The 144179-nt window shown below is 35.0% G+C and overlaps 10 protein-coding genes across 15 annotated transcripts; 7 read left to right on the top strand and 3 right to left on the bottom strand.

Annotated features, from left to right (window-relative positions):
• Positions 1-27462: 27462 nt before the first annotated feature.
• Positions 27463-32284, top strand: LOC128671777 (sialomucin core protein 24-like). The gene is made up of 3 exons (XM_053748532.1): positions 27463-27677; positions 28284-28635; positions 30531-32284. Exons 1-3 carry the CDS (start codon positions 27599-27601, stop codon positions 30646-30648), a joined length of 549 nt encoding a protein of 182 aa, XP_053604507.1. The 5' UTR covers positions 27463-27598; the 3' UTR covers positions 30649-32284.
• Positions 32277-35530, bottom strand: mus81. Its single transcript, XM_053748531.2, has 3 exons — positions 34374-35530; positions 33725-34148; positions 32277-33413 (listed from the first exon to the last, which is right to left on the bottom strand). Exons 1-3 carry the CDS (start codon positions 35330-35332, stop codon positions 33081-33083), a joined length of 1716 nt encoding a protein of 571 aa, XP_053604506.1. The 5' UTR covers positions 35333-35530; the 3' UTR covers positions 32277-33080.
• A 1816-nt stretch (positions 35531-37346) lies between these two features.
• On the top strand, positions 37347-44195 carry LOC128671775 (solute carrier family 35 member F1-like). The gene is made up of 6 exons (XM_053748529.2): positions 37347-37548; positions 37627-37818; positions 38235-38482; positions 38893-39260; positions 39715-39848; positions 40249-44195. The coding sequence occupies exons 3-6, from the start codon at positions 38431-38433 to the stop codon at positions 40406-40408; spliced, it is 714 nt and encodes a 237-aa protein (XP_053604504.1). The 5' UTR covers positions 37347-37548; positions 37627-37818; positions 38235-38430; the 3' UTR covers positions 40409-44195.
• Positions 44196-44444: 249 nt separating this feature from the next.
• Ctr9 lies at positions 44445-59435 on the bottom strand. The gene is made up of 20 exons (XM_053748528.1): positions 59264-59435; positions 59090-59188; positions 58540-58779; positions 57886-58154; positions 57047-57242; positions 56569-56796; positions 55682-55888; positions 55073-55227; positions 54660-54830; positions 53926-54140; positions 53213-53370; positions 52736-52864; positions 52090-52352; positions 49858-50029; positions 49291-49389; positions 48589-48806; positions 48083-48215; positions 47410-47660; positions 46791-47054; positions 44445-46236 (listed from the first exon to the last, which is right to left on the bottom strand). Exons 1-20 carry the CDS (start codon positions 59297-59299, stop codon positions 46029-46031), a joined length of 3711 nt encoding a protein of 1236 aa, XP_053604503.1. The 5' UTR covers positions 59300-59435; the 3' UTR covers positions 44445-46028.
• Positions 59436-60169: 734 nt separating this feature from the next.
• On the top strand, positions 60170-61387 carry thoc7. The gene is made up of 3 exons (XM_053748597.1): positions 60170-60327; positions 60411-60534; positions 60795-61387. The coding sequence occupies exons 1-3, from the start codon at positions 60318-60320 to the stop codon at positions 61267-61269; spliced, it is 609 nt and encodes a 202-aa protein (XP_053604572.1). The 5' UTR covers positions 60170-60317; the 3' UTR covers positions 61270-61387.
• Positions 61388-62927: 1540 nt separating this feature from the next.
• Positions 62928-95842, top strand: LOC128671698 (5'-3' exonuclease PLD3-like). Of its 6 annotated transcripts, none has more exons than XM_053748398.2 (11): positions 62928-63259; positions 77408-77520; positions 77872-78033; positions 78370-78547; positions 78978-79112; positions 79290-79412; positions 79673-79741; positions 85562-85693; positions 92531-92670; positions 93091-93256; positions 93890-94299. In XM_053748398.2, exons 1-11 carry the CDS (start codon positions 62993-62995, stop codon positions 94157-94159), a joined length of 1755 nt encoding a protein of 584 aa, XP_053604373.1. In that variant the 5' UTR covers positions 62928-62992; the 3' UTR covers positions 94160-94299. The 6 variants fall into 6 exon arrangements, with proteins under 6 accessions (XP_053604373.1, XP_053604377.1, XP_053604375.1 ...); XM_053748402.2 differs by lacking the exon at positions 62928-63259 and adding an exon at positions 63994-64106; XM_053748400.2 differs by lacking the exon at positions 62928-63259 and adding an exon at positions 75747-75788.
• Positions 95843-96023: 181 nt separating this feature from the next.
• Positions 96024-117537, bottom strand: SMC3 (Structural maintenance of chromosomes 3). The gene is made up of 23 exons (XM_053748396.2): positions 117432-117537; positions 117199-117313; positions 116710-116849; positions 116315-116473; positions 115801-115926; positions 115275-115442; positions 114897-114988; positions 114237-114390; positions 113513-113742; positions 112416-112625; positions 111884-111983; positions 111095-111241; positions 110349-110507; positions 109555-109713; positions 108640-108851; positions 107650-107812; positions 106923-107086; positions 105933-106140; positions 105355-105531; positions 104591-104727; positions 101015-101195; positions 98197-98379; positions 96024-97859 (listed from the first exon to the last, which is right to left on the bottom strand). The coding sequence occupies exons 1-23, from the start codon at positions 117444-117446 to the stop codon at positions 97647-97649; spliced, it is 3612 nt and encodes a 1203-aa protein (XP_053604371.1). The 5' UTR covers positions 117447-117537; the 3' UTR covers positions 96024-97646.
• On the top strand, positions 102693-104240 carry LOC128671699 (gastric triacylglycerol lipase-like). Its single transcript, XM_053748404.2, has one exon. The coding sequence runs from the start codon at positions 102835-102837 to the stop codon at positions 104161-104163; it is 1329 nt and encodes a 442-aa protein (XP_053604379.1). The 5' UTR covers positions 102693-102834; the 3' UTR covers positions 104164-104240.
• A 936-nt stretch (positions 117538-118473) lies between the features above and the next one.
• Positions 118474-131306, top strand: LOC128671916 (organic cation transporter protein-like). The gene is made up of 7 exons (XM_053748757.2): positions 118474-118822; positions 119982-120189; positions 121852-121952; positions 122077-122228; positions 122526-123152; positions 123302-123483; positions 131004-131306. Exons 1-7 carry the CDS (start codon positions 118653-118655, stop codon positions 131160-131162), a joined length of 1599 nt encoding a protein of 532 aa, XP_053604732.1. The 5' UTR covers positions 118474-118652; the 3' UTR covers positions 131163-131306.
• A 481-nt stretch (positions 131307-131787) lies between these two features.
• On the top strand, positions 131788-136971 carry Smyd5 (SET and MYND domain containing, class 5). The gene is made up of 8 exons (XM_053748870.1): positions 131788-131958; positions 132052-132179; positions 132575-132811; positions 133094-133331; positions 134157-134334; positions 134521-134735; positions 135408-135584; positions 136124-136971. The coding sequence occupies exons 1-7, from the start codon at positions 131920-131922 to the stop codon at positions 135525-135527; spliced, it is 1155 nt and encodes a 384-aa protein (XP_053604845.1). The 5' UTR covers positions 131788-131919; the 3' UTR covers positions 135528-135584; positions 136124-136971.
• Positions 136972-144179: the final 7208 nt, after the last annotated feature.

Genomic DNA, 144179 nt, shown 5'->3' with positions numbered 1-144179 from the left:
AATTCTGTAAAAGAGCTTTTATTTTTTGCAGTATAAGTTAGTTTTTTAATGTTTTGCCAGAGTTGTTTGTTATTTTTAAGTGAATTATTTATCAAATTTCTCTCATAATTTCTTTTCGTTTTTTTAATTAAATTATTCAAAAAATTTCTGTACCTAGTGAATGTTATTTTCTTTGTTATATTTTCAGGATCGATATTTGATTGTTTTTGCAATTTATTTCTATTATGAATACATCTTAAGATTCCTTTCGTCATCCATGGTTTTATTGTGCGTTGATTTTTTGCGATCCTGGTAGTTTTAGAGTTCTCCTTTATCGATTCTATTATATTTTGTGTGAGGTTAAAGGCAATGATATTGGGGTCTGAGCAAAATAATAGGTTAGATAAATTTTTGTTTTGTAAATATTTTAGTGCGTTTTCAAAGTCGATTTTATTTAATGTTTTTTGGGGAATTATTTTATTTTTTACCTTACTTATACACAAAAAAGTTGTTTTGTGGTCTGTAATTGTTGTATTAAGTATTGCTGTAAAGGCTGAATGTTTTTTATTATTAATTTTTAACATAAAGTGATCAAGACAGCTGTTTTTCCTGGTAGGTAGCGTGTGACCTGGTAGAATACCGTGGGAGGAGAGTGTATTCAGGTAGGACATTCTATTGTTTAAGTACTCAAGTCGTTCGTTTAGTTTGGGTGCGAGATTAATGTTAATATCACCTGCTACAATAATATTCTGGGAACTACTAATCTTAGTTAAGTAATTGGACAGTGAATTTATGAACTTCTCTGGATTGGAGAACGATGGAGAACGATATATACCCAATATTGTATGATTATGTACATCGATTTGTAGGCATGAGGCGTGAGTGAGTTTAACTTCAGATATTTTTGGTTTTAATGTTTTTTTTACGTATACTACTACACCATCGTTTTGGTTTATATATGCCGTTGAGCTAGAAGCCATGTAATCATTTAACTGTGGGATAGGTTTATGTGGTTCGAGGCGACATTCAGTAAGGATAATAATGTCCGTGTCAAAAGAGAGTGATGATAAATTTGTCATTAAGTCATCAAAATTACAATTATAGACGCTACAGATGTTTTGAGCAATCACAGTAAGGTCAGTTTTATTACAATGATAATGATTTTTTAATTCAGTCAGGTCACACGCCACAGATTTTATTATGTTGGTTTCATCCATATCGGATATAGTTTGTGATATGTCAGCCATATAGGAGCAGAATAGGAAACGAATTCTTTAGTGCCAAGGGGTTTTGTAGAATATAGTATAATGGGTTTAACAAATACGTGAAGAGAATGTAGGTATAGTTATTTCTAAAGGCTATGTGTAGGTTGAATAATTTAAATGTTGCTGATTGTAGGCGGTATGCTTGTTGGCTTATATATTTAAAGTTTACTGGTGTGAGTTTTATATAGTAATGATTATTAGTTTTAGTTCGATAATTGTTGATGTATAGTTTTGTCAATGTTATGCTTATACGGTTTAGGTATATATAGTTAATAATTGAGTAATATAATAATATAATAATTACATAAATGATATTTTTAACGTGTATGTGTTGGCTTGGGAGTCTAAAAATAACGACTGTTTGTAAATACAGTGATGGATCTATAATTTGGAGATGAGTGTATATAGTTATGAATGAAAATGTGTTATGTAAAATACAGTTTAGTAAGTAATTACATAAATCGAAGATAAATGTTATGTTACTCTTATATAAGAAAAAAGTAAAAAATACAAAAGAAAAACAAAATAAAACTAGTCATTTTTCTGTGACGAGCTGTTGAACCTGGGCTTCACTCTTTATTAAGATGATTGGTGAATTATCTTCTCTTCTGAGGTATACCCTCCCATATGCTGTCCAACAATATTTATAAACCTTTGACTTGACCAGGTCACGGGCAAGGAAGAATAGACGAGCTGCCTTAGGGGTCAGGTGTTCCGAAATATAAATAGGGGTATCCTCGTATGTTCGGAAACCCAGGTGTTTGGCGCATAGTTTCGCCTTTTGTTTAATATTAAAGGCTTTACAAGAACGAAGGATATCGTTTTTCACAAATGTAGAATTCGTCTCCACTATTATTGGTGGATTGGAGTTAGAATCTCTCTTCCCTCTTACTCTGTAGATATCCCGGATGGCTGCTTTATCCAATGAGCAACCAATGGACTTAGACAAACTTAGGGTCATTTCAACAAGATCTTCTTTAGATTCATTTGGCTTCTTAGGCACATTCTTTATCTCTATATTGGATTTCCTCATATCTTGCTGGGTAATTTCCAGCTTTTCTTCTAAGATCGAAATGTATTTCTGGTCCTCATTAGACTTTTTCTCCAGGGCTTCTATTTTTCTTTTCAATTCTTCATTTTGTGACGTTAAAAATGCCACTGAGCTCTCAATATTCGAATTAGTTTGTTGAATGCCTTTTAATATAGTATTATTTTTTTCGAATTCTCGGGATTGGGACTCCATAATGTTTAAAAACATACTTTTCATTTCCTTCCGTAATGCGGACAGTTCGCTACTGTGGTCATCTTCTCTGCGCCTTTTAAATCTTGAGGAAATAAAACTGTTGGGTATCTCAGAGTCCGAGAGAGATACGTCCAAATTTGAGTCAGTTACTTCAGTGGTGTTGGTAGAAGGAACATCCATTTTGTAAGTCCGGTTTAAGAAAAGTTAAAGACAAAAAATGTATAGGGCAAGTGCTCAATCAGTAGTTGCGTAAGCGCACACTGTGTACACTAACAGTACTAGGGTAACATAAGCTGCGCAGAACTTGATTTTATGCGAGAGCGAGATATACTGCCTCGTAGCGTAGCGCTCGGTTGCTAGGCCCGCTTGTGGGAGCAAGATGCTGCGTGCGCGCAATACGCCGATATCAAAGCGTGGGAGTGAGCGAGACGGCGTTAGTGCAGTTGCTACAGCTAGGATACGAGGAGGGATAAGAAGGCGGCGCTTATCAAATGTGTGAGGTGGACAGCAAGCCCGTCAGTGCGCGCGCAAAAGAGTATGCACAAGAGGGATAGAGAAAAGTGTGTCGTACCCGCGTGGCTTCTTTGTAGGCGCGCGCTTCTTCAGTTACTTGTGTGTGCGGCTCGGTCAGGATCGAGTAATCTCTTGATAATTTATGCACTCCTATTTTTCGTACGGCAATTTTTGTGATTTAAATTTTATTTTAGATTATAAATACAAAATTAAATAAATTCTCTATGCGTGTGCACCTGGCGGCGGTCCGGGAGGGAGAGGGCGATGTTTTCCTTCACCGGAAGCAAGTGGTGGTCGATGAAAACTATACACGAGTCAGATTGGTATACAAACTCACGTGGCGAGTAGGATTCGAACCTGGGACCTTTCGATCCACAGGCGGGCGTCTTAACCGTTATACCACCACCGCTTTTGTTACCGCTTATTTTTCATACTCTAACGAATACTAGACAATTTATCTTTTTTTATTTTCAACGATTTTACTTCACCTTACTCTATTTATCCAATCTTTATTTAATGATATCAAGAAATACCACAGAAATAATTATATAAAATTTATAACTGGGGTCGGTCACGGTATAAACCTAGATATCCCTTCTTTTATGTTTGGCATAACTTAAGTGAAAATGACAATCTGCATTAGAAACATATCTTAACAATAGCTGTATTATGTAATCCTATAATAATATGTATTCGCATCCCTATCAGCTATGATCTCTAAAATAAACGTCGACATTCAAACAGACTATCCTGAGTAAATAGATACTAAGAGGTACTCATGAGCCAGCAATATTAACTTAATGAAGAACGTTAATTTTGTTACTTATAGTCTGAGTAGGCGAAAAGATGTAAGTAATACAATAGAAAATATAACACAGAACTTTAATATTGTGTCAATGTGTATAATGCAAAAACCGATAGCGTTCAGAATTGAGACATTTATTGACCTTTTCAATTCAATCGCCCCTTTTTGCAGAGACAGGTCACGTCACTGATTAGTATTCATTACTCATCGCCACATCGCCGAAATTCTAAGGGCGCACTTATTTTCCCGACGAGACGTTGGCAGCCCTCAGGCGCGGTCCACGGGCGAGGTACGAGGTACGCGGTCCTCAGAGAGGCTGACAGCTGGCCCTTTTTAAAAGAGTCGTCGTTAATAAAATAAAAATAAAAACAACTATGTATATATATACTTGTTTTTATTCTTATACCTTATAATATATTACCATGAAGAATATTTTTGTGGATAGTTTTAGTCTTTCTAGTTCTTTTTTCGAGCTAGTAATGTATGATTAACCTTGGTGGCGCAGTGTTAAATTTCTTGCCACTGAACCGAGAGGTCCCGGATTCGTTTCCCGGTTGGGTCATGATGGAAAATGATCTTTTTCTGATTGGCCCGGGTCTTGGATGTTTATCATATAGTATCGTTGAGTTAGTATCCCATAACACAAGTCTCGAACTTACTTTGCGGCTAGCTCAGTCTGTGTGATTTGTCCTAATATATTTTTATATTTATTTAAAGACTCTCTTCATAGAGCATATTACGCAAAGCGGTGCATATGGCGCTACTGGTACAACTAGGGTTAACAAACATTGCCAGTGAAGACAAAAAGCGTCAATTTTCAATATTTTTGAAGATTTACGACTAAAATTCCTTCTTCGCAATCATGATGCGAGTTTAAAAGAAAAGAAAAGGATTTAGTGGATTATTGAATATTGAGAACACAAAGTGTAAAAATACAAGACGAATTTGCTAAATGATTCAAGTCCATTGTAAAACACAATACCTTTATTATAATTATTGAACACTATTAAGATCACATTGCACTATTTGTGGGATTGGTATATGTATATTATTTTCGACTACCACTTCTTCAACATAATCAATTAACCACTTCCAACCAAAAACTATTCAAATCAAAAATATAAACACAAAAAACCGTCTATAGGGTTAACTTCACATACGACGACACATATTTGATTTTTAGCTTCATGTTTAGTAGCTCTTTGTCACCTTTGAGTAAACTTTTAAGACTTCAGTTTTAGACCATGAGACAACTGAAGGGTGGTAAACTGGTCCTGAAAATAATTAAACTATTTTAGGTTATGTTCTGCATTATTTGGTCAACTGTGGTGATAAACTGATATAAACTTGATTGTGACTGAAGATTTTACCTGTATTTAAGCTTTTTTGGCCGTTTACTGGAACGAAAATTTTAGAGCATGAGGCGGTTTCCCATAGTTTTCGAAGTTTTTTATCTTCCCAATTTTTTATTTCCCAATATTTCGGCACCCGAATATACAACATTGTTGTATATTCTTACAAACGAATGCTTACTTATATAATGAAAGTATTAATAAAGTACTCTAAAATAAACGTTTTAATCGACTTAGCAAAAGGCGTTTTAATCGACTATGCAAAGCTTTTGTTTACCTAACACAGTGCTGCACTCTGGCGGGATAAATGCGCAGTAATACTCCCAATTGGCCCTATTTTGCTGTCGATCGAAAATTGCATTGCATAGATTTACCTTGTGTCAACGCATATGAAATCGATGATGTACCTACGATAATTGACAGTATTTACTTGTTAACTCAATGTGCATATTCAACGTCAGCCATGTTCATTTTACACATTTGGTAATGATAAATAAAATCAATCAGAGTGCACATTTTCTAAAGAGGTTTTCCATAACCAAAAGCAAGTTGTGGTGTGTAAATATCATTACCTATAAATTACTTGTGTAAGCGTACACACTAACTTGATCTGTGTAGAATTTAGGATCGTAAAGGGACGTTTTTCTTTCATCTATAAACATTTGCATAATAGGTAAGCGAGTTATATGGATGACGTACCGGCCAAGTACCTACGTCGCCTTTTCCAAATTACCTACAGAATCGACGCCTGCAGAAGTATAACCCTGAAATACTTTGGTATGCTTCAGTTTCTTCTTACTGCTTATTTGCTTTTGAACAACATCGAACTACACAGAGTATAAACAAACAAGTTTAATTTGAGAAGGAACAATTCAAACATTTGCGTATTCTGAATCGTACTTAGGAAGCTCAGCATCAAGTCTTGTTCGAAAACAGATGTTACCTTCCCAAGGCTGCAAACGACTTTGTCAGTATTTACAACCACTGCAAAATTCTCAACAAATTCTTGACAATGTCGCATTGTTATTCAGTCTTGATGGAAGTTAGTTTCTAAATTTATGTTCGCGGGAGTGTGAATTTAATTTTGTTGATGTAATTTCATCCGAAAATCGGACTTTTCACTCCACGACCTAAGTATGGTACATAATAAGATTATATTAAATGTAGTATTTAATTGTTTAGAGGACCCATCTTTAATATATTTTTACCAAATAAATAGTTCCTTTCTTTCTTTACAATAAAATAAATAACATGGTCCATTGGTTGCTCTTGACAATCCTTAAAAATCCTTAGCAGATGATTAGGTATCTGCTGTTTCATTCCACTTTTTTCTTTGAAGTTATTTTTTTTAAGAATGTTTAAACAATTTTAGGCATGAACGTAACTATGAAAACGAATAAAATTGTTAACAATTCCAGAAAAAATATTTTGAAAAAAGTTAAAGCATACTTAAGCTAAAGTATGTTTGATCCAGATCGCACTTTATAATTATAGACATTGACAGAAATAGACAAGTTTTTTATGAACAAAATAGCAAACCATTACACTTTACCATAGATAAACTTATATATTTCTTATATGTTACCTACTTATTTCACATCAATTTAATACTTACACATTTGTCTAGCATTTCAGAACGACCACCGCTAAGAACAAAAACCGAAAGAAATTGATTTAAACATAATTAAATTCTTTTCATAATCTATATTAACGATCTTCCAAACATTACCAAACATTATATGACTTTATTTTCGGACGATAGCACGGTAACAATAAAATGTAATGATGTAAATCTTTATCAATTAGATATTAATGCAACTTTAACATCCATAATTAATTACTTAAAGATCTTGACAAAACCATTATAATGCATTTTAGTCAAAGACCGCTTGATACGGAAAATTATAAAATACAATATCAAGACCATGTGTTGAAAGTAGTTGATTCAACAAAATTTCTAGAGCTAACTATAGATTCTAAATTAAACTGGAAAACCCATATAGATGGTCTTAAAAGACTTAGTAGTTCGGTGTTTGTACTATTTAAACTCTCAAATGAATTAAACATTAAAGCGCTTCTTACAGCTTATCATGGTTTAGTGGAATCAATACTTCGATATGGAATAATGTTTAAACTCCAAACCACTGATAGTTGTCAGCCGTTTTTTAAAGAACACAAAATTCTTACACTTCCGTCACTTTACATACTTGAGGTAGCAACATTTGTGAAAACCAATACTCATTTATTCCCTTGTCTAGCAGATGTTGTAATGAGGAATCATCGAGATATCTATCGATTATGCATACACCCATCAAAAACTGGTTTACTCTGTACTAGTATAGTATGTATGGCATCGAAAATTTACAACAAAATTCCAAATCAATATAAAAGCTTAAATTTAAATCTATTTAAAAAGCACCTCAAGTCTTTATTAACTGATAAATGTTATTATACTTTAAATGATTTCTTTAATGATAGACTCGGATAGAATTTAGCGCTAGCATACATTATAATTCTTTTTTTTTTGTTATTTGTAGTGGATAGCATGCTCCTCTTTATTTATTTATATTTGCTTACCTATATTCGGTAAAACATGTAGGTTTAATTCATTTTGACATCAATTTGTATATATGTACTCATGTTTTTGGCAAATAAATATTTTCTTTCTTACAGTATTGCAATATACTAGGTAGGTAAAGCAACTGATTGTATGAGGGAAACTCTGCTTCCATTTTCGAACAAACTATATGCATTGTCCCAAGTTCGGGACATCGCTAGGGGGTATTGCTCGGTTATCACAACAAAAACGGAAAACGATTGGGCCTTCAAAACTTCACAAGGTACAAAAAAAGATACGCTCGTTCACTTTCTAATGCAATTTTATTTATAGCTACGTAGTATTTTAAGCATTTTTTTGAGTCCACCACGTTTTACCTGAAATCTTTGACGAATAAGTACATTTTACACATTTTAACAAAAACCTGGTAAAAATTCGAGAAGTCTTGGTATATAAAAGGTCATTCAAAAAAACTCCAAAGAGCCTAGAAAATGCCCTTCGCTCACGCATAAAGTTTCGGCCTCGTGCTACAAAAACACTTAGCACGTTAATATAATATATCGTGTACGCATCGTGTAAAATAATGATAATACGTAGACGCAGTGTCGTTTTATGTGTTTTATGTTTCGTGGCAGTAAAACACTTGGTTAGGCGACCAGAAATTTCTTGGCCCTTTACTCGCCCTTCCGCTCCATATTTAGTTCCAAAATGAAAATACTTGAGTACTTATTAAATATACCGAAAATATCTCACGAATGTGGCATGAAATTACCCAATATTAAAAATTCTATAGGAATTTATTAGTTTCGGGAACAAAAACCCTTTGTTCCGAGTGCTTTCCTCGTGATTTATTTATACAATAATACAGAATTACGTTACCGAGCGAAAAAATGTGCGCCAAATGCTTTCAAATTGTGCGAGAGAGATTTATACAGTTAAAAGATTATCTTCCACGTCCTCATTTCATAAAGCAATAAATTTTCGCTTTGTTATACCTAAAGTTTTTTACAAAGACGATCAAATCGTTTTGCTTTGATAAAATGAATGTATTTACTATTATTAAATCCGCATAAAAATCGCGACAAGCGACTTTTTTATATAAGTAATATGTATTGATGTACGTCAATATATGGTATATCAAAATTAATGAGACCTAAAAAACCTTCTGGATATAAAACTAACAGTACTCATTTTAATCTGTCATGTGAGATACGACTGAAGCCGATTTCTGTGAATGTCAAAATCTAAAAGCGAAAATTACCAATACAAGTATTTTCTATCGATAAATGATTACCAAACATAAATCACCACGCATCATGAGCAATATATACATAATATATTCAGTTTGTAGCGAAACCCAGAAATAATAAATCAATCGAAAATATGAAAGTAATATGTAGATAGCCATTGATCAGAAACCGGCAGACGGACGAATTTAATGAAAAGAGAAGCGATGGCCAAAACTCGACCGATTGAAATGGAAATCAATCGTTTGATTGCTCGCGTGTTTCGCCCGCCGATCCTATTTTTCAGGGTTATTACGTATGCGAACGCTTAACGATCAGGCAATATTGAATTCATGCATCGCAAAAAAAATTGTATGTTAAATATATTTTAATTACTTAACCTCTAGTGGCAACATTACTGCTAAATGGAATTTGTTAAGCTTAGAAAAATGCTGTGGGTTGCATAATTATTATTATTATTAACTATGTATATTATACTTAAGCTCTATTAGTAACTGTTTGTTTTTCCGAAATAAAATAAAAATCATCATTTTATTTATTGCTGCGTATAATATAGCCAAATTCGCTCGGCAAAGACCAAAGTCTGCGACGCCATTCGAGCGTCTCAGCATAAATCCGAATAGTAGAACACTGTGCATAGGAAGGTGTAACAAGAAACACGACCCTGAGTATCAGGATACGATTCAAGAAGGAAGATCATACAGCCGAAACGAAACCAAAGACAGAGCGATCGGCGTGGCCACATTCTGTTTGAATTCCGTCTAAATAGTCATTCCGACTCGACCAGAAGTCCAGGACCAGGATGTAAACAACACTACAAATAGGGACATTTATTTATTTGTCCGATCTAACGCGAACTTCCATTCCATTTTAAAATATTTATGTCGGAAGCTGTTAGCGTCAGAATGAAATAGGTATAGAGTTGTAGTCATTCCTGATTGTTATTACTACTGCAGCCTGCAACATAATTTGAAATAATTATTTTTTATTTAATCTTCGAACTAAATAATAGACATTGTTTAGACAAGAGTAAAAAAAACAATAAAAGTTTACCATACACGCATCAAATGGTACAGTTTTACCAATTACAAAATATATCCCTACTTACATAATAATCTACCAAGTCATTGTTAAAGAAAACGCGATATACCTATTTGCTGAGCAAGAAAGGAAATAATCTTTGGTCTGAGAATTAAGGATTTATTATTATATTGAATAATGTAAGGTACAAGCAAATTATTCCTCAAACACTAGACTTGCTTACATCGTGGATCAATGAAGGTTTTCAATATAGGTACATTCTTCTTTCAAAGGTCGCAAATTGTGCTTTCAAGTTATAAAATTAATATTTGAAATACTGGTTGGTTGGAATTTAAATATGGTACGAATAAAACTTAAAAAATATACCTATACAATATATTTCAAAAATACACTCCCACAAAATAATGATACAAGCCACATGACATGACTATAAAATATAAAGTGCCAAATTCATGGTAATGTGATGTTGACTGTACTACTATCACTTACACTTTCTAAAACAGTTGCTATATACATCGTCAGAAAAGACAAGTTATAATAATATAAATATACTTAAAAATGTATTTTAGTAAATATTATTTCCAACAAGACACTTATCAATGCCCGAACTTTTCAAACAACAAAGCCATAAAAAACTTTTCAAATATTTCAAACAACATTAGCACAAACATAAAAAAAAACTTCCAACTTTTGATGTTCCCGTCAAAAATTCTGAAATAATCTGCTTTATAAATTATAACCCCAATGGTTGTACCCATAGCACAAATTCATTGCAAATTCGTCCTTGTATCGCGGCAAAAGAGGTCCGGGGGTTCATTTGATATTTGTTACAACAGCCAGTTACCGAATTGATTGAAGATCCTTATATAAATATTATTTCCTAATAAAAATCCTCGTAGGGACTTTATTTCGTCTTAAGAGACTTAGGTGAGTTGCACCGGTCGCTTTGACATTGACTTTAGCTTGCCCACCAAAATGGTGTATTTGCGTTTTTCTGCGCAGGTTAAGGTAACGTCAAACTTGACTGGTGCAACCATAGAATTAGTAGTACTCGGTTGGTAACATAGCTCCGGTGGAAAATTTTGAGACAAAATATAAAGGGCTTATAGCAATCTTTGATAATGTACCTTTCTTATGGTGAAAGAATTTTTGTCTAAAGCCTTTCGAAGATTGCCCGCCTCAAACATACAAACTCAACTCTTTATAATAATAGTATAGAAGTATAGATGGATAACAAGATTATGTTGGAAAGAAACTTCGAACTGTCGAAGCTCGGGGTGAATAACTTCATTCAGAAGATTATGGAGAAAAATTACATTTTAGGCCTTCGTTTTAGGTTCTAATAATATTTAAATTATTAGTAATTCTTGATTAAATTTATAATCATTAGGTTATACTTGATTAAATTGCTAACTCTGATTCTTTGCAGATGAATCGAACTACTTATTTTACTAAGTATTAGTCTCAATCTAGGGACTAATTCGGAGTTCTTAAAACTAGAATCACTGAAGTCTATCCCGCAAAGATTAAAACTTCCGTCTAGACAGATAATACTGTCAGGAAAGAAAACTAAAGGACAGATCCAGGGATTCCCAAAGAAAGGATATAATATAATATAATTCAAAAATTATATTATATTATATAGATAATTTAAAAGAATGTATTATATTGATATATAATAAAGACTTCTAGAATTTTCTCACGTGATTTTTTCACTTTTTTTATTATTTATATACTACATTAAACATATCACTTGGGATGGTACCTGCAGGAGGGCTACCATGAATCATAAAACACGTAGCAAGTCATTGCGTCCACACATTCTCTCTTTTTTTACACGATGCGTACACGATATAAGATAAAGAAAAAACTAAGCTAACTAATGCCTATGCATTAGTAACGTGCTACGTGTGCGTACATACATAACCATTCAAAGCAGAAACGCAGCGAGTAGGTACCTACTATAATTGTTCCCAGTTCAAAGGTTCTTTATACCTTTCAACAAAAAATTTTGATTTGTAATACCTAGTTATCATAATAATCGTTATGTATTTATAGTTTTAAGAGCCATGGGCCTATAGTGACTCAGTTAAGATTTCAATTTTATACCATTTTATCTAAATGTGAGATGGCTGCATCTGTGGAGGGCCCATTTATTGTTTTTACTCACTAATTAATTATTTTATGTTATTCTTACACATGCATTACATTAGCCGAACGTAAATGATTGTTCTCTGTATCTTTACGTAAGTAGGTAATAGTGTCAACAAAACTGTCAATTTGTCACAAAAGGGTTAATTGAAGGAATTGGCGGTCAAAATCAAAAATAGTTTGGAAAGCACTGTGCTAGAACAACTAATCCCCAAAGTTAAAAGCGGGGATTAACCCATGCTCATGTAATCTGCTTTAATCAGTAAGAATTTAAGTAGTCTTGGACATTTTAACTGATATTTTGAGTGTAAAAGCGAATGTTTTCGTTACATTATAGTGTATGTATATATTTAACCTAAAATAAAAATAGCATATATTTATTCTAACAATTTTCCTTCATTTATTCTAACAATTTTCATTGTTTTCCCTAATCTTTTACGTGGCCTCCTCCAGCTCTCTCCACTCGTCTCTGTCTTCTGTAAGTCTTCCCCAACTTTCTGAAAAATCATCTTCCCATCTTATTGTTTGCCATCTTCTTTTCCTAACTTAATTTCTCGGATACCGTCAGTCACTAACTTTTACCCGCGGGTTCGCCCGCGTCCGGGATTTTCCACGGGAACAGTTATTTTTGATGAAAGGTACCCTATGTCCTTCCCCATACTTTTAACTACATTTATGCAAAATTTCAAGAAGATGAGTGATACAGCGTAATATTAGTTACGATTGGTCTATCCTAATTATTTACCCTAAGTATCATATATTACTTATTAGCATTAAAACCTATGATAACACGTATATCCCGAAGTTAAATTATATAAAAAGTGTATATGTACCACAAGATAATGGTAATATGTGCTGTAATTATTTTTTTCTAAGTTAAAAATATCAGTGAAACAGTCGTACAACAGCCCATGTTTTTAGGAAAAACTGTGTAGTACCTAAACCATGCGTGAAAATGATCCTATAATTGCCCTGTGATTCAACAGTCCGTAAACCTAAAACAGATCTCTATAATAATAATACTCAGTACAGAGATGAATGACGATACAAATAGAAGTGCGTGTTAGGAGGACATCAACCAACCTTGTGGCATTTCCAAGACATTTCTGAACAAACGACTGTAATAAGGTAGCACGTGGGAATAGATAATTTGGTTATGTCATTACTCCCGCCGCGCGCAGTTTCTTTTCGTGGCCAAAAATAAAATGACAGCTTTACTTTTTAACGAGACAAATTTGATGTACCAGGGGAGCTGCCATGAAACATAAAACACGTAGCACGTCATTGCGTACACACATTCTTTCCTTTTTTTACACAATGCGAACACGATATGGGAAAAAGAGATAGCATGGATTGGACGATAGTAACGAACGTGTTTATATTATTCGTGCTAGGCCTTCGTTTTATTGTTTTAGGTACATTCTAGGTACATTCTGCCCTCGACTTCCGTCGCCTTTCTTAATGCTTATGTAAATAATGTTATGAAGATCATCAGCAAAATTTTGCATTTCTACATACAGCAGTTTCCTGTCTGCGTTGACATCCCAATCAATGTTAGATTATTGTTTTCTACAGCGTTATTCCAGGTTATATAATATTCTACACATATACAAAATTCCGTGACGTCCATCTAGTAGATTTATTAATTGAGTAAATGCCTAATTGAGTAAATAAAAACGCAAACACGTAAAAGTGAAGGAAAAATATCGCGAGGAAACCTGCAATCTAGTTGATACTTTATCATCAAGTGTGTATAGAAAGCAACAAACCACACTACTAACATTGCAAAGAAAATTAATGTGTGTGTTTCATTGCGTTTAATGAGCACGACCCTCAGACATGGAGAATACGACTGTAAGAAAGGTGGAACCTAATTTTCAGGTACTGAAAATGCTTTTTGATCTGTGTTTGTATTAATTAAATATTCACGTAAATTGAATAAACGTAGAAGATACCTCCTACTATTCAATTCAAGTATGCGATATTTACAGCTTGTAAACAGGTATGTGTGATACTATACCTACTTAGGTATCCTAAAAACATTGGCTTTGTTTTTGAGCTGTCGTAATTTTATGGCCCTCATGTCCATAGATAAAAGAAATATATATTAATTTTTTCTATGCTCATAATGCCTCGGCCCTCGAAGTTTCTCGTCGAGAACACAAACATTAGACTTTTAAAATATTTATGTGATTCACTCTCCAATGCCTCCATTGAAACGCAATAAATCAGGAATTCACTTCAAATAAAGTGAATCGAGCTCGATCCGATAACTTCATTTCAATTTGGCAACTCGATGGTAACAGGATGGTGCTGGATCGACGTTTACCTGAACTTTGCAAACTTTGGCGCTATCATGAATGAACGATTTTATTAACTTGTTATATGGCCAGTTATTTTTTAGGACAAAGAAGTTTTTTTCACTGTATTCTGCAGAATTATTTACATTCCAATATCTAGGGTAAAAAAATAAAATGTTGCTTTATCATATATAGCTGCTAGTGTGTTACAAAATAAAATAAATAAATCATCTTTCTACTATAGTCTATATTAGGCATGTATGATTTATCATAAAACTAGCTGTGCCCCGGGACTTCGCTTGCGTGGGAATTTCGGAATAAAAAGTACCCTATGTGTTATTCCAAGTTATATTCTTCTCGTGTAATAAATTTCATAACAATCGGTCCAGTAGATTTTGCGTGAAAGAGTAACAAACATATATTCTCAAAAACTTTCGCATTTACAATATTAGTAGGATCGTATAGTCATATAATATATTACTTTATATCTACCCCCTAATATTTTTAGGCATTTTTGGACAAACATGGTATTTTTTAAGTAGACAATTTATATTTTTATCAAAGTCGATTCAACTCAATCTATTCAAGTTTATAGTAGGGATTCTACAATTAAATATAAACAGAATCTCTAATATTCAGAACACAACAGAACTTCTCAAACTTCACTAATATGACAAAAAGCGGATTAAGATAAGTGATATTCTGTCTGGGTTTACTGATGCGAGAATATGCAGAATAGGTACATACCTACTCTATGCATTCTGTAAATCACTTTATAGAAAATTAATTAGAGTAGAGAAAAAAATCCTCAAATATAAATAGCGTTATCTCTTTTTATCTAGTTCTAAATTCATAAAATTTTAGAGAAATAGGTGAAGTGATAACTTATTCATTTATAACCATTTAATATTATTAGCTGCCCGGGGCTTCCCACGCGTGAGATTTTTGGAATAAAAAGTACCCCATGTATTATTTCATAACAATCCGTCTATTATTTATTCTTTAAAAAAATATGACACAGTTGACGTAATAGTATTGTTTACCTTATAATATAAATCTATTTTGTTTGTTGTTAGAGAAACCCAAAAATTAATAATATTATTTATAATATTTTTTTTATTCGTTCGTAGTTACAAATTGTTTTGTTAAATGTTTAATCTTCTTGTCTGTGTTTAATTTGTGACGTAATCGTTGTTGTTTTCAATCAATTACTTAAGGATTAGGATTTTGATCGCTATGCATATTAAATATGACAGAGAAACAAACTAATGTGCTTACTGTTGTTCTTAGTTATTTCAATTTCACATGACGACATAAATATTGTGTTTCAATTTCATATAATAACATTTTATTAGTACCTAGATAGGGCTAAAATGCAATATATTGAAATGCAAAAAAATATGTAGTACATTAATAAAATTCAATTCAATTTTAATACTACTAGAACGTAAATCCATGAAATCTTTGTTCATACCCATAGTAAATTCTCGATCAATAGCCAGAGAAATAAAATCATTAAAAAAAAAAACAGCCGCGAGAAATAAGAATAAAAACACTACAAAACGACCTAACTTTCTAGATTATGATCTAAAAAGTTTAAACTTTTGGGTTTGGTCGATTGTTAATCCGGTTTAGCCTTAGAATTTTTGCAAATTTTCTTTTGGGATGCGAACAGAGCGAATTGCCGAAATATCGTAATATTTTGAATATTTGGACTATTTTTCTCTCTTTGTATCCCAAAAGGAAGTTCGCAAAAAATCACCAGAAACTGACGGCCTACCAGCAGTTGGCAACCCGCGGCTCGAGGACTTCATTCGTCAAACTGAATTTTATTTTTGCAAAGCCTTTTTCATGCTAGACTTGTTGGGGATTCTTATCGGGATTATATACCACAGCCTGAAGCCCTCAAGTCATTAATGGTTAACTTTGAAGACTTTTTAGACACACATTTTAAAAACTCGTGTAATTAGATGGATTCCATGGGACATGACATAAAATTTACCTAAAATTACAAATGTGATCCGGTTTTATTTTATTACCATGTATTTAGTAAGTACTTCGAGTACCTACTACTAATTCCATGTTTATTGCATTGTGGCACTAGCAACTGGCTTACACAATGATAAGCGTCGACGCTCTACGTGCCTCGTAGGCTCATAGACGCTCTACGTAGAACTAGAACTGTAGACCCTCTACGATTTTTAACTAGTGGCTGCACCATACTTTCAGCCACCAAAATTACAGATTGTAAATGCTATATAATATAATAGGCTTTACCGTTAGTACTCTTTATACGGTGAGACAGATCAATATCCGCCCCGTAGAACTAGACTTATACTTAGAACGTATACTTAGTGTGATTACACTAAATATAACTATTCACTACAAGTAAATTTTATATTGACGCATAGAGCCGCGTCGGGTTGCCTGGATGCTTTTTTTATTGACCTAGGACGCCGAGTAAAATGGATGTAATATGCTGCGCTCCCTTGAGACCAGCTCAGCAAACTTCCATCCACTAAGCCGTCTTAGTTCCAGGTCTGAAGCTAGCGTTCTTTCATGGGCTATATGGTTCAATACAGATTTAGTTGGAAAATATCTCTTTAGGTTACAATCAAGTTCATGATACGAAATTATTTCCTAAAGGGTTGGTGTCCTAGCTGAACGACAAATACGGTTAATATGTTAGATTTTTTTTTTTTTTCAAAAATTCAAAATTCTTTATTACTTAAAGCACATGATACAATAAGGATGTGATTGGAGTCTCCTTTTAAGCGTGCAAGCCTGTGCAAGCCTGTTCTTGAAACCCTGTTGTCATGTTGACAGTATTCAAAACATTGCATTACAGCGTTCTTGCAGCGTTCTGCCGCTCAACTAAGATGCCTATTATTTTAGCTAAATGTTTACGTTAAACTAAAGCAAATTTAAACTGAAAACAAATTTAATCAGATTATATAACTTTTCCCAGGCCTTTTCAGAAAGAGAATTAATTTGTTCCAAGAGATATTCCGTTTCAAAAACTATAGTAGGTATCTTAGTAATAATTTGCAACAAAAATATAAGTAGGCGTTGTAATAATTACAAACTATTGTATCATAACAGTTTTGTTTGTATTCTTAGAGTCAAAAAATTGCATTCAAAATAACGTTGATCGGTTTGAGCACGAAGTAGTTACTCATCTGCATCTCTGATGCAGGTTACCAACTTAATTCTGCCTTAAGCCTGCGAAATTAAACTAACTAAAGCGACGAATTGCTAGATAAAAACCAAAGTAATATCAACAATATAATATTTTCAATACTTTTGAGTATTCCTATATACTTAGATAGGAATACTAGTAATCACACAGGGTGACTTTTTATACATTGGCATTATTGTGTGTACATATGCTCAGTCCATAATACTGAACAACTTTTCGTATGGCAGTAAACCCGAAATCGCGAAAGAAAATCTGAAATGATCCATACATTTTCCTCGAGTTAGGCATTTGATTTTGTATGGAACAGCTGATATTGCTCCCATACAAAAAGTTGTTCAGCATCATGGACTGAGCATGTAGACGAAATAATGCCAATGTATACAATATCACCCTATGTACCAGTACGTGAATAAAGCAAAATTGCTTGTAATTTAGTAAGTATAAGGAAGGCTAATGGTACGGAACGCCTCTCGGAACTCAAGTCAAAATTAACCAGTTTTTCTGTACTTCTAACTTGTAGACAAGGGTCTGCAAAAACTCCACTGTGTAATAAATTAAACGCGCCAACATTTTATCAAACGGCAACATGCTTTGTTGCCGTTTGATAAAATGTTGGCGGCACGGATCTAGCTTTGTGGACACAAAGGGGCGGTACGGCGCGGTAAAAATATTTCAACACAGAAAGTAATTTACATCAACTTTTAAAAGTTTTTGACAATTTTATAATAGTAAAATATCAATATTGTTATCCATAAGAACAATCAAACAAAAAAGTGACATTATTTTTGCGAACAAGAAACGTAAGCACAGCCTCGCATAGATGGAATTTTGCTACTCATTTTTGAAGCAGATATCTTGAACCGATTGAGCTGAAATTTTGTACACTTATAAATATGGGTACAACATTTCATGTTTGGAGTATTGTGTTAAGCATGACCTGATGTTGCACCCAGGAACGGATCCAGACGTAGAAACTCCTAAACGGTTTACTGTAAGAACATATTTTTTTAACACACATTGAATGCAAAAAATATCTCTGAGAACAAAGAAACCTTATGTCAAAAATGTTATTTTTGAAAAAAATACATTTACTTATTGAAGGCTGTATCCGCACCTGTAGCGACTTTAATTAAGGGTTCGTCATCACTAATCTTGTCCCTATATCTCTTTAACTAAAGTATTATCAAGTTGATTACGGCTTTCAACCCTTTTAAACCGTTCGTGATTGATTTATATGGCTTGATTTAAATCTCGCTAGTTTGCAGTGTGAATAGGTGAGTAAGGTTTAATTACAACGTCGTGAAATAGCGCTAAAGGTATAGAAGAATAAAATTAGGGTACAACCTGTCTATATATGACAATGTGTTTGTTGTACCTATTTGATGTATGATGTGAGGAACTAAATGGCGCAGAGGTGAGTGGCAAGACACTCTCACAATAATCGGTAATTAGATGAATGACCAAAAATTTATCTTGAGCTCCTCTGTGCTTCGGAAGGCACGTTAAGCCGTTGATCACGGTTGTATTTGCGGTCGTTAAACCCCGCCAATCCTCAGTTTGCCCTCGTTGTGGATTGTGACCCTTACTCCTTATACATCCATAAGGAAGGCCTGTGTCCACAGCAGTGAGGACATTTAAATGGCTGTGGATGATGATGAGGACAAATCCATAACTTCCTTAAAATGGAAACAAATAAGTAATCTCATAAAATTTATTTTTTAAAGTTTGCGTAATAAATAATGTAGGTATCTGGGGGCACGGCAGTGCCCCCGCAAGTCGAGCAAAAAAAGAGGCACGGCTGTACCATCCTTTTCTCGAAGCAAATCAGGCCAATTAACCTATTTTACAGCAAGACAATCATAAGAAAATTGGAAAAACAAACATTACTATGCTTATATGCTTATAACCTTTGAAATCTTGATATCTAAGTCAGTGAGAACCTAATATATGGAAGTGGAGTACCTAAATTAATTCCGTGGGAGCTGCGAAGTAAGAGAAACGTTAATTTGCAATTCCTCTATAGAGGTGACGGCGGCGTGTTGTTGTCGCGCTGGTCGCTAGGGCTGGCGACAACAACTGTTTTCATAAATATCTCTTCTTTTTGTTTTAATATCAACATGACGACAACTAAAATGCTATATCTATAACATCTTTATTATCCTGGCTATGTTATTAACTATCTTTAAATACTTATGTATTATTTCAATGACGGCAACGTAACTACGAGATTTGATGATGCCGCATACAGACTGTGCCTACGAAGGCCAAAAAATCCAACGAAGGCAAAATAAAAGGGACGAGATCTGTGTATTAAATTTCATCAAAATCCGTCATGTAAATTTAGCGTCATGTTACTAACATGCAATCTAGAAGTATATACCATGGGATTAGTAGGTACTCCGTAGTAGGTACTTATTAAATCCATGGCATATACAGCTGAAAGACATTTTTACGGGACAGAGATAAGTCCCCTGACGTTACTAGAAATATTAATAATTTTCAACGTACCAAATTAAATCCTGATCGGACTAGTTATTAAAAAACACACTGTAAATATAAATGCTATGAAGAAAGAAGTTTCTTCCCGTTCCCGTGAGAATTTGGGAAATCCTCTCTTCTCCTACACTCGAGGGCCTATTTACCAAACTTTCTACTTTTACCTGTGCATTGTTTGTCTGTCAGCTAAGGAATAGGTAGTTTTTTATAATATAGATAGATGAATAATATATGTATATGTAATATATATATGTTAACTTTAAGAACAACTGTACGTAACTCGTTGCTGACAAATAAATAATGTCTTGGAATTCCTACAGAAGTGAACCCACAATACACAGAGCTATTTTCATTAATAATACTTATATAAATTTTTGTACCCAGTCAATGAGTGTCAACTAAGGTGTCAACCCTAAAAGTCGCGTCATGTCATACACGACACGAGCTAAGCTCGAGCGGGTATTATCGCGCCTCTATTTGCAAGGTAAGCCCAAAAGAGCTAGATTTTGATTAATTAAACCACACTATTACCACGGCTCGCAGCTTACCTTGTTTGATAGAATTTGCCTGGTTTCAAAGTTGCCATGTTGGTTTATTTTATTTTGATACTAGAACATTTCTTATCTCAATATCAAGTAGGTAGGTACTTAATTATACACACAAAATAAATAAAATTATAGCGTCGGCATGTACCTACCTACTGTGTTATTACCCGTTTCCATTATGTACACCTAAATATTTTTATAATAATAATAGGTAAACATAACTATAAACATTACCAGTATCGGGTTGTTCCCATAGAGTTACACCGCTACACAATTAAAATAACATTTTTGCTTCCGATGATCGGGAATAAAATTCCTAGGTACCATACTTAGGTATATCCTAAAAATAAAAATTTATATTTCCTAAAAAATAAATACTTAACCCTTTGTATACCTACTCATTCGATAATACTTACACTTGTTTTATTTTAATCTTCAAGTTTTGTTCATCAGTTGTTCTTAAATAGAATGTATTACCTACATACAGCGGTGTGATTCAATGAGAACAAACCCCAGCGGTGCCAGCATCGCACGACACTGGTTTAGGTAAATAATGACTGTAATTTGGTGTAAAGTGTAAATGTGTGTTTTTTTTTCATGTACCTACCTAAGGGAAATTTTCACATAAGGCCGCTTGCAATAATTACTTTTTTATTAATATGATAAACTTTGTCTAAATCGCTTTTAACTTAATATAACTTCTTTTTTATTTCTGTGATTCTACGCTCACAGAAAACTTTTGTACGTCTACTGTGCTTTTGTAGAACAAGAAAACTTTATAAGTACTCCTCACTTAGACAGAGAAAGCAGACAAGACGTGATGTATTAGAAATACTTTAGAAGAACAAGCGACACGTAGGTATTTCGTCGAACGCCGCCAACGTGAATGCATGAACATTGCGTACCTAGTTTGTATGAGTGTTTTTATTTACCGCAATGAAAAATCAACAATGGTTGCAGAGACCGTCAAAGTTTCGCGAACATTTCCGCGATAGTGTGGAGCCAGCATAAAATTGGGTGGGGAAGTTGTATGGAAATCATCTCATTTCGTACACTCATCCGTCGTCTATTTAGTTTTCTTAGATTTTATTTTATTTCCCTCGACACACACGTGTAAGCTGATATTAAAATAAAATAAATAAAAAAATGGTATATGGCAGTACTGAATTCATAATTGATGAATTGAATACGGCAATGGTTGACTTGAGATTGGCGGGAAAACAGGGCGGATTTAAATTTTGATATCCTTTTCAAAAATTCATATCTTTATATTTCTGTGTAGATATTATAAATAATATATTGTAGTATAGTGTATATATCATTGCCGATAATTTGTAAGTAAGTTTTAAGCCTTTTTTATTACTTATGGATTTGGAGCCGGACCCGGATCCTCCGGATCCGAAAGATGATTCAGGAGATTTTGCTGATACTACCAATAGCATCTTCAGCAAACCTATGTTTTTTGTTGATGAATATGATCATTCAAATATTGCAGAGTTTGTTAACATCAAAAACAAAAAGAAAGAAAAGAAAAATAAATTATCTAATTCTTTCAAAACCAAACATACAGATAAGCAATTGTCAATGCGGCCACTGCAGCAGGCTCTGGTGTCAGAAAATTTGATTTTAAATAAGAAAACGCCAAATATCGCGGGTCCCCCCTTGCAGGTCGAATCTTCTCTCGAGCCTGCTTCAGTGACTCAAAGGGCACCTAAAGTAGCTGAATCTCCATATAGAACATTTTATATGCAAACTGACCCTGGTCCATATATGGTACAAGCAACTCTGATATCAGAACCCATGTCAGGTACCACACTGCATCCCCTGAAGTTTGGCAGCTTTTTGATGAAGAACGGATTAGGAAATATACTTCAGGACGGTATTAAACGAATAGGGAGGAACCGCATTTCAATTACTTTTAAAACATGTAGTGATGCCAACAATTTCTTAAATGTAATGTCCAAAAATTTAGATTATAAGGTTGCGATCCCAACATTCAATATTTGTAAGATGGGCTTGGTTAAGGGAATCCCAGTAGAATGGACCCATGAGGATATTAAAATGAATTTACAAATACCGGACGGGTATGGACCAATAGTTAAGTCCCGCAGATTGAGTAGGAGGACTGTAAACTCAGACTCAGTTTCATGGACTCCTACTCAGTCAGTGGTCCTAACCTTTGATGGACAGGCCTTGCCCTCAAGAGTTTATTCCTTCTTTTCGAGCATCCCCGTGGAACAATATATTTTTCCAACTATTCAGTGCTTCAATTGCCGTTTTGGTCACACTAGAAATAACTGTAGGAGTAAACCGAGATGCAGCAAATGTAGTGGGGAACACAGTGGGCTCTCATGCCTGGTGACTGAATATGTCTGTGTCAATTGTTCTGAACCTCACATGGCAACAAATAAGCTGTGCCCTGAGTTCAATAGGCAAACAAATATCAAAAAACATATGTCTGAAAACTCAACTTCTTATCAGGAAGCAGCAAAGCTATTTCCCTTTAAGAATACCTATTCTCATGTAGCGACTTCCTTGCAATCCTCACATCCTCCCTCTTCAAATTCTGTTCTTGACAATAACAATATCCATTCTTATAAGAAAACTATTGTTAAGAAACCTAAACAAGCACCAAGTCATTCTCCAGGTTATGATAAGCAGGAACATAATTCCTTGATACGCTCCATCTCCTTTGAAGAAACTAGAACTACAGGTACAGCTCTCCCAGCAAATAAAGCACCTTTACCCTCATCAGAGGAACTTAATAAGTTGTTATCAACACTTGTTAACATTATTGCTAATTCTAACCTTCCAGAATCCGTTGCTGTTACAATAATATCAATTTTTAATATATTTAAACATGGATCAAGTCCTCCAGTGGAACTGTAAAAGTATTACACCTAAAAAACATGATATAATCAATTTGATTAACTCATATAATTTATTTCTTTTAGCTATTTCTGAGACTTGGTTAAAACCCAAGTCCAATTTTCATATCCAAGGATTTAATATTCTTCGACATGATAGAACTGATGGATATGGTGGCACAGCTCTTTTAATTCGCAATAATCATACTTTCTTTTCACTGTCCATTCCTTCTTTTAATTCTAAAACTCTTCAAGCAGTTGCTGCTCGAGTGGGTGAAGTAACTTATCTTTCCATATATATTTCTGAAAAGGATTTATCTGCTCTTCCTATATTAGATAAAATCATTGATTCTCTGCCTAAGCCAATAGTAGTTTTAGGAGATTTTAATGCTCATCACTCCTTATGGGGTGCTCCTAATGATGATAACATGGGAAATGGCTTGATGGAAATTATACATGACAACAATTTATGTGTGTTAAATGATGGTTCTCCAACTCGTCGTCCAGTACTAGGACAAGCACCAAGCCATGTTGATATAACCCTTAGCTCTCCCGAGTTGTCCTCTTTACTAAGCTGGGAATGTTTATCACTTTCCGGTAGCAGTGATCACTACCCAATACTTATTTCTCTTCCTTCTGGTAAAACAGGTTCCTTTTCTCCATTACCTTCTCTTTTTAAGTATAGATTAAATAATTGTGATTGGGAGTAATTTAGCCGTACAGTAGACGATTATATCGAGCCACTTCCCGCATTATGTGCTACAAATTTGGAAAACATAAATAAAGCATATGACAACCTTATCACAGCATACTTGACAGCTGCAGACAAACACATCCCAAAAAAGAAAGTTGCCAGTAATAAAATACCCTCTCCCCCGTGGTGGGATAAAGAAGGTACAGAGGCTATTAATAAAAGAAATGAAACAGAACAGTCAATTAAAAATAATTTAAACTTGAATAGCTATCTGTTATTTAAAAATACTGAAGCAGCCACCAAAAGACTTCTGCGTAAAAAGAAAAGAGATGGATGGAAACGCTTTTGTTTAAATCTTTCTCCCGATGTACCGTCGTCTGTAATTTGGAAGAAAATAAGAATGTTTAGAGCATCTACAGTAGCTCAGGCTAAGAATTCAAATTCTGTAGATTGGGTTGAACCGTTTTTAAATAATCTTGCTCCCAGCACTGTTCCAAATTTTAATCAATTACCCTATATGTACTATTTATCTGAAAATGTTAGTAATATTTTATCTTCTCCCTTTTCTTTAGTTGAGTTTCAGTTGGTTTTAAACAGACTATCAGATTCAACTCCAGGTTGTGACGGCATTCCTTACTCTTTTGTAATTCATTCCAGACCTCTTACTCTTACATATTTACTAAACTTAATCAATGCGTTTGTAGACTCAGGCTCGATCCCTCCTTCGTGGAAACATCAAATTATTATACCTATATTAAAACCCCACAAAGATTCTAATGATCCTACATCGTTTAGGCCTGTTGCTCTTTCATCCGTCTTGGCGAAATTGGCAGAATATTTAATTAAACAGAGATTAGAATGGTACATAGAACATAATAATCTATTTCCCCCTTCACAGTTTGGGTTTAGAAAAGGTAAAAGTGTTGCTGATAGTCATGCTTTATTTACCACAGATATACTAACGTCCTTTACAAAATCAGAATCAGTTGTTGCTGCATTTTTAGATATTCATGCTGCGTATGATAATGTTGACTTAATTAAATTAAGCGAGAAGATGCAAAAGTTGGGAGTGCCGTTGAAGTATGTCAATTTTATCTTTAATTTATATTCAGAAAGAACTATATCGGTGTACGTTCCTGGATTTGAAAATGAAAAACGAACTATTTGGAAAGGCGTTCCACAGGGGTCTGTACTTAGTCCCCTGTTATATAATATTTATACTTATGACTTACATTCGAATATAGATCTGGCATCATATTGTGTGTTACAGTATGCAGACGATGTTTTAATTTATTCATCTCACTCTGATATTCAAAAGGCAGCAGGAAACCTAAGTAGTACATTACATAAATTGTCAATATGGCTCTCGGAGCATAATCTTTCGTTATCCAAATCCAAAAGCACAGTAGTTGTATTTACTCGTAAAAGAAAAATTCCATTGATAAATGTTTCAGTTGATAATGAAATGATTCCGGTGTCTGATAAAGCTAAATTTCTTGGACGCTTATTTGACACTGCTATGAACGGTAACGCTCATATTAACAATGTGATCACAAAATGTGAAAAGAATATAAATATAATTAGAGCTGTTAGTGGAGTTTGGTGGGGATCACATCCTAGTATACTTAAATTAATGTATAATGCTTTAATAAGAAGCCTATTAGATTTTGGCTCTATAACATTTTGTCTTGAAAATAAAACTGCAGTTCATAAATTAGATTTATTACAATATAAATGTCTTAGGATAATAACTGGTGCAATGAAGAGTACACCAACAAATGCACTACAAGTCGAATGTTCCGAGCCTCCCTTGGCGTTACGTAGACAATATCTTTCCGATAGGTTTATTTTTAAAAATCAACAATATACCAATCATCCGTTAAATTCAAAATTACGTACTCTCAGTGACACCATTAATGATCGGAATGTATTTTGGCGTAAAAATAGCATACCACATTTGATATCTAGCTACAGGAGATTTGAAGGCCTTCAGTGCTCAACTCACAAATACTATTGTCATCCTGTGTTTTCATACGATTACGATACTTTAATTTTTGAACCAAAAGTAAATTTGTCCCTAGGCATTGTTAAAGGAACAAGATTAGCAAACTCTAAATTTATCTCGTATCTTAAAGATTTGGATTCTAAACCTGAAGTATTCTATACAGATGCTTCTAAATGCTTAGACCCTAGTAAAAATAGTGTAGGAGCTGCCTTTTTAAGACATTCATCAGGCTATTTTCAACTTTTTAAATATCCAAATTTATTCTCTAACTTCATAGGAGAAGGCATGGCTATTCTTGAGTGTATTAGATATATTATTTTGAACAAAATTAAAAACTCTTATGTTTGTTCAGACTCGCTTAGTTTTCTTCAAGCAATTTTATCAAATCCCTTCAAAAAACAATCTTCTTGTCCTCTAGCCCTTGAGGTCAAATGCCATTTAAAACATTGTCATAATTTAAATTTACATGTCACTCTAGCTTGGATACCTGGTCATTCGGGTATTCAAGGTAATGAATTAGTCGATGGCCTGGCAACCTTAGCAGCATCACAGGGAAATGCTGAAAATGACTTTGTCTACTGTCAAGACCTCCTGGCAGTTCCACGAGAGTATCTTTTGAAAGAATGGAACTCTACATGGGAGAGGTCTAGTCAGTCAAAGGGAGGACATTATCGACGCCTTAATGCAGAACTTTGTCTAAAACCTTGGTTTTCAAAACTGATTTTTGATAGAAGAGTTTCTTCTACCATATGTAGACTTAGATTTGGTCATTGTTGTATTGCTACTCATTTACAAAGAATCGGTGTTCTTAGTGAAGATATATGTGACTGCGCTTTAGTTGAAGAAGGTGATATTGATCATCTTCTGTTCAGATGTTCAAAATATGACTCAAAGCCTCTTTACCAGTTCCTTATAGAACTCCGTGCTCCTCTTCCTTGTGATTCCTTTACTATCCTTTCCTTTACAGATTTTAAATATATTAAAGCTCTTGCTTCTTTCCTTTCTTACCATAATATTTATGTTTAAAACTATTTATTTACCCTTACATTACATATGATAATATATGTATTTATTGCCCTCATTCTTCAACACCGCCTAAGTCCTATCCTATCGTCCAATAACAATGTAACTCGACATTGGCAAAAATAAGCTCTATTGAAGAAGTTTGATTGCCACAAAGAAGAAAAGAAAAAAAAAAAAAAAGAATACGGCAATACCTACCGGGCAACACTGTTTGCCTGCTTCGTTGTGTCAAAAAGTGCATTTTTATTGCGTGTCGTTTGAGGAAGTGTTAGATTTTATAATAATTATTGTGTAAAATATTTAGCTACAATTCAAGATGAAGCAAGTAATTTTTATATGCCTGCTGTCTGTCTCAATGTGTCTCAGCGACACCACAGCTCAGGCTGGAAGTCCTAGTGAGTACATACATACCTGCAAAATAATTTTAAATCAATCTAATCTTACCCGTGGTTATTGCGTCTGATTGCAGAACACGATTAAAACCTAAATCGGGTTCTTTGCTTTTATTTGTCCCCTTAATTAAAATAACTTAATTTTCGTAATTCAAATTATAAATTTCGTAACAGGACATTTTTTGTTCATTCCTATCTATGCCTAGGTACGTCTAGAACCCCTTTGTTCATCGTTAATCAATTGGCAGATATGTGAAGAGTGGGGTCAAGAGTATTACTTATCTCATTTCGCAGTCCAGTTCAGGTTATACTGGTTTTATTTTTATAGTATCTACCATGGCTTTCAATATTATAATTTACTGGTTATTCCCCACAGTAATTTCCGCCCGCGGAAAAATGTATTGAGTATGTTTGTCTTAAATACAAATTCGCATATGAATTCCTTTCAGCTGTTTTGTTATCTTATTGTCCAAATAATTAGTAATACATACCATTTTGTTATTAAGTTGTATTCAAAATAACAACATGGCAATAGCACAACCAGATTGGTCCTCCCATTCTGGGACCATTTCACCCAGTTCCCTGATTCACAAAATGTTCCATTTACAGGTATTGCCCAACCACCTGAGAAACATGACGTAGCTACGAATACAGATAAGCCAATGCCTGTACCAGCCAACAGTCCGACACCAGACAAAGTGACCCCTGCTCCCGCAGCCAGTAACAACACAGTTCCTAAAAACAACACACCCACACCAACAAAAGACGTAACTCCTGCATCATCAACAGAAAAATCAACATTGCCGCCAAGCTCCGTGGTCCCACCAAACACTTCTACTGTGAAGCCCTCCACTATTGTTACCCCTACAACGAATGCCACTACAACATTGACACCCGATCACAAGTCTTCATCTACTGTGACACCTAAGACTGTTGTGCCCACACCAGTTCAAGCAAGAGGGTAAGTGAAAGTTTTGTTTTTATGATTTTCAAGATTACATAACATACCTATATAGGAGCTTCATTGATAATTTTCTGTTGGATTAAACCCTGTTTCATAGAATGTATAAGAACCTATTTGATTATTTTTTTTTTTTTTAATTTACTTATATCAAAAACCTAATTTTCATTTATGTGTTCTTATTTCTATGACAAACCAGACAGGCCAATCAATAAACATTACTTAATGAAAATCATTATTTCTACATTGAAAAAGTATTTTAAAAGATATTACCTAATTAATGAGTAACTATTGGTTTTATGTTTTATTATTGTAATATTTTACATGTGGTTATGGTTATACAAATCCATATCACTTAAATTTATCAGCTATGCAGAATTCACATGGAATTATGTTTTTTGTAGCTATAAAACATGTTTTTGCATAGCAAAGTCAGGAAATGCTGAGGTTGATAAAAACTAATAGAATAAAAATGTTATGTGTACTTTGTTACTTACAGAATTTGGAGTCATTGTTGACTTTTATTATTGTTATATGAAATATCAAACTGAATTTCATCCCAATCTTACTTGATTAAATTGTCAAATGCATTGTTCTTTGAAATTGCCATGCTTCATAATTTTGATTCAAATAGGTATTGGTGTAAAAAGAAGCATTCAACTCTCCAAGCATTAGTGGATATCCATGCCTGGAGGCATTGAGTGGGAATAGAGGATTCGTTCATTTGGTGTAAATGTATACACATTTGGTGTAAATGTATACAAAAACAGGCCATCGCATTTATAAATAAAACAATGGTGATAAGCCACTTGCAAATACACATTTACACAAACCAAGCAAAACAGATAATAATATGCAGACATATAAGTTCTATTAAACAAGTACCAGCGTATGCCATAAATACCAACCAAATAAAATGTATTGCTATTGACCAGATTTCGCATATTAATGTTTAAAAATTGTTGTATTCCTGGAACATGAATGATGCATTCATTGTAAGGAAGTCAGTCGCCAGTTTTCCTTATTGTCGCAATAATCTGAAATAAACATGTCTTTCTATGGACAACTGATATTAGTTGACCTTTACACATTTGAGATAAAAGATGCAGTTTGTCTTTGCCGCTTTCTGCGATAATCCGTATCACAAACCAAACATGCCAAAATGTATTTTTACCATTCTGATAGAAACATATTTTCAAATTTTGCTTAAAAGATTCTTATTTTCTAGGCATTAGAATTAGCTGTAGCCCGCGGCTTCGCCTGCCTATATTTCCGTGACGAAAAGTACTCTAAAAATTTTAAAAAGATTGGGTTAAGTCTATAGATTGTGAAGAGGTAACAAACTTACTTTCGCATTTATAATATTAGGATAAAAATGCGGATGACCCTTAATCCAACACTTAAATTTTCCTCTGAAGATATTATTTTTTATTTAATTCTGTCATTAGGACTGGTTTAGATTTTTCTTTGGTATTTTATTTTTATATGTAATGCACTTTTACCCAACACTTGGTATACCTCATACACGTCAGCCTGTGCTCCAATGCTATTTTTAACAGCCACATGTAATGTAGTGTAGGTTTGTTTGTTCAATGTCCACGGCCTTCGTCTGACTGAAGAAGCGGGGGTCTATGGCCGTTTGTCAAGGCATCCGAGAACCGATACCCGAATTTTTGACGAATTGGATGGATTTGTTCATTAGTAAATTTTCAAATTCGGTTCGATTTATTCTCGGATAACGGATCCGAAGCCCTACTTTAATATTCGGTAACGACCCTCTACAATTTTCGAAACGAGACGCAGCGAACTAATCACAAAATATTGTGACGAGACAACAACAACCACAACGTAACGAATAGCACACCGTAACTCTATTCTTCATTTTCTGTTTCCAGGTTCGATGGCGCCAGCTTCGTCGGAGGAATCATCCTAACCCTCGGTCTACTTGCAATCGGCTTCATGGGATTCAAGTACTACAAGAACCAAACTGAAAGAAACTACCACACCCTTTAAATTTTAAGTAAAAATATCTCTCTTATAATATTAAGTGCACTGTTTTATATATAAGTTTTGTTTTTTTTTTTTACAATTTAGTGCACTATACAGTCCATTCAGAATTATTTTAATTTAAATAGGTAAATGTTGGAATAACGAAAAATCGCGTTTTGCAATAAGATAGTCAGTTGATTTTTTAAAAGTATCTTGGTCAGTCATTCATTTAGTGACTTGATTATACTTAAATCTGTGATTGAAATGACAATTAATTGGTGGATTGCATACTAGATTGGTTATGGCATATAATGGTAGATCAGGGGATTAGGTTCAACGCTCCAATATATCATGCAAAGAGGACAAGATAACCATTGCATTATTTAATTTCAAAACCGAGAAAACTGTAATTTACAACGACTTTAAAAAGAAATATCCAATCTAAATAGATTGCTTTAATTTCTTTTATAATAAGTCTGAAAGGATTGTAATTAAACTCAAACAGGGTTTGGAAATTCTACATAGCTAAATTGATTTGGTGGCAGATATAGCATTAAGTTACTACCTACTCGAATTTTAAGATATTTTTTATTATATTTCAGTCTACGTAGTAGTCTAGTAATTTTCTATTATTTTAGCATTTATCTCACATGTGTGTAATAGAGTAGTCTCGTCTAATCAATATTATAAAACGCAAAAGATACTGTTATTGATATACTGTAATAAATTGTGTATAATTTTCTTGCTCTTATCATAGTTTTTGATTGTTTATGTATTATATCTTTAAACAAATTGAGAATTATGTCTAATTATATAATTTTGAGTGCAATTTAGTTTTAGTATTCTGCACATTTTAACTGTGCCATTATCTGAATTTCAATTTGGTAAAATCTGGATTTTAAATTCTAATTGGATAGCTTATCCGCACTGAGATCTTTAAAACGTAGGTTATAAGTATATTATTATTGTTAATAAGTGTTACTCTAAGGCAACACAATGTGATGATGAAAATAAGGGTCTAAAGTAGTACCTATATTGTTTTGGCATAACAAAGTATATTGAATCTCATGTTTGGGAAATGAATTATTCTCATTACTATATTATCTACATTCTTTACTAATTACTTCATTCTGTTGCCATGTACTAAAAGTGGCAGTTGGCACAGGCGTAATTTTTGTGTCGTTATAGAAATCTGCATTGAAGTGTTTTTTGCGGCTATATTCTTTCGCTTCACAATTTTGAGCTTTATGTGTACGAGTTCAAAGCTTAAATTAGTCAACGCGATATTATAAATCGAAGTAAAATTTACGCCAGTGCGAACGAGACCACTAAAACTTCGTTCATAGAACACCCACTCACGATATTCTATCGAGAAATGAACGTTGTACTGACCCGGGCTGATATTAACTAGAAATCTCATTAAAATACTGCATGATATCACTTTTTTGTGCCACGACGATTTTGTATATTTTGTTTTCTTTTTTCGTATTTTAGCACGCTACTTGTATACTGGAAGATGATTCCATCCAAAAGTGCTCTTAAATCTGAAATATATATGGATAGATTCAATCAAAATATATCATTAAGATTGTCCCGTCTAATACTAGTGCTACTCTCATGTCACAGTCGATGGTTATGTTAATAAAGGTGTATACCAAAAGTAATGTTTTATTTGTATATAATGACACATATTCATACTCTTACACCGGTCAGGGCCCATTGCTGCGGCTCCGTTGTGCTTCGTCGAATATCCATACAATTTTTGAATTTTGCGTTCACGGATGGGGCCGCATTCTACATGAACACGTTCACTTCGGCAAAACGCGCGATACAACATTAAATCAATCAGTGCAGTTCTTGCGTTGCCGTTGTTTAAGTAGCAGCATGTATATGAAATTAAAGAATAATGATAGGAGATACAGTTTGATTTCTACACTAAGTTACGACCTAGAATTCTTCATTACAGTAGTGCCATTATGATGAGATCAAAGTAACTATATAAATAAAATTCTGATAGATTCTGATCAATATGTTCTAACAAGTTGATGTGCCTGTGAGCTGATCTGTTAATATATAAATATTTACAGTCTGTTAAGAAAGTGAAGAAAATTTATTCTTAAACTATTTTTTTTACTACATATTGCATTTCAATACCACATAGAATGTATGTTATTACTAGCCAACAAGAGAGTGCTCTCACTTTCATGATAGATTAACATTAGTAACCTAAATATTGATATAAACTAAAGACTAAAATTATCTTATAATATTCATAATATCACAAATCAAAATAAATTCGTATAGAGAACAAACCTCTAGTTTTCAACTTGAAAGGTTTTGTTCATTAAATAAGAATCACCTATTCTTATATTTTTTTAAGTATGGCAATATCTTTACTAAATAGTTTCCAGTCACAAATTCAGTACAATACTACTATTACTAGAGGCATTAAAAAATTAGAATGTTTTAGAAAAAAACTGGTAAAGTGTTTTGCTCACAACCGGTCCAACACTTCTGTTAGATTCTCCATATTTCAAGTTTGCAAGTAGGAACTCTCCTTCTTTTTGATCACACGTTTTGTATCTTTCAATGAGGGTGCTGGGTGAGCTGTACACTGCAGTTATAGCTAGAGCTTTATCCACTGATACCCCTTTCAACTGCAGGAGTAGTTTTATAAATGTTTCGGTAACAGTGAGAGGCTTGGATTTCTTAGAAGAGGTGCTGAAGTACTTGAATGTCATAAGTTTCTCGCCGTTTGGTTCTTCATTACAGCCTTTTAATTTCTTGTCCTAGAAAGAGTAAAAAGCTTTACATGGCGTGTAAGCCCTTTACTCCATATATCCTTCAGTAAATGTCATGCAAGGTGATTGGGACACAGCTTTGGCAACTGCAAGCAGTATTCCAATCTCACAAGTATTGACATCAGGTACATGGTAAAATTACAGCCAAATCTTCAACATTTCAATTTTTTACGCTGACGCCACGCCGAGACTTCGCATCCCCAAATTCAAGTTTTCCAATATATATGCTTCATAAAGTCAAATTTCAATCTAAGATTATCAAATTAAATATGAAACAATCAGTAACAAAAGTGAATTACCTTGTATTCAATAGTCAGTCTTTTACTCATCATAGCCAAAAACCTAACACTATTACTCAAGGAATTAGTGACATGAACTTTAAAGCCATCATGTATCCTTGTATTGGCCATGGCCTGCATCAGTGACTGAATTGGAAGACCCACATGCTGATTTTTGCCGAAATTCTCCACTAAATAAATAACATTTTTCAATCCACATTTTCTTAGTCTAAATTTTTGTTCATGGAATCTTCCATCTTTAATACTGTGTCCCAGATCATCCATTCTTTTTCTTTCAACAACATATGGTAAAACTAATTCTACACTCTTATTCTGTCTGTCTTGTGCAATCCATGTAAAGTCCCCAACTTTTAAACTGCGGTACTCATGTTTCAACTCCGGGTATTTATTAAATTGGGCCACAGTAGGGTCAGTCTTATTTACCCTGGAAGAAATGTAAGGTGTGTTTAAAGTTTAATTTTTATTACATATGTTAAGTGTTAATACCTCTGATGTGATATGTATATGAGTTTACATTAGTTGCCTCTGTAAAATTATTTACATAGGTTCCCATGTAAATAATTTTAAAGAGGCAACAATAACTTACACATCTATAATATTAGTTATAATTACAATGTTGCAAAAATTTTAAAAAATATAAAATACTCACCCTGAAGTTTCATTTTTATCAATCAGCAATATAATATCAAATGTGCCAGCTTTAAGTTCTATTTGTTTTCTGTCTGTATGTATATCTTCATGTATGTTATTGTTTCCATTGGTAATAGGAGCTATCTGTGGCAGTGATATTTCTGTTTCAGTACTTACTATACCATTATTGAAAATGGCATCATTTGCAGTTGGGATCCCGGTTGATTCCTCTTTTAGTTCAACGGCCAACAATGTGCCTAACTCTGTCAAACCATACTTTACTTTTTTGTTATTCCTAATTTTCTGAACTAAACCTTTAGTAATGAGCCTGCTCATGTTTGACCAAGCTGTGTAAAATGTATCAGGTTTTGGCCGAATAAATGATTCCTCGCTGTGGGGTTGGGCTTTCTCAATCAACTGCTCTTTTGATAGAAATTTATTTGGATCATTTCTAAATTGCTCTAATAAAGCTATGAGAATGGCATACCCACCAGATCTAAAAGACGGCTTATATATTTTGTTTGATTTATTACTAGATTTACTTGACCCAGAAGCTGTTTTTTTGGGCACTATTATTTGCTCAGGATTATATTTTTCCACTACAACTAATGGTTCCAGAGACCTTACGTTTTGTTCGTCATATGAAGAAGTAGACGGCATATTTGATGGTATTTCATTTTTTGATTGACTGCCAGCATTTACACTTTTATTGTATTTATAAACTTCCAACCGCTTATCTAGAAATAAACATAGTTTTTTCTCGAAGCCTTTTAATATAGCACATTCGGCGCCAGTTTGTAAAGGCAATGGATATTTAGTTATAGAATCTAAAGCTTCTTTCAGCATTGGTTCTAATTTACTTTTCTTTGTTTTAGCTTCTTCATGTAGTTCTTCAAGCCATTCTAGAAATAGTGGATTTGGGCGAGTGCGTTTGTATGTTATTCTTTTACTACTTGATTCAGGGCTAGTGCTGCACATCTTTACAGAATTTATAGAACCAAAAACTATTGTACAACAGTATTGTTCATATACATACGCACAATAAGGTAAATCGAATAGAATTAGAAATAAATAATAGGTAGGTACCCCAACCCAACATTTAAAAACAATGAGAGATGGAGAGAAGAGAATACCTACAACACAGACCTACAACAACAAACAAATGCAAACAAAGACCAACATCTTCAATTGGACAGTGACAACTATCAGGCAATTTTCTCCATCCAAAAGTCTCAGATCAACCTATTCTTAAATCTAGCGATCAGCCATATGGTCCATGGAAGAGCAAAGCCGACTTGCTATAAATATTGTGTACGTATTGTGGTTCGTGTCGGTAAGATTTGTCGAGAAGAATTTCAGATAACGTGGATGAGCGTCGACTCGGACAATAGAAGATGATTGAACGCTAGGGGCAGGGGCTACTGATTCCTTATACATAGGCTGCTATTTATGTATCCGGAATAACAAAATTAAACAAACATATATTATTACATATGGTTTTATTGTTTCTCGAAGTATTCTCCGCGATGATCTATGCACTTCTGCATACGATGAAACCAATTTTCAAAGCACTTTTTCCATTCTGATTGAGGTATGTCCAAAACGTGTGTTTTGAACGCATCAACGGCCTCTTCGCGGCTCGAAAAACGTTGACCACGTAATTTATTTTTAATGTTTGGAAATAAATAAAAATCATTGGGTGCCAGGTCGGGGCTGTACGGCGGATGACCCGTCAATTCAATCTTTTGACCCTCCAAAAAATTATTTGTTTCAGCCGACTTGTGGCAGCTAGCATTGTCGTGATGAAGTATGATTCTGCGTTGTGGGTTGTTCTTTCGTATTTTTTCAAAGACTTCTGGCAAACAAATGGTGGTGTACCATTCAGAATTAACCGTCCTACTATTCTCTAGTGGCACTGTAGCTACATGTCCGTTGATACCAAAAAAACAAGCGACCATTTGCTTTAAAGTGCTTCTCGCACGAACAACTTTTGTTGGATTCGGTTCATCTTGAAAGACCCACACCGTTGACTGCTGTTTAGTTTCAGGGTCATAAGCATAGATCCAGGTTTCGTCACCTGTGTAGATATTATAAACAGCTTTTGACGTGCCACGGTTGTATTTTTTTATCATTTTCTTACACCAGTCGACACGAGCCTGTTTTTGATCTACGCTCAAGTTGTGCGGAATCCAACGCGAACAAATTTTTTTAACAATTAAATGTTCATGTAATATCGCGTGTATACTCGTCATACTAATGCCCAGAGACGCCTCTATCTCGCGGTATGTAATATGACGATCTTGCATTACTAATTGTCGCACAGCATCAATATTTTGTTGTACCACTACCGATTTAGGACGACCCTCCTTAATTTCATCCGTGAGCATAGACCGTCCACGTTGAAATTCCTTAAACCAATAATACACAGTGGTTTTCGATGGTGCTTCATCTCCAAAAGTTAAAATCAGTTGTTCGATGCACTGTTTTTGAGTTAATCCACGCCGAAAATCATAATAAATCATCGCGCGAAAATGTTCACGAGTTAAATCCATGGCAATGAAGACAAGCTATTTTCAAAATTGGCGCCAATTGAAAAAAACAAATGACAGGGACATGAAAAATATTTATTCTCTAGCCGAAGAGTTCTATTTTCAAATGTTGTAATTACTTTTTAAATATTCTAGAATTATTGGCCAGTTCCGGATACATAAATAGCAGCCCTCGTAATCACGACTCGTCTTATTTTCCTTGCTTCCTTGTATAGCAAGGAATGTGAACCGTTCCCGTTCACTCGAAGATTTCAAAACGGCACATCTGCGCATCGCTAGTCTTGTTTTCTTCTCCTAAGATTAAAAAACTATGTACCTACGTCGTTATGTCTTTATTTATTAAATCCATGCATTTACCTCCTTTGCCTTTCCATATGGATAAACGAAATAAAAAAAAAAGTCATTTACCAATAATTGTCACGCAAGTGTCATACATACATACATACAGTCAATATTGTTTTGCGTTGCCCTAGTATTTGAGTAAAAATATTATGGATTTTTTAAATATTTCCGCTCATTATCTGCAAAAACTCGCTCATTTAATGAAAATTTAAGGCTTATTATTTAGTAATCCATCATCAGAATCATGGAGGAAGCTACGTTCAGTGAGAAAGTGGAATCATATTTTTCCGAACTAGGGCGATGGCTAGTATCATAAATCTTGAAATAAAATGTTTTCCTTGTTCTGAATGTCGTCTTTACTTTACAATTCTATATTTTTAGGAAGGTGTGGCGAAGTATATTGTTGGGACAAGTTCTTTCGTTGCTGCTGAGTGCAAAATGTATCTTGACTACTTTGGTACAAAGCGCTACATGGCAGTTTCCAACTTCTGCCCAGCTGGTTGTATCGTATAGCATGCTATTCGTGCTATTTACCCCTGGCATGTTCTGTAATGGACTTCGGACTATGAACAAGTAAGCCATTCTGAGTGGTGATTTACATAAATTTGATCAACAAGTACCTGTTTCTGGTGGAAATGTTGTATGGCTATCAATTATCGCAATAGCTTCAACTTGTTTAACATAATAATATCTTTTGGCAGTAGAAGGTCAACAAACTGTGCCTCAAACTTTACATAGACCTATCAAATCAATGATAAAAAGGCAAGATAAAATTGTATTAGCTTAAATCTTTTAGTGATTTTTAATTTAGCTACCACTCCCATTTTAAGATCTCAAACTACCCTATTCATTAATTTGCTAAAGATAAATATAAGCTAGTGTCTGACACTTGATAGAATGATGACACTTTATTTCATGCACCACACTAATTACTAATGAACATTATCCACTCACCAACATATATTTAACCTTATTAAACTATATTGTAGAACGTGGTGGATAATCCTGATCGCGTGCGTCATGGACGTGGAGGCGAGCCTGCTGCTGGTGACCTCACAGCGGTACACGTCAGTGCTGAGCTGACAGCTGCTAGCCTGCAGCGGCGTGGGCGCGGCGCTGGCGGGAGGCGCGTGGGGCGGGCGGCGGCTGGGGCCGGCGCACGTCGCCGGCGCCACGCTCGGGCTCATGGCCGTCGTGTGCGTCGTCTGGGCCGACGTCGAAGGCGCTCCCACTGATGGTATGTTATGTTACGGCTTCTCACAAGTTCTATCAAACCTTTGGGAATAAATTATTTAAATAACAGTGAAAACTATATGAAAATCATATTTTACTTTATTTTATACTATGTAGTAATGCCCCAATGAGCCTCTGGCATTATTTATTTCATAGTGAAAAGTGATGATATTTATCACATCAAAAATCACCTCAATCCAAAGCTTCACTTTCACTATATGAAAGTATTATTGAATGCTGATGAGCAAGCAAACCTCTAAATTTATATTTGTATCATCATTTCGTAATATCAATTGATTATGATTTATTTTTATTATTCACTCTAGTTTATCAGCAGCACTTCAGTAAAGTGAATGTTTTAATAAAACTTAAAAAATATTTTACTTCAAGATCATTTATGTTTATTTTTTGCAGGCAAGAACCAACTAGTTGGCGACATGCTTTGTCTTGGAGGTTCCCTGATGTATGCTGTGGTGACAGTTCTCCAAGAAATGTTGCTCAAAACCATTTCCGGCTCAGACTATCTTGGATCTCTTGGTCTCATCGGAAGCTTCGTATCATACTTCCAAACATTCCTCCTAGAATTCCATGAGCTTCAGGACTTCAACTGGTTTGAAATTGAGACGATAACTCAGCTTTGCAGCTACTGGACAATACAGACTATATTCCAAATACTCCAATGTTTTATGCTTCGAGACGCTGGATCGATAATACTGCATTTGTCGTTTTTATCATCTGATTATTACACTCTCATCGCTGGGATGTACATTTTTCAGTTTAAGGTATGTATGTTTGCTATAGTTTTTAAACTTTAGATTTAGACAGAAGGATTGATCAAAGTTATGGCTAATAAAAACAAGCAAGTCACTACTTTAACGTCCTTCACATGATTCCTCTGGTTAACTTTATTTGGCCGAGTTTACCTCACTCTCAGCTTTGTGTGTTTTTCGGATCGACAAAACAAAATAAACCTTAACACTTAAAAATCCTTTGTTGACTTCCATTGTGTGGTTTTTACCATATATACTTATTTCTGCTCTTTTCTCAAGCAGAATAGGTTAAATCATCCACAACCATAGATGGGTTTTATTAGTTCTTTTTCTTCATAAAAAGTAAACAAACTGGGAGATGGGTTTGCACCTGAGCATATAACAGCTATAGTGGCGGATATTTTTTAAACAGACATATTTTTACACAACTTCCGAAAAAAGAGTGTTATGTTTTCCTTAACACCAGTTCCACGCGCTGTACTTCCTGTCGTACTTCCTGGCGCTGGTGGGCGTGTTCCTGTTCAGCGCGCGGCCGAGCGCCGCGCGCGCGCTGCCGCAGCTCGTCAGCGACGCCGCGCAGTCGCACGACAACGTCTCCATGTGAGATATCTAATGCCTTTTTGGGTTGTTTTGTGTGATTTGTATGTGTGTGTTCGTCATCAAATAAACGCCTTTATCTATCTATCTATCATATCTTACTTCCTCTTTTTGCTCAAGAGTTTAAAATCTCATACAAAAGTAACATGCTCTAGAACAAAAAAGTAGTATTCGTCTAATAAAGCTTATAATTTGATTGGCCAGTTATTTAATTGGCCAAGATAAGACAAGACAGGCGCATACCAATATCAACGAATTAGATTGCAATTTTGTTGTCAATTTTCTCGCAAAGTGAAAAGCAGAGTAGAGAGAGTCCACCACGACAGCATAGCGACATTTAACCCTCGACGTAACAGGATAGTTATGCTTCTATTTTGGTATACAATCTACTATTTATTTGCAGGGAATACACAGTCCCAACACTGGACTGCATACCAATAGAAGGCCTGGAGCCCCCGATGAGTCGGGACACAACCTTCACGTCCTTCCTCGGAGGCCCTCAGAGTTTACCCAATGGCATCCTGTACCACAACGGAACACAGAACACTAAGGATCCGTGTTAACTTGTATATTACCTCTACTGTTATATTCTCTCTCTCATCTCCACATGTTCGCGGTTGCATTTAAGGCTGTGACGCCGCGAGGTCGGCAGTCTAAGAAATAACCTTAAAATCTTGAAGGTTCCGTTGTGATTTTACATCCGGCCGCCTGCTTGACTTCAACCCTCCTTGGGAATGCTATTGTTGCCTATCAATAGCCTTCTGCCTAGGCTATGTGTTCCTTAGTCGCTCGTACGTACGACATGCATGGGAGGATATGGAATGGGTCTATTCTAAGGCGAAACACACGCCATAAAACGTCGTCTAAAATCATCAATATATATGTACAAAACTCCTCTAAATCATATATCATAAAATAAAAAATACCGTATGCATTTTTGTCCAGTTTTCACCAATAAATTCCTGAGGAAGGGTTAGGTGTATGATGTATTATGCTTTTACTTAAGCCGGGACGATCCGCTTGCTAAGTACGAAATAATTGGTGTACCTTTAGACATCGTTTTGAAGCATGCAGATGGAAAGATGAATGAAGAGATGTGTTAATTAGTAGAAGCGGTATTATATTGGGACTATCAGAATGATATAAAACAAAATGATAGATTCGAGACAAATCTAGAAATCCGGGAGCGGAGCGAATTCCGGGGTAAATCTAGTACTTGATATAGACTTAACATAAGACTTATTAGAATACTCGGCCGAGGCAATATGTGTTTACTGTTGAAACGTCGAAGCGATTTCAGTTTTTTTAATGTAAAAAAAAATTGTTTATTACCAAACAATAAGGCTATTTAGGTAATAAGATAAATTAGGTTTTCTTTTTAAATCGAGATTCTATTTAAAATATAAAAGAATAAATGTTTAATAGGTACATTCATAGCAGAAGCTGTAAAATTTATTCGACCAAACTTAACCTACCGTTACAGAAAATATATACTACAAATAATTGTTCAAATTATCCGTTGCTTACGTCGTTTAGTAAATAATAATTCGAAGGAAATTTCCTAATAAAAGTTGTCGATCCGATAGTAGTAAAAAATGGATCTAACTCTAAAAAGTAGAGATGTTATAAGCCTCGACATAGTTTGCGACATAAATATAAAGATAACTATTAGTATATAAACACCTATCACGATTGTTAGTTTTTCCCACCTTGCACCCTATTCAATGTATATTTATTCTATTTTAAAGATATCATTTAATATTCATATTTTAAAATATTAAATAGACCATATTTGTGTATTCCCAAATAAACACTTAACTATAATTAAAAATATATAAAATTTAATGTCAATGAAATATATGAACTGGAACAGAACCGTTAAACTGAATCTTCACATAATCGACATTCGTCCTAATTTAATTCAGATTTTTTTAAATCGTGAAAACAATATGAACAGACCTACAACTAACATTATTTTCGAAAAACTTTTATTTCGACTTCCAGCAAATATTTCTTATAAAATATTAGTTGCTTTTAAACTGACACAAATTTCAATTTTAGGTTATCAACCACTGCCTCAAAAGGGGATGCTATTTTTTATCACCTTTTAACAGTTTCCCGTACGCGTACGTTGCGAGTCTTGTATTTGTATCGTGAGAAGATCCACGTTGCTCTCTGTTTCGAAGCGCAAACACAACATTTTGCCCTTTCTTCTCCGGGATACTGTCGTATATACACGACGTTTCTTCATTTCTCCTCATTTGGGTAGCTTGACGAATTGTGTCTGATCCCGCGAAAATATCTATCTTATTGGCTTTAAAAATATTTTTTGTTGACAAACACGTCCAACGCAGTGTGGAGTGAATCGTGTCTGTATGACTGTGCTCGCTACTCGTAATATGTGTAATGTGATGTGGCTGTCTTCCCGGGTGGATGCCAAACTACCAATTTCTTCCTTTTTTTGTTACATTTTTTTTTTCTTATGCAATTTATTATAATATATTTATACATACTTTAATGTTTAGATTTTTCCGAAGTTGATTGATTTTAAATGGAAAACAATTAGAAGATATGAATTAGATCGAGAAGAAACCCACCGAATTTAGAGATTACGTCATTGTCCCAGTATCCCATATTTTCTTTTTTTCTTATGGAATTGACTAAATACATTAATATCTTATTTTTTGCGCAATTGATCGATTTTAAATGAGGAACAATTAGAAGTTATGAATTATACCGGGAAGAAACCCACCCACCAGAATTGGGGGGGATTACGTCATTATACCAGTATGTTATATTGGGAATGAATAATTGTTGTGTACTTTGTTAGTATATTTAAGTCATTTAGAACTCATTGATATTTTGACGAATGATGTTGTGGTCTATAATATAACTGATGCATCATAAAATCAAAATCAGTTCTTTTATTTGCGGTTAAGTATTTATTGTTTGGGTTTATAATTCCTTGGCAGTATTATGTGAAGACTAGTTGATACGGTCCTGTTCTACTGTTTTCCTCTGTGTTTGCATGACCACTCTAATAACACAAATAATATTAATCCTACACATAAAATTGTAGCGCACAATTCTAAATGGTCCTTACAAATCAATTTAAATAACATTTTAATCGTTAGTAACAAAATACCATTTATCTAACGAATACTGCCACATAGTCGAATTTTTACTCAATTTTATAAACCAATAATATTTTAGCGATTTGTATAAAAAAAAATAACATAGTTACTATGAGAGGTATGTATTGGAATTGTATAAGATTAAATCTAGAACAATTGTAGCATCGTATTAAGCGATTCTCGATGTGTTTTGGTCAGAGGAATTATTTTATGTATTTACACTTGCACTGCATATTTTAGAGCAATGTTCTATAAATAATTTCATAAAAAAACGGGCGTACAAACAATTAACACCAAAATGGTAACTCAGGGTTTACTAATTTATTACTCAATTCTTTGAATCTCTCAAATACTCAAAAGCATTTTACGCAATGAATTTTAAGTGTAATGCTGCCACTGTCTATTCTAAAAAGTGTTCATCACACATAGAAAGAGACAGAATCGGACATAAGGAATTCATATAGGTAACTAAAAAGCTATTTTGTATTTGTTGAAAAGGTAACAATTACAAAATATACTTACATTAAAATTTTTATAAACATAACTTATTTCACCTAAAGTTGCACTTAATTTATAAACATAAATATTCCTCTGATCAAAATTAATTTACTTCGCAAAACTAGACATTAGCTGTGATTTATTTTTACTGCATTTTTAAATCAATGATAGTTTATTAAAAGATTTAATTGATATTGCTTCAAGATCTCAAAGTTGATATTTTATTCTAGCTTAAATTGTTGATACCTAAGTTATATTGGATATGGCGCTCAATTATTATTAAATAAGGTTAAATGCATTTAATAGTCCAATTAGAACGTTATAGTTGTTTAATATTCAGTTTGATTTTTTTCATGCATTCTATAAAATGTTTGTGGAGAAAGCATTTTGAACGAGTAAATGCTATGCCTTTCTCCACATACTAAGGTACTTATTTTTTAAGTTTTCTGCAAAACAATTGAACGGTTGTGTTAACTTCATATTGATAAAATCTATATCTAAATAATATAGGATAGAATTGTTGCTAAAAATCATAATTTCTGTCACCTATTTAGGTTTATTTTAACCCTAAAAAAATAAACCCCTAGTACTTTATATTTATATTAATCCAGTAAACTGGGTTTGTACTTGTTTGTATCTCATACGACTGTCTTCGAAAATAGTGTAATAATTATGTATTTTAAAATTGGTAAATATACAACATTTTCAACAACAATAATGTGTCTTTTAAATCCCACCAAAATTTTTACTGCATTTATTGTTTTCATTGAATTTTGGCTTCAAAGTGAATATACATGTTTTTATATATAGTTTATTAGAATACGTTTCCATTTGGAAGAATAATGTTTAATAAATAAAATTAATTTTCGCCTTTCCATATTAAGTAACAACTCAAAACTGGTAAATTTTTTAGAGAAGTGCAAAAGTAAAATTATCATATTATGAACTAAGAAATAAAAATTGCAAATTAAGGTTACATTGACTTTATTGAAATTATACAGGATTTCACAATATAATAAGTTTCGAAAATGCTAGGCAAAAACTCAAAGCGAAAGTGTAAGTTGTTGGAAAGAAATTATATTTCAGAAAATTCACAAAATATTTTATTTGAATATGGTGTTTTAATATGTCGTAAAATAAAACAGAGGTTTAATTATATATATTATAATTTATTGACTACCATTTTAACCTTTTTAGCTATCTAAAATTCTTTTTAGAATTCGGACAGATACCGAGTGAACGTACATTTCAGAGTTTGTATGTGACCTTTTTTAACCGCAAGGAAAAACCAGCAATGTACATCAATATACATTTATTTATTTACGTAGTTACCTAATCAAAGTTTGGAAAACTTCTTTCCGATAGGGTGAACCCCGCATAATATATCTGTTACACACTCCTCAGAGTCCTAACATGTAATCATCACTTCACAGTACTTATTGTTGAAAATAAATCAAACATTCCTTGAAATCTATATATTCTAAAATAAGCTAGCCAAATTCAATTCTATTCTATCGATACATTTTTCTGACAATATTTCGTGATTTTACATGAAAATCTAAGATCCATATCGACTTCTTATTTCAAAAACTAAACACGTTGATTGCGGCTAAACACACGTTGAACATTTCAGATTCTGATATCCATACCATCATTACATAGTAATCGCTTTGTCTATCTGTCCCTATGTATGCATATCTTTCAAACTACGCAACCGATTTAGAAATTCAAATCGGTACTTAATCGGTTAATGAAAAAGAGTTAATATAAAACATAATATAGAATAACAAAAGTACTACTTATTTCTATAAAAACTATTGTTAAAACGCGCCGCAGTCAACGTGGCTAATTTCTTACCCTATTATTCATAAAAAGGGCTCGTCCATTAATCACGTGAGGCTTCAATGGGGGGAAGTTTAGCAAAAATCACGAAATATCACAAGCGGAAGGGAATTTATTTGTTTTTACGTCAAACGCGTGATATCTAAACCGAAAAACGGCGTGAGTGATGTTATTATTGATCATCATCAGCTAATGAAACTTCTGCTGAGGCACAGACCTTCCATAAGGAAAATATTATTATATAATTTATATCATACAGGGTTACATCAAAACAAGCAACTTTTATTCTACGACTTTTCGTGATTCGTAGTTTTTTTTTCATATAAAAAATACAACTTAATTTGCGATCCTACACATCTTAACTCTATGTAATAGCCAAACAATACAAGACAGTACAGTAGCGTTATGTAGCGGAATCGAACATAGACGCAACGTTTTATAGAAACGACATTAAAAACTAAAAAATAGAACATTTTTTTATTTCTTACGTTTAGACAAAAATCGTAGAACAAAAGATGTTAGTCTCTATGTACCTTATGCGCCCTTCGAAGGTTATGCGTTAGATACCAGTAACCCTGTATAATATTCAAATTATTTAAATATTGCTTCACTGTCAAAAATAAACACTGTTGAAAAAAACCTATTCATTTATAAAATACGGACGCTATCTAAAGCTACCTTACAGGTAACGTAATATTTACACATACAACTAAGCTTCGTCTTCGCTCGCGGAGACAGATTTCCTGGAGACTGGAGTTTCCGGGCGCGAGTGCCGGGATCCGGAGCGAGACCGAGAACCGGAGCGGGAACGACTTTTGGAACGGGATCGACTCTTGGAGCGGGAACGGCTTTTGGAGCGCGATCGCGAACGAGATCCGCTCTTTGAACGGGATCTCGAACGAGATTTGCTTTTGGACCTGAAACAATTGATATTATTGTTGAAACAAACGTAATGTATCTATAACATAGACCGTTCAAGGCCACAGACAAAGCTTTGGCAGATCTTATCCCTTGCGGGAATGCGGGCCTGTTTCCCCATTTTCTGATAAAATATCATTTTGTAAACTGACAGATAAACTAACTGCCTGACGTGATTCGCAGTTAGCTCTATCCAATACTCAGTTCATTATGTTACATATATATCAGATACTTTATTAGCAAACTGAAACAGGCCCTAAGAAGAAAAAGGTTGTAATAATGTTTAGATGCCTTTTACTCCTTCACACAAAACTACTGGCCGGAGTTTGATAAACCTGTAGAATGAATCTTGTGGAGTAACACATAGGGTACATTTTATCACAATATTTACGCGGTAAGTCCCAAGGCGCAGCCAAAAAAATATAAACACAAGTTACAATAAGCATTTCTGATAACAATATAACCGCGGTAAAATTGGTATTGAGTATTAGGGTACCTATATACTGGAAGCACATTGTACTAATGCATAACAAACACATAATTTTATACGCACCTTGATCGCGACTTCGACCGGCTTTTCGACCGAGATCCGCTCTTGGAGCGCGAACGACTCTTGGACCTTGATTTCGATCGACTCTTTGATCGCGACCCGCTCTTAGACCTGGATCTAGACTTGCTTTTGGACCTAGATCTGCTTTTGGATCTGGATCGGCTTTTGGATCGGCTCTTCGATCGGGAACGACTGCGTGATCCGCTCTTGGACCTCGAGCGACTCCTCGACTTCGATTTCGAACGACTTTTCGATCTTGACCTGGATCTGTGAATAATAAATCACTATATAGTATAAAACAAACTCGCTTCCCGCTGTCTGTATGTGTCCCTATATATGCTTAGATCTCAGATATTAAAAATAGAACTACGCAACGGATTTTGATGTGGTTTTTTAATAGTGCGATTCCTGAGGAAGGTTTACATATACAGGAAAATAAACAATTAAACTTATTTATCGCTATTAGAAGCAGACATAGTCCTCTTCCACCCTTTATTAGTCGGCGGCTCGCGGCTACCACTGCTGCTACGACTGCAGCTACGACTCCGGCTACGACTCTTGTATTTGCTACGCCATTAAACTCAGCTAAGAGATTTTAAAGAAAATAAACAGACAAACTCACCTATCGCTATCAGAAGCAGACATAATCCTCTTCCTTCCTTTATTAGCTGGCGGCTCGCGGCTACCACTGCCGCTACGACTGCGGCTACGACCACTACGACTGCGGCTACGGCTACGAGACTTGCGTGAGTGGTCGGAGTCCGACTCTGAAGTGGATATGGTCTCTTTGGATACGATTTTGGCGCGCTGTTTCGCGCTGAGTTTCTCTTCAGCCGCTTTTGCTTTCTCGCGGCGTCCAATGCCTTTCTCTCCCTGGTGATGCGAAAACAGATGCGATTAGTGTATTACAGATTATATTTAATTACGTATTGTTTTATATACTAGCTGCGCCCCGCGGCTTCGCTGCCGTGAGAATTTCGGGATAAAAAGTACCATGTGTTATTCCAAGTTATTTTCTACCAGTGTACCAAATTTCATAACAATCGGTCCAGTAGATAATGTGTGAAGAGGCATAAAACAAACAAACTTACTTTAGCATATATAATATTAGTTGCAAGGAGATTGTAGAGCAAGGAAATGCCAGTAGTTAGTACCTGTCGGGTCTATCTGTATGTAAGAACGCGAGGAACTCAAAAACTATCGGACGGATTTTCTTATTGTTTTCGGTCACGTCTGTCTATTATGTTATAAAAAGTCAGAATTGATATCTGGAAACGCAATAGAAACTAGATTACCTTCTTCCGCCCCCTCTTCCGTGGCGGGTCGCTGTCGGAGCCGGAGCCGCGTTCTCGTCGTTTCCGCGACCTCCCCTTGCGTTCCTTCCCCTCCCCCTTTTCTCGCTTGCGCTTGCTTTTGATTTTCTCTCGTCTGAAAAGCAATACAGTTTATAATATACGATCTATCTTATCATCCACTCGTATGCCGTGATGCATACGGGGCTGTGACGCCACGAAGATCACTCCGCATATTCTCCTTCTTCCGCGGCCTACTTCGAGCTTCTTTCGATTCTTGTATTTTTTTCAATAGTCACCAATTTGATAATTTGATGTAATAACGATATAGAACTACAGACTCACCCGCATCATCTCTCGGCGCATCACTCCCTATACGGAAATCAGAGACATATTCACCCGTCCTTCGTCCGCGGCCACCTTTGAGCTTCATTCGATTCTTGCCATTTTTTTTCAAATTATTCCATATTTTTTTTTTTTGAAAAAATGATATAGAACTACAATCTCACCCCGCGTCATCCCCTCCTCTCGGCGCATCACTCCCGCTGCCGGAATCCGAGATATATTCGTCCTTCCTGCGTCCTCGGCCGCCTTTTGGCTTGTTCTCGGGCGGCATTTCCGCAAAGAGTAACGCGTTCTTCGTTTTCTCTTTGTATTCTTGACGCTTTTGCAGCATTTCCACTGTGCTCTTCTGTTGTTCTTCCTCGCGACGTTTGCGTTCTTCTTCCTTTTGTTTGATTACAAAAAAAAGATCATTCAATCATGGTTCAATTCAGGCACAGGCAACCGCTACTAACGTCTCGTAACAAACGTAACGCTCTAACGTAACAATGGTTCACCGAGAAAAGAACTGTTCTATCTATAGATTTGTACATTTACTAAAATATAATTTTATTACTTAGAGTTGAATTTTAATTATAATTATATTTTATTACTATAAATATTTTTTTAGAAAATATATTTTGTTTTACTAATATGTGGCCGTCCGAATCAAAAGGGACCTCACGGCGCCCGGCACTTACGCCATTATTGCCGTTGTTTTGTTTTCGAACAGCGGCAATAAAGACCTAAGTGCCAGCCGCCATAAAAACCCTTTTTATTTGGACGCCCACATATAGATTGTCAAATGTACTAATCTAGATAGATCAGTACATTTTAGCTGATAGATATCGATCAGATTCAACATTTTACGCTGTACAATGTTAAGTTACCTGTTGCCTGCGGAAGGCCTCCCTCTGTTCGCGCTGTCGGTCGCGCAACGTAACTTCCTCGTCGTGCAGACGTCGCGCACGAGCCACGTGCCATTGTGCCTGAAATCACGATAGCCTAGTTGACTAGTGGACAATATTTTGATGACTATTCCAAGGCCCTTATGTTAATAGAAACAACAGTGAAAAAAATACTGTGATAATGAAAATGTAAAGATATGACAAAAATAAAATTACACATTTTTTGACTCGTCCAAATGCTCCGTACTAAATGACGCAGACGTCACTGATAAAATGTTTACAAAGAAAGCTTTTGGGTATATATGTATGTAACTACATATTTAATCAAATAAAATTTATGATTATTCTTACTGGACATCTGTTGCATCTGCTATGTTAACTATTTATGTACTATAGAGCGTGGTTTGCATATATGTAAATTTGTTAACACTGAAGGCCTACCACGAAATATAATAGCACGTTATTAACGTCTACATGCTATCTTTCCCAAATCGTATAAAAAATATAGAGAATTGCGTCCACACGCAATAACGTTTCATGTTTGGTCACCTGCGACAGCAGATCCCCGCAGGTGCGCGCCTCAGCGGCGGCCGCGCCGGGCTCGTAGCGTGCGCGCTCCGCCCCCGCGCCCGCGCCCGCCCCCGCACCCGCCCCCGCGCCCGCACCCGCGCCCGCGCCCGCGCCCGCGCCCGCCTCCACTGACGACAGGCGTTGGAAGTACCTGGTGTGCACACGTATACACATTGTTACGGGCTATTGGTTCGTAGACAACCTGACGTGTAATGGTTAGGACGCCTGCCTGTGGGTCGAAAAGTCTCAGGTTCGTATCCTACTCATGCCATATAAGTTTGTACACCAATCTGACTCATATATGTATAAGGTAGTTTTCATCGACCACCACTTGCTTCCGGTGAAGCAAAACATCGTGAGGAAACTGCACACTGGTTGACAGTTTAGTTCCCTAGTGTATATGCGACTACCTGCCACTAGACGGAGGTAAGTAGCAGTGGCGAAGCCTCCAAACAACACAATTCCTGCCGGCTTACCTTGACGGATTCTAATATATATATATACAATATTAAAGAATGTCTTTATAAAGCGCGCTATGTAAAGACATTCTTTAATATTGTAATACTAAATACGCAATGCATTTGAAATCGCGCAAATGCACACATAAGATTTTACTATCGCGCCTCGGTCACGAGAACCCGCCTATGTTTTTGGGAATTTTAAGAATTATGATGAATAAAATTCACACACGCATGCTTAATACCACTATATAGAACCAATCGTCGATATACGGCGACCTATAACCCGATCTCAAATCGCCTCCCAATCTTTTTGTAGCAGGTATTAAGGATTTGATTGGCTTGGCAACTATTAACCAATCAGAGCGATTCTGCCTAGCGTCCTATCAAAATCAGTCACACACACTCATTAATTAACGCGCGCATTGCATAGGTTTTTTTATGCTAATTTATTTGTTGTGATTTGTGTTGTGTTTGATTGTGAAACCTAATAAATCGAAAATAGTGAAATTTTACTTGCCAAGAGTGTATTGTGCGTAGTGTTTCTGTAAAGGTTTGTTTGTTTTTATAGTTTTTTGTCGTCACATAAGTCGTAGTACGTATATGAGAAATTTACGCGTTATGCGTGTTTTCGGTCCGGCTTTACCTCTATTTTTTTTCACGCCACGCCACTGGTAAGTAGTCGTAAGTCATGTCCTTGAGATGATGGGTTGAATAAAATCTGACACCAGTGTTAGCAAAAAAAACACACTCGATATGATGATTGTAACGTATTCAATCAGCACTTTTGGCTGCATAGAAATAATCTTTTTAATTTAATATTTAGCGGTGAAGAAAGATGGGTTGAAAGTGGAATTGGATGAACCGATAGTTCAGAATATTTATCTAGGAATACCTAGGTGAACCAGAGGTACAAAAAGTTAACCGTGAAACACCTAGGTGAACCACTTCAGTGTTCGATGAATCAGAAAGGGATCATTTGGATAAAAACGCCTGATGATACTGAAGATAATTTGTTTTGTACAGCTTTTCGCTGGGTTGTCAATATTACACAAAGTCATTACAGAAATCACCTGTAATATGGCGCTATCGTGTTGATTGTTAACTGAAAACAAGTCAAAATCAAATCATTTATTCAGAAATCCAAACTAGAGAAACCCCATTTATTTATGAGAAACTTATACCGCTTCTCAATACGATGTATAAATTCTCAGATCTCTCGTCCTGCCAAAAACCAAGGTAACCCATCATCTCAAGGTCAAGGCAGGGATATAAAGCAGGGTAAATCTCCGAGCCGCGTCGTTATTTCGATCCGTCAATTCTCTTGAGTTAGGAATCATTTCCAAAATCAGTCATTCATAAAATTGACATTGACCAAAGTACAGATAAATGATTTTAAAGTCAGATAGTAAAACTAATTCTTGTCTTTGATAAAATTTGAAAAATTGACTATGACGCGCGGCCTCAGCGTTCGAAACGTTCGGAGATTCATCCACCAATGCCATGTCATATTGCGTCACACTACATGTTCTGGACAAAGGAAACAGTCTAGAGAAACATCACTTACCTATGAGAAACTTGCAGCTCGTGTACGGCCCTCAATACCACGTCTAAATCGGACCTTTCGTCCTTCAAAACTAAAGCAGCCCTTCGTCTCAAGGTCAAGGCAGCGATATACAGCAATGCCGATGTCATGTGGCTCCACACTACGTGCTCAGAACAAAAAAATACAGTCTAGAGGAACATCACTTACTTATGAGAAACTTGCAGCTCGTGTACGGCCCTTAATACCACGTCCAAATCGGACCTTTCGTCCTTCAAAACTAAAGCAGCCCTTCGTCTCAAGGTCAAGGCAGTGTTGTACAGCAACGCCGTGTCATGTGGCGCCACCCTGCGGGCCCTGAGCAACGCAGCCCTGGCGGCTGAGGCTCTACCGGCCAGGCTGTGGGCGCGGCCCACCCATGTCAGCCATTCCACGTCGTGGTTCATGCGGAATTTGCGGATGCAGTTCTCGTACTGAAAGAAAAAAGATGGCTGCTTGTTTAGCCACTAGTGACGTTGCAGCTAACATCATTTAGTAGTTATTCTACAAGTTTTGATAATTCATTAGATTTTATTTTCATACAAACATATTTTTTTTTAATTTTCCGTTTCAAAGTTAATACGCGGCAGTCGTAAAATTAATTAATAGTATTCATCGCCTAAATTCATTTCAAAAATATAGTTTTATTTATTTATTACCTCTTCACGCTTTATATCCTGAATTTTTGCATATAGTTAAGAGTGCGGAAAAAGACATATAAAGGTACAATGTCCTTCTCCAGTCCTTTTTCCGGGAAGAACGGTAATTCATCCCGAAAAGAACGGTTCCTGTGGAAAATTCACTAGAAAACTCTTACCATCTGTATAGCGTTGATGTACTGTTTCTGTTCGACATAGATGTGCGCTATGTTCATCCAAACGTCGGGGAAGTCGGCTGTGGCCTCGCGGACTTGCGCAAAAATGTCGCGCGCTTCGTTCACGCAACCCTGATACAGGACAAATAAATTAAATTAATCATAAAAACGAATCTTTAAACCAGTGGCGATCTCAAACATAGATACGTCAGCGTTTTGATTTGTTATAGGCTAAATAAATATCTATACGCCATTACATCGATTTAGACGCATCATCTGTAGAAGCTGCTCGTCTTATTTTTCAATAAATAAAATTATTTAGTTAACTTATTATACTCGTATTCGACTTGTGTCAATTGTTACGTCTGTTTATTTGCATGTGGTTTCTAACGTGGGACCTTTCGATCCACAGGCGGGCGTCTTAACCATTACACCACCACCGCTTCGCAGCTAGTAGCCTATATATCTAGTGCTACATACCTTGTGCGCCAGCACGCAGCCGATGCCGTTGGCCGCCCAGATGTTCCTGGCGTCGGTCCTCAGCACCTGCTTGTACATCGCCAGCGCCCGCTCCTGGTGGCGTTTCTCTCTCTCTTTGTCTCGACACGGCTGGTGGAGGGTTTGGAGCCACACGTTTCCTGACAAAACAGATCGTAATCCATTATCTTCTTTGTCATCTTTGAGTGTTACAGAACCAGGGCTGTGATGTCGCAAAGCCAAAAAAATTTACCTTAAGGCTTAAGATTTCGCCTGTGGTTTTGTTGAAAAGCTGAAATTTTGTGCTCAGGTTTCTTGGGGATGCCGGGAACCAAGCGTATTAATTAAACGATAATTTTGTTCTTGACGTCACAGTGCCTGCGGCAGACGCGCGGGGGCGACGGACTGGTTTTGCAGCTCGGATCTTTTTTGCATCGACGGTGTTATTTCTTTTTATTTCCATGAATATATTTAATAGTCATCATATCGAAGAATTTTATTTATCAGTCAAGATATCTAGAAAACCTACGAGCTTGGCATTCAAACACTTTTGTTATTTGATGAGATTTTTTTTTTGTTCTCGTTAAAGTATATTAATTAGCTTTTTGACTCCCAAAATCGTGAAGTTACACAAGCGCCACACAACTTTTTGTTTTGTCATGAGAATAAAGTAATCTGATTTCACTGGATGGAAAATGGGCAATTGCATAACTTACCAAGAGCAATCAAAGAATACGCGTCGTCGGCAGTCGAAGAATTCTGCAGTATCCTCTCGAACTTCTTCTGTCCTGGACCCCACTCCTGCTGGGCCAAATGAAGGTTGCCCAGCAGTGACCACGTGTCTGGATGTTCGGTGTTCACTTTCAACGCCTCTTTGAACCAATCAGAGGCCTCGTAAATCTGACCTTTGTCTCGGGCCATGCAACCTAACCTGTGGGGTGAAACGTGTGTGATTTTGCTTGGAAGATAATAATGATAAGGTCACATTGTGTGTTGTTAGTTACTGTTTACTTGCACTACGGCTTTAACAGTGATAGTAAATTTTATTTTAATATTTAAATTGAATTATTAAATTTTATTTTAATTTGTTTTAATATTATATGATTGTAAAAAATAAGGTATTTATTTGTAAACAATAACTCTCGTAGTATGAAAATATTTACACATTATTCTTCGGTTTTTTTGGAATGTCATAAATATGCTTTCAATATCATATTTTTCAGCGAACTTATTTAACTTTAGACATCACTTAAAATCTTTTTGTAATAAGGCAGCAAATTTTACACCCTGTCTGACATTTTGTGTATAAAAAAGTAGGCACAAATTTTTCATGATATTGACTGTAAGAATAACTGAAGCCTTTTCATTTTTTCAAACTCTACCTGTATGAAGGTGATGATGATCCTATTAGTGATTGTCTGTGTTCTGAAGACAAGATATGAATACATACCTCAAATAACAGTCAATATAGTTAGGATGCTCCTTCAATATATCCTTGTATAACTTCTCGGCTTTGTTATAGATGCACAGCGCCTCATTGAGCCGCGCCAAGTTGTACATAGTGGTGACGGCGATTGAATTGTAATACTGCGCGTCTAGGGTTTCCGCATCCGCTTTCTCTCTAAAAATAATGTTTAAAATTAATCCATTCTAATTTCGAACGACTCCGTAGAGCGATGGTGGAGGGCTGTGAGATGCTGGGACCCACTTCCAACGAGCCATGACGCGTTCGGCTCACAGCCGAAACCAGCGATTCTTCTTCTTTTTTTTCCTTATTTGAAATGTCTTGTTTTTGTGAAAGTGACAATGTAAAATAACAAATAACATCTTATGGTTCAATTCTGTTGCAAAAAAAAAACGAACCTTTCGAGAGCTTCCTCAAGATACTTCATAGCCTCGTGTAGATTCCCCAGTCTGTAGTGTAGTGCGGCCACGTTGTTCAGTATTTCAGCCGGAATGTCCGCATTCACTTTCTCTTTGAGTATTTTCATCGCTGTGCTGTATGCGTTTAGGGAACCCTAAAACATATTTGTGTCTTAAAGTGAATTTGGTTATATAACTTCTAACATTCCCTAATACAGAAGCATTTTATTTTATTTCTATAGTATTAAAATATATTGTTTTCAATTTATTACATTTATTTATTTACCTTTATTACAAAAATATGTAAAAGGCGGAATAAAAGCCTGAGGCTTTTTCTACCAGTCAACCAATAGGTCATACAGAGAGAAAATAATAATTTGCCTGATTAATATTTTATAAGTTTTTTTTAACTCACAGATACAATTATTCATAAAACATAAGTTCTTAAAGTTCTAAAAAAGTTTTTTTTAATAAAGTTCTAAAAAAGCTATATTTTTGCACGAAACTAAAATCGAATCATAAATCAGGTCACAGCGATTCATACAACCTATATTACGACTTTTTTGTACCTGTGTTGCCACAACAAATAAATTTGATTTGATCACAAACCTGCAGGTCATTCTGCTCCAATATCTGCGCCAGCTCGATCCAAGCCTCGACATCATCAGGGAACTGTTCCGTGACCTTCTTCAGGTGTTGTCGCGCGATGTCGCGCTTGGACTGCGAGGCGGAGTTCGCGTACAGGGAGCCTAATATCTTCATCGTCTCGTAGTTGCCCGGCTGAGCTTTTAGTACTTTCTCGAAGCATTGGGCGGCCTGGGTTGTTAAAATTGTTGGAATATATATTTATATAATTGTATATTGCAACAATTTTATTTTTTTACAATGTATGATATCTAGCTCGCCAAGCTCTATTCGAGATGTGAGTGAGTGTACTTATTATTGTGTTATACTGGATGAGAAGTCTCTGTATCTGAGTATTCAAGGTTAAGTCCTTGCGTGAAATTTAATTTTAATCTATACTATTATCATAAAGAGGAAAGCGTTTGTGAGTTTCTATGTTTGAGGCGCGGGTAATCTCCGAAACTACCGAACCGATTTAAAAAATTATTTTACCATTAGAAAGGTATATTATCTAAGATTGCTATAGGCTATATTTTATCTCAAAATTTCCATGGGAGCCAAGCCCCGGGCAACATCTAGTCTGAACATATTTTTCAAGCCTTTTCTAAAATATAGAAGAAAAACAAAATCATTTTGCGAGGTTGAGACATTCAAATTTTCGCATATATTATTGGTAAGAATTTCAAGGTGCATTGAGAACAATTTAGAAAAAAATACCAGTTAGAAACTTTAAAATTCAGGTCAGATAGGATCTTTATCAGTAGTAATTTAATTGCAAAATCATTTCAGATTCGTAAAAACTTCGTAATAATCATTCAACTTCACACGTTTCAGTTACGCACCTACACACTATATTGCCAAAAATCACTTACATTCTCAGTGTCGCCTCTATAAATATACATTTGTCCCAATCCATAATGGGGCAACACAAAGTTGGGCGGAGCGAACTGCGTGGCCTGATAGTAATACTGGAAGGCTTGGTCGCAGTCCCCTTGTGCGTGGAAGGCCCGGGCTAAATGATGACAACTTTCAGCTCGCATTGCTTCGTTCTCTGTGTTGTGGAATGCGTGGAGAGCTAAATGTTGCACCTTGCTGTAGTCCTGGTAATGACGATGGAATATGATAATCATATCTATTAAATAAAAATCAACATATTTAAAAAAATCAATTAATTTCTTCTTTAATAATCTTTACCTTCTATTTCGTATGGATTTAGCTCAAAGCGACATTAAAATGGATTTGCATTAACACTGAACAAATTTCATTTCTGGTTTTGATGTTATGTATGTTCAAACATACATAAAGCAATGTATATTATTAACATCAATCTCTCCTAAAAAATACACAAACCTTTTTAAAAAAGAAGTGGTTTGCCAAATGGTTCAACACCATTGGGTTTTTGGGGTCAATGGCGTATGCCTTCGACAGCATGATGACCGCCATCTTGTTGGACTCATTCTCCTGAAGGTTGAGCTTCAAGATGGACAGGCCGACCAGCGCGCCCACGCACTGCGGGTCCAACTGAAGGGCCCTTTCGAACGCCATTCTAAAGGAGTACATTAAAATTTGTAACGCTAATAATGAATTTGAATTTTTTTTTTTTTTTAAATAATACTTTTTAGGTGTTGTGTTTTTTTTTTACTTATAATATTATAATTGTCTGTTTTCAAATGGCCAAAACAATAGTACATGGGACCTTACGCATTTTTCGGATAACACAGCAAAACTTAGCGGGCCTTCTCACAACGTTGTCTAAAACGTCTATTTTAAAACCAATTCAAGGTCAACAATACGAAAACGAAAGAAATTATGCAAATAACGCAATTATCTAAATCAGCACAACCCATAGCGCCAAAAGTTAAAAACATCGTAACTGATTAGACGCCCATCTCTTTTCATCCTATGCATAACGGAACAAACTAATACAACGCAACGCCATCTGTGATGTTGTCAAGACGGCGTGAGTTTGACGTTGTGAGAAATAGATCATTGTGAGAAATAAATGGTTGTCAAAGTCACCCACAAGGTTTGAGTTGTTGTTCAGCCACAACATTGTGAAAACCATTTATGCTATATAATGCCCACAAAACAAGCACATTATACTAAAACTCAAAGGTATAGGAACTAAAATCAGCCTTATTATTATTGGTGGAGAGTATACCAAGCAAGTCACGAAATCAATGAAATACCTTGCTTTTTCCTGATTATTCAGCTTCATAAAACAATGTCCCATGCCCAAACGTAAAGCAGCCGGGCTCTCCGGGTTAGTCCGGAGAGCTTTCTTGTAAAACGCTAGGGCTCCTCTGTAGTCTTTGCGGTTGAAAGCTATGCAGGCTTTGCCGAGTAAAGAGGGAACATTATTGGGAGACTGGTTCAGCACGAAGTTGAATTGGGCATCAGCTTGTTCCATCTTATCACCTTCGAGAAGACAGAAGTAGGCTCGGCCGAGAAGATGGTTCTGAAATTAATTTTATAAAAATTTCATGGTGAATTTTGGTAATAATAATAATGTAAACAGCTATTAATATTTCCTGGTTAGGGATCCCAGATCTACACCAGGTGATCAGTCCTTTATAAGGGCCCTTTGAAGCTCTCAAAACTAAATTTACTTGCAAAAGTATCACCAACCTTCACTTTCATACATATCTTTTTTTACTTTGCAACATTTAATTACTTTAAATTATTAGAAATTTATTTCTGTACTTTATTATCAAAAGGATCCTGCAATTCACCTTGATTTATTAAGGGTTGTAGACTGAAAATGGTTACACTGCTTTTGAGGTTAATAATTAGTAACAGTGACTGAAACCTTGACAAAAAATTAAAAATTATTTTAGACTCACCTGATCATACATGATAATTTTATCTGCCATTGTGTACAACAGTGTTGCTTTAGTAAACAACTCCTTCTTCTTATCCTTAGACTTCTCCTTGTTTGCCTCCTGGACATAATATGCAGCCAGCATGTCAAGTGCTCGCATTTGGTCTCGTTCAAAATCCCTGTAGTCAATGTTGGCGTCCACTCGGGACGCCTCCAGTATCTTGAGGAAGTCATCAATCTTCCTTTGTTTGTAATAGGCAAGCTGTAAATAACAGATGAAGTAATAGATTCTAACTTGGCAGGCCATAAGCACTTGCATAAGACAGTTACTTCTTCTACCTTATTGATAAAACACAAATGGATTCATTGGATTACAAAAAATCTATCGACAGAATTAGCATTGTTTTCTATAACAATTGGTTAAGAAATATAGTTTAAAATCTTAATGAGCTTTCATCACTTATGATTACACAACAGAAAATCATTATTCAATAATATTTGAAAAAAAATGTGATTTGCAAAAGACTTGTTACTTATTGATATCTACAAAACATAGGGTTAGGATTACTTACGGCGACATTGATCCAAACATTAAGTTGGGATCTTTCCTGCTGTAATATCCCCAGCACTTCATCTCCAGATGGTAACTGCTCTGGGTCTAGCTCGATCACCTTAAAAATGCGAAATATGCTTATAAAAATGAAATAACACTACGAACGTTTGACGTGTAAGTAAATGATAATCACCTCATCGGTGCTCATCAACGGAATTTCCAACGACATTCTTATGTTTTGATCGCACTTCCTACATCACAATCAAATTTATTCTATGGAGAAATTCGTAAAAACTGAAATTAACTATATCCGCGACGCGACAAACGAACGAACGCTAAGAAAAACACACACACGCGAAACGCAACTTTCAAGTTGACACTGACATTGATAGACAGATATTATTGTTTCTTTTTTCGCTGCCCAACAAATATTTTAGCAGTCCGATGCAGGTGGTCGAACTAGTCCTGGTGGACTAGACAAATAGTTCGACCACGGGCCTTTATTAAGGGCAGTTTTCCAACTTTAAAAATAGGTGGACCACAGCACAGTACCTTTTGAAAGTTCCGTGGTCCATTAAAAAAATAACTTGCTTGCTTGATACGAAAAGCTGTAATTCGAAATGATTGAACTTTCTTCATTAGTAGGTACTCCGGAATACCTACTAATAGGGCATATTACGCAAAGCTCAGCGTAGATGGCGCTACTGGTACAACTAAGGTACACAAACATTGTCAATGGAGGCAAAAAACGCCAATTTTCAATATTGTTGCAGATTTACTACCAAAAATATCTTCTTCGCAATTGTGGTGCGAGTTTAAAGGAAAAGAAAGGATTTAGTCCAATAAATAGATTAGATTAGATATAGCAAAAGGCGGCAAAGTTTACGTACCTAACATACAGTGCTATACTCTGGCGTAAAAATGTGCAGTAATACCCCTTATTCCATGCATATTACATGCACGCGTGCGGGGCCCTTTTTAAATTCATGCATATAGCAGCAGTGAACATACTTAAAGTTTTTATGCTGCTTGGACATATGTCATGTCAGGGTATGTCATGCACATATCAATGTCATGCATGGAATGATAGAAGGAATGTCATTCATGAAATTCATAATACTCTAAATAGCGGCGCGGCTTGTTTGCCTTGCAACCAAACGAATTTTTAAAGCAGTTTTTACAGATTTTACATTATCTTACATTGTATTTATCTTTATTTTATTTTCGTAAGATTTTTAGGACAAATAATGGCTGACGGTAATTGCAATTTTTGTTATTTGTTTTCGTAAGGCAACATAACTACAATTCACTCACTTGTTTATTTTTCTTTATATTTACAGAAGATGTTATCCGTAGAAGACTGCTAATAGACGGAGATGGTACTGGAGATGACAGACGGCTGAATGTTTTGTTGAAAACCCTAATAAAATGGAGTAATAGTGTTGATGACAAACCCGAAGAGAGGTTAGTAATTTTGTTTACATTTGGTAACATGAAACGCCTTTTTGGAAATGAATGGTAAACGAATTGTAAATGCGAAAGTATCTGTAACGCTTTCGTTTTTGAAACGAAATATTTTGATTCTGTTCCAGAACCAAAATCAGACATGACAACTTTTTAGAAACAATCATTGCTGCAATAGAGAATAACAGTGTGTATCAAGGAAATTTTTTTCTTTTTTAGGATGTTGCCTAGTATATAATAAAATCCTGTATTGTTTTCAGTAAATCAACACATGACAGGATGCTCGCACAAATAGCTCAATGTGAGTTTGCCGTTACTAAGTCACAACTTGGATCTGAAATGATGGCCGCCGAGCTTAAGAGCTATGAAGATCTATCACAAATACTAGAAACTGGTATAGAAGTTGCTAAAGGGAATATTGAAAAAAGTAAAGGTGACCTTGCCCAAGCTAAGACTGTACGTAAGAATAGAATTGAGTATGATGTGTTAGCTAAAGTTATCAGTGAACAGCCAGATAGGAGAGAGACTTTAGCTCACCTAAGCACTTTGAAAACGGAACTGAGTAACTTGGAATCTACAAAGCAACAACTGGAAAGCCGTTTAGCATTAAGAAAGAAACAATTTCATGTATTAGTGACTTCAATACATCAGTTGCAAGCCCTTCTAGATGAGCCTGATGATGTGGAGTCAATTTCTGATGATGTTGAAATGAAAGAAGTGGAAAATAGCTCTTGATTTGTGTTTAAGTTTAATTTAAAATTATATTAAGAATAATGAGCATTTTTATTTTGTGTAATTAGTGTGCTCAGGGATGTGACAACGGCATCACTGAATAAATTCTAATTTTATTCCACTTAGTTATTTCACTTATCCTGTGCAAAGAACTGTTGTTCTTTTGTCTTCCACCAAAACTGACATTATCATTATTAATGTAAGAAACTTAATCTACCATACGAAAGCATACTAATATGACAGATAATTTATTGAACCTTGAAAATGTTAAGGAAGAGTTAACAAAGGTAATCATGCTATTTCAAGGCAGATTTCAGGCTGTATAATATTTTTTCATGTAGATTTTCACATCATATGCACTCTAGCTTAGCATGATATCTATACAAAACATTTTACTCCATAATGTCACAAAGCAAGATACCTAAGCAGCTTGCTTCAAATTTTTATTGAGTATTGTTTAATTTTTTTTTATTAGTCTCATGTGTCCCAGTGCTGGGCAAAGGCTTCCCGTTTTTCCCCACGAATCTCTATCGAGGGCAGCCTGTTGGCCCCCACAGGAAACCATCAATATTGTCCCGCCATCTGTTTTGCGGTCTCCCTCTGGGCCTAATTAAAATATGTAACTAGGCTAGACATAGTTTTTTAGGTAGGTGTAATTTGGAATCGAAACGACTAATGGTTTTCGAATTACTTATCAATTTGTTTCTGGGACTCCATACGGCAAATGATCGTAGGAAGGTACATATAGTACCCCTACATAATTACGACTCGAATGAGTCACAACGTGACATTAGATATATAAAATTTGCTGTTTAGTATTTGCTATAAAGTTGCGTGCAAGGGAAACAAAAGTAAATACATAAAGCCCTCAGGTAGTTAGACTTCTAGTGTGTCCACAACCTAAATGTAAATGTCTCTTGCGAAAGTCAATATAACACCTAGGTAGGTATTAAATTATTAATTTTTCTGCCTGCGGAACGTGTGTACAGTCGAATAGAGTGGTGGTTTCTCTCTTTAGATGCACAGATTACAAACTTAGCAGATGCACGCGAATTATTTATTTTTAGGTGTTATCAAAAGTGAAATCGCAATAACATTGTACCTGCATTTAGTTGCACTCTTGCACTATATAATATCCACCAAAATTACTATTTTGGTTGTATATAATACAAATATCAAAATGCGGTTAACGGTAGCAGAATTAATTCCAACCACGAAAAATTTGTGTGGAAAGCTGCTTCCTTCAGACAATCCCTCACTTGCTTCAAAGTACTTTTTGCTCTGATTCGTTCACCAAAATTTTTATTCCAAGATAATTTAACTTAGGTAATAAGTACTTACAACACATAACATTGCAATTAGAATGATCGACAAAACATGTGTGTGTGTCAACAAATGAGTGAAACTGAAGTAAACGATCAACGTCGCCCGTGTCCGACAATGTTGTGCGACATTTTGTTTCCTTCACAGGTCATAGAAAAAAATATGAAATATCTAAAAAATAAGTTTTTGTTTATTAGTAGGTACTCATTAATATATTAATTGAGATTAGTTCGAATTAATTAAAAAGAAACCTTACACACTTTGTTCACGACAGTACATTTATCCAAAACTAAAGTTTTAACGCGCAAGTCCACATCGCGGCTCACAGGTTCACAACGGACTGTCGCCGCGAGGGTGGCACGCGCCTCGACCCGCGACTCGCTGCCGCTTCTCGAGGGTTAAGATGCCTTCCTGGTGGGACTACCTCCATTTCAACCGCCAGTACCAGAACAAACGGAACTTAGAAGAAGGCCTATTCCAAATTGCATCCCAAACCTGCAATATTTTGGTGAAAGTTAACAACACGAATAATATTAACCTGACGAGGAATAACAGAAGTGATGAATACGGCTGTGCTGGGCCTCCTCCGAAGGGGAAGAGTTCGATGCAAGTCTGCGTTCCAAAGTTCAGGAAGAATTCTATAACGTCAGGCTGCAATCCGGGACTTTCCGTGAGTTTACAAAGTTTTTTACAGTTCACAAAGTTTATGTTAGATTTTTGGAAGCAAAGATTTTTTTTGCAGTTACTAATGTTGACGTAAATATTTATACAGTTGTATAAAGTTGTATACAGTTGTATAAATATTTAATGGAATAAATAGAAATATTTCTTTTATTTACCTATGATATTATTTTTCTTCGGTAAAGTAGTTTATCAAGAACTTTCACTCTTTTTTGGAGTTCTTTATTAGGCTCAAGTTAATTTTTGTAACCTTTCAAATGAATATCGGGAATTGATGTAATTTAAATCGTTATTAAATATCTATTTATTTTAAAAACTCGCTATTGGCGATGAATAGAATGGAAATACTATTATTTTTTCTGCAAGAATGTACATACTCGTAATTAATGTTGATGATATGTAACTCATTATTCGACACTCAATCAAATCTTAAAAGAACTAACATATTTCTGCCTAAATAAATAACTGTGTATTTTCGGATATCCATATTTTTAATATTACCTCTATTAAATAAAAGTAGCTATTTACTAAAACAAGGAGCACCTACCTACCTAAGAACCAGGCAAAAGACGGAAGTCAAACTTCACCCATCTTTAACATCGAGGGTTAAAGCTACCATCAACACCTAACCATCAATAGAATGCGGTAGGTCGCGCTGTCAATCAAATGTTTTTATAAGCAATAGGTACCATTTGTCCTTGTATTTATCGTAAAAGATGCATAGGAGTGCAGCCCGCTACGTTCAGTGCTATTTCACTGTTCATACGATTTATACGACTTGTGCAATTTAGTGTTGCAGCCGCCGAAATTGTCGCAAGCTGTTGTCACTTGAGTTGGTATGATGTTTGTTTTATTGTTTAGTACTTAGGGTGATGTTTCTTATCGATTTTACTAGGTAAAGACGGCCGCGAGCTTCGAACGACCTTGTCCCAATTGTATTCTTATAGCCAATAGTGCATTATTTTGAAAGAAGTATTTACGCCTGTTTCGACATTGTCATGTTTATTGGAACATCTCGTAAAAATCCTTCTAAACATATTAGAAGGATTGTTATGAGATTTTTAACTAACAATTCCTTTGTTAACAACACGCGGTTTAAGACATTACTCCTGTGGGTTAAAAAGGAGTCTCGAATGAATGCTATTTGGAAGAGATTTTATGGCACGTTTAGTTTTTTCTGTCTATTACAATATATCTTTAACAATATTTATTCTTAACTAGTTGTCCGTACCGACTTCGCTCGGATAAAAACATGATAAATTATACACCTAAACCTTTCTCAAGAATGACATTAGGTATCTATTAGTGAAAACCGCATAAAAATCCGTGCAGTGTCGTTTTTGATTTTACAAACAGACAGACGCTGCAGAGGTTGATGAGATGTAATGTGTAAGGGTTTTTGTTGCTACCTTAGAAGAGTTGAATTATCATTTTCATCACGCATTTGTCTACACGGGTTTGAACCCGTGTTCCACGTATCTTTAACCTTTGAAGGTTGAACTGAGATGGTCAATTTTTATGTTGTCCACGATTACTAACTCACACAAGCTCAATTGAGTCTCATGACAATTCATGACACGTCTAATGACCTTAAGAATATTATAAGATCGGTTTTATGTTAATGTCTATGTCCTACCGAATTTTCTATAATGTTGCAGTCGAGTTTAGGACAGCCTCCACAGCCGGCTTGTGCTTTGGTAGCGTTGAAGTAAATCGACGCATAATACGATGCATAGGGGTTATAAGTTCCACGTATCTTTCCTTAGTATTTTAATGTTGAAAACTTTTCATGAAAAGTGAATGATTTTATTTCCTTCATATTGAATCCTAGTTATTAGTATACTAGACGAACAGGTATTTGAATTCAAATGAAGAAACAGAGCAGAAGCAGTCGCCAATAGGCCGAGTACCAATAGTTTTGTTCCAAATATGCCCGCAAGTTCGTTGTTGTGTCTACCCATCTTGATATTGTGTGGCCGGTTCGAATTTCTCAGCTGACTCACAGCAATTAGATCAGCTAATCGCATCTTTCCAATTAGGTACGCTGGTAATTCCTATCTCGTCTAGATATAATAAGGTCGTGCGTGTAAATCCACTTTTCTTACAAAGATTGTTAGTGGTTTGTGGTGTTATTGGTTTGACCTCAGAGGGCACACAGTTAACCGTCAAATATTAAAAAGAAAAATATCTTAAACTAGTTTCTAGTTGTATAAATAAACTTAGTGATTAAGATTGTTTCTGTTATTTTTTACTTTAGAACAATTAATAATCAAATCATACATTCTAAATACCTATCTATTTAAAAATCATATCAATAATTACCTACTTTAATCAGAAATAGCGAGACAGCCGTGGCCTAATTTGTAGGCACACCGACATGCTTTAGCGCGACCCTCGAATATAGATCAAACAAACCAACAAACCACAAATTTATCATTAATTTGGAATGTAGAGGCGAGTAGCAAATTGCGATATTTGAAAAAAGAAGATTGACATTATTGGTCTGTATGTATATTGAATAGGTAAGTATTTAAATTAATTTTTATTTAAATTAATTTAATAAATATTCATAATTTACTTTTAATTTAATTTAGTTGTTATATGAATATGTTTTTTAACATTTAACTAATCACACATTTATAATATCGTATATAGTGCGATCAAATTATTCGGATAATATAAATTAATTAACTCAAACCTGAAAAAGAGTGAAGTTGTTCTAAACATATTTAAAAATAACATTTCAATTGCCATTCTGGTATCTACTTGTAAAAAAATACTCGAGGTCAAAACGGGGCGGGCTTTCGTGATTTTCAACGAAACGGTAAGTTTTATCATAAGTTCAGTCAAAATATTTTTTTCCATCATTGATAATTTTGAAATGTTATTTTTGATTATATATGAATAATTTTTCTCATTTTCGGCTTGATGTTAAATTATGTACTTTCACTCTTATTTTTTGGTACAATTTGACCGGACTATTCGAACATCCTACCCCGCAAAGATAATAATGTCGTCGTTTTTAATTCAGAATTTGTTTATTGTTACCTGCCAGTTCTTATTTTAAAAAAAGTGGTAAAGAAGGCGATTTTCTTCAGGATCCTGTGATCCCGAAGCCTACAAAGATTGGATGATTATTTGATAATGTATTTATTGCTTATTCTATTTTCTTGCTAACTGTCCTGTGAGAATCTTTGAGTAGGCCTTCCACGTAACAAGGGTCAACTAAGTAGTAAGAAGGTACTTGATTACCTATATAATGTACTTTGTGTCTCTTACTTTGTGATTGTGAATCATTAACTTATGTACATTATGTATCTAAATTAAATAAATCCTTAGTCAGTGTAGCAGAACGGTCATCTTACCTTAGATACTTATAATTATATAACGCGCTCCAAATCGACTTTTAGCTATATCAAATCCGACATTCTTCCGACTACGAATAGCTAAAATTAATTGGGCCAATCTAAGGGTATTATAGTACATACATACACACATATCCTCATAAACTAGCATTTATAACATTATAGTAGGTTAATTTTCAATTTTGCGAAGGTTTTATTTCAGTAGGTATTTCAAATTATTTAAGTAACAGAAAATTAAACTAAACCTTATTAAGAAAAATTGTAACGATATAAAAATAATAATGATTAAATTATAACTACATAAAAAATAAGTATTAATACTTAAACCAAAACAATCAAAATTTACAACTTTTACAAATCACAATTTTGGATTCAAGATGAATAAACCTTTTTTTGAGCTTGTTGCATCTCATCTTCGGGTCCAATCAGTTTGAGGTCAAAGGCACAAAAGTAGTTTGGAAATCATTGTCTTTTCAAATTTATTCAGCAGCAGCGACCCCCTCGCCATGCCCTGATATCCTTGTCGGTCATGTACTCTAGGAATGGGTAGTTATTTCTTTATTAATCGATAAAATAATAATAACAGTCACCAATCCATCATCGATGATTCATTCTACATGGCCATAGTGCCTCGATTACATCAATTCCACAGAAATGAAAGGCAATAATAGCCCCAGTACAATAATTTTATCCTGTTATCGGTTTTAATCATTTCAATTTACGCTCTTAACCTATCAATTCCCGCACGGCCCGATCTGACTGCGATCCTATTGTTGTTAAGAAAGGAAGGGTTTAATACCTTTGCTTTATCTATGTAAATTATTTGCGTACTATTTTCTATGAGTATATGATTTAAATATGCTCTTCTAAGGCGGATAGAAAAAAGATATGGTTTTTCAAAATAAAGTAAATTACATATGAATTTTACTATTTATAGCTTGATACATGTATCACATGAAGAAAGCGAAATCTTCCAGCTTAAAATGCGGTTCACGTGTAATCCGCAATTTCTCGTAATGATCGTCTTTCACGACACCTCTCCTGAACCATTTCTAGCTCAAATTTTCAGAAGGTCTACCACGAAACAAACTTCGCATATTTTATGTTTCAGCCTTTCTTTGCTTTGCTGCTGAGAGTACTTGTTTTAAAGGTACCTAAGTATTTCAGAATAACGTCTCGAAAAGGAAAAACGAATCTTAATAAGAGAAGACTTTTTACATTTATAAAATTAGTTACTGATGGTTTAAAAAGTAATTATACCTACATATACCTAGGTTAATCGTAACTTAACTGTTTATATTCGTAGATCGTAACTATGTACTTATGCTGACACCTTCGTTGTTATAATTCCTCAAAACATTTATGGCACTTTTAACAATATAATCAATAAACATGGGTGGGTTGCATTAGAAAGTCTATAATTTATTCCCTTGACGTATTTTATTGTATAATTAAAAAAAATACGAGTGGCAGCTATATTATCATGTCGCGTGCTATGCATCGATACGAACCGTAAGGCAGCGGCTGTGTTCCAATCAAATATTGAACCTTGTGTCTTTGTGATAAGATTCACAAACAACTTTTTAACGGGTTAAATTAGTAGGTATGCACCACGGTATGCACGAAGGTAATCCGCCATTGGTTCTTTATTTTTATACATGATTGTCGTTTTCAGTTGTTTATTTGTTTACCGAGGTAAAACAATTGAATATAATTCCGGGAAGTATTTGATATGTAACGTGAATTTCCAGGCAAGCTCATTGCGTATAAAATTGACCTTTACACTTTTTAATTTAGTGCCTAGCTTGATGTAATGGCACCTTAGATAAAACGTGAGCAAATGCTCTGGTTATTATATCATTAAAAATTAAACCGACATCGGTACACTTTGAATTGGATCGTTCATTCAACTTCAGGTCAACATTCTATTTGAAATATGCAGATTAGTACGAAACTCCATTTTTATCATACCCAAAGATTTTATGTGCCGTACTGTACATAACATTCCTAACGATACAGTACAAACGTGTGATCAGATGATTTATGGTCTAGATATATCTTGTCTCGCCACTATTGCGGGGTATTGACCTGTTAGGATGTGATTTATGGTTCTTTTAAGTGAGCATTGTATATAGCACGTGCAAACACGAGAACACTAGTCTATATACTTCCCGATAATTAGGTACTGTTTAGGTAAAGTTTGCGAGTTAACTATGTAAGTCACAAATTTGATTAAAAAGCCAATTCAGTGAGAGTTGGCTTTTTTGCGTAGACGTCTATTTTCAAAGTGAATTTCGAAATTGGCTATATTAAACTGGGAAAAATAAATACATGTCACTCTGATCAGATTTATTAATGAAGTAAATTACTTTTTTTTATTATCTTACAAGCATTTAGACCAAACACTAGGTGCTTATTAATTCTATGATTTTGACTCAAAAATCGTGACGTTTATTTTTAACGTCAGTAAAAAGTATCTGCCTAATTGGAAAGTAGCAAATTATTATTTACAATTCTTCCGTAAGTAAGCCTTGTTTCGGTATTCTATATGTTCCCTAATGTCAATGAACAATAAATAGTTATGTCAAATAACATATAACTAGATGTCAAGTATCATATACATAACACGCAGAAACTGTCGCGTTTGACAGTCCTTTAAACAATTATACCAACTGAACATCAAGATCAACTTTACCTTCAAGGCGAGCCCAAACAATGGTTCACACGTTATCTTACCACCATATTGTGTCAGGGGGAGAGGGGGTCGTATACTTGCAAGAGGGGGGAGTGTAATCACCCCCTCGTATATTGTACCCGATGAACTGCTACAACTTTGACGAGTTATCTGTATTTATTTATTTAATAAGGGGCACAAAGCAATTAAGAACTGGGTACGAAAGTATAAGATAAGCTTAAGCCCAAAACATATATAGAAAGTTTATAATTTAGAAACTTAAAAATTATCATTTCTACTATAGTTCTCCTGCATGGTTTTCATGGTAAATACATTTTATACGACACCTGATCTGAAAGAATCAAATGCCATGTTAGAACTTATAAGTGAAATTACGTAGTAATTGAAGTCGAACAAAAACCTGCCTGAAAAATTATATGAATATGATTTGTTCCTCTTGGGAATTATTTATAACCCGGTCGACACAAAATATGAACACCGATGCATACAAACGTCATTTAGACAGGTCCAAATACAATTCCGTCGTGTTACATTACAATCAACATTGACAGCAATGAGTACCTACATATTCTTTTTTTAAGTATTTATAAGTGCAGAAGGGCAAAAAATATTATTCTATTAAAAAAAAAATACGAACTAATGTGAATATTTGATGGATGCTGTTGTAATTATGTATTAGAAATTGTATTTTATTCTATTATTTTTATTATCTTCGTAGGCAGGTGTCGTATAAAGCACTAAATAAAGTACGATTCAAAACATGTGTGTCGCAACATACACCCTCGTTAGAATCTGTGACTTTCATTTCTCGATGAACAATGAACTATTTAATCTCTTGCTCGGATATGTACTCGTAATTTTGAGCCAAATCACGGGTAGGAGATGCGAGATACCATTCGGTCGGAAAACACTAATACTTCAATCTCGAAGGCGGGAAGTGAATTTTAAAAATAGAAATGATTTTGACCTCGAACAGTTTGGATAAAAGAAGAAAATGCATATTGCCAGTTTATCATAAACAGCCAGTGTCATAAAAAAATAAGCATGCCCGTGTCGCTGTACAGTCAACAGCACATCAAGTTACCCAGCATTAACCTCTATGGCGCGGTAATATGCGAGTTTGCAATGAATTTTGGGTAGGTTATGTTTTTGTTTTTTTATAGTGTTTTTATGTTTTTTGTGTTTTTTATTAGGTATGTATTTTGTTTTTTTCATGTTTCATCGTAAATTTTAAAAAAGTATTAGCGTAGTTTCTTTAACGAAATTAAAAATGTTAAAAAGGGAAGTGTTAGAAAGTCATAGTTAGGGACAGTATCGAATAAAAATATCACCGTGGTACGCTGGTTAGCTAATTAGTATTACGATAACATAGCTTAGTTAGTATAATCCCTACAGAAAAGTTAAAGTAATAACGTACTACCTATATTCTGATTTAACTGTTGACTATTTAATAAACATCTGAATGCCCATTTAACATTAAATTCTGTAAATATGAATATATTTACAGAGTTAGTATAATCCCTACAGAAAAGTTAAAGTAATAACGTACTACCTATATTCTGATTTAACTGTTGACTATTTAATAAACATCTGAATGCCCATTTAACATTAAATTCTGTAAATATATTCATGAAATACCAATTCAAAAGTAAATTTACATTTGTATACAAAATATAATTTATAATTTATAGTTCATAAATCAACAACATGGAGAAATCGTAGACTAACGTAGCTTGTCGCTACGCCGTAGCAACGCTCACGCCGCGCTCTACGTGCGTCTACGACCCACTAATCGTAATATTTACCAATAAAATGTACAAAATTGTTTGACGACTTAATATTTCATGTAGGCACGCAAATTTACAATTAGGTAAGACCTATCAATTTCAGTAAAATGTCAGTAATAAGCGTTCTCGGTGCTACGCCGTCGTAAAGGCGCTACGAGCCAAATTCAATAATAAAGTCTTTATGGTTTAACGTAAGGAGCTTAATGCCGATTCTTAGATTTTCCGGTCGATGCTTTGATAAAAAACCGTTCAGATTTTTTATTAAATCTCCCCAGTAGTAAGTAGACTAAATTATATATATTGTATATTTTCATTAAGGACAACATGTATCGATCTTTTAATCTATTCGTTTGTCTTCTATGTTAAATATTCTATTGATAAATGTATATTGTATCTCTGAATAAAAGTCTTTCGAGCACAAATTAATGATGAATAATGATAATGTAAATGTAATTAATGTAATATGTTTGGATTTTATGTGTTTGCCGAATAAGTTATTCTTTCTTTAAATTAATAATCTATAATATTATTATAAAGGTAAACATTTGTGGGTGTGTATGTTTGAGACGGGTAATCTCCGAAACTACCGAACCGATTTCAAAAACTCTTTCACCATTAGAATGGGAAATTATTCAAGATTGCTATAGGCTATATTTTATCTCAAAATTCCCACGGGAGCGAAGCTACGGGCAACATCTAGTTTGATAATAATGCTAGTCCTCAATAAGGGGGAACGCTTTCTACTTTTCTCCTCCACTTTACACGGTTTTTGGCATCATTAGTTATCAGACCATTGGCTGGCATAAGCATCTATCATTCTTGACGACATCAAGTTCTAGTGTTTGCCCCTTCTGTCAGACCAGGGGGACGAGGCAGAGATAGACATTTGTCACCAACGTAATTTGCTGATTTACGTAAGACGTGGCCGTACTAGCGAAGGCGACATTCCTGAAGTATGTCTACGTCACGGACAAGTGGCAATTTTACCCATCTAGTGCTGAAAGCAACGCATTCGACGCAACTATTGTGTTTCAAGGTTACATGTAATTTGGCCAGGCCACTTTGAGGTCACTGGTAGGGATGCCACAAGTTAAATTTTTCTGTCACAATTTCTGAATTTGCCAACTTTTAGAACCTTCTCAGATTCTTATGACGTGACATGAATCGTTTTCTTCCTGTACGCTTTGCCTATGGCAAAAAATAAATCATCAACACTGTTAATGAGAAGTACAGGTCCCTTGTGATTATCGACGGAAAAGTCGACTATGATTTCTGTCTTTACTAGATAGAAATCATACTTTTTTGTCTTTACTAGATAGAAATCAGACTTTTCCGTTTTTCTTTTCATTAATAATGTCTATTTTTTCACGTTTCTTTTCATTAAAAAAATCAATAACTTACCTACTTTTTTCACTTGTTAGTTGACATTGTCGTAGTAACCAAAATATGGTAGATTTTCTTCTACACAAAAGGCCACAAATGCCTATCATCTGGCAACCCTATCTGGGGTCAATTCGGCGGACTGGTTTATTTGCCTAATTTTGTTTTACACACGTCACCATGGAGACGGAACAACGACACTATTTGAATTTCGCAGGTAGCCTTGGACTATGTGGCTATGAGCTGTACGATCTTAGACTATGAATATTTTAAAGTGCTCTAGACTTTCAGAATTCTACAGAACAAAAGACCTATTTTCAGTTTACATATTATATTGAAAACATATTTAGTGACGTATTTTAATATAGATAGAATACGTTATTTATTCTTAACCAAAAATGAGATAACCTATTCAGGGGTATGAAAAAAAAGGAAGAATGAAAAAAATCCATAACCATACTGTATTTTAAATTTAATATAACCATACTGTATTTTTCATTGAAATTTTATAAAGGTAAGATAAAAAGCCGTCATAAAAATCTATTTCCGATGATTTGATACCTAATATGCAAGTACAAGATAATGTTTAAATAAATAATTGAAATACGCAATATATAGCGTGATAATAAATGGTCATAACAACATAAAAGGAAGCCGTCATATTGATATTTAACTGCGGTAATTTGCCTTTCCGAGTAACCAGTTCATTTACATAAAATCTAGTACAATCGAAAACAAATCGATTTTGACCACTCTCGTTTTACTTTAATACATTCTCTAAACGGCTTAAGAGACTATATGCGCACAGTTAACTTAGTTCGAAAGGAAGAAAATACTTTATTTGGGAACTACTAAGCAAAAGTACTTTTATGTAGTTTAAATTTAAAGTGTATTTGTAGTATAGTGTAGTGGTGATTAAAGTAATATATGAAATTGTCAAAATAAACAGTAAAAGTTTACGTCATATCTGCCTAGCATGTTTACTTTAAACATGATTACTTTGGGACTTTAATTTGTTGATGTCTATTATATGGCCTAGTCGTATCCACAACGGCAAAAACTCAAACTTACAAACGAAAAAAAAATTAAATCTAGAAAGCCTTAGTTGCACTAATCAACTTTGATGTTAACTTTATCTATTATCTGCGCACTGGCGCCCATTATATAAAAAGACGAACTTTGCGTTGATATATGCGCAGTTTAAAGTTAACATCAAAGTTTACCGGTGCCACGCTCACTAAGTAGACATTAGTTTACAAAATAAATACAAAGAACTTAATCTGATTGTAAAAATTCCATAACGTAGTGAACACATACCGCCTTTAAAATTACGATTCACAATCGAACCTCATTACCGGTAAAATGTTTATACTTTCGCATGTCAAGTTGACGACCTTTCAGTGCGTTTTTGTCCCCTTGTATCTCCCACCAAATTGCTCATACTAAGTATAATATAACTAAATGTCATGTTTTAGTAGCCGACAGTACCGTACATTATTATTCTATATAGCGGCCCGTCACGGCTTTGCTCGCGTAAAACCACGATAAAAATGTAACTAGCCTATGTTACTCCTGAAGGTTTAATCTATTTTTGTATTTTTCATTATTTTTTGAGTTTATTAATTACAAGGCTGTGACACCGAGTATCCCAGGATCAGCTTCAAAATCTTTAACTTTTCGTTGAAAATTATAAGATAGAAAATCCCATTCAAAAACAGAATTTTTCATAGAATATTAATCAGGTGTACAAGATGATACCACTGATACTATTGGATACGACTGGAATATATTTTGTGGTAGATAAATTTATTTTATTTTATTTAAACATTAAAATTATCTAATTTAGCAATCTATAAAATACTATAGGGTTATGGCGTACCGGCTACGAAAGTTATTGGGCCTACGATAACATAGCGATGTTTGCAGCGTAGCAACTTCGATGCTACGTCGTAGCATCGTAGCGTCGTAGTGTCGTGATTTTTTGTCAGTTCAATAATTTTTTTATGAACTTTACTTTTTTACGAAAGTCATATATTTTTTTTTATATCGCCTTTTTAAGTTTCCCACAGCTGTGCAACTTTATTTGGTTTAATTTATGAAACTAAACACAAAAAAAAATAATTGTAAAAACTGCTGCAAAAGTAAAATATTACAAACTTGAAATGTAAGTAATTACCTAACTTATTTTAACAAAATCTAACTTTCGAAACCAAATATCCGTTAAAAAGCTCTTCATTTTATTAGTTAACTTCAAGATAGGTAGGTACTAAAACTGAGGAAAGACAGACGTTTTAAATTTCATTCCAGAAAGTAATTGAAGTAGTTACTTTACTGTCAATAAATTCTTTATGGTTGTGTGTTGTTCCTAGCCAAGCATAAAATTTTCATTGTTCTTATGTTTTGTCGCTTCAGATTATGAAATCACACTTTAGTAACTTGCAGTTTTGATTACAATATCCTTCCTTACATATTATTAAACAAAGTTTTCTGCCACGTCTGTCTATTCCTATATAGATACCTAGTGTGATTTTTGTGAAAGGTTTAGGGTACCTATATTATTTATTATGATTTTACCCGAGCAAAGGCGAGACGGGCCGTTAGTATAGTATTATAATTTGTAAGGCTTATGCCCAGCAGTGGGTCACGAAGAGCTGCAGATGATGATGATAATGAAGTATAAATACCTACCTAAATCAAATCAATGAATTCCTATGGTTAAAAATGAAATTTTTCCTAATGTTTGTTTTGCACATTATGTAACTTGATCATGCAATTTTGCTTTTCATTTCAAAAGAATTTACACAAGGTATACCTACTTCACTAATCAAAGCTCTAAAGTCAATGGCACGAAAAAACTTTTAGTCTTATTACCCCGTGTTACAGCCTTGTAATTCTTGTAATTCAATGATAGTGAAAATGCCATTTTTATTGACCGGTAATACGAAAGGGCGAACTGATTTCCCGCTCTTTCGGGTCGGCTAATGACTTACGATATTATACAAAAATCACAACCGAAATTTTGTGACAGTACATCGTAAACATTTGTCGAGTTCGCACGACAGATCCTGTGCTGCAAACCTGTAATTATTCACGTCATTAAAGTCTGTAATATTGCTGATGGCAGCAACACGGATCACGCGAGGGTGTCAGGGATTTCTGCGCTGAAGGTGGGTTAGTTATTTATGTAACGTGGTCGACACAGTTTGTGAGTTTTTGATCGTAAAACAAAAGATTAACAAAAAGAAACTAATAAACGATGGTGTCATGCCGGATTGTTGTTCTTGCTGCGATGTAAGTACTATTACTATTACTATACTATTATCTAACTTTAACTTATTACTTAGCTGTTGCCCGCAGCTCCGTCCAAGGTAGCGTATGTTTGAACTCGGATCATTAAATAGATTATCTATTCCAAATTTCATCAAAATCGACCCAGCAGTTTAGCCGTGAAAGTGACAGACAAATAGAGAGACTTTCGTATAATATATTAGCACACAATGAGATTAGGAACCAAGTAGATCGGTCGGCTATTAGTTTGGATGGATTTGGTTCAACTTGTGATCAAAGTTCTGATAAATCGCAGTGTAGCTACAAAGGTAAAGGCATACTAACTATAGGGTTATTTTCACATGTTTACACGACCCTAAGTTTTGACTCGATCGCAAAATGTAGACTTGGCAGAAGAAGTATCTAGATTTTTAGAACAACATTAATATCGCCTTGACAAACGGTATTCGTCACCACAGGCCCTTTCGCAGTGGGTAAGGACAAGGACTTTTGAAATAGGACTCCATTGCGCAAGTCACTTTATGCGAAAATCACTTTCAGTCGCTGGCGAACTCGGTAATCTAAGTTTTAAGGAAGGTAAGGTAACAACCGCCAAAACAATTTGAAAACTTCTACCTTCTGACGTCTATACAGCGATTAGGTGAAACAGTTGTGTCCTGATTAGTGTAACAGTCTGTACTAACCTAGTATTTAAAATGCACATGCACAATGCGGTGGTTTGCCGACGTCATTTCTTTGCAGTACTATTTTTGCTACTAATGCGCCTGCACGGTGTCTAAAGGAAGTCCAGGATATAAACGAAAATGCAGTTATATATTACGTGTTGTGCTTGTGTTAGTGATTGTTTAATTAAGACTTCATTTAGTGATTTCATATTTTTTGTATTTTGTTGCTATTATACAGTTCCGATCGTGTATAAATGGTTAGTGTGTAATAATTATCTCGCAGTTATGATGTTATTATTCATTCTTATTGATTGGTACTTAGGTACTCCTGTTTTAGAGTTTACAATTGTATAAAGTAGGTACGGAGCACGGGTGTAGGCCTTTCTTAACCTGAGTTTCATTAATAAATATTAAAATTAAGACATATTTTGAAATTGAAAATACGTTCAAGGTTTATTGTAAGAAAGAAATTTTTTGATAAATATTTATGATATGGCTGTATACACGCCCCTACAAAAGAATATATTTCATTTGCTGTAGTTATAAAAAAGGTTTATTTTGACGTAAATAAAATTTAAACGTCAACCAAAGTGTCATAGAAAGAACTGAGTATTGTGTTTATTTTGTTGTTTGCGTAAAATTTCTGTTTCTTCAAAATACTGACTGAAACTATTTTTCTTAAATAAAAAAGTGAAAACATGGGATTTACAATATCAATATTCAACCGCCTACTGCTTTACTTTAAAGTTAGTTTAAATTTAATAGGATTTCTTTGTGTCGTGTTCATGTCTTTGTTTATTACCAATATATTTAACCTGTTCGATAATTGAGTTTTCATGATTTTATTACGTTATAATAAATTAAAAAGTGTATAGGTACATACCAAAGTTGAAATAATTGTATTTCCCGGCATAATTTATAACCTAAAATTAATTTTGCAAATATTTTTTTGCACAGACCGTGCTAGAATCTGGGAGTGTGGGGAACGCCTCGTCGTCTGATGAGGAGCTGGAGCAGTGGGAACAGATTTTTATGATGAGAGACGAGAATGGAAATAGTTATAATGATAAGTAAGCAATTCAAACTTTTGTCTTATATAAATGTTAGTTTTATATAAATGTTATTCATTTTCGTACTGTCGAACTTTATACTCGTAAATAGTTAGTTGGTTTCCACATTATTTACAGGATAAATTTCATTGATATCTATCTAGTAGAATTTTTGTGATGAATTTATTTATTTTATAATTATAATTTAAAACGTGGGCAACTCTTATTGTTATCAATGGAGGATATCACTATAATTATCGAATTTACAATATCATTAGGATTAATGTGTATTAATGTTCTTTACAAACTTGTCAAATCCATTAGAATGACTTTTACATGTAAGTCAAAAACAAATGATTTTTGTTTCTGCAGAAGGAAAAAGGGAAGCATATGGTGTCGACCGTCATGTATACCAGTATCTATAGTTATAGTGCTGATAGTCCTGGTCGTGTTGGTCCCCCTGCTCGACCAGCAGAATGTAGCTCAGACTGCGCCACCTGCTCCGGTCAATTTGCATTGCTCAGACCAGTGTAGGTAAGTATTATTTATAGTCTTCTATTTACTTAAACAACAGAAAACTAATTTTTTTTAAAAGGTAAAAAAAAACTAAATTATTTTTTGTTCTCCACAATCATTAATAACACTTTGTTAAAGGATGAAAGGTTAATCATAATTAGTTCTTTAAAAACACAATCCAGTTTTTATTTCTTGAAATGAAGCTTGGTCCCTCCTTTTTTCTGATAAGTTAAATCTATAAATGTTGAAACAATACACAAAAATGTTGAAGATTAATTAGTGCTGGATTATTTTTATTTTAAATCATATAATAATTGAAACTGATTATATTTTTAAAATTATTTTCTGTTTTAGATTATCACTAGTAGAAAGTATCCCAGAGGGCCACATGTATCCTCCAAACATGACGCATGTGGCTACAAAGAATGTGTGGCTGGATTTAATAGATGAAGCTCAAACAACTATAGAAATAGCCTCCTATTACTGGAGTCTTAGGTTTAATGAAGAATATCCCTATAATTCCTCTATAGAGGTAAAAATTGTTCAATTATTTACTATGCCTTAGATCTTCATTCTTATTGTGTTATTGCTAACACTGGTGTCAGATTTTATTCACTACTTGCCTAATCTAAATATGATGTGGTGTGCAGGTTTCCTTATGTAGACCAACTGAGACCACATCCAATTTCGATTTAGTCAATTTGTGATTATAGTTTAATTGAGATCTAGTCTAACAGCAATTTTCGTCGCAATTTAGTAATATTGAGATGTAGTAGTAAAGCTTCTAACCTGATGTTTTTCTTAACTGGAAGCAAGTGGTGATCTATAAAAATTACTATATTATATGATAAAATTAAATAATTTGAAAATAAAAAACTTGGAAATCTGGCCTTGATTACATTTAGTGGTTAAATAAAATTAATGGATGTGGTAATGATTAATTTTTAATTGTTTTGTTACAGGGTGAGCAAGTGTTCCAAGCATTATATGCTGCTGGGTCAAAAAGAAATATTAATTTAAAAATTGCTCAAAACTGGCCCACTAAGTTATATCCTAATATAGATACTGAATATTTAGTTAAGAAGAAAGCTGCACAGGTTAGTAAAGTCCATGATTTAATTTTAAATATTTTACATTCATAAATTTAATTAACTAATCACTCTCATTATTCTATAACAAATCATAAATTCATAATAATAAAAAACTTCGCTAATAATTCTAATTCCATTTATTGTTTCATGGTTTGAACTTTTTTACATAGAGCAAGTTTTCAGGTGCGAAGTTTAAATTTCTCCAAATTGCTGGGAGGCGGGGTGCTGCACACAAAGTTCTGGATAGTAGATAGAACACATTTTTATATCGGCAGTGCCAATATGGATTGGAGGTCTTTGACACAGGTACATTTTATTTATTGGATGCTGTTCCAAAGATTATTTTTACTTTTTAACAAACAAACATAGATTTGGGACTTTTTAAAGGTTTAAATTTATCAAACATCATCCATTAATTATTAACCAAAAGTTTGTTTTAAAACACACAGATAGACACCCATTTAAAAAATTAAATAATGTTTGAAAAATAAACAAATCATGTTGTTGGCATAACACCATAGTCATTCTCATATTTTTTTAAACCAAATAATGGTGTAATTTCACAGGTCAAAGAACTGGGTATAGTCGCGTACAATTGCTCCTGCCTAGCTACCGATCTAGGAAAAATATTCGACGTAAGTATATCATGACTTATTTTTGTATTAGTTTGTCCAATGTCGGTCGACGATCCTGGATGCAGCATTTGGTCAAACATATCATAAATGATTATATGTTATTTTATATATTATGCATTATCAAACAAAATGTTGTAAATTTTCAGCTCATCTGTTTAAGTTTCTTCGAAATTGAGTTGTTAGATTTCACCATAGTTTCCCTTATAATTATAAATGTTGTAAATTAAATAAAAGCTTGTAAAATGCGATGTATGGTCGGGCGAGCGTTAACTAAATTAATATTATACAATAATTTATACATTTAAAAAAATCGTTGGTTTTGTACTGATAACGTAAACTACTTAATTGAGATGTGAAAAAGTGTCAGTGAAGGCCTAATTTCTGATTTAAAAAAAAAGACCTAAGCTAAAAGAAACTAGGAAAAAATTAATACGTCCACCGAAAAATAAGCTAAAACTACGTTACTAATGGTTAACAGTTCGACTTGTTTGGGCTATTTTATGTGCCTTAGCTGGCACAGTTTGCGGTGGACGCACATGTATGAAAAACTGGCTGCATTATGCGAGCTATGCTAAAGTAACTTAGTTTATTTGGCGGTGGACGATCAGCTTAAACCTCTGATTCCAAGGATAAACTGCATTCGCTATAACACCCTGATACAATGTATATTATGCAGTCGAGCGTAACGACCTAGCTTCGTTTGCGAGCTGCAGTAATTAGCTTGCATTGTTATCGCCATGTTTGTTTTACTATAACGAGCTTTTGTTTAGCTCGTGATGTATTAAAACTAGCTGTTAGCTGCGGTTACTATATATTTTTATTATAGAACAAAGGCTTCTTTTGAAATTCCAATATTTTATTTTCACCTACCGAAATTTAAACTTCGAAAGTAGTCTATAAAATATATTTCCGACAAAATCTGCAGATAATCTTCATTAAAACTATGTCGATATATTTTTATATTTTTATCAATCATAAAAAAGACTTGCATAAGTTATAGTTTTGTATAGTATTTAAAAAACGTGCGCGTTTATCGCAAATGAAATGGATAAATACTATTGATTCCATAGATGGATTGGATTGCGAATATAATTAATATAAACATGCAAGTAAATGATTACAATGTTTTTCATCAATGCCGTTTTTATCTGTACTACTTGCTGTCTGTCCAAAAATAAAAATATATTTATCGTTTATATCCAAGTCTAGTCAAAACTTCTACCCCGAACACTTTCAGCGTAAAAAGCTACACAATAATATTTGTCAACGTGCTAAGCAAATATTTCCAACGTGCAAATATTTGAGTCTTGTGTTAAACTGATTTGTTATCGTTGCCACGGTAAACAATTTTACACCGAGATGTTTACGAATTTCAGGGGAGGTCAAAAAAACAATCGGTGGACAACGTCCGGTCAATCAACTTTGATCCTAATTGACATAGTTTTTCGAAGGCAAACAAGGAAGGGAAGTTTAGCGGGTCACGGGAAAAACATGGCTATGAAAATAACTTGCCAAACTTATGTTCTTTACTGATCCTAAAACAAATAACGGAGAGTTGAATGACCGAGATTCCTCACTATTACAGATTTGTACTGTAAGGCTTTTTGTTGATTTTTTATGACTACACAATAGACGGAAGGAAATATCCTATGTATGTACTTATATAACTAAGTACTAGTAAGCCCTTTTGATGCCGGAAACAATAAGTTATTATTATTATTAATAATATCATATTCTTTAGAACTGATATGGTATAACATACTTGATAGAAGAAAGATGGAAAAAATTATAAATTCATATTATTTTTACACTTTTTACAATTTACACATACACTACAAAATTTTTGATGAATTTTTACACATACACTACAAACGTTTTAGGCATTCTTATGAAAATGTGTAAAAAGAAAATAATATGAAAAAATTCCAATATCAAATTCCTTTGTTTTACATCAAAGAGCGTACATAATGTAATAACGTAGTAATTCACTATTCACGGGTACATTAGTAAACACGCTCTAAGAAATCCTCTCATCGCTTTTTACGTCCAAAAGCAATGAAATTGTCTAAATTACGTTTGAGTGAATGCGTTGAATGAATTGAATAGAGTATCATTCATTCTGCGAAGGTCCCACTCACGTACTTATCCAATAAATTACACGTAAAATATAGGTACAACCTTTTTCTGATCTGCAAAATACGTGATATAAATAAGAATTATTATGCCCTATTATGTGGTGATTTGATATAGATACAGCATCACGTATATCCTTTACGGGGTAGAGAGCCTTGGGTAGACGGGCGGGTAGACAGAGCCTTGGCTCTGTCTACCCGCCCGTCGTACCCCGTTATCTCTTGAGATGCCAGACTCGAGAGCCACGTTTAGTTGTATGACGAGTTAAATATAATATACATTAGCAAAGTAGCTTACTAAAAGAATCTTACCCTTGTTTGAAATTTCGCCCACGTAACCACTAAAAATGCATAATATATTTATCAATGCGTGTAGTACAGTCAACCGCACATCAAGTTATCCTGCACGGACCGCTGCCCTATGGTAATAGCGGCGAATTTGCAATTAATTTGGAACGGTTGATGTGCTGTCGACTGTAATTAAAGTGCCTACTTATTCTATATTGATATAATACAACCTTCATTGAACTAGCTTATGACATGAACACTTTTCTGTTTGAATGCCATGGACAACCATGTTTACCAAGCAAGGACAATTCAATGATATTGAATGCAATACAAGCCAATACACTTTCAGTTTTGCTGTAGTACTTCTATAAAGATTCATAGTACTTATCGCAATTTAATAAAATTAAAATAAAAACTAGACTAAGCCTGAAGAAAATTAAGAAAGATGCATAAATTTCTAGGCAACAGTTTGTATTGTCCATTCCTCCAAGGGCGAATGGGACAACTTTACTTAAAATGTCAACGACTAGTATTTCGAACTATTACATATTCTGTGCTTTACTACGCTTTCCCAAACTGAAATGTCAATCGAGATTTATTACATCCACGTCCCCAAATTTTCTTAACTTTGAAAGAAATGTAACGTTTTCTGTGTTAGGAAAGGAGTGACCTTTTGTTAAAGCGCAACTGCAGTGTTGCGCTTTCTGAAGTTTATTTCTCTTTTCATTCGCTCAATGGTCCTGAGAGTGATTGCTTGTTATCTTTATAGAGCGCGCAGTAAATTGAAGCTAGAAACCATATGGCTTTTTATTACCGCGCTATCTATTCCGAACTTTCTATTATAAACTAAAACCGAAAATTCGAGTTTATTTTCTCGCTTCTTGTTTCTCGAGAAATCTTTTATGGTTCCTGGTTTTGAATAAATTTTACATGAGCTTAGAATAATCATCAGCCATTTTAACCTCCTGAGGTTTTGATTTTCCTTAAGGATTGTTAAAAAGCATGAGCCATGACCACTACGCGAATGCGGATTGGTGGTTATAAATAAATTATTTATGTATATTTCGTGCAGATATAAACTCATTAAAACATAACGACACAGGGTTTATATGTGACTATATGTTCGAGATTATAATATTGTTGAACATCTATCCATACTTTTCCACTGTTCATTTGTTTGCGCGTGCTCTAACTCAAACAAAGTAACAGGTTCTACACTCATCCTAGTTACACTCGAATGCATTCGCTCGACAAAAATAAAATAATAAAACATTTGCCAAGGGCGGGCGCAGCCAAGGACGGACCTTGTGAAGTAACATTTATTTTTAACTCGACATGATGCATGCAACTGTAATTAAATTTGCATTCAACACGTTCGCGACATTAAATAGTTTAATCGATAAATGTATTGATTCCCTGACGAGGGCTTAAATTAATTGCAAGTTCCGGGGTGTACGTACATCAATCAAACATGGATCTCGGTGGCAATAGCATTACTCGTGTAAGAATTGGTTATTCGATACCAAACTATGTTTTCATATTTTTCAAGATAAGTACATCAAAATTACAACATTTCCTTTTAGCAAAGTCTAAAGAAAATTATATCGATGTGTTTATGTCATAACATGCAAGTATTTTATTAGTACTTGAACTTGAAATAATCTAGAGGAGGTTCGTCCATAGATTTCACAGGTCACACTCTTTCAGTAACACGTCTCTATCCGTCCACACGACCCTCTCGTAGTAGGGTCGCGAAAACCGAAGGCCACGATTGGCTGGAAAATGGGCTTATTTTTAGATGGAGTGATAACTGTATCATTATTCTAGAATCTTTTTTGGATTTAACTGGTCATTAATTGTCAAGGTCAATATTAAACCAAAAAGATTTGGGTTTGCAACTTGACTTTGACATTTTGGCATCTGAGCCCCCAATTAAAACCCCAAATCAGCACGTACGTTCGTCGAGCTAAAGTCTGTATAGACGTGAGTTCGAATTCCACCCGATTCCGAATTATTTTTCAAGTTACGTTATACGAGTTATTACTAGCATTACGCGACAATCGCAGCTATATAGAAAAACAAACTATTTCTTTTCGTAATGAATTCTCAGACACATATCAACACGTAAATAGAAAAGTTGTAACTTCTATAGAAGCAGTTTATGTTCCTGGAGGGAGAAATGAATTGATTAAACTAGGTAGTTTCCGACGAACAAATTACTAAGTTGGACCTTTTATTGTCCCGCTTCGGAAGTAAGCGGGAAGTCGCTGAATGTATACAATAGGTTTATATACACTGCTTTTAGCTTTGGCAACTAGGTGACGAAACAAATCAAATGCCTTTGTGCTTTTGCCTCAATCGAAAATGTTTTAAAGATTTCTTGTTTTATATGTCTTCCATTTCTGGTTTGGGAGCGAAAACATAGAAATGTGCCAGCTGCGGCTTACTCTGCGCAGATTGTAAAAATCAATCGAAAGGACTAAAAACTGGTGATTTGACTCATAGGCGATATGCTAGGAACCACTGTTTAACCCTAATTTCACCCCTAAGCCCACCACAAAGCAAAACTTGAACTTCAAGTTTTGCAACTCTATCTATACCGTAAGAGATGAAGACGTGATACTGTATCTGCCTGTATATTGTATATGAAAAAAAATATTTAGATTATCTTTTTGCGTGTTTTCTTTTTTACGTTGGAATGAGTCAACGATAATCTCTGACATTTTACAAACTATCGAACAATGATATTGCATTACTACAAGTCAAGGCCAGCCTTTCAGTTGCAGGTCAGCTAAACCTTTGTTCGTCTAGCTAAACCTTATTCAAAGTATCAAAGTTTTGTAATTTCTGAAGAGTTGAGGTTATACCGACGTCGCCCGCGGCTTAAACTTCTAGAACTTTCTTTGGCGTGTAACAGGTACTGTCTTGCACGCTATACGCTTTTAATGATAACGATTACATTAAGCCTTTGGATATTTTCAGTCAAAGAAGTCGTGTAGCTCTTCCTGTGGTTAAAGTCACGCGAATTCGTCACGAGAGTGACGATGATTTTGTATTTGAAGAATTTGTTCTTACTCCAGAAATATACCGCTTGATATCTTTTTTAACGAAAATGAACGGAAACTGAAAAAGTCACTGAAAATAACATTTCACATTGTTTTCCAATTTTTTTAGCTGATTTCGTTAAGTTTTCGTCCGCTATATCGTTCGCATAAGAAGAAAAAAAAATGTCCTCATGAACAGCATGAGAGAATCAACTTGCTATGACACAGGCTGTACCTTAATAATAAAAAAATATTATTTTATGTTTTTTTCTTAAAAATACTATGGTTTCACAAGAATGACAATTTGACACACAGATTGATGGATAACAGTCAAGAAATATCTTTCATTTTCACAGGTGTATTGGAGTTTGGGCGCTCCAGACGCGGTGGTGCCCGACACGTGGCCGGAGGACCTCAGCACGGACATCAATATGGAGCATCCTGTCAACATGAGCGACATCCAACACAACTACGGAGCTTTTATTTCTGTGAGTCCTTTTTACATTGCCACTTGGACAAAGATTTAACTGTGAACCACACCAAGGTTTAGAATTCCCTTCATCCATCGCTACTTTCGCTCTTCCATTTCTTCCAAATATCTAATATGAATTTATAATATTTTTTAGGATACTTTATAGCAGACGCTTTTACAAATACCTGTTGCGTGGTTATATCTACATACCATGCTACCCACGTATCATGTCAAATTATTTATTTAAGCGACCTTGTGTAAAAGAGGGCAATACTTAAATATTGTGTCGCTCAAACTCCCAAGTGTATTGCCCGCTATAGGCATTTTATAATCTATCTCTATGTTAATAAAAAAAAAATAATAAACATTTATGAATAAGTAATTTTTTATTTTTTATTAACGTGGAGCTCTATTTTCTTCGTTCACATTTATTTTCCAGTGTTATAAGACTGTTGTGGACCCTGGGCTCTGACGCTCAATCGCTCAGGAAGTAACACATTCAGATGAGAGATATATGTTTTCTGATGGTTTTTTGATTTCCATTTCTAGGCCTAGACGGCCGTACCTAAAACTGCCATAAGAAAGATAATCACTAACAAAATAATCGCCAAGAAAAAATATAGCCAATATTCAAGCACTTATCTTGGGCTAAAAGGCACCTTTCATTGACCCATTAGAGTTGTTCGCGATCCAGTAATGGACACGATTCTTTGACTAAGTAGGTATACACTAGAGTCTTATTTAGGACGACAAAAAATTTGTCTTACTACTTTGTAATTACATTCGCTTTCAATCATAAAATGCTTTAGTTGATTGTGTAAAACTTCATATTTATGGAACAACAATAAATTAATTTAGGTATTTAATGCCGCTTAGACACATACTAGATAAGAAAATGTTTATTTACAAAGATAATAATGATATAGTGCTTACCAAAAATTACATATTCTATTACATAATTTGCACTTTTGTACATTTTCTGTCCTGGCTCATCCTTATCCAGTTGTTGCCAGCAATTTCCTTTACATCAGCAATTTTCTTTATTTGCATTAATTAAATTTTTATGGGCATCATTGTGATTTAACCCTGCAACGTTGTACGCGAAAGTCCAGTGAGTCACCAAGGGCAAGGGCTATAAAGGCATTAAATGTCGACCACTCGCGTTATTGCCAATTTAAAAACGTTGGTCTGGCTTTAACGACCGCCGCTATCGGTTGTTTGAGCGGTACGTAAACGCTCTGTTAGAATTAAAAGCAAATGAATTAGGTTTGTGTATTGATGACTTCGTAATAGAGTGATCTACATATGCAAGAAATCCTCCGTGATTATGGCTATCATACACTGCTATACGTACGGCTGTGCAACCCGTAAAATTTTGGGAACGGTTGGAATCATATTCGTTCCTCGTTTTATGCGCTATAGTTTAACACCGTCCATCTAGTTCACGGCGAAATCAAATACACTATTAGCACTTTGGCGGACACAGGCCTACTATAACAGTTATTTTATTAAAGTCTCCTAGAATGCTAAAGTTGAGTTATCACCATCTAAAAATATGTTAGTATTGAGATGTACTTACACTTACGTACGAAAGATACGATGTTGACGAGGAAATCTTAAAAATACCTGATATATCTTTGTGTAACTGTACAAATATTTACATCCAAACCTATAGTTATTTCTATTGACTGAAGGCCACCGAAGCAAATATCGTAAATTGCTATTTGTTGATTGATGGCCAGTGATGGCACTTTGTCCCTCTAACAGCCCTGTGACTGTAACAATGGGGTGTTCCGGTTACAAGAGGGTGAAACACCGCTCGCTTTCTGAAAAATTGTCCCACTTTTCTCTTTTGATGAATTGTCATTATTCCGTTTTACTTCTGTTCATATATAAATAGGAAATAGTTCAATATTTTTTTAAGAACATTCACGTAGCTTTAAAATTCCTTACCATTGGTTTTCGAATAGACTATGACATCGATTTCAAAACTTGGGATAATCATAGATACTAGAATACCTACTCTTACTCTGAGTTTGTAAAATTAGGAATAAAAAACATCCTGGTTTGAGTTTTTCTTTTAAATAAAAGGAAGTAAAAACAAGAATGCTAACTTGAAGTCTTACTTTTTAAGCTTCATACTGAACAAAGAATAATTAAAAGTTACCGACCTTTTGGTTCAAACTTCAAGGCAACTACAAATTAATTTGTAATCCTATCGTGCCCAGAGCCTAGTAATATTTTATGACTTTAGTGAGTCCTCGGTGAAAACTACTTTGTCAAAAGATTGCAAGAGTATTAGAAATCACAGTATTAGAAATTTATGGTTTCAAACATAAAGATAAATGTAAAGATAAAATAACTTATAGTTTCAATTTCAAGCTCTCAAAAGAAATATGAATAAATTATATTTCCAAGTACCTATTAAGAAAGTATTTTCTGTTTATTTTAGCGTAAATAGGCTAGATGTTAACATATTCTTTCGCTGACCTCTAAATCCCTTTATACACACTTATTTCAATACAAATCTCGTTGCTCAAGTATTATATAGCAGACTAACACACTGCTTTCCCGTGAGAATAAAAATACTTCGAGTTGTAACGCAGATTGCAACTTTCGCCCTGAAAATATTTTCACTTTCTCAGAATGTCACTTTGCTCATTGCCGTTTTAGCAAAATGTCACCTTCACAATTTGTCACTTCGCAACTTGTCATTCATAGGTTTTCTACAACATTTACTAAACATTTCGTAAGAAATGGGATAAACGACTTTACTATTACAAAATTAGATACATTACATTACATAACATAAACACAATTTAGTTATTGTCACAATATTTAGTTATATATGCCTATAAGTACGTTCGTCCGTACGTCTAAATAGCGGCGAATTCGCGATGTATTTGTATAAATTGATGTGCTGACGACTGAAGTCGTCTGCTTCAATGCTTCTGAAATTATAGTTTCATATTTCATTATTATGATATCTGCGAATGTTTCATTGTAGGTTAAGGCACCTGCTTCCCTTCCCTTATTTTTCTTCCCTTTTTATTGCGGCTCACAATACATATTTGAAACTGAGCACAGCCACTTGCTACAGCAATTGTATGGATTTATTATGTTGTGTATAATGTAATGTCCTTCTGAACCGAGAGGTCCCGGGTTCGATTCTAAAATATAGTAAGAAAATATAGTATCGTTGAGTTAGTATCCCATAACACAAGTCTCGAACATACTTTGGGGCTGGCTCAATCTGTGTGATTTGTCCCAATATATTTATATTATATCTTTTGATTACTTAACATTTACTTGACAGTGCTTTACCAGAGTATATTTCTATTTAACTACACTCATTTTATGATGATTGATTGAGTATAGACCTAAAAGCAAACAAAGTCCTTTTTGTACCAATCAATATATTCTGTAATACGTTTAAAGTCATATCTACAAGTAACAACTACATTTTAATTTATCTCTCCCACCTGAGGGTGAGGCACGAGTAGTATTCGAACCTGGGATCTTTCGGTTAACACTAGACCACCACCGCATATTAGTAAAAAACTTGCTAGTTTACGCAAAAATGTCTTTTAATTTATATAAACCCGTCAATCAATAAAAGACCAATTTATATACATTACATTTTTTAACGATATTTAAATGTTTTATTTTAGATGTTTTTCACGTCTATACTTATATACTATAATAGTATAGTATATAAGTATAGACGTGAAAACAATTAACCTTTCCACCAATATACAACAGACTTTTCTATTGGAAGGGCTCATGATGACTTCATTTCCCAAGGAACACATGCTCGCTACTGAATTATGTATCCCCTGAAAAATTCAGGCGGAACACGAAGGTCGCTTTCGCGTCGGCCTGCGCTATAAACCTGTACACTGTTAGGTTAATGTAAAAGTCGTATCGGATGCCTTTAAGCGACTTTGATCTATGAAACTTTAATGTGGAAAATTATTTACATTAGTTGATGAAAAATGTTTTTTGTTTTGTTGTTTGGTGAATAATATTTTTTCTATTCCATTCAAAAAGAGGAGTTTGTTCAGTACGACAAGTACCACTAAGAACAAGTACGCGATTTTTCTGCGTTTTAATCACTTACGAGGTTATTAAGGTGACTAAGGATCAGGTGACTAAGACACAACCTAGGCAGCTGATAGGAATCAATAGCATTCCCAAAGTGAATTGACGTCATGCAGGTGGTCGCTTGTAAACTCACAGATGAATCTTCAAAATTAAAGCTATATTTTTAACGCTGTCCTTCGCGGCTTCCCATTAAATGTAACCGGGAGCACGCCAGGATGAGATGAAGATGATTTCATTCCACCACAGACAAAAAAGTATCTCGTCTGCACAGCCCTTAAACTACTATAGGCTCGAATGTCGCGTCGCTAATAGCAGGGCGGGACGATCAAACAAACATTGCGATATGCTATTGCACGACTTTTCGTTGTTCTGTTTTGTGTTTCAATTTACATTTAGCCTGTTCAAATGCGCCAGTACTGAAAAATAATGACTGAGATTTGTTTTCTCCTAAATTAGAGATAATTGGAGAAAATTCTGCAATAGTTTTACCTTCATTTAAAAATGCTCTTAAATTCTATATTGTCAAAGGTTGTGAAAATATTGAACCTAAATCCATATTTGCTTAGAAGTCTTCCACTTTTAGTGCCTCCCCGACTAGCGAAGGTTGGTGCTGTAATTCACTATTTATTATACAAAATATAGAAAGGCGTATGCTTTCTATTTCTTGTATAATAAATAGTTCTGCTGCACTTGCTTTCCCGGTCCACTCCCGAATGTTTCGTAACCAAGACTTTTCGTTCCTCTGATCAGTCTTTTACCCGCGACTTTTGCCATCTTAGCTGCAACGAATAGTATCTCTCATGCCTCAACACATTCCTTAAATTGGGAAAATATGCCTAAATCCCACTTTGCTTAGAATAAAGTAATTTAAACTTGAAACTTTAGTCGTAAAATTGAGTCATGACATTGTACCGGCCGCCATTAATGACAAGGGTGGGAATCGACACTGAACCAATATTGGAAGGCCACGATTACTGACACAGAATAAAGAAAAATTACACCTATATCGGTATCGGCCGAGTAATTGTTTATGTGTTTGTGGACTTTGTGTTTATGACATGTTATATTAAACATTAAAAATGTTAAAAGATTTTCAGCGTTTTAGAGGGACACTTAATTATGTTTAAGTGTTTTTACAAATGCTAGCTCATCATCAACGTCATTTCAGCCCTTTTCCGCCCATTGATAAGCATGTATATAGATCTTCGCGTACGCTACCCTGCATTGTCCTATGCCTCTCTCAACCATGTACATAAAACAATATATATTTAGTAAAAATACACATTTAAAAATACAATGCCCAGTATGTATTGGCGTAAGCAAGTGGTTTTCAAGAGAAATAGAGTTTCATAATAAAATGATACCAAATCACTAACAATTTGCCAAATGAAAGCAGTGTGTAATTTCGTTCCAAATCGATAGTTTTACTTGATCGTTACTTTCCAAACCAACTTTCAATTATTGTTATGTCGGCGTGTCACGGGTCAAGGTCTATGGCCATTAGATCGGATACTCCCATAGTTTGCATACTACAGCCATAACTGGACTGTTTCGCCTTTACCACCCATCCTATTAGCCATTTATGGTTATTGTAGCCCCAATTTTATGTTCTGTCCGACATTTAAGCCGATTTTTATAGAGTTTACGATAAAATTGTTATGATCGTAATTATTAAGATTAGTTGTGTTCGGATGATGTTTGGGTTTCCTCAGAAAAAACTTGTAAATTTTTGCTATTTTCTTTTGAATTTTGCTGGAGTTCAATGTGCAAATAAGTGAATCTTAAAAATATATTTAGTAACTTTATAAGAAAAGTTAAGAGTTTTAAAAGTAAATAGGGCTTTATGGGACTTATAAAATCACTTTTTAAAGTGATTTTATAGACTAGACTTATAAGGCAAACGGCCGCGAACACTGCGACACATCAGTCCTTTTGTTCTCACAATCCATTTCTCTTTCTTCATTCACCTTCACGCTCCATCTCCAATGACCGACAAGAAAAAAAGTTTCAAGTTGCCTGAAGACATAAGACATGTATTTTATGAATACCGCCATCTAGTAGCAGTGGTCGCAGACTTTAATAAACATAATAACATACTTAAATATGCATTGATGACTGCAAGGGAAGGGTGGAGGCAGTTTAGTAAGAATTTGAAGACAAAATAATAGAAATTAAATGATGTTAATGGCTGGGTAATTTCCTCTGTCCCCAACGATTTGGTGTTTCGCCCTTGGACTTATCAGTGATTGAATCAAGTCCTTGTCCTTGCGTCCGTGTGTTTGTAATTTGTTTTCGGGTAAAAATATCAGACATTTTTCTATGCCAGACTTATTTGTATGATTAATATTTAGTTTAATAAATGATCTGATGACTTATAAAAATGGAAGTTACTATTTGTGTCAAGCTTGAAACGTTGTATAGTAAGTCTTGAGGTAACATGTGGCACAGTTATATTAAATGTTATTAAAATAACATACTAGCTTACAAAAAAGTCGGACTTACCAGACAGCCAAGAGGATGCGACGAAAAAATATTATTCGCTGCGGTGAAGTTTTTCGCGCCGCTTCTTCTTCACCTGCACTTAGGAAGTCCGCAGTAGACTTTTTTTAGTTTCCAGTAGTTTTTTACCTTGGGGCTAGCTCAATCTGTGTGATTTGTCCTAATATATTATTTATTTATTTATTAATACATTTCCAATAGTCTTGCCACGAACATACAAATAAAACATTTCCATCTCACTTTGTCGCAGAGTTCACCGCCGCCATTCAGTCCCACGGGTCGTACGAATGACGACGATGCTATCGTCAACATCATACAATCTGCGGAGGAGTTCGTCTACATATCCGTCATGGACTATGCGCCGGCGCTCGAGTTCACACCCAAACTTATGTGAGTAATATATGAACTGCTGCTAAACTGTATCGCGATAGTGTATAACCGGCTTACAATAGGTGTATAATTCCTGAAATATGTATCAATAAAGTTCAGGCAGTTCTACCTTTGTGCGGAGCAGCAGTTCTATAGATTGTATCTATAGATGTAGCGGTCAAATAGTGATGTGCAATCACGTCACGCGGAACATCGTGTCGCAGGAGTCTGATTGATATCCGGAATGAACAGATATGTCATTTTCACTAAACATTTTAACCTTGTGTGACTAATGGCACTGGCCCTGCTACTTAGACGTTCATATTTGTAGTCGCGTACTCTATACTCTTTCCAATCGTAACAACTCGGAGAATTACATTACATTATTATGTCATTCATTACCTACTATTTATAATATGTCTGCTATTTCGTGTTTCTCAGGTTCTGGCCGAAAATAGACGACGCGATCCGTCGCGCGGCGCTGGAACACAAGGTGCAGGTCCGGCTGCTGGTCAGCCTCTGGAGACATTCCAGGCCCTCGGAGGACTACTTCCTGCGCTCTCTGGCTGCGCTCTCCAACTCCTACCCGAGGGTTCAGCTCTATGTGGTAAGAAATAGGCTGTTTTCCAAGCTCTTTTTTTGGTCACGCATTGTATGTAAAAGGTTCCTAGAAGAAATTAATAAGGTTACTAATACTAATAAGCTAACTTGTGATTGGATCAAATCATAAAAAAAGTAATAGTATCGTATGGTAACTATTACTCATTCCATGTGGCTGTGATCGTATTTTACGTCGTCTCCACTAAACTACTGCCATCAAATCTATCATAAAACTTTTCATCTCGCATTATTTCTCAGTTTCTTTATGTGAAGTTTATCGCTGAAACGTAATGTGGTAGTTTCAAAGAGGTATAAAGGACAGTGATTGGCGTTTAACAAAACATTATTTTTTATGGGATTGAATGGATTGTTGCTGCAATTGGATTGTTTTAAAAAGTCCTATATAGAAATTAGTCGACGATGTAAAGGATATACGAGTAGCCACACCTGTTGACAATATAGAAATTCACGCTGAGTTATTTTCCCAGTTTATTCCCAAGATTTCCGATTAAGACTCGAGTTGACACGGCGATAACCCCCTTTCAGATTTGATACATTGTGCACGATAAAGTGCACGCTAGATAGCACATTTTCTGGCCGAGTGACCAGGAAATATTCTAATCATAATTTTCAATTCCAGAAACGATTTCTAGTTCCATCAACGCCAGAGCAAGACAAAATACCGTTCGCGCGCGTTAATCACAACAAATACATGGTGACGGACCGTCACGCCTACATCGGCACTTCCAACTGGTCCGGCGACTACTTCACCGACACAGCTGGAGTGGCCTTCGTGTTCCAGGACGATATCGGTTATAGGAACGCGACCTATGACCTCAGAAAAGAACTGCAGGATGTGTTTGAAAGGGACTGGAACTCACCGTATGCGGTGCCCTTGAGGATGTTATAGTATTCCGTTTTCGTTTGCTCAGTTCTTAGGTTAAGTTCGTGTGTATTTTTTAGGTAATTTTTTTATTATGGAGGACGTGCTCGACTTACTTGTTTTGATGTGGATTAAAGATTTAACTTTAAAGTAATAAATTGCATAAACAAGTAAAATCTTGGTGAAATTTTTGAATTATTGTGAATATTCTATAATTTTCAAGCCTGTAAGTAGAAAGAGTTAACACATTTCATTAAAGTATTTTTTGATTTTCAAATTGTTTGCTCAAATCCTTTTTTAATTAGTTGGTAGCAGTGTCTCGTGTACATTCTTTTTTTGTGTCGAGAAGGTAATCTATCATTATAATATAAATTAACCTATGATTTCAAAATAAATGCACTGTATAAATACAAAATTTTAAAACAATATGTATATGATGTAAAAAATATTTTACTTTTAACAAAGGAAATATTGGTTCGCAAACGCAGAGTACATATAGTAACATCTCCTAGTCCAAATTTATTTGTTAGTGGCAAAATATATATATTTTTAAAACAATCTTTAATATTCTTTGTCGATTAACATCAATTACTATTCTTTTACTTTCGCTTTATGATTAATTATAGACAGCGTGCCTTTGTCTTTGTGTGTCTGGACGTAAATATTAGATTTTTCTAATTTTCTATAGCAATCTATTTACATATTGACATTTCATGTAGATTTTTTATTGGAGTTGTAAATTATAAAGTTAATCTTAAAATATCTTAGAACGTGAAATATACTACATAAGCATTAAAATGATTTCTTAATCATATAAATATCTTAATCAGTATTTTATGTGTTTTAAAATATATTGTTGTAATTTAATATGAAAAATATGCACTAAGGAATTGTTACGAAACCATTTTAACTGTACTTGTAATCATATCATTGTATATCGTTATTTCAATTTACATAATATACTTATGTAATAAAATTAACTACAGAATTAGTAGTGGATAAAAATAAAATATGTATGTTTCTTAATGAAACTTTATAATATTATCAGTATAATTAAATTAGTTTTGGAAATAATATATAAATCGCAAGAAAAAAACAGGGTTACTGGTATCTAACGCGTAACCTTCCAAAGGCGCATATGGTACATAGAGACTAACATCTTTTGTTTTACGACTTTTGTCTAAACGTAATAAATACAGAAATTTTCCTTTTTTTTGTGTTAATGTAGTTAACTCTATGTTGGATTCTGCTACATAACGTTACTGTACTGTCTCTAGAGACAGTACACGTAACACGAGACAGTATAACCTAGTTTTTATATGAATAAAAAAACTTCGAATTACGAAAAGTCGTAGAATAAAAGTTGCTTGTTTTGATGTACTCAAGTAGTCTTTAGGACGTTTTGAGTTTGATACCAGTAACCCTGTATATTTCAGTCAGTTGCAATATCTATGAAACGAAGTACTTTGACAGTATTTAATTTCCATTGCAAAAACAATGAAAAATATTCTCATATTTTCAATTAGTGGCGAGACTTTTCAAAATTAACTTCCATGAATGTTTTTTTTTTAAATAATATATTGTATTACTTATATAATAATTAATTATTGTCGTGAGAAAACTTCGAAAGCAATAGTATGATGTGTGAAGCGACGCGGGCATGTGTGATATTTGAATATTGGATTTGTAAATAAAGATTTTACTTCGTAATGGATTTTAATTCCTTATTGGGTTAGCATGTTAGTTTTATGTATTACATTCTTCTTCATTACCGTCCGTCAAAATATAGAACCTTTCTAAAACTAAAAAAAAATACTATGCAATAACGCGTAGAACGCGAAAGTTAAACCACTTAGAAGTCCTAAAAGAAATTTGAAATAAAATACTTCTCTTATAAAAAATGGAATTTTTATTTTCCAACATTAGATAATTACTAATTAGCACCACTTGACGCTTAGAATGAATGAAACGCATAAAAGTGATGCTAATTATAATTTAATTTACTTTGTATGGAATTAAGTCTTTATCATTATTACTATCAAAATCTTGGGATATTTTCACAACTAAATATAGTAGGCTGGTGCTTTCAGACGTCAACTAACACTTTTTAAATTACCATAATAAACAAAAAGTAATAATCATAAAATTAATTTTACAAAAATAAACGAACACATTGAGAAAATGTCAAAATGTATTTCACGGTGTCGTAAAAAAATGTTATTTTAAAATCTCGCCTTCGACCCGTTTACATATAAACTTTAATTATAAACTTAATACTAATATATCCTACTTAGAGAACTAATAGCTGTTGCCCGCGACTTCACCCGCGGCGAAAAGTAGTCTACGTCACTCCACTCCATCCTTCCAACCACAGTAATATATAAATTTGTGCCTCCAACTATCTAAACAACAAATTACATCATTGCTCCGTTTTTACGTGAAAGGAGGACAATCAAACACACCTTCACATTTATAATATTAGTATAAAAATTGTACTCTGTTACTAGTTTAGAGCTCATTGTCGAATGATATTAAGGGTACGATTAATTTGTCTATTGTTAACTTCTCTAAGCTTTTTATTATCAAGTAAATCGTCCCTCGATTTTTTTTAAAAACAAATTGAATGTATTTTGCAATGCAAAAAAATATTCATTTTAACTATTCAAAAATCAAGTAATTTTCTCATAATTTGTGTCACAATGGTTACGTCTATAATAACTGTAGTAAAAAAATCGTATATATATACAGTCAACGTATTCCATCACATTTTCCTGAATATTAACGAAAAGACCTACATTTTATGAATGAAATTAAATATCTTGTCACAATTGGAACATTGTCTCCAACTTGCTTTATTCTTTAATGGGTTCATATTTTGTATATAATATTTCATCACTTAACAAATGTGTATTTCTGTGTGTAAACTGTGATATACAAAAATCCCTTTTGCATAACGACCTGCGATTTCTAAACTGATAGATACGACCCCGATCAGTTTAGAAATAGCTGGTCGCTGTACATATTTTTTTACATTACATCCCAGAAAGGGTATTTTCAAACACATGAAGCATTCCTTTATACAGACATTCACTATCATTTTTCTCATGATCCAAAAAAGGAATGCAAATTTGCATTCCTTGATGTAATCCACAGGGCTTTCCTACTAGTACAAATAATTAAGGGCCTTACAGGAGCAATAATCGAAGTTTCTGTAAGGTCCAATTCGAGTTATAGTTTCAAAGACAAAGCAAACTAAAGGCAGGCTAGTATGTGCGATTTCAAGCAGTAAATAAAATCTCACATAATCGAAGTGTGTGTTGCGTGGCCTTTTTGAAGTACAAACTCACCTAACTAGGCATGCTTGTGCTGTCCTTTTAGAAGTACAAACTGACTTAACTACACATTCTTGGTATGTCCTTTAAAAGTATAAACTCATGTATCTTAAGCATTCTTGGGCTGTCCTTTTTAAAGTATTCCACGCATAATAGTGTTGTCCTATCAGAAGTACAAACGCTTACGCGTGCGTGGCGCTGTCCTCGACGAAGTCGCGCGCCTCGTCGCGCTCGACGCACTCGACGTGCGACACCTTGTTCCGGAACTTGACGCCGTAGAACTTGTGCGCGTGCTCCAGCAGCTCCGGCCGGAACGTGGTCGTGATGAACTGCGCCGAGTCCGACAGCTCGTGGATCATGTTCGCGATCGCTTTGCGGTGCTGCGCGTCCAGCGCCTGAGAGGATATCGTCTCTAAATACTCCAGGAAACTAAAGACGACCTAGCGTTGTGTTATGTCATACAAAATGGCAGATTTATTCACAATTGGGCCTTCTAAGACCGGGCACACGGTGAGGAACAAAATATATTAACACACATATATCTAATCACACACAGTGTATATCTAATACACATTTAACTTTTTTTGTATGAGCAAAACGATGGCTGGTTTAGTCTGTCTATAAAATATACTGTATATATACTAGCTTTGCTTTCGCATGCATTTCCACGGAAACGGCTCAATTTCTGGGGATAACTCACTTCGCTACTAGTCAAATTAAGCTTTAACCCACCTGATCGATTTCGTCGAACAAGTAGAAAGGCGCCGGGTCGCATTTCTGTATGGCGAAGATTAGCGCCAACGCGACTAGCGACTTCTGTCCCCCCGACAGCTGGTTCATCTCACGCATGTCCCCCTCGCCACCAGTGAACGACACCTTTATACCCACGCCCGTGAATTGGTCTGCGTTCGCACGCTGAAAAACATTATTTAGGACAAAATTAGCCACTTTTTGAGCACCTGAGGACCGCAGACGCAGGTCAAGGAGCAGATGGATGACCTCAACAATTTTTTTAAAGAATGGTCAGACATTGCCATTGGCCGAGACGGGTGGAAAAATAATGGGGGAGATTGTTTCATTTGAGAATCTTCCCAGCAGTGGACACGTCATCTAAAGGTTAAATAAAAATATTTAACTTTATTACAATAACTTTTATTTAATGAGTTTTGAAGAGATTTAAACGAGATTGTATATCAATCTGACTCATGTATATTATTTTCATAGACCACCACATGTTTTCTGTGACGGGAAACATCGTGATGAAATCTCTGTACAACTGGCTTTACAGTTAATTTCATTAGTGTGTATGCGACTACTTGCACTAGAGTAAGGTAGTTGTAAAAGTTACCTATTGCAGAAGACATAAGGCGTAACTTTTAATTGGCTCTTTTTCTAACCATCTCATATCAATTATATTTAGACATAAGAATATTATTTGTTTTATTAAACTCAAATAATCCAGACAACTTTTATAATATAGATGTTTATATTTTCGACCTAAATCTCTGAACCATAAAGACCAGAGTCGTGTGTATATCGAAGTATATGACTTGGTTTGTCATAAAAAATGCGAACCAAATTGCAGATTGTGTTATGGGTACTAAAGAGTCAACCCATGAAGTCGTAATTAAAAATTGCATGAAATTCTAGATATAATTTTAACGTTCGTAGGCATAAAAACAAGTTTTGATTTCTCAATTTTCGTAAAATTATTATGTTAGAAATTCTAGTTCTACTTAAGCGTCTTTAAAAATATATAGGAACGAATCACAGTTAGCCCTAAAGAAAGTTCGAGACTTATGTTATGAGATAATCCCTACATTTACATATTAGATAAACATCCAAGCCCTCTAAATCAATTTGGAAAAAAAAATATTTACGATCTTGACTGACGATCTACGATGAATGTATAAATCTAAATTATGGTTAACTACTTACCTAATGTAGAAATCCATATTAGGTAAACACGCAGATTTTTTGAGCCGCACCGAATATTTTGTCTTGCAGTCAATTCTCGATCGTTAGTGATAAATTGATCATTTACATCAAGGGCCATAGCATTCGATCGACTGGCCCAAATAGAAGCCAGTTTGGTAATTAACAAGTTATCTTGCTTTGCTATCAAGGTTGTAAAAGGACAGGATGGTTAATATCCGAATGATATAAATATATTGATGCTTTCAAACAAATTCTAAAGAATAAAACAAATTAGTGGTTCTGTTTATTTTAAACTTGTCCGATTTTTTAGAAATTGTATAGGTCATGTCAACTTAGTATGAGATTTATACACTTGTTCGACCGCGATCTAAAGACGAAACAGCCGCCAGTCAGGGTTGTCACAAAATATGAAAAATTTGATAGATATTTGACGTGACATCTGTGTTAATTAACTTCATTTTCTAAAAGTTACAGACCTTGATTTGGATCCCAGCACGTCATATGAATGACGTTTTGGTGGCACACCCTCCCCGGACCTCTCAACCCCTTCCCCCACGATTACCCTAGGTGGAGGCGTTCGAAAATTCGACTGTAAGAACCAAGTTTAATAAGGTCGGCTGTGTTGGCATCATAATTTACTATTCTTACAGACACAAGTTGGCTGATCGGACAATTTCAATTCTATCGATGGAAATTTAAGGAGGTTACGTGGCACTCAGAGATAACAGAAATAAGGCCTTTGCCCGGCAGTGGGACACTATAGGCTAAAATAAAGAGGCTATTCAAGCGACGCTCAAATACAAAAACAAAGCGTTCCTGGAATTTATTCATAAGAATTATCCACTGATAAAAAATCTCGATACCAATAAACTGTAGATAGTCAAGTGACCCAAATAGAAAGGAGCCCAAAGTCAACCGGCCATTAGGCCGTTTAAAAAGGGCATGTAGATTAGCTTAGATCTACAACAAGGTTACGCGGGCAAATTAAATAGCGCATACATTAGTGTTAAAACGTTTAAAACTAGGAAATTCCTCAATCTATGATTTTTGCATAGTCACGTATGTAGAACGTGGCTATAAAATATTTTTATAGTATTTGTCGATTTTATTAATCGTACTTTACTATTTATGATGTATTTTAATCGTGCAAAAAAGCATTCAGTATTTAACAATAAAATTACTTTAAGAATGTGATGATTTGAAGTCTAATTTAAGAATACCTTTTTATTATTACTGTTTACATGAAGTTAAATTATGCAAAATCTATGACACAGTTGTAACTGAACGCATTCAGCGGGTTTTAGATAATCTGATTTATTCAATAAAAACTGATCTATTACCGATAATATACCAATACGCCCTCATTCAGCAATCAATATGAGACTTGATAAGAAAATTGAAGTCTAAATATAAACAAATCTAGGACATTTATGTAGTTCATATACCAGTCAGAATGGATGGTATTTTTGCAGTTTACATTAAAATCTTTATTGATCTAGGGCATAATTTGACTGATATAAAATACTCAAAAAGGAGCGTAGCTGTGCAAAGACAAGGTCGAGGAAACATTGATGATTATCTTACAAAATAATTTTATTTAAAATCCACTCACATCAGGATTGACCTCCTGCCCCTCATCAGTGCCGGTCCTCATGATGAGGCTGCCTCGACCCTGAGGCACCAGCTTCTTGAACACCTCCGTGAAGTTCCTCGTCACCTGCTTGTACGTGAACTGGATGGCTTCCAACTTGCGGTGCTCTAATGTTTCGATGAGCTCGCGGATCTTTTCGCCTCTGCAAAATTTAAAAAAAGAATAAAAAAGATATAACTATGGCCAGTGTTAAGAAATATTAAAATAAAATTGAGACTTTTGAAACTTATTTCGTGTCAAATAATGGGCAGTGATAAACAAGTTTATTGTTAAAAAATATTATTAGATGTAAATCGCACAGGACAGGGCCGTAGGAAATGGGTTGAAAATTGAGCCCAATTACCAGCAGTGGGTCAAAGTGGGCTGAAAATGATCTCATCATCAATCTCACATATGATATACAATGACGGGATGACGTATTTAAGATATTATATATAAACAAATATTACCTTCATGTTACTACAATATTATAATTATAATACATACAAATAAATAACATATGAGGAAATATTGGTTTTATTGATTGATTATATTTGTGTTTACTTTCATATAGTACTATAGAGGGAAAGAAACGTTTTATCTATTTCTTAAAAGGAATAATATATTCTCTCAAGTTTAACCTCGAACCAAGCAGCGACAATAATGTAAAAGCATTGTTTTTTTAAGGTGAAGTGTAGACTTAAATCATTGTTATTTAAATTTTCACTTAAGTATTTAGTGGAAAACATGGATTTGAATTTTTAACATTATCTACGCTCGATTCATGTTTAATTCACTAGGAAGACTATATCAAGGTTTAGGGAAACAATGAAGCAAATAAAAATGTATAATCTGAAACTTACCAATCAAATTATACTGATTAGGAAAAAAATTATAACAGTTTTCAATTTAAAATATGGTAGATTTGATCAAAATTCGATATAATTACATTACAATTACAACTACATCTAAAGAACTTGCCCATTTCAAGATATTAAAAAGTTTGTATATTATAAAATTTTTGCATTTGTTTTCAATTTTATTACTCGAATATGATACAATGTATCTTCAAACACCACAGAACAAAAAAACATTACTTTTTGTTATAGCACGCAAACAATTTTACTATTATTAAACAAACTCACCGGATGCTCAAATAGTTTATGAACATCTTAACAAGTTTTTTGAGGTACATGATTATAATTCTTACTTCCAAACTAATAATGTAAGTATAAAGTGTGTTTGTTTTTCTTTCTTTCACGTCAAAACGGAGCAATGAATTAATGTGATTTTTGTGTAGAGATAGATGATGGATCGGGTCACTGCACATCACTTCATCCCGAGTGAGTGATATAGGCTTGTGACGCGTGTAGAGCGTAGAGCCGCGGATAAAAACTAATATTACAAATAAACAAAACTAAAGCGTATTTGCAAGTTGCAAGTAATTTTAAACAGATCCTGATGCAATACAAATAAAACCAATCATATTCAAATATTGTTACAAAAAAAGATTTAGCTTTTTTCACATATTAACGCATGTCTAGGCCATTAGTCGAGGTTTCGTTGTGCGTCAAAGAATTTACCCTATTAGAATCACTTATCAGGGACAAACGGAGGCAATGCACAATGTCATTAAACATCCGCTGCAGCTCATTCAACGGTGTCAAGATCTCACGGCCATTAAGACTGGGGTGAAATACATACAATCAGGTGTGTTTATAACATAACAATTGTATAAATATGAATAACGAAACATCGCGGCTCGATTCGTTTTTCACGCGCGTTATAAGACGGACACGCAAATGTATTTTATTTATATATTTGTATGTGCCCTTTCGACAGTTGCCGCGCAGAGTGCCACAGCTAAACTAAGTTTTCTGCCAACGTTGGAAACTGTTGTCGGAGGAATAAGCGAGTTCACTGGCATATTGAATAATTTCTACGACATATTCAGTATACTTGTGACGGACAATATCACTGATATACAAGGAAACTTGTCTGTCTCGGTGCCTGAGGATGCTTATTTAAATATATCGCAACTGGCGAAGAAATATGGATATCCACTAGAAGTACACAAACCGGTGACTGAAGATGGGTATATTTTGAACATTCATAGAATACCTCACGGAAGAAATGGAAAGAGGAATAACATAACTGTGTTCTTAATGCACGGGATATTAGATTCTTCTGACAGCTGGGTAATACAAGGGCCGGAGCGAGCCTTGTGTTATATTCTAGCTGACGAGGGCTTCGATGTGTGGATGGGCAATGCGAGAGGGAACAAATATGCTACCGAGCACGTGTTATACAACACGTCACACCCGGAGTTTTGGAAGTTCACGTGGGAAGAAATTGGCATATACGACACGGCGAGAATGATCGATCACATATTATATTATAACGGAAACCGCAGTATATATTACATTGGTCACTCGCAAGGGACTACGACATTTTACGTAATGAATTCAATGAAACCAGAGTACAATGAGAAAATTAAAATGATGTTTTCTATGGCCCCCGTCGCGTGGATGACTCACGTCAGATCTCCGTTGATACGTTTAGTGTCGCCTGGGTTCCAATCGCTGAGTTACTATCTATCGGATTTGAACGTTTACGTTCCGAGCATAACGTTCTTCAACAAAATATCGGCTTATGTGTGCAGTGTTTTGAGTGTGAAGTGCGATAACCTGCTGCAAATGATCGTGGGGACAGACTGGAGGTCTATAAACGGGACTATGATGCCTATAATGCTAGGTCACATGTTCAGCGGGTCGTCTACACTGCAGTTCGTGCATTATGGCCAGTTGGTCCAGTCTAAGAGGTTCTGCCGGTTCGATTTCGGGCCTGAAGTGAATTCTAAGCGATATGGCGTACAAGAGCCACCTGATTACGATTTAAGCAAAATAACAATCCCGGTAGGCTTGTTCTACAGCTCTGAGGATTGGGTTGCCGACCCGTATGATGTAAATTTGCTGAAACAGCATCTACCTAATGTATTTATGTACGAGTTTTTGGGTGATTATAATCATTTGGACTATTTGTACGCATCCGATAATAAAGAAAGGGTATTTTCGAAAATTATTAAGAGTATATACGATTTTGAACATGGAAGGAACTCAACCACCGAATAGTTCTAAGATATGTTTATGTTAATGCAGTTATTATAAATCATAGTCATTAATTTATATAGTAAACTTATATTTGGAAAATGTGTTTATTTTTATAGATACATCGCTGTTTGCCCATAGTACCTATATACAAGCAACCCGTCCGGGCTTCGCTCAGGTAAAAACAAATTACACACTTAAACCTTCTTCAGAAATAACACTATGTGTTAGTTAAAACCGCATAAAAATCCGTGCAGTAGTTTTTTGAGTATATCGCGAACAGAGACTCATATGTGGCAGATTTTATAATATATAAGGCTAAGAATAGTTAGACAGTTTGCCGTATGGTCGACACAAGATGATAAAACCTCCAACACGATACCGTCTCTTCCCTTTATGGCGTTCGAACATATCACCTCGCTTCCCCTACAGCATATTAAAAGTGACTTACCCAATGTCGAGTTCTTCTTTGCGCTTGTACAATTTCTCCTTTTGCTCAGAGAAGCTGATGAACTGGTCCAGGGCCTTCTTGTTCACGTGGTTGTACTTCTTCAGGTGCTGGTTGGCTTTCTCCAGTTCTTTAAAGAGCTGGCAAAAACGGTCATGTTAATAATCATTGTTGGATCGCATTTTTCCTATTGTTTTGTTTCATATTCCCTCTTATCACCCATTCGTTGACAGGAGTAGTAGGCTACTTTTTATCTAGAAATTTCCACGAGCGCAACTAGTATTAATCAGAAATAAGAAAAACGAAGGGTAAAGGTATGGTGATGAAGTATCAAAGGTCCCAGATTTAAATTCTACTAGTGCCATATGTTTTTTATACTAATCTGACTCGTATAGCTTTTTGACCGACCTCTACCTACACTATTACCTGTTTGACCGACCTCTACCTACACTATTACCTGTTTGACCGACCTCTATCTACACTATTACCTGTTTGACCGACCTCTACCTACACTATTACCTGTTTGACCGACCTCTACTTACACTATCACCTGTTTGACCGACATCTACCTACACTATTACCTGTTTGACCGACATCTACCTACACTATTACCTGTTTGACCGACCTCTACCTACACTATTACCTGTTTAACCGACATCTACCTACATTATTACCTGTTTGATCGACATCTACCTACACTATTACCTGTTTGACCGACCTCTACCTACACTGTTACCTGTTTGACCGACATCTACCTACTCTATTACCTGTTTGAGCGACATTTTCTGGTACTTGGAATGCAGTTCAGGTGCGTTGGGCAGCGTGCCGAGAGCCGCAATCTTATCCAGCGACTCCTGGATCTTCTCCTGGAGTAATACTTCCTTGGACGCCATCTTCTCCAGCCCCTTGGCGTCTTCTTCCATTTTGTCCTGAGCTTCTTTTTCCTAAAATTGTCATTATGAGTTAAGAATCAAGTGCGAGGTGAGCTCGCTTGTTGAGGGTTCCAAACCTTGTTTATATCATCAATTTACCTCCCAAAAAATGTAACCGAATAAAAAAATATTTATTCAATTATTTATTAATACTAAATCTCAACACAATGGGTTCAGTAGTTTCGGAGAAAACTAGTCGGGTACCAGATTCCATATGTACAGAACCTTAAAAAATTGGAACAATAATAGTTTTAAAAATCTGTCTTATTTTGCTAGACCGATTTTTACCAAATTTGTTTGGCCATCGATGTTGTTGATGACCCCCATCCTCAAGCGTGAGCTACTACTCTTTTATATATTCCAAAATCGACCCCTAACTAACTACAAAAGGGAGTGAAAACACAAAAACCTACCTTATTCCTCCATTTATCCAGCTCGAGTTTCAAAGCCTTCTCGTTCTTGACGGCGGCCTGCACCTTCTTCTCGACTTCCTCCATCTCCTTGTTGATCTGTTTGATGCGCTTCTCCGACGCTGAGAGGTCAGACTTGCTGTTGGCGAGGCGACGCTTGCGGTCCTCCACTGATATCTCTTGGAGGGCTTGCACTAATTCGTCTTTACGTCTGTCAAATATATTATACAGTGTTTTTCGTCTATTTATACAGGCTTATTTGTACGAAGGTAATTAATATAATGGAAGCTGTGGTGGTGTAATGGTTAAGACGCACGCCTGTGAATCGTAAGGTCCTAGGTTCGAATCCTACTCGTGCCACATGAGTTTGTATACAAATCTGACTCATTAATAGTAGTTTTCATCGACCACCAATTGCTACCGGTAAAGAAAAACATCGCGAGGAAACCTGCACACTAGTAGATTATTAACTTGTGTAAGAAATGGAGAAGGCAATGGCGAACCACTCCATTAATAGTGCCAAGTTGTTGTGTGTATTTCATTCCAAATAATGACCACGACCCTCAGCTATGAGGAAATACAACTATGAAGAATGAATATAAAGTATTAAATATTTTTGATTATGGTTTGTTTTGTTAAATTTATTTATTTTTATTTTCTGTAAATGATGTTACTCTCCAGCTCTCTAAACCAAAAGTCATCTGTTTGATATGAAAGAGGGCAAACACACTACTGTCACATTTGTAATATGTATAGATGTAGCTTTTGCCCGCGTGAATTTACCATGTACCCTATGCTTACGCACTTCTATCATGCTTCAGATATGAATTTTTTTTTTTGGTTTTGGTTGAAGAACTAATCTTGCGAAAATTTTATCGTGACAAATTCTCCGATTTCGAGGGGTTACACATATTTGATATCGAACATTGATGCAATTTTTGTCTAAATATTGACAACTATGCATCAACGGGTCCCTACAGACCTGTTACTTACCGGATTAAGTTGTTAGTGAGGAGATTCTCAAGTTTATTCTTAGTGGCCTCAAGATTCATCCTGGCACTGAAGGCCTCTTTATTTTCCTGTGTTAATCGTCTTATAGCGTCGTTAAGTTCGTCGACTTTGCCCTGGTCTGATGTGGACAGTTGTTCCATTAGTTCCTGTAAGTTGATTATAATTTAGTCTAACATTTCATTTGTTTTTAGGCTAGTAATGTAGTGGTGGGGGTCGAGTTGTCAAGATCGCCTGTGATCGAAAGTTGCCAGGTTCGAATCCCACATGAGTTTGTACACAAATCTGATTGATGTATATAGTATTTTTTATTCCGGCGAAGGATAATAGTCGTGAGGAAACCTGCACGCTGGTCGACACTTTAAGTTCACTAGTGTGTATGCGACTACTATAGCCAGTATAATGTAACGATAGATCGTTGTAAAAGTCATGTCAGATGCCTTTAGATAATTTGATTAAAATCTGTCGCTAAAACACACTCGAAAAAGAAAAAAAAGGCAAGTAAATTGGTAATTATGACTTATTGCAATGGCCAAAATATTGACATAATGCACGTACACTAAATCGAAATCGATAAACTATAAGTTTATCGATTTCGTTGCATTGAAGTATACCAAATACTAACGTAGTCTCCGCAATGAAAAATCAGCAATGTATACCGAAGTTTGGCCAACTATTCGCAGTTATTGTGGAAGCGGTATAAACCCTTTACCTGGTGTAATTCAGACTCCAGCCCCTCTTTGGTGGCCTGCATGGCTTCGAGACTCGAGCGACATTGAGCGAGCGACCTCTCTTTGGGGCCGCGGAATCTTTCTATGGAAGCTAATTCCTCCTTCATCAGACGGATATCCGCTTTTACTTTGTCAAATATATCCCTGAAATAGACGGTTTCGAATACAGTCGACGTTGACGACGTTTTGCGGAAAGATATTATTACCCATTTTTTTATAATAGACTAAGTTGAACTTTGATGTTAAAAATCAGCAATCTTAAAGTGCGATATGTTCTAAAACATCCCCAGAAACTATATAGGTAGAATGATCTATCGGTGAAAAATCAATGCGCGAATTTTAATGTGGTTTTCACCAATAGTATGATTTTCGAGGAAGGCTTAGGTTTGTTATCTTTTACTCGAGCGAAGCCGAGACAGGCCGCTTGTTCAAGATAATTTTGAGAATTCAATGAAAGTTGGTTGTAGAATCCTTTAAAAGACAAAAATAACTGCAAAATCACCCATCGTAAGAATTAATGAGCGAATGAATGGACATTTATTGCCAAAAATTTAACACCACAACACAAAATAATGATAAACATGTAAGTAAAAAAAATCTTATCATGCAAGTAAATACCATGAAGAACATGAACATGTTGTCAAGAACACTGTTATAAAGTATTCTTTTTGATTTTTCGTCATGCGTCGAATGCCACTAGATCTCTTTGACGACAATAAAAGATGTTATTTTTATAAGTTACTAGCTTTTGCCCACAACTTCGTATGTGAGTAAAAATCCGTTTCCCGTCGGAATTTCAGGAAATCCCTTCTTAGAGCTCCCCTACACTATCCTAGGAACCTGCACACCAATTTTCAGCTTTCTACGCCCAGTAGTTTCGACTGTGCGTTGTCTGCAGTCAGTCACTCAGTAACGCAAGAGTTTTATATATTTTATTATAGATTATATACCTAGATATGAATAACACATACTTAGCTTTTCCCTGCTTCGTCTCAGTTCTTTGCATCTCGGAGACGATACTGTTAATACTGGTTTCAGTCTTACTGAGCTCTTGCCGCAAAGTGCTCAGTTCCTGTTCTAGTGACGTGATTTGTTCCATCAGTTCCGATCTAGTCTTCTGCATTTCTAGACGAGAGCGGGATTGGTTGAAGTAGCCGCCGGTCAGCGAGCCTTTCGATGATACCTAGAGCGGAATCCCAACTAATATTATAAAGCGAAAGTAAGTTTATTATTTGTTTGTTGTCTACTCAACCAATCTTATTGAAATTTCGTTTATATCATTAAGAGTATAAAGAAGGACATAAGGTACCTTTCATCCCGGAAAAAACTATTGTTCTAAATTATCCTAGCAAGATCTAAAATAAAAGCAACTTTTTGTAGATAAAAGGCGCTATTTTATCTACATAATATTACGAAAGAGATAGCAATATTGGATAAATAATAAGTGGAATTGTTTATAATATGTGAATTGAATATTCAACTCAATATAATTGATATGGTCCAGAAACAGAAAAATCTAATTAATTAAAGATAAATTAGTAGTATTCTCTGTTTATTCTCAAAAAATCTCTGTCTTACTGGGAAGAAATTCGAAAAATACTGGCCCTTTAAACGTGATGCGTCACGAAACACAAAACAAAATGTCATTGCTTTTACTGCTATGAGCCATGCCCCATTGCTCAGTAGCGCTACGTCTTTTTGACGTCCGACGACAGACAACACATAACAACGAAAGAAATTGTCCATACAATTTCTTTCGTTGTTCTGTGATTCTCTAAAATCTCCATAGATTCGACGTACGTCAACGAACGTCAGTAAAAACCTATGGACATGGCTCTATAGCAATCTTGTATCCGTCAAAGTGTTAACACCTATGAAATCCATACCTGATCTCCCTCCAAAGTGACACAGTCCAGGTGGAATTGCTTCCCGAGTTCAGTGGCGCATTCCAGATTCCTGCAAATTAGTGTTTTGCCGAATATGTACTTCATTGCTTTGGCGTATTTTGGATCGTATTTCAACTTTTGCACCATGGCTATAGCGTTCTGAAAGGTACAAAAATTAAACATATACGTATTATTAAATGCATACATTATTAATACGGCAAATATTTTACAAGCTTTTAATTAAATTCATCCGAATTTCTCCTATCCAATCGTGTAGTTCGAGACTGGACAAACTCAATTAGAATGTCGTCATTAAATGATGTGATGAAGCCATCGAAGTGGCTCGGATTTGACAAGAAAATATTTTGTATACAATAAAGCGTTTAAAGATTTGCCATCGACATGCAAATAAGAAGAATCTGACAACATTAGAGTTAATTAATTGAAACTTTACTGATGTATGTGTTATTGTATTATTGTTATATTTATGTGTAAGGCGATTGTATGTTTACCAAATAAAAAAAAAACTCGTTACTGCAGTGAGTCAATAGTTATAAGAAAAAAAAATATATCAAATCTCCAAACTTCAAGACACACATATCAGCTTAATTATCTGCAGTGTTATCCTAACTAATATTGTACATGTGAAAGAAAGTTTCTTTTGTTTGGTTGTTACCTCTTCACACTCTATCTACTCAAGCAATTTCTTGAAATTTTGCATATATGTAGTTTGAAATATGGAGATGGAAAATTAACGAAGAGCAGCCGGCAAAAGCTAGTAAAATAAAACTCACATTATCATTGGGATACACCATGTCCCGAACTTGGAGTCGGTTAAGTGGCATGAAGGTGACCTCGCCGGGCAAACTCTGTCGGTTCATCTCCTTCAATATCTTAGTTCCTACTGTGTCAGATTCTACTATGTGGTGGAATAACCTATTACCCGCTGTAACCTGAAAATTGTGATATTTTTTACATGCATTTACTGTTCAAATTATTTCTTACGGCATTTTCTTCTCAGCAGTGGTCCTTCCGAAATGTCAATAGTTTTTAAGTTTTTGCGAAATTACTTTATAATATAAAATTTGATGTAAAAAACTGTGAATGTATAATTTCTGAATAATTGATAAAAATATTAAAAACAATATATATTTTAAGGAAAGTGTGAATATTTATTTTTTGAGCTTGTGTGTAACATTTTAGACTTCACCATTGTTTTCCATCAGGTTAGATTGAATCCAAACGCACTCAAATTATTATTAAAATTCTTAAATTAATAATTATTAAAATCTGTGAAAAAAATATTTTGTTAAAATGCACTTTGGGGCTAAACATAAATTAACTAAATCCAAATTCTAATAATTTTGATTCGAAGTGAGGCGCAGCGAACCAATCACATTGCAATGTGGTTATCGTTGCGTCACAATGGCGCAATTTGATTGGTTCGCTGCATCTCACTCCGAATCGATTCGATGGTGAGAAGTGAAATGCCAACCCGCACTAAACCCTCTGAAAGAAAAGAATATTATAAAAGTGTAACCTCGACAGCAGTGTAGATGGTCTTGTCGCACGTGAAGTTCTCGATGACGGGTCCGTAGTAGTGCGTGGCGATCTTGGCCCACTCGCCGCCGCGCTCCTGGAATGTCTCCAGCACCTTGCGGACGCTGTCGCGGCCGTTCAGGATCGGCTACGACATCGACACACGCCACTGACTATGGGGGGCTTCTGCGACATCCACGGTGGACCCTTGCTTCCCCGTGGATGTCGCACGAGACGACTAAGGGACACAGCCTGTTACGCTATAATAGCATTCGATTGTAGGGTTGACGTCAGGCAGGCGGTCGGTTGTAAAATCATAGATGAATCTTAAGTTTAAGGTTTTATTTTTATGGGCTTCGCAGTTAGTCAGTTGAAATAAACTATTTCTGCTGTGGGCAATTTATATGGGCGAAGACGCAGGCAAAATATAATATTTCTTGAGAGGCCTGTGCCCACCGGGAGGATCTCTTGAGTGGTCTTATTTTAAGGCGGAATCACACGACACAAATCAAACAAATATCAACATTAAAGCCGAGCTTAACCACAAATATACATTTATATATATAACATTATCTTGTAGATTTTTGTGTAAATCCTACTAATATTATAAATGAGAAAGTTTGTGAGGATGTGTGTATGTATGTTACTTTTTCACGCAAAATCTACTAGACGAATTGTTAAGAAATTTGGTACATGGGTAGAATATGGGCCGCAGGTACTATAATACTATTTATTTACACATAAAATCTACAAGATAAATTTTATAATTCTTCCCAATATGATAACTTACCTTTCCGGCCATGGAGCGTAGCGCTTGATCAGCCTTGGCCAAGTCGTCCTTTAGCGAAGACAAGTTTTGTGTCAAAGTAGTTTCTTTACGCCACAGTTCACTGAAATTACAATCTCATTACTGTTTTTTGTAAACACATTATAGATTGAGAAGTATTATGCAATTTTTAACGCAGCAAATATATATATGTATACAATACACACATTTTTGGAATAGCCACACTCTAAGTCATAATAAGCCTGTAAGTACATATATATATTTTTTAAATTAAAGGTTCCTCGCTGATTGACAATATATTCACACCACAAACCAAGTATGGCTCTACATATTAGAAAAGGATTTTGTTAGAGATATGTCAACTTGTGCACATTTTATTTTCAGTTTGAAATGTGCGGAGCCATGGCGGTACCGCTTCGCCATTCGTCTACCTCAGCCCCGCGTATCAACACACAACTTTTGTCAGAGAAATGGCAATAGGTTCAATAAGTTTCAGGTCCTGTCCTCTATGTTTTCTTCATTATGAATCACTTACTTCCTAGCGCTTTGTTCTTGGTCCTTCCTCTTCTTACACTCATAGTACTGTTTGTTATGTTCGTCTATCGCCACTCGCTGTCTCTCCATTTCTTTTGTCATGTCTTCAATCCTCTTCTCCAACTCCGTCAATTTTGTCGCGTCTCTTTTTAAATCGTCGCGAAGTTTGTTCTCATGGTCCTTCTTGTCCTTTATTTGTTTGTTAAGGGACCTGAGAAAATAAAACAATATTTATTTATTTTAAAAATCGCTGCATCACTTCTTTAGTTGAACTTGGTTTAACATGATAATGCGCGTCTAAATATATTTTCTGTAAAATAAATGTTGTAAGGTGGGAATGAGATAGCAAGTTGACCGTATAGGTTCATTCAGTAAAACTTACAAAACAATAGTGACTGATGGTAGCCGCGTTACCCTAGCTAAGTAGAAACATACAAGATGAGTTGCGAGTGGTCAGCATAGGCCGTTTCACTCTGTACTCCTTTTATCGGTTTCACTTGAGGTCAGCGTGGGCTGTTCTCTCAAGCTAGACCGCTAGCTATCGAATGGATCTCGCTGGCCGTAATTGTTCCGCTTATATATCCACCGATCGGCGGTCATCAAGGAGCTCGGGTCACGTTGGTCCTCTGCATCATCAACGTCACAGTGTGCGGATGAGAAAGTATTCGAGTCCGCGCGCTCTGACTTGCATTGGGAATTGTTTCGCTACAATGTGCAATTAGGTTTGATCTTGGCAATAAGACTTAACCCTGTTGTAGTATTTTGAAGGCCTCCCTCTCACCTCTGCATGTTACAGGTTGCGATCGGGGTTATGAAGCCGCGTGGCCGGGGTCAGCGTAAAAAAAATCGTTCCGTCAACGTCACAAATAACATAAAGTTATCTTGCTTTATGATATTTGACGTTGACGCAAAGATTTGTTTACAACAAAACAATTTTATTCTATTTATTTCAATTAAATAGGTTGCAATTTTTTTATGAACCAGTGAGCTAGAATACAGAGAATAAAATAATAAAGTTATATTATTTTGCTATAAAACATTGCTACGGTCAGCACATTTTTTATGAGTTCTGTTTCAGCACATATTCTAATAACTCACTTCAATTCCTTCTCGATCCACCGATCCCTGTCCTGTTTCGAAGTGAACTGAGTGCCTCTTCCCTGTTTCGCGTACAATTCTTGACGTTTCTGCTGATTGAGAGCTAAGGCCCTCGTGCACTCTTCTTCGCGAGCCTTCATCTCTTCGTATTTCGGCTTCAGTTCTTCTAGTTCGCGCTCTTTTTCCGATATCTGTTGGCGGAGACGCTCCAATTCTGCTTCGGCTCGTTCCTGTTGGGAAAATATAAGATTCTGTGTCGATTACCTATTGTTTTGTTTCAGCAGTCTGTTAATTTTGGATGAACACGATCCGATTTAAGGGGCAACAGAAAGGGCATCCCTTTCTAAGTATAGAAAAGAAATAATAGCAAGACAACCTCTCTTTTTTACTATATACGTGCATCACTTTCTGTTTGTTGTTTCTGACAGGACGTAAAGTCGTAGCTATCCCCGGCCTTTGGGGCGACGCAACCGAAAATGAAACCGAAGAAACGTTTTTAAGATATTAGTTAGTTCCGTCTGTATTACGACTGTGAGTACAATACGCTGGAAAAAAGAGAGAAACACATTTGTTCATTCAAGTCTTTGAAGAAAAAGGCTGCAGTGTGAAGTTTGTTGCGTCGTCTCTTCTTTTGAAGTCGGCTGTAGATTTAGTTTCAGGTACATTTTTGATATAAGTGATTTATATAATCCTAAGTTGAAATAAGGAATTTGAGACAGCCTACCTTCGACTTGTTATCGCCATCGACATCATCAGTGAGATCTTTAATGCCGAGTTCGAGCTTGGTCTTCTCTCGCAGCAGTTGTTGTTGCTCCGTCGACAGAATGTCTTTCTCTTCGCGAGCCGCGGCCACATCTTTGCGGGCTTCTTTCAGTTTTCTACAGGAAATAAATCAATCAATCACTGATTAATTTAATTATGAAGCCAATGAAGTGAATCAGTTCTGGCAAGAAAATGTTTAGTATTCAATGGTGTAGCGTTACCATAAGAAATCCATCCATAAGGAAGCCATTTTAACGTCCAATGCCCCAGCATTGGGAACGTTATAATGGCTGGTGTAGCGTTTATATGTATTTTTGCCATCAACACACAAAAAGGTGAATTTAATTAGTGTATGTATATTAAACAGGACATAGTGACACACTACACATACAAAATACTTTGCATTATTAAAACTTGTATACCTATGTACCACAATAAAGATATTTGATCATTTATTTCGTAAAACGATTTACAAATGTGTTTGAAACATTTTTTATTAGTCTGCGGTTAGCCTGTGGTGCCATCCTGGTGGTGTCATCTGTTGTGTTTGAAATATAAATAAAAACTTAAAAAAAATATATAAATATGAATATTGATTTAAAGTGTCAGTTTTTCAGTTCACCTGTTAGCTTCCCTGACGTGATCCTGTGCTTCTCGGACCATGTCCGCGTAATGTTGTTGCTCCTTGCCACTATTCGAACGTAATTTCTCCAACTGCAACAAAAATGATGGAGAATATTTCACATCAAATGTCACTGTTTTTTCTTTGATTGTATATTTAACTACGGGTACAGTATCTACTTTTTTCCGAATGAAAGGTTTGTTTTCTGGTCATTCCTATCATAATAACGTTTTGTCATTGAAACTGAAGCGACGTGAAAATTTTCAACTCTGTATGGCCAGTAGAACTAGGTGAAACTTAAATTCCAAGATTTGATTACAGACAGACGCGACAGGTGAATCTAAATACAAGCTTGTAAAAATAATAGGCCTAATTTACCTCATCAAGTTTCCTCTTATTCTCACGATGCTCGGTGTCGTGTATGATGAACTCTAACACGCGCCGCGCTCGATCCCACTTCTGATACTCTTTCAGTTCCTCTTTCTCTTCTTCCAATGTCTTCAACCGTTCTTCTATGGTTTGGAGGAATTCATTGATCTTTTCCACCTAAAATTAAAAACACTTGTGAAAATAACAAAGATACAGATAACATCTGAAGAAAAAGAAAACTCTTATTTTCCTTCTTATTGGGTTGTGAACTTGTGAGTCAGATTTAGTTCTAAATTGGAAAAAGTAAACTATTTACTAGCCACACAATTTGAACTATTACACCCATTAAGAAACTATCCATAAAACTGTTGATACGAAACATTTTCAACAAAGCTTTAAAACATATTTTCCCAACATTGGCCTACGTGTGCCAAGCCCATGTGCCTTACTGTGAGTCCACCCACATCTCTCAATACCAATACTTACCTAAGCAATATTATATGAAGTAAACAAACAGAAAATCAATAGAACAAACCTTGCCAACAGTCTCTTTGAGTATGGCTACCGACTCCTCTCTTCTTTCGTCATATACTCTGGTGCCTGCCACTTCTCTCAACAGTTTCAATCTGTGGGAATCCGGAGCTATAGCCATTTGGTTAATCTGTAAATGGAAAATAGAGTTAAAATTACATTCATTTTAAGACATATGTCATTGGTGTTTAATTTCAAGATATGTGAGTAATATCTTAATAATCAATAATTTTTTTAAGGATATATATAAAAAAATATTTGTCACATATAAAATACGAAAATTCTATGACTGGCTATGCTGTCACATGGCTATTCAGAGTTGTGTATTTACAACAAAACAACAAAAGTTACATGTTTATATCAGGTATCATAGCCTATATGTCTAACAGGCAATCATATATCAATGAAACACTCATTATTTGATTGTATCAATGCCAGAGTACTCATATAACCAAACCACAATCCTAGTAATGAAATAAATGAAAATTAAATAGAATAGTTTCATACAAAGTACTAACCTTGCCCTGTTTCACAATATAATATGGATTGGAGTTTGACAAGCCCGCACTTTCCAAAAGATTGAGCACCTCAGAACGAGGTACCACCTTCTTGTTGAGGAAGAACTGGTCTTTCTTGGAGCCAATGACTCGACGGAGGAAGATCTCATCTTTTTCAATCTAGGAAAATTGATTAAATAATATTTAAAAACTATAAAACCTAAAGCCTATTTTAATTTATATTGCTGTAAAATTATAAAATCAAAATAATATTACATTTTAAGACTTATAACAAAAACAAACTGTAGATATTGTATTGTGCAGGCTATTTGAAATAACTTTTTACCTACATACTTTTTATGAATTAGATTGTTATACCCAAACATATCTGATAACTATAGCTAGCTAATACTTACAGGGATTCTGTTATCTGAATTGTCAAATATTATCTCCACAAAGGCTGATATGACCCTCGGACCGGTCCCTTCATGGAGCAGCGCCAGCCTCTGCTCCGGTCTCAGGTGGGAGAACTCGTCACTCAGTACAAACTGGATAGCTATAATGATTAGATGGGTAAGGATTATTTTTAGTAGGGTAATGCTAGTAGTTGATGATAAAAGTGGATTTGACTTTTTTTTCCTAGTTGGAAGTTCCTAGTTGCCAGCTAAACTCACCATGGGCTCCAAGGAGTGAGGACGCATCCGTCTTCAGTGGCGAATGGAATGTGACTGATGTAGCCTATCGTTATTATAGCTGTCATTCCCCAAAATCTTGTGATTCAGACAATATTCAAAAGCCAACCCAATCTTACAAATTATTCACTCCTACTGAGTGAATAATTTAAAACTTTATCAAAATGTGGTTATGTTGACGATTGAACGAGGACGCGCGTACGAAGTACTCACCATGGAAAAAGTTACTTTTCCCAGATCCATTACGTCCGACGACTACATTGTGTCGCTTATCAAATGGTTCGACCACAATTTGCTCCCTGTAACTCTTGAATCCCTGGATTATGACCTGAAAACAATAACAATAAGTATAACACAATTCAGGTACACTGATTAAGAAAACCGCGGAGCCTAATAGTTAACTTTTAAGCCGCATGACTAAATTAATCAAATAAATAATTAATAACCTGTTTTATATGCATTTTCACACATTCAAATACGATTATGCTATGATTATTTACGTGAAACTCTGACCGCCATTTTTCTATAGCCAGTTGTCATGTCAGTTGTCACGCAAATTATCGAAAGCAAAATGTCAAAAATTGACAGTTGATTCAATTTTTTGTAGGCAAAGGAAACGAAACCAATGCAATCGTAAACCAATGCAAAAATAACAAACACTCACTCATCAAGGAGAGGAAGATAAATTATGACTTTAATTGAAGAATTTTTTTTAATATTAAGAATTGTTCACTGTTTATCAATTAATGAAATAATATAAGTATTGCATAGTTAGTATGAGTGCTTTTATTTACCGCAATAAAAGACCAGTAATAGAGTATATTGAATCCGCTAAAATTGACAACCTGTTTGACGACAGTGTGGCCGGCGGCACGGCGGAGACTTTATTACTTCGGTCGGTTCAATGTCATGGAAATTAATGTTTCAAGGTTGACACTGCTGGCTGGTAGCCAGAAAATAAGTATTTTGTTTGACGCGGTACAAGATCAATTTATCAACTATTATGTTTATATTACTTTATTTAATAAAAAAAAGATAATATAAGTAAAGTTATAGTTAGGTAACCATTACTTATATATCATAATAAAACACTAAGTTGTTTTCAGATCTATGACTCATGGGGACCATTTAAAATAAATTATATTACTGGTAAAATATACCCCAGACTCATGTTAAAACTTCAGCACCCAGGAGGTATAACTACCTAACTTACTTGCTTACTTAGGTAAAATAATTCAGGGGATTAAAAAAAATAAAACGACCAAAAGTACATACATAAAATAACACATTTAAATTATATTTGAAAGAAAATATGTACTGAAACAAAAATAGGAATAAGATTTTGAAAACTAGGTGTCAATTCTGTTAAATCGTGGTTAATAGTAATGCTTAATACGTGTATGTAAGAACTACAATTGAATAACCAAGGAGACTCGATTGATAATTGATTCTATAGATGATATTTAGTAGTCTGTATTCGATGAATCTGGTTTTTGTATCAGTGCGGAAAATAAAGCGTGCGGAGCGCGCGCTACTTTTTGAAATCGCGATTGAGAATATATGTATATAAAAAAGGATAATGTTCGAAAATTAAATATTTAAAACATTATTTTAAAATTTATTAGTTAGTTATTATATTTATTAGTTTTTCTGTACATGAAAATAAAATGACGGTGGTGAACGTTGGACCTAAATCGACTAATAATAAAAATTTTGAAGATGTATTAAAGTTCGGTAGATATCAAATTTTACAATATTTTTTGATGTGTGTACCCGTTGCATTGGTGTCCATGGCTCATGTAAATTATGTGTTTGTAGCTGAAGAAGTTGATCACAGGTAGATTTTTAAAATTTTTGATATCTATTATGAACCATGAGGATTTTAGAGACAACAAAAGGACTAACACTCATGACATCTATACTTAAACAAGTAGATTTATGAATTTTCTATCAGATGTTATTGCGGATCGATCTAAAATATTTATTATTTTATTATCCATCCAATATTATAAATTCGAAAGTTTGTGAATATAATATGTGTTTTTACATATGTTTGTTACTCTTTCACACGAAATCTACTGGGCGGATTGTTATGAAATTTGGTACACGGTTAATAGAATATAGCCTGGATAGGCACACATAGGGTACTTTTATCTCGAGACTCCAATGGGTTCAAAGTCCCGGGGCGCAGCTAGTATTACTATTATATATAAAAAGATCTTTAACAACCCTAAATAATTATTGCCATTGCCATTTTTTTACAAAAATCGAACCAGGCATCAATTTGGAAAACAAGTACTTAGTAGTTCTTAACTGACTACATATAAAATATTATAAGATCTTTAGAAGTAGGTCATTATAATACACTTCACAGGAACTGTAAAAAAAATTAGCATGAATTCTTCAATTTGTATGTTGCTAACTACTATTGCATAATTTTTATAAGTCGTTCAATCGTCGAACTGAAGTTTTCATGAAGATATGTCCTACCTACTTAGAAGATTATGATCAGAAGTTGATGATTTTCATTGAATTGATGAGGTTTATCGATGAATTCATTAGTTCAAGTCAGTTAGGTATACCATTTACGAGTATAATCGACACAACAAATTAGTCGAGACAACAAAATGTTGATCTTAACCAATATTTCTGGAAAATTTCTAGGATCACAGTGTAACAATAAAGGGGTTTAAGTATTGCCAAACATAGAGCGTTGATCCCAATTGATCCCAATCATTATTGGTTGTTGCAAATGGGTCGTCACAGTATTTTTATTTACCAACACTCAACTTAAAATTAGTTTGTTTACCATTACTTGCATTTATCTAATTCCCACGACCTTTCAATTTCATATTTTTGGCAGATTTTGACTTGCTTTTTTTCATAATTTATGAAACTTTACATCAATTTTAGGAAAGTACTTATATTTGAAAATACATGTAATTGTTTGTCTCAAAAAAATTTTCATATGAATTTATCAATGAATGTTGTTCTAGATGTTTAGTGCCAGAATGCGACAGTGCCAATCCTGAGGCCGCTACCCCGTCTTGGTGGCCACCAGGGCTGGACAAGAAATGCTATAAACCTGTGGTAGACCAGGCTGTATACGATAGTAACAACCAAACATGCTCCAAGATAACCTTCGAAAAGACGGAGAACTGCAAAAAATGGGTCTACGAGAGCGATAATTCTATATTTTCATCGGTAAGCAAAAGTTTTTGAGGACCTTGAAGTGATAACTTTTGGGTTTTTGGATATTTATAGCTTTTTCTATATAAGCTACTATTATTATTGCTGTTACTATTATTTATCTTTTGCCTGAGCTAAATACCTACCTATGAGAGATAAAGACCTAAAAAGATTCATTTTTCTTCAATTTGGTTTAAAAAAAATTCGATAAAAATCTATCAACTTATAATTATTTTTCGTATCCACTCAAGGTGGTAAGTAAATTATAACATTAGGTACCTAATTGGTTTTGAAATAAATTATTGACACCATATACTTAATTACATAATTGGTTTATCGTGAGCAAATTATGTCCGGAATCGCAATAAAATCGTATTATATCATCGAGGAAAAAACACTCTTGATCACACATATTGGACTGATGCGATGCGCCGAAAAACCATAGGTACCTAACTGAAAAATTGCGAACAATAATACATCTGAACTGAAATACGAAATTCACGCGAGGAAACTGAGGGAAAACCAGTGATAATGCATCGTCAACTTTCTTAGTACAGACAGAAAAGTTGAATTTGCAATTTTTGTACAAACCAAAGATTGATTTCAAGATTGAAGAGTTTTAAACAACTTGCATCTTCTATTTCATGTGTACCTAATTGTTATTTATTATTTTATTAATGTGAAAACTTCGTATCAGGTTGCACATCAGGTTTATATTGCCATACTAATGCTAAGATAATGTAGACTATAGGTACCCAGCCAACAATTGTAAAATGGGAAATTGTGAATGCTTACATTTTCGCAAATTAGTAAGGTACTATACCTATTTCTTGCGGTTAAAATTATTCCTACCACACTTATTCAAGGTAGTGTTAAAATTTCCATTATTTGTTTAGACAAAACTATAGGCGATGATGCCATAAGTACTTAAGTTACAGGTGATAATGGACAAACGTATTCATTTCATATTTGACCAGATGTATAGAGTTCAGTTCTAATAAAATATATGAGGAAGGTCATAGTTACATAAATTGATGACACTAAACAATGAACCGGATTTTATTCTTGTTTTGCATACCTACTATATTAGGTGGTAAAATATTACCACAGTTATGTATAATACTAAAACAGAGATACGAAACTAAAAAACAAGCCTACAGAATTACGATAGGTATACATCTACTTTTGAATTTTTCGTAGCAGATTTGGATGATACCTATTCCCAAACTAATTTATGTAAACAATGACGATATTTTTTGTTCTCCCGTACTATTTAGCGAATCTCATCAGACTTGGTATGATATGAGTACCTACTGCACATTTTGTGAAAATTGGCTGATGTTCAAAAATACGGGCTATCGTCCTTGTTGGTGTTGGTAGCTGTGACACTGCAAAATCAAACACACGCTCAGCTGACTGGCATATATTTTCCGCCCTAAAATAGGACCACTCCATAACCTCCTCGAGGATTGAAAACGCTCAGGAAACGCGTTCAAATGGGAGAGAGAGGACTGAATTTTGATAAGTCAGTTTTAGGTCAGGTTTAGTTACCGCTAGTAATATTTATTTTAATTTCCTCTATTTCTTGCTATTATTTATGCTCCGTATATGAAGATCTGCCTCAGCGTTGGTCTGATCACAATACTTACTAAGTATATTTCTTCTCTTCTCTATCAGTTGGATCTGGGTTGTCAATCATGGAAAGCTGCCATGGTGGGTTTCGTTCACAACGCAGGCATGATTACGTCCATGCTGACTGTTGGCTGGCTCAGTGACAAGTGAGTTTTTTTATTTTTAACAAGATTTGGGCAAGAACTCGAACTATACTTTGATAATGAGTATCCTGTACCTTGGTCCTGGAGAGGAAAAAGGAAGTAATGTTATTGTATTATTCGATTTCAGATTTGGTAGAAGACCATTGGCCATCTTATGCTCAATCGGTGGCTGTATTGGTCTGCTGAAAATTTTCATGACAAACTACTACGCATATGTCGTCATAGAGTTTTTGGAGTCTGTTCTGGAGTCCGGATTGTATACTGTAGGAGTAGTTCTGAGTAAGTACAAATGTATACCTACCCGTAACCCGTGGGGGCCGAGATACTCTAGTAGGTACTTATATCTGATATACAAAGTCCAAGTAGATTGAAAGATAAAACTATCACACCACCTAACTAAGGTGGGTCAGGTCCTCCACTTACAAGCAATATTTTCCTAATACAAAATTCCCACAGGAACAGTACGAAGACACGAGCAAAAGCTAGTAACTAAGTAGGTATTGGATAAAATTTCAGCTAGAGAAGACATAAATGTTATCAACAAATTTTGACGCATTTTATTTCGTTCTTTTCCAGTGTTAGAAGTTGGCGGAGAAACCAAAAGAATACTGACGACAGTTATATTCTCCTATGCAGTTTACATAGGAGAAATCCTATTCGCCGTGGAGGCAATGTTTCTTAAACACTGGAAGTCACTAACACTGGTCGTTTACACGCCTATGATAGTCTTCATACTGTACTTTCCCATACTTAGAGAAAGCATGAGATGGCAGTTACTTCGGGGCAAAACGAGTGAAGTTAAAGAAACTTTTAAAAAGATAGTTAATATTAATAAAATAAACGTAACACCAGCTGAAATTGATGCCCTCAGCGATGAAGAAATTCGATTGAAGTTTAATGTTACTTTACAAACAGAAAAAGAGAAATTCAAAGAGATAATAGCATCGAAGGAAATAATGAAACGGGTAGGAGTTGCGAGTGCGTGCTTTTTTACGTCAAGTTTTTTGTATTACGGGTTGATGGTGAATTCTGTGTTGCTGCCAGGGAATAAGTACATTAACTTCATGTTGTCATCATTAATAGCTTTCCCGGGAGATTTAATGGCATTATTCGTTTTGGGAAGGTTTGGACGAAGGATGTCATTGCAAGGCGCATATATCTTTACTGCCGTATTTCTTATAGCGCAGACGTATACACCATTATGTAAGTATGTTAGGTACCTACTGATTGACTATTTGTTACACTCTTATTTTTGACTGATTTTAATTTTGTCCTTTCGAGTCATCCGACAAGATGTCAAGTGGCCTGAAACACGTATTACTAGAGACAAACCCTATTTTAAATTGTTCCAGATTTATCCTGGCTTAAGGTATGCCTATTCCTTATGGGCAAGGCTTGTGTAGTGATCTGCTTCACTTCCATTTACACATACGCCTTGGAGCTGTTCCCTACCAGTGTCCGAGGGTCTCTCTTCGGATTTGGGAGCACGATTGCTAGGGTAGGAGGTATGCTGGCACCTTTGACTCCTTTGCTGGTAAGTTATTTTAACCATAATAACCATAATTAAATGAAAATAGAATACAGATCAGTATCCCGCTTCTTGGGTGGAGCCGCGTACCCCTCGTGTGCCTTCCATCTCACGTTTCTTTACGCAACTTTTTATAGATTGAGGTATGGCAATAGTGCATCTCCTCTCTGTATTTGCTTTCTTCATGTTATCATGTATTTTATTTATCACTGACAGGGTACATTATCAGAGAGTCTCGACCGAGTAGCCGTCGCGAAAGCACGTCCCTTTAGCTCCGAACGCAGACAATAGACCGCGCAACCAGATGTTGAAAGTGTTTGCAGATGTTGAAAGTGTTTGTGACCGTACCTATACTCACTTCCAATTTAACCAAATATTTAACAAATCTATTATTAGTCCAAGCGCGTTCGGGTTCACTTAAATTAATAAATATTTAACACAAAAGTGCTATTGGCGATTTTAGAGCGTAGTGAATTAGTTTGAGATTTTAGTGTTACCTAAACATATCATTTATAAGTATCTAAACAAAACAGCTCTAATGCTGAAGACTTCGTAAGTGAACCTGCAGCCTGCCAACACTACACAAGCTGAAAAACACGGGTGAGAGCGTTCCATGTTATAAAATATCCCCCTTCATAAATATATCTTTACCTAGAGCTATATACTTAACCCATAACGTAAACAAACCCTTAGCGTAACAAGTTCTCCAAGTAGCCAACAAAAAAGCAACTATACTTCAAAGAAATAATCTTGTCCCACCGCTTGAATCCTGCAAGGCAGTGCCAAAATCAAATCCAAAATACACATTCGTCTTTACTTATGTATAGATGTACTGCTTTATTTGTTTGCCAGATTAAGTAAAATAAAACATGAACCTGTTCTAGTGTTGTAATTTAATAGTTCAAATATTATATAAAAAAAATAAATAGACAACGCGCGTTCGGATTCACTTAAATACATAAATATTGAATACAAAAAAGTGCTATTGGCGTATTTAGAGCGTGGTGAATTTGTCTGAGTTTTAGAGTTACATGAAATACCAACAAGCCAACAAAAAGCAACTATATTTCAAAGAAATAATCTTGTCCCACTGCTTGAATACTACAAGGTAGTGCCAAAATCAAATCAAAAATACACATTAGTCTTTATTTATGTATATATATATATATTATGTATTGTACTGTTTTACATGTTTCCTAGACTAAGTAAAATAAAATATAACCTGTTTTTTCAAAGAAAACCTCAAAGCTATAAGATAAACAAAATGAAAGAATTCCGGTAGCAAATAAAGGCATCCCAGATAAAATTTAAGACAATTAAAAATATTTAAATCACAACACATAATATACTTCGATAACGAATATAAAACGAAGATAAAAGAGTCTCGTCACGCTTATAACTCATATGGCACCACCAGCAGATATTCCGCCAACATTTGTCTTAAACAACCTAATATTACATACTTATTCTATAACCCAACATTAGAACATACCGATAATTCCAAACAACATTCCTAGGCGGAACTCGCCCTTGCAACAATAAAAAAAAGGCCCAATATAAAAATAAAAGATAAGAAATTAGAAAGACGCCATTGAAACCAGGAAACACAACAAACACAATAGCTAACACGTAGAACAAAAACAAATCCACAGCTGCAAGCCATAAATGAATAACATCGTCTGACTTGACGCAAACCATAAAACAAAGCAATTGATCCCTACAACAAAAAAAGGCATGAAGGTTACAATTTATTACAAAATAGAAAGCTAGCAAAAAATATACCCTATTACGCAAACGACTCTATAGACAAAGGAACCCCGAGCATTATAAACCTTTATTACCTACCTAACAAACTCACCAAGTTGGCACAACCCAGAGATTTACATTTGAAGTTATAATTTAATATTGGCATTAGGTACCACAAACCAAACTTCATAACATATTCAACTAAAACTAATACATTTTTCTCCACAGCTGCTTTAGAAATTAAGCTCTTTTTACAGCATAGAAATATGGAGATATACGCAGACACCATAACCAAAATCCCAGGTAACTGTCTATATAGAGCAATCGCATACCAAATCAACGATCTGTTTGGCATTACATTCGACCATCTAGCAATCCGACGCGACTTAGCTAAGTACGTTGAGGATAATCAACACAACGATAACATACACCAAGCTATTAGGAGTAACCTAAATGACACACTAACAGATCTACAGACTCAAATCAACAAATACCTACAAGCTCAATATAAAGAAGGTACCTGGGGTGGGACTGATATATTGATAGCAGCAGATGAATACTACAGCATCAACGTCAAAATCTTCCAAGGCTATCCGCTAAAAGAAACAATACAATTCAGCCCGAAAAATATGATGACGCAACAGGTGGCATAGGCCTAATATTTAATGGAAATCATTACGACTGCTTCAAGAATCATTTGGGCGCTTCTTCACTAAACCCCACACAAAAGACAGAAAGCTCAGACGAATGCACCCCGGAAGAAATAACTGACGAAACCGGCTACAGACTAATAAGACCGAAGCCTCATTACACAACTATAAAACAAATAGACAACATCAATATCGCTACATGGAACGTAAGAGGCGCGGCGACCTTAAACAAAAAAGCAGACATTGACTCGATACTAGAAGATAAATTGATTCACATTGCATGCCTACAGGAAACCCACTTAAAAACAGGTTCTTACAAATCTAAACACTACCTCTGGTCTCTATGTGAAAACCGAAAAAGGGGATTAGCCATCCTAATCAGAAAAAAATGCGGTCTCACAATAAAATGGACAAAATCAAACACAAACAACATGGCAGCGCTAATCTACCTAGATAACCAAACTACACTATTTATAGTTAATATACGTGTCTCAAACTCAACGTCAGTGGCAACAAATGATTTAGCTAAATTCATACATTATAATACTGGGCGACTTCAATGCACACGTCGGCTACCAAAACCCAAAGACACGGCATAATCCAAAACAAATAGGTAAAAACCTGCATCACAAAACTACAAACAACAACGGTGAAATCATGACAGATCTAATAAGAATGGGAAACCTCCGACTGGACACATCTTTCGGCCGCAATAGTTGTAAAACGACATACAGATCCGGCCGCAATATTTCACAATTCGACCACATTATGACCCAAGCTAAAACTCCACCATCATTTAACTATATAAAAGGCGAATACTTACTACGAATATTAATACGCCACTTTCGGACCATAAAATCATCTGAGGCAATCTAAGACCTTTAAATAGAAATACCAACAAGACCCACCAATTTAATACTCAAACAACAACACCCAAAAACAAGGAGCTAAACACATTTAAATATAAATCGCTAGATTATGAACTACTTCAAAGTAAAGGCACAAAAGAAAGATACCAAACGGAAGTAATTGAACTTTTAAACAAAAGACAGCAGAACAAAATCAAAGCCAATCTTTCCTGGGAAGAAATAACAGGAACTATAAAAACAGCAGCCATGAACATCCTGAAATTTTATCGGAAATATTCCAGAGATATACAGGTTAGCTCAAACAAAACTACAAAAAGCAAAATGCTTGAAAAACTAGCGGCCCTCTGACCCAATCCACCAAAAAATCCTGAAAGAGTGCAGATATCACCTACAAGCAATAGAGGTCGCCGAGGAACAAGAAAAATATCGTGCATTCTTCAGTGACCTATCAACTAGACACCCCTCAGTAAGAATGAAATTCACATGCGAATTCTATAGAAATCATAAGCAAACAGAAAGACGCCGACTAAAGCAGACTTTTATTTCTATGTCTAAATGGGAACAAGTACTGGCAAAAACAGAAGGACAAATCATAGAAGAATTGACAGGCGAAAACGCAAAAAAAGAACTAGGCGCGGAACCTACACTATAAGAAATCGAAGGAATAATAAAAAAAAATGCGCAATAAAATAGCCCCGGGAATAGACCAAGTCGTAACAGAATGATACAAAGCCAACCCAGAAGAGCTAAATTTAGAAATTCTAAACCACATTCGAACTGCATGAAAAAAAAAATATATCATACTGCCATCCTCATGGACTCAGTCGATTCAAGTGCCACTCCCTAAAAAAACTAACCCGAAACAGGTAAATAACTACAGACGTATATCAATATGTAGTAAGGGATACAGAATTTATGCAAACTTTTTACTAAAACGACTGGACGAAACAATTGAAACAATAGACAACTACCAAGCCGCCTTTCTAAGTAATCGCTCCACGGATGACCACATGTTCACCTTACGTCGAATATTGGATGAAGAATGGAAAGCGGGTGAAAAAACTTTTGTTCTTTTGATCGACATAGAAGCAGCATTTGACACCGTGGATCACTCAGCCTCAGAGATATAATCGCGTCTAGAACAAATAAATCCATGACAAATCGAATCATAAAAGCTACTTTGAATGAATCTACATGCATTAAATGGTTCGGACAACAAACCAAATGGATAAAAAAAGGTAAGGGTGTCAAACAAGGCTGTCCCATATCACCAAGACTCTGAACAATAGTTATGGACGACGTCTTCAAAACACTAGCGGAAGAACTACCTTATATAAAAATTAATCAAGATGACAAAATTCAACTACCAATTATTCTAGCCTTCGCGGACGACGTAATCATAACATCAAACGATATTCAACAATTAAACGAAATTTTTGTAAAGGCCACAAGTCTATTAAAGTCAGTAGGTCTTACAGTAAACGATACAAAAACGAAATTACTAGTTCGCGACCCACTAAACATAAATAACAGGAACTTTTTTGTACTGGGAGAAACTACTTTATCTCCCGTTAAAGAAATTAGGTATCTAGGGACCTATATCTCACCTGTACTGAACAGGAATGGTACAGTAAATGCCCGCTGCAAACAAGCGATCAAAAATTCGAAGACTCTACAAAAATTTATTTAAGAGGTCCCGCATGCAAGGGAAAACAATAAAACTTCTTTACAAAATGGTGATAGAACCAACTATGACCTACGGCCTCAAATGCACAGCACTAACAAAAGCGAATCGCTCAAAACTTAGAAGATACGAAAGAATGATTTTACGCGACATGCTAGACAATGCAGGCCACGCACATATGTACAGCAAGATACACGACATTCTGGATGGAAAAACTATTACAAAAAGAATCAAATGCCTTCGAATGTGTTACTATGGACACATACTACGACGCAGAGACCCACATCTACTACACGCTGCATACAAACATGAAGCAAAAAATCGTAAAATAGGTCGACCTATTTATACCTGGAAAAATTCCCTACAACAGGACATGGAATACTATAAGAAAAGCCCTTCAGAGTGGATAGAGCTCGCAACAGACAAGAAAGAACTCATTTCAGCGGCTAGAGAAATATACAAAATGGACGAAACGGACAGCGAAATAGAAAACGACGAAACCGTCACCAACACACACAACGAAGTCAGCGAGGAAAACGAAACACACCAACGCTCTCCTCCATCGAATAACCCGTCCTCCTAAATTCCAATATTGGCTACAGGCTGCATAGTCGGTTGATTGTGGTCGACCGGTTGCGGCTAGTCGACCGTCCTCTCCCATCCCAGAGCGTGTCACTCCTTATAAAACCGTGCCCCCTGGTGTGGGGTCGTGGGTCTGGGCTTGTGCGACGCCACCGCTTCCACCCAGCAAGGTAGCGGTCGCTGGGAGGCCAGCTAGGGAACGTCCTCTGATACCTCGTATTGACAGCAAAAGTAAGCGAGCTCGACGCTGTTTTGTTGGCAAGGTGAAGCATGTAGACGAAGGACGTATATTCCAGCAAACGTGACTTTGATGGATGGAAGCAGCGTCGCATAGGTACGGCCAACGGCCTGTATTCGGTTCGTCCGTTTCAGCTTCGAGCTGGCTGGGTGTGGTGCATATGTTCATGTTCATGTTCATGTTCACTGACAGGGTACATTATCAGGTTTATATTACTTACTCGTTCCATATTAGATGTTATAATTTTTTTATGTCCTAAAGTTAATTTTATTCATAAAATGTTGACCACTTTTCTGACTTAAATACATATTTAAGTCAGAAAAGTGGTAAAACCACATGGTTTTATTACCAATTTTATTAGTTTTTAAACGGAGCATCACGATAAATCGTGTGTTTTACTGTATAAAAAAAACTAGAACGTTTTACACAATAATAAAGTTTACTGCATCGAATTAAAAGTTAGACAATGTAATTCACGCAAACATTTGATTAACTATTCTGTCACGATTATTCACGACTAGCTGATGCCCGCGACTTCGTTCGTGTGGCCGAACAATTTTTGGTAAGTAGTCAAAATTAAGAAATTTTTACCTATATACTACTTACATTGGGGGTCTTTCCTTCGGGCGCTGATTCTCTATGAATTCATATGTGCCAGATCTTCGATGTTTTAAACATTAATAAACACAATGTTATGAAAATAAATTTAACTGTACAGACAAAGCGTAACGATACCTATACAGAAGATGCTCATCAGACTTAAAGACGTTTATAAAGGCCTCTTTTCTTTATTTCCTATAGTTTAGCTGGACCATTATTGACTCTTCTTCAAGTGTTCAAGATCTTCGATTTTTATACTTCAACAGAACATGCTTGTCAGACTGAAAAACTTTTGTTAGCGTCATCTATATTTTTTATAGTTTAGCTCGACCATCATGAGTCTGCTTTAGGTGTTCCAGATTTTAGATATTTATACCTCAACAATAAATGCTCATCAGACTACTAACAACTTTTGTTAAGCCGTCATTTCTATTATTTCGACAACCTCGGTGGCGCAGTGGTAAGGTTCTTGCCACTGAACCGAGAGGTCCCGGGTTCGATCCCCGGTCGGGTCATAATGGAAAATGATATTTTTCTGATTGGCCCGGGTCTTGGATGTTTATTTATAAATATAGTATCGTTGAGTTAGTATCCCATAATACAAGTCTCGAACTTACTTTGGGGCTAGCTCAATCTGTGTGATTCGTCTCAATATATTTATTTATTTATTTATTATTTATTTCCTATAGTTTAGCTGGACCATCATGGGTCTGCATCAAATGTTCAAAATCTTCAATTTTTATACTTAATATAATTTTCAAGATAAAAAGCTGAAAATTGGTAAATATGCTATTCATCATTTTTCTTTAGGAATGACCGAGATTTTACTATGAAATTACCGCGGGCGAAGACATGGGCAAAAGCTAGTACCCTATATGTCGCCTGGGCAACATATAGGGTACTAGCTTTAGGCTTAATAGCTAAAAACAAGAATAACTAATAATAAGTTATATAACAGCAATAACTAATAACATAAAATATAATTCATTCCAATCCGTCCAGTAGTTCCGGAGATTAGCGGTACAAACAAACAATCACTTTACTTTTTTTTCTATTATTTTATTTTGTATTGATAACCTGTGAAATATCGATATTCACGAACTACACTATAATATCGATAAAATTACCTACTAAAATAACAGTATTTTAATTTACAGGCCACCAAGTTAAGTGAAATGCCTTCTATCTTGTTCGCGGCTACAGCAATCATATCAGCTTCTCTGCTGATCATCACGCCTGAGACGAAGAATTTGCCCATGTTTGACACTATTGTCCAAGTGGAGGCTCACAAACATAAAACTATTACGCATTTATAGATACGCATCTATAGATTTAGATAATTTGGGGCTAGTTAATTTATGAAAATTTGTATAAAACCTTAATAGAATCTCTTTTATACATAGGCATAAAGTATTATTGTGATATTTGCATTGAATGTAATAAATATAAATAATTTGTATTAAAATGTTTATTTAAAAAATAATTGTTTTCTTTTTTCCACAAGATCAAGGCACATTGATTTTCTTGGATATCCATATTGGTTGGAAATTAACTACTTAAGTCTGCATTTCGAATTAAAATTTGGGAAATTTACACTTCAGATGAGAAATGAAACATGATATAAAAATAAACGTAACGATGATATTTAGGATTTATAGTCATAATGGAAGATAAATTAACATTCCTGAAAGGAATTAAGTACATGCTTCTAGCACAATTATGTTCTTTATGGGCTCTAGCTGAAGACTACTAAGTATGTAGGTTTATGTTGACAGGAGATAGGTTTTGATCTAAGATATAGACGAGTTTGCTGAGATTTATTTATTGAAAGGTATTTTAAATAATTATTGTGAGGGCGCCACCTAAGTCAATAAATTAAAAAAGTCAGATTTTACGGTACAACCGATTGACATTATTGACATTGACATCATATTTGATTTGACAGCCAGCCTTCCAAACCAAACTACCCTAACCTCAAAGTTGCACAAATTGTTTTCTATATTTTCTTGAAAGAAATCAATCTTATTTTATTGTTTCTTTTTGTATTAGAGAAATAACTTTAATTAAAGTGAAATGGCCGGCTATGAAATACGTCCCTCGAGCAGTAAGAAAGTAAGCAGTATTATTATTTACTTTTCGTTCGTTTCTATAATTATAATGGTAAAACCAATAAGATAATTAGTTATTATATTTATATAATTTCAGGGGAAAGGCTTGTTTGCAACAAAGCAGTACAATCAGGGAGACGTTATTTTGGAGGAAGATCCCTTGGTTTCATGTCAATTCGCTTGGAATGCTGCATATAGATATTTAGCTTGTGATCATTGCATGAGGCAAGTAAACAAAAATAGTCGCGAATTTTGTTAATTATCATGGAATTCGTATGTACTCCACGAAGTACTTATTAAATCCATTGTTCTTATTGACATTAAAATTTTTAAAAACTTGACATTTAAAAACTTGTTCTTGACTTGTTACTTTGTGAAAAGTATTAGATACCTACTTATACCATTGATTCTTACTCTATTTTATATTTTGATTTTAACATAGTAATATGGAATCCTTAGAGTGCCAAAAGTAAGAAAAAAGTATCATTATTCGCCGATTCCATTGAGGAATCACACCCCTAGATTGAATTTTGACAGTATGGACTGATTTTATTAATCTAATTTTATTTAATTTGGCAAATTGTAAAGTAACTTCCAATTTATTGTATTGTATTTTTCAGACCATTAGAAACACCCGAACAAAATGTAAGACGCCTATCATGCAAACCAGACATAGTACTTCCACATTCTAACTGCTATGAGACAAACTTGGAGAATGTAACAACATGCGACCAGTGTGGAGTATTGTATTGCTGTGAGAGCTGCAAACAGCAGGCCTATGTGACATACCACAGGTTACTGTGTCATGATATTAGCGATGTGCAGCATCCGGTTATGGTGCTTTTGGAGGCTTGGAAGTAAGTAACTACTCACTCTTTTGTTACATTTGAGGCTTGAATGCCACAAATCCCAAGGCCAGCAAAAAAAAATTAACCTTAAAATTTTGAAGATTCAGCTGTGATTGTACAACAGGCCACCTACTAGATGTCAACCCACCTTGGGAATGCTGTTATTATCTATCAGCTGCCAAGGCTGTATGTCCCCAATCCCAATATCAAGTCTAGCTTCCAAATGTATACCTTCATATTACTTGGATGTGTAATGTAATTGTTAATTTATTGCATGAATTCATATTTTAGACAAATGCACTACCCACCAGAAACAACAAGCATAATGCTACTGGTCAGGATACTGGCCTTCATAGAACAAAGTTCGGATCCGGCTGCAGCAGCTGCTAAAATCAAGCAGTTCTGTCATAGAACTGTGAATGAAGATGCGGAGTTAGTTCACAAGCTGCTCGGTGAACAGTTCTCAGACCAGCTTGGCACATTGAGGGAACTGACAAGCAATGTCATCAGTGGAGACCATGCCCAAGAGGTATATTTATTTGCTAAAAGTTTGTTTTTTTAATTTATAATAAAATTTTTTAGTAATTAATTTGTTTCAAAAAAGTAAATCTATCAATGGATAGTCAATTTATAAACAAAAAAGAACTCCATGTGGAAAATATGATACCCTACACTATACTATTGTTATCAGGTTCAGATTAAATAAATACCACCAAAGTCTACTCACCAATATTTATTCTCAATTATCATCACATATACTTTAATCATTTTTACTCAACAGCGTCAGTCCTCATTCGAACAACGCACAACCGAGAGTGCCGCTCTGCGCACGTGTTGCCCCTATTATAACCTTCCTCCTCCCTTACAATTGGAATGCTTACGGTTAACAAGTAAGCACGTGCGCATGAGTCAAAATACAAGTATTTATTATATAATCAGATAATATAATCAAATTTAATCAATACATTATAACACAAATTCTAAAATATTTAATATTTTCGTATCTTATGACTGGTTTAAATAATCATAACTAAAACGATAATTCAAAAGAACAACATCATAAAATAAATGCATCAATATATTTAATTCAAATTCATGTATATAACTGGTAGTTTATTTATGTTATATATGTAAGAAAAGCTAACACTACACTGTCACTATACTGTGCGTAGCCATGCACTTGGCCGATTATTTTAAATACAAATGGTTGAAAAAAATGCCCATTTTTATTTATGTGGTTCCAGCGAAGAGATTTTTATTTTTTTGAAAGCAATAAAAACAACATGTAAATGATTTATTTTGTCTTTCTTAGTACTGATTCATAACTCATAATAATTGTTATTGACACTTCCAGTTCCTAACTCCAGAAGGCTTCTGTTCGCTAATGGCTCTGATCGGCACCAATGGGCAAGGCATCGGCACAAGTCCGCTGGCCATGTGGGTAAACAATGTACTCGAGCTGACCATGTCTGACGACGAGAGGCAGCAACTGGATCTGTTTATTGATAAACTGTACCAGTATGTTGAGGAAGGTGAGTGGATTTATCAACTTGTGCACAATTAAATTTCGCTTTTCGTTTGGAAAGCGATACAGAATATATATATATATTTATATATATATATATATATATATATTTTATTCAGTTAATTGTGTTAGTCCATCAATTTATACTAGCTTCTATATTATAACAGATAAAAATGACAATCTGTTTTCACAGAATCGGGCACATTTCTGAACACCGAAGGTTCTGGTCTGTACCAGCTCCAAAGCGCCAGCAACCACAGCTGCGAACCGAACGCAGAGTCCTCATTCCCGTACGGCAACCATCGCATACAACTGAAGGCCTTGAAACCCATCATGCCCGGAGAGGAAATATGTATTAGCTATTTGGATGAGTGCGCCCTTCAAAGGTCCAGACATTCGAGGCAAAAGGTACATCTCTATGACTTGATTTTTTAAAGTAAAATTTACTTATAATAGTGAACTTAATTCTAAAATCATTCTCTCCCAGCTAATCATTATTTATGTTATCATTAATTTTCATTATGTTTTCGTTAATGTTTGTTAACAAATAAACATTGTTGTATGAAAATAAATACAATTAATACAAGAAAAATACATGTACAACGCCGCGGGCGGACTTATCCTATTTTTATGTTTTCGTATATGTTTGACTAGCTGCGCCCCGGGGCTTCGCTCCCGTGGGAATCTTGAGATAAAAAGTATCCTATGTATATGTTTCAGGTTATAGGCTGCCCGTGTACCAAATTTCATAACAATCCGTCGAGTAGATTTTGTGTGAAAGAGTAACAAACATACACACCACTTTCGCATTTATAACATTAGTAGGATGTGAATGAAGTTTTTCACTAACTTCGTTTCGTCTTGTCACTTCTCAAGCTAACTGTACCAAGCTACTAACTGACAAATCAAATTATGTGTCTATTTCAGACTATGATTTTAACTGAAAAGTCATGATCATCAACTGTCATTTCAACGTTGCACTTGCACGTCCCACTGCTGGGGCACTGGCCTTCCTTTCGGATGGATAAGGAGTTTGGGCCATGAAATTTTTTTTAAATTGCAATCTCTAATTGTTTACAGGAACTGGCCCAAAACTATCTGTTTGTCTGCTGGTGCGATCGCTGCAACTCCCAAGCGTCTCAACCTGACTGCACCAGCGAAGAGGACATGAGCGATGTAGAAGTGGATGCGGACGACTGATGTTCCAACTTGCTGGCTTTCTGCCTGCTCGGGATATAGCGGGCGAAGCCACGAGCGGTGAGTTGTATGTTCACTTTGCCAACGGGGACATTGTGCAACTGGACAGAGAAAACTGTATGTATTTCGTTTCGCTCATACAAGAAAGAGATATCAGTATTAGAAATACACGAGAAGAAACGGGACGGTGCGCCAATATCTTTAGGCTCATCGTGTGCATAGTTTTACAACGCCAAATCAGTCGCTTTGTATGAGATGGGCCGGGAAGTTGTATGGAAATGTTATATCTCAATTGACTACGCTTTCGGTTATTCATCCGTTTTCTTTGATCATATATATTAGAATACCTATATTGTTAACTAGATTTTGCCCGGGGCTTTGCTTCCGTGAATGAGAATTTTTAAATAAAATATAGCCTATAGCAATCTTGGATAATGTACCTTTCTAATTTTGAAAAAAAATTTGAAATCGGTTCTGTAATTTCGGAGATTAGCCGCCTCAAACATACAAACTCACAAACGCTTACCTCTTATAATAATAGTATAGATAGTGACGACGGTTAGCTATATGCTATAGCATATCATACTGTTTCTTTGCAGGTTTGGAATTTCGAGTGTGAAGACATACTGGATTTATTGCAAGGAAAATGTCTATATATTTAGATTTGTTTATTAAGGTAAAAGACGAAATGTTTTCTATACATAATATTTCTGGAAAATATTGAGGGTCGATAAAGCCTCTTCGTTTCACAGTAAAAATTTGGTAAGTTCATTTGTCACACACGGCGTTTGGGAAACAATTGTACATAAACAAATCAGTAGTATATTTCTAAAATTTGACAGTTTAAAGCACTTGTATATTCTGTTGACAAAATATATATAAGCTAATAATTTTAAATAAAATACATTTTGGTGATATTTATTTTTTGGCGCAATTGTATTTTATATAAGTAAATTAGTGTGTATTACGTAAGTGTATTACACAAAGCAACCAAATGTATTTACCTTGCATTCAGAAGCTAAGCTGTTAAGTTTAATAATATCGTTAGTTTGTTATGAAAAAAAAAATCTTAAAATTAAAGACACGACATTCACAATTTTAATTAAAAATGTGAATATATGAGATTTTAAGTTTAATATTATTAAGGTATCCATATATAATATTGTTAGTAGAAATGGTAGATTCGATGATTGTAATAGCAATAATGTGTTATATGTAAGTGGTTCCGTACATGGCCTAATTGAAAGTATTATCAATTTATCGAATGGTTTCTTAGATCTCTTAGAATCACTTCTAGGACCAATTTATAGTAAAGATTTAGCAACATTCAACTGTTAGATTTAGTGGTAGCAGTCAAGTGTGTCTACTTACTATATGAATATGATAAAGAAATAGTTTATTCTATGTTTATACAAAGTAAAGAAGAAATGACAGAAAAAAAAATAAATTGGTGTTAAAAGAAAAAGCTAAGCCTACATGTTATATTTAGAACAAGTTTGGATAATTATGGTATATGACAACTATTACTAGGAAGCGAAGTTTTGAGTAATTGAGTATTGAATAAATGTAGAAAAAATAAACATATTTGAAAAAGGTTATTTATCTCGCCGATTTTATAATTTAAAAATTAAGCATGCTTGTTTGTTAAGAATCTTTCCTGACAATAAATAAAAATTAATTTACTTGAAAGTAGGTATATTTTATTAAGTAATATGTATTGTCTGGCACTAGCATTCAGTTTGAAGCAAACAACGAATATTAATAACATGTTATCATTAAATTACTTTTTAAATTTTGAAGTAATTAATTAAAATAAATGTAATTACATTTTCGGTGACATTGGCTGGTCCAATTCTGTCTTTAGTAAATAACGAATTATCACACAAGTCTATATTAACAATATAGGTATATTATTAATATTGGTATAAACTTATTGACGGTTTATATAACAAAAATATAGAATTAAATAGACATACATCTGAATAGTTGCCACAAGTAAGCTATTTTTATTAAAGTTAAAATTGCAAATGCACGTAATCAATACATATTTGATTAATTAAGGAAACATGGTATGTTTATGTACACGAAGATGTGGTATCCATTTAAATTAATGTGCTTTTAAAAATATTAAATAAATATCCAGCGAATTGATATTTTAATCTATAAATTTATATATCTTGCGATGGTAATTAAAACATTATATTTAGTCCGCAGTTGTGAAATGGTAGATGGCAAAGATGCACAGCACTTATAGAATTACAAAAATTTGTAAAAATAAAAAAAAAACAGTTTTGTTTAGATATTATAGACTGTTTAGATATTTCGATGTAGTACAAATTAAATCACTAATTTCTTATATAATATTTTAAATTGGATTAAGATATTTTTTTGAAATGAATAGTTATAAAAAACAAAAATGTACCTAGGTAAATAAGTATTATTACATTCAGCCAGGGTTCAAGGGATGTGCCAAATATTGAAAAATAATCACTTTGCTTACAATATACAAATATGGCGTCAATTAAACTAATGTGGCATCAATTATATTATTGGCCTACTAATAATAAATAAACGATTGTAGATTAAGTAATGTTTCTATAGCAACACTAGCCCAAGTTATGCCTATATTATTGCTTTGCTTGAAATTCTAAGATCTAAGATATATTTTAAATATACATACCTAATGGACGTCACAGTATACATCAGTTATTCGTTTCATTTACTTCATTATATATAAATGTCATATTTCAGCCGCGTAGTTGTCTTTTACGTGTATAATTTTGTTGTTAACGAAAATCTAAACGTGGAACCTTACAAACATTCAGACATACTTATTTTATACATTTATATATTTGTTCTTGTACCGATATCCACGTTGAAACACATTGTTAATGTTTGTATCTAATATAAAGATGTTCTACAGCATTTGTTAAGAGAAGTAATAAATTATTTCCAATTTTTTTTTTTTTAAATTCCTAGTATGTTTATGCCACTTGGTGTGTCACTTTTATGTCAAGAAAAGTTTTTATTAAAATTTTTTGTTGCAACTTTATGAATTTACTCAACGAATGACGAATGAATTAATATAATTTCAGAAATTAGAAGTGATCTGTTTGGTCCTATTCATCATTTTGTAATTTATCTTATTCGGTGAGCTGGAAAACAAAATTCTAATGAAGAGCGTCTCAAACTTCACGGATTTTACGAAACATAGACTTTGTCTCTCATCGGTGTACTACTCCTTAAAAATTTAAATGTCATATTTATTAGTATTTTTTAATAACTCAAAAGCGATTAAAAATCATTTGCTAGCTTCTATTTGAATATTTCAGTATGGACGGGGATTTATAAATCCATTGGTAAGTAAGTAGGTTTGTTATCTCTTCACGTTTTATCTGATCAACCAATCTTGTAATTTCGTATATGAGGTTACATACAATAGGTACATGAGGTTTGAAGTAGGGAAAAGGACAAAGGGTACTTTTCCCATTAAATTCACGTGGGCGGAGTTGCAGGCGAATTCTAGTTATGTAAATATGTACGTAGTGAGATTTTTAAGTGTAAAACTGATTTGTATTTACTTGCGTCCAGTCTATGAGAGACTAAAGTCTTTTTCATTTTCAATTCAATTAGCTTCAAAGAGAAATATAAACACGAATGACGATTGCGTGTTATTTAATTTGTTTGGGTCATCTTAACATTAAATTATGTAAAACCCTTTCAGGTAACCAACTCAGTGAATGGTTGATCAAATTAATGAAAGATTCTTAGTAATGAAACAGATACTTGTTCAAGCGAGAGGGTGTTCAAATTGATTATAAACTATGACTATTAAGGATCATAAACTTGCATAATATGGATGCTGGATGGTTAGGTACCTACCTACTCAATTCAATGTGTATTAATTGAAGAGGTGGTCTTTCATTTCTCTGCATACGATGGTAAAAAAACCAGGTATCTTTTTTCCTTTTTGTTATGAATAAATAATTAATATTCAATTTTTACACAGTACACTGTAAATAGTTATTTATTCAAATAATAAAGTACATTTGTGCAGATATTCGGTAGGTACATTTGTGCAGATATTAAATTTACTACGTAATTTAAAAAACTAACTAAAAATACGGTCATAAATATAACGTAAAGCTGTAATATCTAATCGTCGATGTAGAATAAAGAACGACAACGTGAGGAAAATACGTACACTTTCTCGTTTGAGTTATCTGCTTTTTTACCTATCTATCTAATCTATCCTATTTTGACCTAAGAAATCCTATAAAGTATACCCCTATTTCCGCGAAATCGATCACAAAGGGGCTAGGGTTCCAATATCAACAAGCGGAAACGGAAATCAACGAACCTTATTGCGTCTGCCTGCAACTAAACCGATACAAAAATGAAAAAATAGGAACGGACAAGACAAAGTCCACCCGCGAGATAGTAAGGACCCTGGATCTGCAAACATTCATTTCTGCCACCCTACTTCAAACGTCTATCCTTAAAAGGGAGGAGAAAATTATCTCGTGAATAAATTATATTTTTCCCCTTTTATGAAGACAGCTGAAGTGCATTTTCGTCCATGTTTTTTTTTTCTTGTTTGTTGTAGATCAAAGACATTGCGGGCATACCGGGCTACAGCCCGTGACCCCGCAAAAATAAAATGAATAAAGAATTTAATGTGACTTGATGTCTGAGGATAATATCATTAAAGTGCTTTAGAGAGTTCCCTGGCTAAAATGTTTGTTTTTACAATTCAATTTATTTGGTCCAATTCTCGTATTGACTCAATTTTTGTGTTATTTTTCTCTCTAGCCTATAGGAGAGGCTTCGTATTCATAGATCAGCAACGCGTCCGTGCGCGTAATAGGTACATATGTATGTGTAAAAAATGTAATCAACGACGTGACTTCTAGAGTTTGCTGAGGTTTGGGTAGCTTGATGTGCTGTGACTGTATCTGTATCTATCGGTCAGCTGTATATAAATACTACCTGTACTCAATATTCATTGCATACTTTATATTGTATGAAGATTGTATAGTGAAAATATATTTCGCAGGGGATCTATGGTGATTAATGAAATAAATTATTTAGATATTTACCTATTTACGCCATTTTCCGAATCAAATTAAAAGTTTACTCTTTAGAATAACAAACTACGCTTTACGTAGAAAATATTTACCTAAGTACAACCTGACCGACCATACCCATCGTAGCCCTTGTATCCTGGAGAATCAACGGGTATTGTCTTGAGAAGTAAACTAACTTGTTATTGGCGGAAGTGTAAAACCACAGAAGCGAATATGCGAGCCGCCGCGGGTGAGACGTGTCTGAGGAGGCTACACGTGCTGTGGTTTGGACTGGCTTACATTGCATATATACTGTCTCAACAACCGTACAAAAATATTGCCAACGCCTTATAAACTCTCTGCTTCTCGGTTGCTTTCCACTCCATTGAGCGTCCGGAGCCTCCACCGGCATCCCAAGTTGTCAGACCATTGGCACGTCATAGCCAGATATTTATTCCCGTAAAACGTGGCCTTACCAGCGCAGGTGGCACTCAAGCGGCTGCCAACACTATAAAAACAAACACTCGCTTAATATTATATTGAATCAGCAGCCCGTCCTGGCTTTGCTCGGGTAAAACCATGATAAATTATACACCTATAGCTTCCTCAGGAATCATACTATTTATTGATGAAGTTAAAACCATGCAAAATCCGTAACGTAGCTTTTGAGTTTATTGCGTTAATCCAGACAGTCGCGACAGTAAGACTTTTTATTTGTATCCGAATAATGTTAAGTTACATTAAATGTTTAATAGATACATATATGATAGCGCCAATATAGAGGCGCTAGTAGTTGTTGTAGCAACCGATTAAAATATATTGTGTTCCGCTTATGTGTCTTGTGTGTTTATAGTTAATTATTACCTATTAATTATTGGTGCCCATAACTCAACAAATAACACAGAAAATCTGAAGTTTTGGCTCTGCGATCTGCATCACAAATTACTAAAAAAGAAAATATAGAAATAAACAGTCACCTAGACCGTGACCATCTAAGATTAGCTACACAAAGGTCAAGCTACAGGCACTCCGTGGTGTAGTAGTTACTTGTATAACAATATCATCTTGGAAATCATAATAAAGCAATCAACTAAACCAACCCTATGTAAATTAGCCGTATTGGGATTATCCATCGACGCTATTATCCGTTGTAAACAGTTACAGCCTCAGTTCAATGTATACAGTCTGCTGCAGATCTAATTATCCTGCATGGACCTTATGCGATGGTGATAGAGGCGACGAGGAATCAATTGGGACAGCTCAATGTGTTGTTCACTGGACTCAATGGACAGAATAGAGATGTCTATCGATTGGATGCCGTGATGAGTATGATAATAGTAGCGAAATTGGTTATTTCCCACATATATCTACACATTTACAACGAATCATGGTTAACAACGAAATGTTATTACATTATAAATAAGTTAGTTCAATTAATTAGCGAGACTTCATTAGATATAATTCTATACGAAGCCATTTAAGTAGATACTTTATAAACCTCAAAAATGCATAGTTACCTATTCAAAAATACTTATTAAACAAGTTATCTGTTGACGACCGGTGGGGTCATGAGGGAAAATGATATTTTTCTGATTGGCCGGGTCTTGGATGTTTATCTGTATATGTATTTGTTATAAAACATGGTATCGTTGAGTTAGTATCCCATAACACAAGTCTCAAACTTACTTTGGGGCTAGCTCAATCTGTGTGATTTGTTCTAATATTTATTTCTTTATTATTTATTTATCTACTTAAGATTAAAAATCATCATCGAAAGATAGTGGCTAATATTGCGACAATACGCCCTTTGTCCTTTATTCATCAAATTCCAATAGGGCCGGAAATCTTTCACGGCATCTACTCGTCTCAAAATTAGTCCTTTTAAGGGTACCTAATAACATTCGGTTTTTGGCAACGAGATTCACATCAAAGGCTGGTCCGGGGCTGAATATCATCCGGTTGAATACGCATCGTAACAGAAAATGGATGGTACAGAAATATGACTTGATAGCCGGCAAAGACTGAAAAAGAATAATTATTCACATAAGATTTTTCTGACACACATCGGCGCGTGTTCCAGGCCGGTTCGCGTGAGAATAAACCATTAAGCAAATGTTGTAGATCTGATCCTAGATTCTAGCTCTGGTTTTATGACCGACCGCTTGTCTGACGTCAATACTCTTTGGGAATGCAATTGTTGTCCAAAGTCTCATAAACACGTTCAACTTTGACTGCTTGATTTAGTAGTAAAATGTGTATTGAACATGAAGCAGAAAGGCAAAATGTCAAAGGATTTGGAATAAAAGTGATGGGCGAATTTATTTTCTAACAAATTTACAAGTTTACTCAAATTTTATACCTATGTCTAGACCAGTAGAGAGAGAATATATTTTGTAAGAGACTGTTTTTTGAAATGTGCAATGGTTAATGGAAATAAGTAATATATAATATGTACAGTCAACAGCACATCAAGTTACCCTGCATGAACCTGTACGGCGCGGTAATAGCGGCGAGTTTGCAATGATTTTGTGTAGGTTGACGTGCTGTCGACTGTACCATCACTATAGGTATATATATATATATATATATATATATATATATATATATGTATCTATTAAACATTTAATGTAACTTAACATTATTCGGATACAAATAAAAAGTCTTACTGTCGCGACTGTCTGGATTAACGCAATAAACTCAAAAGCTACGTTACGGATTTTGCATGGTTTTAACTTCATCAATAAATAGTATGATTCCTGAGGAAGCTATAGGTGTATAATTTATCATGGTTTTACCCGAGCAAAGCCAGGACGGGCCGCTGATTCAATATAATATTAAGCGAGTGTTTGTTTTATCGTGTTGGCAGCCGCTTGAGTGCCACCTGCGCTGGTAAGGCCACGTTTTACGGGAATAAATATCTGGCTATGACGTGCCGATGGTCTGACAACTTGGGATGCCGGTGGAGGCTCCGGACGCTCAATGGAGTGGAAAACAACCGAGAAGCAGAGAGTTTATAAAGCGTTGGCAATATTTTTGTACGGTTGTTGAGACAGTATATATGCAATGTAAGCCAGTCCAAACCACAGCACGTGTAGCCTCCTCAGACACGTCTCACCCGAGGCGGCTCGCATATTCGCTTCTGTGGTTTTACACTTCCGCCAATAACAAGTTCGTTTACTTCTCAAGACAATACCCGTTTATTCTCCAGGATACAAGGGCTACGATGGGTATGGTCGGTCAGGTTGTACTTAGATAAATATTTTCTACGTAACGCGTAGTTTGTTATTCTAAAGAGAAAACTTTTAATTTGATTCGGACAATGGCGTAAATAGGTAAATATCTAAATAATAAACAATTTATTTCATTAATCACCATAGATCCCCTGGGAAATATATTTTCACTACACAATCTTCATACAATGTAAAGTATGCAATGAACATTGAGTACATAGGTAATATTTATATACAGCTGACCGATAGATACAGTCAACAGCACATCAAGCTACCCAAATCCTTAGCAAACTCTAGAAGTCACGTCGTTGATTACATTTTTTACACATACATAGGTACCTATTACGCGCACGGACGTG

Source organism: Plodia interpunctella, chromosome 8, assembly GCF_027563975.2.
Source record: "Plodia interpunctella isolate USDA-ARS_2022_Savannah chromosome 8, ilPloInte3.2, whole genome shotgun sequence".
Taxonomy (NCBI): Eukaryota; Metazoa; Arthropoda; class Insecta; order Lepidoptera; family Pyralidae; genus Plodia; species Plodia interpunctella.
This window is presented reverse-complemented; position numbering and strand designations above follow the sequence as displayed.

Coding starts and splice junctions, on each gene's coding strand:
- Ctr9 (XM_053748528.1), bottom strand. CDS start 59,299: ATGTCGTTGGAAATTCCGTTGATGAGCACCGATGAG. Junction 53,371..53,925: donor GTATTCTTTGATTGCTCTTG/GTAAGTTATGCA, acceptor CTGTTTTGTCAG/GAAACGTGTGGCTCCAAACC. Junction 52,353..52,735: donor ACATCAACGCTATACAGATG/GTAAGAGTTTTC, acceptor TTTTTCTTTCAG/TACGAGAACTGCATCCGCAA.
- LOC128671698 (XM_053748398.2), top strand. CDS start 62,993: ATGCCTTCCTGGTGGGACTACCTCCATTTCAACCGCCAGTACCAGAAC. Junction 63,260..77,407: donor GCTGCAATCCGGGACTTTCC/GTGAGTTTACAA, acceptor TTTTTTGCACAG/ACCGTGCTAGAATCTGGGAG. Junction 78,034..78,369: donor CATTGCTCAGACCAGTGTAG/GTAAGTATTATT, acceptor TTTCTGTTTTAG/ATTATCACTAGTAGAAAGTA.
- Smyd5 (XM_053748870.1), top strand. CDS start 131,920: ATGGCCGGCTATGAAATACGTCCCTCGAGCAGTAAGAAA. Junction 131,959..132,051: donor GTCCCTCGAGCAGTAAGAAA/GTAAGCAGTATT, acceptor ATATAATTTCAG/GGGAAAGGCTTGTTTGCAAC. Junction 132,812..133,093: donor GTGCTTTTGGAGGCTTGGAA/GTAAGTAACTAC, acceptor TTCATATTTTAG/ACAAATGCACTACCCACCAG.
- mus81 (XM_053748531.2), bottom strand. CDS start 35,332: ATGTGCAGCACTAGCCCTGAATCAAGTAGTAAAAGAATAACATACAAA. Junction 34,149..34,373: donor GATAAAAATGAAACTTCAGG/GTGAGTATTTTA, acceptor CATTTCTTCCAG/GGTAAATAAGACTGACCCTA. Junction 33,414..33,724: donor GACTGACTATTGAATACAAG/GTAATTCACTTT, acceptor TACTCTTTCTAG/GACAAGAAATTAAAAGGCTG.
- LOC128671699 (XM_053748404.2), top strand. CDS start 102,835: ATGTATTTTATTTATATATTTGTATGTGCCCTTTCGACAGTTGCCGCG.
- LOC128671916 (XM_053748757.2), top strand. CDS start 118,653: ATGACGGTGGTGAACGTTGGACCTAAATCGACTAATAATAAAAATTTT. Junction 118,823..119,981: donor GCTGAAGAAGTTGATCACAG/GTAGATTTTTAA, acceptor ATGTTGTTCTAG/ATGTTTAGTGCCAGAATGCG. Junction 123,484..131,003: donor CACCTTTGACTCCTTTGCTG/GTAAGTTATTTT, acceptor TTTAATTTACAG/GCCACCAAGTTAAGTGAAAT.
- SMC3 (XM_053748396.2), bottom strand. Junction 116,474..116,709: donor ATTCAGATAACAGAATCCCT/GTAAGTATTAGC, acceptor CAATTTTCCTAG/ATTGAAAAAGATGAGATCTT. Junction 107,087..107,649: donor TGGAGTCTGAATTACACCAG/GTAAAGGGTTTA, acceptor ATCAACTTACAG/GAACTAATGGAACAACTGTC.
- thoc7 (XM_053748597.1), top strand. Junction 60,535..60,794: donor GATGACAAACCCGAAGAGAG/GTTAGTAATTTT, acceptor TATTGTTTTCAG/TAAATCAACACATGACAGGA.
- LOC128671775 (XM_053748529.2), top strand. CDS start 38,431: ATGGCCGTCGTGTGCGTCGTCTGGGCCGACGTCGAAGGCGCTCCCACT. Junction 38,483..38,892: donor CGAAGGCGCTCCCACTGATG/GTATGTTATGTT, acceptor TATTTTTTGCAG/GCAAGAACCAACTAGTTGGC. Junction 39,849..40,248: donor TCGCACGACAACGTCTCCAT/GTGAGATATCTA, acceptor ATTTATTTGCAG/GGAATACACAGTCCCAACAC.
- LOC128671777 (XM_053748532.1), top strand. CDS start 27,599: ATGAAGCAAGTAATTTTTATATGCCTGCTGTCTGTCTCAATGTGTCTC. Junction 27,678..28,283: donor AGCTCAGGCTGGAAGTCCTA/GTGAGTACATAC, acceptor TTCCATTTACAG/GTATTGCCCAACCACCTGAG. Junction 28,636..30,530: donor ACACCAGTTCAAGCAAGAGG/GTAAGTGAAAGT, acceptor TTCTGTTTCCAG/GTTCGATGGCGCCAGCTTCG.